Genomic DNA, 102092 nt, shown 5'->3' with positions numbered 1-102092 from the left:
CGCCTTGCTCGGCGGCTGAGTAAAATCCCTGCAGCTTCTCCGTAAAGCAAAGAGGGATGAGTGAGGAGGCGGGAGAGCCCCGCGCTCCTGGTCCGCCCCCGAGTTGCAGCACGAGCCATTTAGCGGTTAGAGCTGGGCCAGCTGTAGAGCGCGCGGGCGCGTGTACGTCCACCCCCCTCCCCTCTCCTCACTACCCAGCCCCCCTCACGCGGAGAAAACCATTACCAAATACAGAGCCCGAGCGCACGCGGAGCGATGGCTGCAGCAGCAGCAGCAGCAGCCCTGGATTGTGTTTACGACGCAGAGCACGAGAGCGGCAGAACCTCGGGAGAAACGGACACCGCGCGCGCACGATTTTTAACCGCACGACCCGTTGCGCGCCGTGTGCACTGGCGAGTCTCCGTTTGACGTCTTCTTCGTTCGGCGAGGGTCGGCGCCGGTCTCCCGCTCGGTTCGTCGTTGTTTTGGAGCGCAGCTGCGCGAGACACCCCAAGTCGTTGTCACGGATGAGGAGCGCGAGCGAACCGTGGAAGCGAGAAACCGTTCATCTCTACTATGCGAACATCACGCACGCGACCCCAGCGCGCTGATCCAGGAATCTAAAACGACCCACAGCGTCCCCATCCAGCGGAGCTGCACTTAGCTGGGAGGGGAACCCGAGAGCATCCCTCCATTCCGACCCAGTCTATCCTCCCCTCTCTCTCACCCCATCACATGCCGGAGCTCTAGTGGGGGTCTCATCGAGTCAGGGACCGGGGGGGTGGGGGGGTCGCAGGGAGGCTGTTCGTGGCCGCCGTTCGTAGACGAACCCTCCGCGTGCTGAGGCTGGGCCGTGTCGGAGGATGCTGCGGGAGTAGAGCGGCTCCGAGCGGAAGATGGGGAAGGACCAGGAACTGCTGCAGGCGGTGAAGACCGAGGACCTGCTCACCGTGCAGAAGCTGCTGCAAAGGCCCCGGCCAGGGAAAGCAAGTAAGGCACCCTGTTCCAGTCTGTCGAAGGCGTAGCTGAAACATAACAACACAGCTGTTTTTATTTGATTTAACCCCTTCCCCCAGTGCTGCCTGTTTGCTCCAGGTAATAGGCCGAACTGGTGATGATGTGTGTAGGTACAAGTGTGTGTGTGTGATTAAGAGAGGAGGGGTTGAATGCATCAGGGTGTATCAGAGCAGATCAGTGGTGTGATTGGAGACTGACAGCCCGTCTTGAGACCCCCGTCTGAGTGCACTGCAGCAGAGAGAGGGTGGGTGGAAGAGATGAAGGAAGGGGGGAGAGACAGAGGTGTGTTTTAGGGTCTGCGTTAGCCCCCCGTCTCACTAGTGAGAGCCGGTGGCCTTGTGATTGTTCCGGTTCAACGTCAACCTTCACCGAGGACGGTACGGATGGTTGAACTGTGAGTGAGAAGTAAAAGCTCCGTTCTATTCAGCTCTGTCTTCTAATTGTTTATTTTCTGCAATGAAGCACTACAAGATCCACAGCCCACTCTAATGTGTGGGCAGGAGAGCGGAGCCAGAAAGAGCCGCAGATAGACAACTGATACTTTCACTGATCAATAACTGGCTGATGCAGTTATCAGCAGAAAGAAGCCCAAATGCACAATTTCCAATATTTTCAGATTTAAGATGAGACACAGTGAGATATAATACAATACATTGTTACAGTATGGGGTATTGTTATGAATCACAGTAATTCTGGCCACAGTAATTGTGACATGCCCGCTCCTCACTGTCCAATAGACCATTTTCATGGTCTCTGAAAAGGCTCAGTCACGCCCCCTTCAGTCAACGGTGAGACACAAATCAATTTTTTGATCCAGTACGAACTGTGGCATGAATTACACATAAAATTTCCAATCTAAAAGATAATTTTACACGCAAAGAAAGTCACATAACTGTTGAAGTATAAGTGAAAATACGTAATTAGAAAGATGTTACACCCAAAAGTCGCACAAGCTCCATCTCTCTCTGAAGCTACGATGTCCGTGTCTTCGGTACCAGGATGTAATGTCACTCACGCTAACAGGTCTCATTAGCTCATTAGCATTAGCTCAGATAACGTTACTTAAGTGATGGAACGTCGCCAAGTTAGCTAGCTGGCTAGCGAGTCGAGCTAACGGCAGCGTTGGTGACGTACGTTGCGGGAGACGGGAGATGTAGCTCACCTAGCGGTTTCACACCAAACCAAATGACACCACAACAAAACAGACCAGAACGTGTGACTTCCTTGACTTGCAACATTTAAAATCGACAAACATCGTATGTGAAAGTCATGTGGTTCCTCTTAGTACAGGTTAGCCAACATGCCGAATAGCAGCACCCTGACGCTGCTCCACCAGAATGAAACAGAACCTTAATTACTATCATTGGTAACACCTGTGTTTACCCTACGATTTCATGGCAAAATGGCTACTGTGGAGAAAAGGAGGGAGAAAATAAAGGTCTATTGCTAAACCGGTTCCAGTCAGGCAGGTTGACGGCATCTGACCTGGTGCTCACACTCTGGAAGGGATCCAAACAGCAGGTGGGCCTCATTTGAATAAGAGGAGCCGGTGTCATAACACCGAGTTTCTCGCTTTAAAGACCCTGCACACGAGTGTTTCCAATTATTCTGGCTAATTAGACCCCTGCCACACCTGTGTCTTTTAATTGAATCTCTTATGGACCCGTAAAAGACTTGATGCAGGTTCACTAGATTTCCTGGTTTTCGCCGAAATAACGGTTCAGGTTTTTGCTGAAACTATCACTTTATCCTGACGTTCTCATGTCTGGAGAAACGTTGAATAAATAAATAGTTCCAGATCTGTTGGAGAAATGGATTTCACGGACTAGAAACCGTTGATCTGGCTTGTTTTTACATGTCTGGGTGCAACTCGTTGTTAAAGCTGACATAATGTGGGGAGGGAGAATGTATTGAAACGGATAGAAAATATCTCTTTTGGACTTGTGTTGTCGTAAGCTAACTTGTACACTGCTGCTTTGAAACAGTTTGCAGGAACCGGGGGAGGGGGGGGTGGGGTGGGGGGAGCAGAGCACATACAGGAAACCTGCTGGATTAAAGAGAGTCTGCAGACTGTCTCGGGCCAAAAAATACAGACATCTCCTCCCTTGAGTAAAAACGAAAGGAGTCGGTGGAGGCCAGCTTGTTCAGGTAGCGCCTAAAATAGAACCCAGTGCAGCACATTATGTACAGGAGCACATCACCAAACTACCTTTATGCTACAGTGCAGCTGGAAGCCCCTCGCAGGCTCCTGTTCAGTGCATCTGCTTAGAGCAGACAGAGATGAAACTAGTCTTTCAACAGCAGCACGCACACAGATGTGCCCCAAATATGAGCCGATGCTCCGCTGGATGGAGGTGCACACGGCCATCTAAAGCAGACTCTGCAGGTGGAAGAGGCCGGCGAAGCTCGCAGCTTATTAGCCTTCTGTTTATTATCATCTTTATGTTGTAATGTATGCAGCATAACTGTGTCTAATTAAAAGCAGTCCAGTCAAAACAAGAGCTGTGGGCTCATGTTCACTGGAGCAGCACGACAGTGAAGCAGTCGAAGCCCTGCAGCAAAGTTGCCATGGTGACGGTATAAGGGTGTACAAAAGTACATCCACTATAGTAATTCTGAGGTACTTTTACATTTCTTGAGTATTATTTAGTCCTGCTTCATACTTCTACAGTTCAGAGAAATGTTGGGCTGTCGCAATAATTTCTTTATCGACTTATTATGAGTGTGATCTCAATAACTTTTGATGTTTAATCGCATTATCATACGTGATACTATCGAAAAAACCTCAATCATTTTGATGTTTTATTGACTTATTGTTCAATATACGGACATGAAGTCCATCATTTTCACTTTTTATTGCCTTATCATATGATATATGGAGATGTCCAGGGTAATTTAGACTTTTTATAGCCTTATAGTACGATATATGCCCATGAAGTCCATCATTTTTACATTTTATCGCTTTATTGTACAATATATGGCCATGACCTCAATCTTTTTTGCTGACCTCCATATTGCTGTTTGTACATAATTACATCACCAGAATCTTTGCCAAAGTGATGCCAGAATACACATCAGGCTGTTCCTCTTTGTATACATATGTGTTATTGTGCAGACATTAACCAGAGAGTCCACTTGATTTTTTTTTTCTGGATGTGTGATTTCATTTTAGGTTTTATTTACTTAAGATATTTTACCCACATTTCAATGTCAATGTCTAAATCTTTGAAATGATGTACTAGCATTAATGTGCTATCATACTATCGTCACATCATCGCCGTTATCAAGGGGCAAGCAACTCGGGTCTCTCAAAGTCACGCTCACGTTGTGTCTCCGTACGTCAGACACCAACGATATCATGAGAGCCGCTTGCACTCGGCTCATGTTGTCATGCAATTGCACACAAAGATGCAGACACACACACACACACACACACACACACACACACACACACACACACACACACACACACACACACACACACACATCCCACTCTCCGGCATCCATATTGTAACAGGCACATCATTCAGTTGCATACATTTGCTGCAGTGCTGCATAATACACCAGTATTACCGTGGAAACCAGCATGTATTTGCCCCATAGGCCAAACATGAGAAAATGACTCAGTCTGGTGGGAAATAATACGACTACCATTTTGAAGGCAGCGCTCTTGATTGAAAGCCTGATATAATAGAATGCATGATTTTATTTAGTTTTTCCGGTTCTCCTTTTTTAAAATGTGTTTTTATGCATTTTTTGGGGGTTAGATGTCTTAAAGGAAAACACCACCGCATTTCCATACTGAACTATGTTCTGCTCTGATCTTAGACGATGTGATACATACCTCCCTCTCCTCTGTGCGTGCACTCAATGGCTCTTGCGCGCACTTCGCGCAGTGCTAATTTGCTAGCATGTAGCTTGTCCCATCATCACTCAAAACATGACGGGACTATATACCTTCTGCTTGTTTTCACAACCCTGTACGATGCACGTTATAACCATGATGTTTGATTGTTCACAAACTATCTTACTACAACCTGATGCTTCCTCAACTGTGCACAAACTACTACAGGTAGTGCAGGCGACGGCGTGCAGGTCACGTAGGTTCTATTGACGGAAGTAAGAGGGGGAGCGGAGTGATGATATTACTGCGCCGACGTCGAAGTGCTTCCAGTTGTTATTCCGCCATACTATATAGTTATCCTTGTTATCCGCTTAGAAAAATTGGCATGTTTCATTTTGTGTAACCAAACTTGGGTCGTGTAACTACTCACGTAACCGTATTTAAATAGGGACAACGTGGAAGTGCTTGGTCGCTTCTAACTTCACCCCCCTTTGGATCCTAAGGAATATACTGGGACAAGCTACATGCTAGCAAATTAGCGCTGCGCGGAGTGCGCGCAAGAGCCATTGAGTGCACGCACAGAGGAGAGGGAGGTATGTATCACATCGTCTAAGATCAGAGCAGAACATAGTTCAGTATGGAAATGCGGTGGTGTTTTCCTTTAAATAAGGTTTACGGAGATTACAATTTTTTTCTTTTATAATATAAATACATCAGTAGACACACCTCTCCTGAATATCGAAGCTTTAACGTGTTTTAAAAAAGGCGGTTGCTGGCGAGTGGCTAACTGAGGCCGCTAAACGGCATCACGCAGACTATTCCGCCTTCACAGCCTCGTCGCGTTTATACGCTGTGCTAGCCCGACGTGAGCTCTTTACCTCTGATGATTGCATTCATGCTTCAAAAATCATAAAAGTAATGTTCATCTGTGAAGATTATCTTGCTTAAATTGCGCTTGCTACTGAGCTTATTTATTATCTCCAAAATCTCATTGGCTTTTTGTCGAAGGGAGCCAGTATGACGATATGTCAGTCATCCCTCTGTTTGCTACGCTGCAGTGCTCCATAATGCCCAAGTTATGCTTCCGCGTTGACACAACGCAAGGGGGCTTACAGACCCCTTACGTCCTTGCGGACCCCCCTTACGTCCAACGCAAGGGCCTGACGTGTACCTCCCAAAAATCCTAGACGTGCGTCGAGGCGACGCAACACCAACGCAGTGGCATTACCTGTGATTGGTCCGCTAACTACATCCGCTGGAGACCGCTATCCGGTTTCCACTCATAAACACCGCCATTTAAACTTTTAATAGGCTACTTTTATTGTTTGCACCTTGTTTTTTTGTTTGCACCTTGTCGCTTTTGCACAAAGAAATAAAACACCAAGTTCTGAAAAATTGTGGATGTTTAAAGCCGGAAGGTAAACAAATACGCTATAACGAGGCTAACGACGATATACGTCAAGAGTCTCGGTCGGTCGGTCAGTCTTTACAAAAAACATAGCGCCCTTTACCGGTGTGGCGTTGAATTGCATTTCGACACGTAAACCCAACGCAGAACCATCACGGTCTCCAAGCAACTGCGTGGCCATTGAGTGATCACTACGCGGAAGCATAACCGAGGCTTAATACAGCAGCAATGCCCCTAGTAGAAACCAGGAAAATAGCATGTATTTGTATCTGGTGGGATTAGTAAAAAAGTATAATTTAGAAGGCTCTAGATTGAAAATGCATAGTTTTATGATATAGGTGCCTTGGGATCATAAACTGTGGGTTTGATGAATGCCATATTAATGCAGCCAAAAGGGTCAGAAAATGTAAAAGCCAAAAACATCCATATGAGACACAAGAGGGGGAACTTTAAATGGATTTCCCCCCTTTAATATAAAACCTGGAAACATGACGATACAGTGATTCAACACATTTCATACACGTCTACTTCTAAGGAAGTATTTTCAGACTTTCACAAAAAAAGTGAATAAGTGATGAAAAAAAATCAACACCAGAATTGTATTCATGTTTATTAATTAAATGTTAGCACTTCATTATACACACCCATCATTTTAGAATAATTTTCCATGTTTTCTTGAAAATGTGTGCAATCCGGCGCTAAAAAGGAGACACCGTTCTGACACTGCAGTGATATTGATCCCAGTATAAATCACACGGTGACTATATCCCATCATCAGATGTGCCCGACGCTTTGTCAACTCCCCGTGTTCTCATATTTAATGGAGACGATCAATCACTCAGCTGACATCTAATGACAGCGGGCGCCATCACTCCTCAATAAACTCTTAACCGCTCGTCATCATCTACAGCATTTGATGGTTCCATCTTGAGGTTTGCCCTTCAATAACTCACACTTATGTGTGGTTAGATGTGCCATCGAGCCAAACTGAAGGTGTTTAAATGCCTGATCAAGGTCCCCCCCCACACACACACACACACACACAGCCCTTGCTCTGCTGCATCACGGTGAATTTGATCGTTTGTATAATTAACACTGCGCCACAGAAAGTGTTCTGTGCTCCACAAACTGTTGAACATGCTCTGTGAAATCTCATTTGCGGAATGCGAAAGAATCTGAATAAACTGTTGTGTTTTTCTCAGTTCCTGAAAAGCTGAGTGTTTTTAGCTCGTGGGCCATTCCTTCAGCAAAAACAGGGCAGATAGAAGCAGCCAGCGAGGCAAAAATAATGACAGACCGGAGCTGAGAGTCCCAGACAAACAGCAGGGGAGGTGTAACGCCAGGCTGATGTTAACACAGACCTGTTTGTCATCCAGCATTAAACACAAAGCTCACCGGACAGCTGTGTGTGTGTGTGTGTGTGTGTGTGTGTGTGTTGCTACCAGAGAAACCTGTGGTGATTAGTGTGTAGGCATGGGACGATATGAAAATGAAATGCGATTCACTGTATCTTCCCGGTAATCATCAAATTTGTATTTGTTTAAATCAGGCTCATTTTCACTACTCTACCACGATAGTGAGCTATTTACGATTATCCTGATACTAGAAAGTGTGTGTGTGTGTGTGTGTGTGTGTTTGTGTGTGTGTAATGGGTCTGGCAAAGGCCGTGCCCTGCTGCAACTCATTTACTCCTACTCGGGCCAGACATACAGTCTACTCTGCACACATTCACCTGCACCACACATTCACATCTGGCACCATCTGGAGGGTCATCATCAGTTTGCTGTCACTCAGCGCCCCCCTGCACATGGCGTGTGTGTGTGTGTGTGTGTGTGTGTGTGTGTGTGTGTGTGTGTGTGTGCGTGTGTGTACATGGAGCAGCCCTTGAGTGTGACCTGAGGTCTGTGTTTGTTAATGGTCCCTTTCAGTGTTTGTGTGTCAAAGCGGGTGGTGTAATCTGTATTGATGGTTGTTTATTGTGTGTCATTAGAGGTTGCCTGTGTGTGTGTGTGTGTGTGTGTGTGTGTGTGTGTGTGTGTGTGTGTGTGTGTGTGTGTGTGTGTGTGTGTGTGTGTGTGTGTGTGTGTGTGTGTCACATCAATGAAATGATTAGGATTCGACCTCCGGCACAATGTTTACTGCCATGAGAGACTTCCATCACTACACAACACTCTCCTCCTCCTTCCTCCTGCTTTTTCTTTCTTTGAAGCCCGGAGAGATGCTAATGCCCACAGACCATTCTGGATCCCAACGCTTGTCTCTTTCCCACCCTCCATATTTCTGCGTCGATGTGCGAGGCTGGCAGAGGAGCAGAGCAGCTGATTGCATCCACACCAGTGCACATTCACAAAGGAGCAGGCAGAGAGGAAGCTTCACATGCTGTCGGCCAGAGTCTTCACATCGGTTAGCTGTGCTCTGTCTGCAGCCATGCTCCGCTGGGACAAACGCAGAGCTTCTTTCTTTGCACATTATTGGGTTATATGCGACATGGTGCTCATGGTTTGTGCTGCAGCACTGTGATGCTGGAATAGAAGGAAAAACCCTCATTGTTGAGGGGCAGTACTTGAGTAAATGTGCTTGGCAATGTTAAACCGGTGGCAGCAGTGATGCTGGGAAGAAGGATCGCAATAAGACTGACACATTTGTCTTTAGCAAGAGTTGAAATATTTCAACTTCATCAAGAAATGGAGACTAGAGACAACCAGAGACTGTCTGTGGTCCCCCAGAGGTCTAGATAGAACCTTACATGAGTCCAGAGACCAGAACAGACTATGTGGAGGAACCAGAGACTGTCGGTGGTCCCCCAGAGGTCTAGATAGAACCTCACATGAGTCCAGAGACCAGAACAGACTATGTGGAGGAACCAGAGACTGTCTGTGGTCCAAACAACAAGATCTCTGCTGTATTTATGTCTGGATGATGTTATTTTAAGTGTTGATAGAGCAGCTATAATGTTAGCATCGCGTAGCTCTGATCGATCTGAACTCCATTTAAGCAATAGTGCAATCCACATTTGTTCTCATCAAGTTTTCATCAAAAAAAGTGGACAATCAGAGGTATTGTGACAAGATACCACCTATAATCGACCGCCCCCCCATTTACTTACATCACATACTTAACTTAGATTGGTAACCTAAGCAACACGTACTTACACCTACTTATTTGAACCAGAATCAGAACCTTTCCCTAAAGACCCTAAAGTAGTTTTAGGAACGGACAAAGTGCTTCTTGTCAGTATCTGTATTTGGGCAAGAGACAATCAAGTGCACTTCACAGACTTTCATTAAAAATAAAGAGAGAATAAGCAAGTATGCAACAATGAAAAGAGCTCGGGCAGCATTATTGATTCTTTGATTATTGTGTTTGATCTTGAAAACAGATTGAGAGTGCAGGATTGGCTGGCAGAGTTCCCTGCATTTCCCTCCAAAACATCATCACTCACCTTTCTGCTGACTGCCTCCATGATTGAATTGCAGAACAGATGGAGGGAGAGGTGGATGGAGCTTTGTGCTGGGAGGGAAATGCAGTGGTGGGGAGATGCAGAGAGAGAGAGAGAGAGAGAGAGAGCAGAAAAAGCAGTATGGAGATGGAGATATATCCATATTGTATCGATATCGTCATGTGCAGATATCGTCTTGGAGATCGCAATACGGCATCCGTGTTGACTTTTCCTGTTTTTAAAGCCTTCATTACAGTAAAGTCATGTCATTTTCTGAACTTACCAGACTGTTTTATTATTTGTTTTTTTGCCACTTAGTCACTCTATCCAAGTTATGGATGAGAGGATTCAAGATTTGACTGCAGATCACGACTGTGACTAATAAATTGTGATTGTTTTTCACTAAAAGGATGTTAACTAACCATGTGTCTCATCTGTCACACAATCAAAACATGTTTCTTAACTTGTTGTAATCCAGTATGTTTTAGTCCCATCTCCAGTATGTTTTGTCCCATTCCTAGTGATGTCACTATTATGTAAAAGCACTAATAGTGAACCGTACAACATGGTCACAATGTCGATATGGAGGTGTTTGGTTTTCTCCATGTTGCCCAGCCTCAGGCGGGCGGTACAGATGGACGCACACATGAAGCTTCTCTCTGTCTCTCTGCACAGTGTTCTGCACCAAAAATAACATCCACATAGTTTAATGGGTCAGAGGCACAATAGGAGAGCACAGGAGAGGTGGGGGGGGGGGGGGGGGGGAGGAAAGAAATGATATGACAGGATAGGAAAGTAAAGGAAGGGAAAAGGAGGAAAAGAAGGACAAGACAGCAGAGGAAAGGGAAGGAAATGAAAGAAACGTACAGGACGGGAAAGAAAGGAAAATAAAGGAAATGCATGAAAGAGAAGGACAGACGGAAGAGGACATGAAGGGCTGGGTGTCGGTAATATCGAAGCGGCTCCAGTCAAATACCTGCAATCTCTCCTTTTGGTGCCCAGATGTAGAAAACAATGACTATTTGTAAAGTATTGCTCATAGCCAATCACTGTTCTCCAATTTAATGCAAGGCTTGATTGGCCCTATAAGCCCTATAGGCTCTATGGCCCTCTATAAGTATTAGTATTACTTTAATGGTGCTCGTATTGGTAGTGAAAACCAAAAACCACACATCTATTCTATTCTATTGTACTCTACAGCTACAGTGCAGATTAACAGGATGAGAGGCCCAATGGAGAGTATGTGGTTTATTTTGGATTGGAAGACCACCCACTAAATGAGAGGGGTAGCAGGGTGGGACCTCACATGCTCGATCGGCACCGATTACAGAGGTGGCATTATGTATCTGTATGTACACACACACACACACACACACACACACACACACACACACACACACACACACACACACACACACACACACACACACACACACACACACACACACACACACTCCCCCTACCAGAGGACTGGCACAGGGAGGTACAGACTCTACTGGAATTCACATTATCAGTGTGTGTGCTGTGATTGTTAAGGTGCAAGTTGTCACACACACACAGCATCATACTAAAATCTGCAGACACGAGAGTTGAATCTCAAAGATATGAGAGGTGAGAGAAACAGAGCTGAGCTTTGTCTTTTGAGATCCTTATGTGACTAATGCAGTAGCTGTATGAATGTGTAGGTGTGTGTTAGCTTGCAAAGGTGTGTGTGTGTGTGTGTGTGTGTGTGTGTGTGTGTGCATCTGCGTCCTCAACAGCTGCTGCAGAGTGCGACTGTGACTCCTTCCACACTGCCTTGTGGGATTTTTCCACTCACGCCCTGACTTCATAACACTGAGTGTGTTCTTACTGCTACAAATGAATGTCAGAGCAGCTAATAAAGGCAGGAAATTATGCCGTTTTTTTTCACGACTCAACCCCTGAACTTAAACCAACACGGTCGGGACAAGGTTTGACTGTATTCCACATGTGAAGCTATTGGAAAATGTTCCGCGTTGCTCCCACAGCGAATCCATTTAGCATGGCCGTGGGACTTTGGGGCCGACCGGCCACTAAAGACAGGGCTGTGACACGGTTTGGGTGCGGATTCACGGCTTGGGAAAAATGTGCCGTGCACCGACACACCCTCAGGTCTTTGATATGTGTGAGAGTGTATGTGGGGTGAAAGTAGAGGTAGACGCTAGAGCTGAGTTTCTATAAAGGGCATGTTCCTGCTACAGTACGGAGAGGAGTATAAACGCATCCCCGAGGGGTACGGATGTCTGCCAGTGGATGAATAACTGACCCTTCACTAAGCCCCGCCCCCGTGAGATCCTCCAAATTCTTAGTCATTTTAGTAATATTTCTCAATTTGTATTGTGTCTAGTAGTGAGGACATAACAAATGACCAAACTTTTTTTTATGGATGTCAGTTTTTGAGCCTGTTTTTGTGTCCCAAAACAGACTAGATGAGGCTTCTTTTTGTCGTCCGGAGCCTCGGACTTCATACTTATGTTACTGCAGCCGGTAAGCTAACATGCTAACCACAGCGGCTTACATTAGAGCAGATAAACCCACCGTTCAGTCCAGTACTTTGACCTCTGGCTCGACCTTTGCGACAAAGTAGCCGTCCATTAATGCTACCGTTTGCTGGAACACCACCATCTGGTGTCACAAAATATCTGCATCGGTCATAGTTGGTGTGTGTGTGTGTGTGTGTGTGCATCATACAGGAAGCAGTGAGCAGAGACCAGAAGGGACTGGGCCAGCTGGACAGATGTTGAGTCTGGTCCAGTGTGTGTGTGTGCGTGCCTGTGTGTGTGTGTATGTGTGAGTGTGTGTGTGTGTGTGTCCATACCTACATGTGTGATCCAGTGGTTGAACAGATGTTTGGTGTTGGATCTCTGCCCACACAGCTGCAGATTTGAAAAAGATTCCATAAAATGTACCTGACCTCTGATACATGCGCTTATAGTTTGTGTGTGTGTGTGTGTGTGTGTGTGTATGATTGTGTGTGTGTGTGTGTGTGTGTGCAAAGTCATTCAAATCCAGCTTTTACAACGCTTACATGAAGGCCATTCATTCATTTAAAGTGCATCTGAAATTGGCGCATTTAACTTTAAACTGTACAAAATTGAGGGTGGAAATTGCTGCATAAATATATTGCAGGAAAACAAATATTGCCATGTCAGATTTGTTCCAATATCGTGCCGTCTCACCAGATATAATTCTTTTATTCAGTGTCATTTTCTGTAACTCGCAGTCTCTCCCTGACTCCTCATCCCAATCACTCTCGCTCTAGTAACCTTCTTCAGTCTGTTTTTAAAAGAGGAAAGCGAGCACCTACGTCTCGTCACACCGACAGTCGTCGTTGTAGAATGTGACATTAGCACAGCAGGATCTTATGCAGCATCGTCGCAGCAGCCTGGCAGCAGCTAATTATCCAGGATGAGCCTGAGTCTTGTCTCTTGGTTTAACGGGAAACCTCCTGGAAAGAAGGGAGTCAGACCCACACTTTATAGATTTATTGCTCATCTGAAACATGAAAGGAAAATGATTCAAGATTCATTTGACAGGAGGGAAGCCTGTGCGGGATGAGGTCCTTGCAACACTGCTTCAGAAAAGTCTGAATTTGAATCGGCATGTCATGACATTTTATGATGTCAGGTCAGACTAAGTCCCGCCCCTTCCGGTTAACCAACATGGGACAAATATCTACGGTAGTCAATGGCAACACATTTGACATTTTTTAATCCCTCATTCACACTAACAACCGTCTCGCTTGTTCTTTTGCTTCCCGGCTCATAAAAAGAGTCGCTAAGATAACGTTATTTGTGATGGAGCATAGCTAAGTCAGCTAGCTAGCTAAAAAAACAAAAAGTGATACTACGACAAACTGACACTTTCTTGACGTGGGAAATTATCTTTGAAATTCATTCAAAGTGTAATTCATGGCACATTTAAAATGGGATCTAAAAAATGAGTTATCTTGTGTTGATTATCGTCATATTTTTTTACGAAATAAGGTCCCATTGGGAACATCGGAGGGGGCGTGACTTAGCCTCTCTATGTCGGACCAATTTAAACCTATAGTTAATTAGGATCACACTGACAGCCTGGATACCTCTCAGAATGTAACCGTAGTTTCTCGAAACGGCAACAATTGTTTTGATTTATTTCAATACTAATAAATTCTGGTATTCCTGTTTCTTTCGTAAAACGTTTTGTAAATGTCATTATTAGTGTAGTGCTTGCAGACGCTTGGGTTGATTTAAGTGAAATTTCTGGTTGTTGAAGGAGAAGAGGATGTCACTACCCTGTTTATTATTTCCCACTCTTCCTGATAAACACTAAACGTTGCCAAGGTGACTTTGTTTGTACGAAACACCCGCATGTTCACTGTTGTGAGTTATATGGACTGCAGGATGGACTGGTTAAGGTCGTGCTGTCACATGAGGTCATATATGAGTGATGTTTAAAGCAGGATATGAAGCTGGCGATGAAGGCCTCCCCTTTACCTAACTCATAAATATTTCAGCCTTTCCTTGTGTAGTCTCTTTGACGCCTCCCCTGCTGATCTGGAGGCAGATATCTGGGTCAGATTTATTTTCCAGGAAGCTTGAACTCTTCTAAACTCCGCGTCGTAACTGATGCTCGGAGATGATCGGTGAACTTATGACTGGAGCGCTTTCAGACCACCTGAACCCGATCCCCGAGAGCAGCTGGGAAACGTTGAGCGAGGCCTCCGTCCTCCCTCACCATAAGAGAGGATTAGAAAGAGGGAAGGGAACGGTGCAGAGCAGTATTTGGAGTGTTTTTAATGTGTCGCAGTTCTGTCTCTTTAAGCTGAAACATCTCTGTTTGTGTGCTTAGTCACCGCGGACCTTATGCCAAGACATGTGATCGCCACACACACACACACACACACACACACACACACACACACACACACACACACACTGATTAATCACTCTGAACTTATTCCAATCTCATCAAGTCGATTTCTTCCACTGTGTCCATTTAATTATCCACAGTACTCTGCAGTACTTTGTGTTTACTGTAATTAGCAAATGTTAGCGTGCTAAGCTGGCAATTTTCATTTGATAGCGTGGTCGGGCACGTCATAAATCCCTGAAGGGCCCGTCACTTTCCCCGCCAGCCTCCATCTTTTTACTTTCTACATCTCGGCCCCCGCCCCCGGTTCGTTCCTGGCCGCCCCGTGAATCAGCCTGGCTGACTGCGCTGCTGTCAGGGAGCCGGTGAGAGCCATTAGTCATGTTGAACTGGGCCAGGAAGAGAATCTGGTGGAAGATTCCACCAAAGTAACAGCTGCCCACTTCTCTGTTTTTTTACATTTGTTTTGATGGGGTGAAAAAGGACACATGCATTGAAAGTCCCAGGCCAGATTGGAACAGTCCACCTGTCATCCAGATGAGCCGCCACGGTGGACCAACATCTGTCCTTCCTTGAGTGTGGCTTCTGAGGCTACAAACAGCTGCGTGCACAGGAAGTGCGCATGTGTTTTACAGACAGGTCGTCGGTAACTCAGCGGCGCGGCGGGTGGGCCTCGACGCTCACGACCACGTGCACGCTAGTGCGACGCGTTACTGCAGGATCACAGCTGATGTCCAAAGAAATGAGGCGCTGGCCTTCCTATAAACCCAACATCAAAGCATCGTCAGCAACGCCGCCTGCAGAGAGATTTTAAAACCCCAAACATTCAAAAAAACAGAAATGTCCCGTTCCGACAAACGAAACAACATAATAGCGTCGGGGGTTTTGCGAGCGAGATTCGACATTCAGCGCAAAAAGCACGGGTTTCACCAACGTGAGCCCTGTGCAGCATGTGTGTGTGTTTATGTAGTGTCATACCAGCATCCATGTTCAGTTAACTCACCCCCTTTGATCCTTCTGCCCCAGTAATGTGTGTGTGTGTGTGTGTGTGTGTGTTACTCCGCTGGTTGTTTTGCAGCCTGGCAGCCAATGGGGGAGAAGCAGCGGCGTCCCCGAGCCAATGAGCCTCTTTGTTTGTGTGTTCTGGCTAATTGGCTGCTTGTATGCAGCTGGTGAACACATGTGGAACATGCGGTTTGGCTCTTTACGTGTGTGTGTGGATGCGTACATATATATATGTTTTCTTTCTTTCACCCCCCTCCCTCTTCCTATCGTCCTCTTATCTTTCCTCTTCCTGGAGCCGTCGCCACAGCAACAAGCTGGGGTCCGGTCGGATACTTCTACTCCTGCATGTTTGTGTGTGTGTGTTATCGTGGGATTACACTATAATCTGACAATACGGATTAGCACAGCAGACCGACCGGTCCTCTGGCTGTTATACGTTCATCTTTTTCATCCCTTGCTCTCAGATAACTCAATCTTTTCATCATTTTTCCCCTCCCATCTCTCTTTTGGTCTCTCTCACCCCTCCTCATCTTTCCTCTCACCCCCGCATCCCTTTTCATCTCTGCATCCACCCTCTCTCCTCCCCTCCCACATTCTGCCCCACCTTCCTTCTTTTTTGCCTTTTCCACTTTGACTCTCATCCCGCCCTTCCTCCCGTCTTCCCTCCTCTCATCTCTCATTCATCCAGATCTCTCCCTAAACTCAAGGGATTGGAGAGGAGAAATTCACTTTCACACGCTTCCCCCCCTTCTCTCTCGCCCCGATCACTCTTGATCGCAGAGCTTTTATCTTTGTCTGCATCATCTCTTTTCTTTCTTCCCTCTGCACCCCCCCCCCCCCCCCCCCCCCCCCCCCCCCCCCCCACACCAACACTGGTCACCCCAATGGGGGAACCCTGGGCCCCCTCTGCATGCTACTATGGTTGCAGGGCCGAGTGCCAACGTAGGGGGGATGGTGCCGAATGGGTAGCGAAAGGGAAACTTGTTTGAGATCAGTTGTTCATACACTCGTTATTGATTCCTCCAGCTGAGTTCACTTCCAAAGTCAATAATGATTATAATAATGAATTTAACGTTTATTATATATTTGATTATTTGTAGATGCATCCATAATCAAAAAAATGTTACCTGCAGCCCTATGTACGATACGGAAACAACATTTTCTGTAACATTTTACATTTTTTTTATAAGAGTATTTCTTCAGCTTTGTTTTTTGGTGGCTGTTTGTAGCTGCTGGCAACATGATAATGGCAGGTGAGGATGAAATGGACCGTGGTGGTGAAGAGAGAGCCGAGCCACAAAGCTTGGTCTTTGTTTCAGTCTGTGGTCATGAGATGACGAGCAGCTGAGATGAGTATTCCTCCACAAGGAGCTTCGGTGACCTGGGAGGACCTCAGCATCGAGCTGCGCCTCCTTCACACCGAGAGGAGCCAGTTGATTTGGGTTGAAATAGCACCTCCTCTCTGCAGGTGTTATCATTACGTCAGGTGAGGCTATAAAACACTGTGGGGGAACCCTGGATCGTGTGGGAGGGGGTTTGGAGTCTCCCACAGGAAAACTGTAGCAGGTAACATAGATGAATGAACTCCTGGCTGCCTTATAGATAAGATGGCGGCAAAATCAGGGATCTTATGAGTTTTTGAGCAATGGCAAAAGGCAAAAATGTAGCCCGCAACAGACGATCATAATTTAGCACAAAAAGTATCAGGCCGATTAGCTGTGGACAGACGGACAGATACACCTACACACACACACACACGGTCAAACCCATGATCTCCTCCCATGCCTAACCCTTGCAGAGATAATAAACAGAGGGGAGCGAAAGATGTCACAATGCAATGGAATATATTGATTATTAATAATAATAATAATAATAATGAATTTAATTATACAGCACTCTTTAAAATACAACTGATATCTCGTGGTATTGTCTGGCGGGGTAAAAACAGCTATAGTGCAATGTGAAAACTAAACAATTTACATAAATCATGCAATTTTAAGGGGTGAAAAAAGGAGAAATGAAATTAAAGTGATTGTCATAAATGAAAGGAGCAATCCACTGTTTTGTACACAGATGAGTTAATTCGTCACAAGGACTGCATCAGAAGGGAGACTTGAAACAGGAACCTTTTGGATAAAACTTGTTACAAATGTTTCACATGATGTGTTATACAGAGAGTCGGGCAAATGTGTGACACAAGACAGACAGTAGCTGCAGACGCAGGTACAATGAGGCTATTGTTCTCCTCGTAACTCGACCACATCAACACCGCTCTAGTCCTCTCCCTCTCTCCCTCTCTCCCTCCGTCTCACATCCAGCGTGATTCCTTTCTAAACCAGTAAAATCACGTCCGTGCTGCTCGTTCGCACACAAGAAAAAGTGCCGTCGACAGCACACGCACGCTTTCTCTCCGTCATTTAAACCGCCCGAAGCTTTTCATTAGTCGGCGTCGGTGAATAGGCGAGATACAAAGAGACATTTGATAGGCCGACAATTCAGAGAGGGAGAATGAAAGGGAGCCCTTGGGTGCCTGGTTTCAAAGATCTCAGTGTGCTCCTCAAACTCAGATTATATATCCGTTTTGAAACCAGCTCTTGCTCAACTTTCGCTCCAAAAGTCACACGAGGAAGTCCGTCTCTCATCTTCAGTGCCCATTAGCAGCATGTTACAGTATAAGCATGTTAGCATGCAGACGTTAGCGTTCGGCTCAAAGTGCTGTGGCATGAGGGGATCGTTTCATTGGCTCGTGGGCTACAGGAACGCCCACCCTTTCTAGTTGCTCGCTGTGTGTGTGTTTGAGAGAGAGAGACTGACTAGTGCGTGCACTGTTCCTCTCAGTTATTAATAACAATATTTTGAATGTTAACGGTATGAATGAAGCTCCGAAGCTTCCAACTGTTCGATACAGCTCTAATTATTACTTATAAGTTATATTTATAAGTGCTGGTTATGCTGTCGCCCTTCTGCAGGAGAAACACCTCTGACTCGATAGGGTTCATCTATAGCAGCCCCTTAATTTACTATTACTATTACTGCTGACACTGCATGATATCGGTTCATTACACGCCCCAGTGGACTCCACATACACTACTCCCTCAGTATCCCCTCCTCTCAGAGTCAATGTCATTATTATTATTAACTCAAGCTCACTCTCACATTTACCATGAATCCTACATATAAATCCTCCAAATGCAACTCCCTCAACGTGATATTCAGTTGTTTTTTTTGCGATTCATATCTCAGCTGTAACAAACGAAACAAAAAAGCATGCTGTGATTTATTTGGCAGAATAAATACAACTCAGAGCAGGCACGGGACGATATGAAGTTAAATTTAAAACTGATCAAATGGCAGTAAAACATACAGGGAATATAACAATATAATATTCATACTGGATCACTTTACATTTTGTCAAGAAGCAACATTTTTCTTATAGCATCACAGATTGCATTACGATCAACTTCTCGTGAGTGTTTCTGAACCTGATACCGCTACCTTGGAGTCTTAAAAACGAATAATGTTCTCTCATGTTTTTCCAGTTTTGGACACTTTTTTGCAATTATTTTTTTATTTACTTTTGAATAAATATTGCCAACTGAATCCTTCACATTAAAGCTATATGGCATCGATGTGGGCAAAGAGCTACATTAAGCGCCCAGCGAGGCGTTTAAAGAACCTGTATATGTGCACTCAGCATTAAGTAGGAGAGTGAAACAGATAATGGAGGTGAGAGAGGCAGAGCGGGATTATCTAGACCTGGGCCTGTTGGATCAGGTTCAGACCAGGGAGGCCTGGTGGGAGAGGCTTCCTGTGATTGTAAATCTATCCCCTCGCTCTGTAATGGATGTGTTTGTGAGGCAGAAAGAGAAAGTCCAGGGTGTGTTTCAGAGGAACGCATCAAATCCTCCCCTTGTTTGTTGTCTTGCCCTAGAGAGCGCCCCCCCCCCCCCCCCCCCCCTCTGTTCCTCGCCACATTTTTCAGCCTTTTTTTCCTAGACATCTTCCTGTTTTCTCACCTGCTTCCATTTTAAGTTGCTGCCATCGCCGTTTGCTGTTAATGCCGACTCAACACTTATGCTCACTTACATATCACGCGTTTCATATTTTAATAGGAGGAAGAGATGATTGGATTGTGATGTAAAAAAGATATATATAGTTTTTTATTTTGCATATATTGTCAAATAGGTGCAAATAGAGATGCCATCCGAAGGGGTAATAAATGCATTTTTCATTTCATGTAGAAATCTGGTGTTTAACAGCATTCAAAAGAATGGGAAAGAAGAAGAAAGTATTTCTGTTACACATAATAAAAATAACAATAATACATTTGCTTGTCTATAACTCTCTCTTTCTAACCCTTCATATCGTCCCTTAAACTTCCCTCATTTCTAAATTCAACCGAATTGTCTTTGGGCTGCATTTGTATGTTGAAACGTCACGTCGGAGGGTCTGAACAGAACTGCACCAGCCAGTCAGATCAGCAGTGTTAGGCATGTTAGTCTCAAAACCCTCGTGATCTCCTCTTATTGAGGTTTAAATCATCGATAAAGCATCGATGGAGAGCCACTCCCCTCTTCCTTCTTCCTCCCAATCCTCATCCATCCATTTGTGTCGTCTTTCCCAGCAGTTGGACAGAAATAGCTCCGCTGTGTGTACCAGTAGTCAACTGGAATAGATCCACCTCGCTGTGTGTGTGTGTGTGTGTTCGTTTCTCGCTGGGCATCCTCCGTCGGGAACCTGACATTTACACTCTAAGACGGATGTTCAAACATCAAAGCCCTAAACTTGGCCTTTCCCCCCCCTCCCTCCCTTGCCCTCCAATGTTTCTGTTCATCTTAATGCCAGACGTTCGCTATTTTGAGATTTCATACATTTTTTTTCAATGTAGGAGGCTATTTTGGTATTAGAAATATTCAGGTCAGTTCTTCTTCTTTGATGCCTTGGTGTGTCTGCACTCTGGATTTCGCTGGTACTTTATCCATCACCTCTTTAGAGAAAAGAAAATCATCGCAACATGAGCAACCTCAGGGGTCCCACTGGTTTATGGGTTCACTGTGAAGCAATTACTTCGTAGACAATTGGGGTTATCTCGTGGTATCGCTTTAATTTTCTATTTGTTGCCACTAAACGACGAGGGGTTAAAGCAGCTTTTAGATTATAATACATCAAACAGGCTACACATCCGGTCCATGTACATTTCTGTTTCTCTCTATAGACACACAGTTCCATCCATCATCCATCCATCATCCATCCTTCTATCCTTCCTTCCTTCTATCCATCCTTCTATCCTTCCATCCATCCATCCATCCATCCATCCATCCTTCTATCCTTCCATCCTTCCATCCTTCCATCCATCCATCCATCCATCCATCCATCCATCCATCCATCCTTCTATCCTTCCATCCATCCATCCATCCATCCTTCTATCCATCCATCATCCATCCATCCATCCATGTCAATGTCAATGTCAATGCTTTATTTTTGGATAGGGAAAGTGCACATTAATGAACATCGATAATTACATATCTCTGTAAATATGCCGGATTATAGCAAAGATGCTAATTTGCATCCGTAGTCCCTACTAAATAAATAGATAAAATACAAATAGAAGAGACAAGACACAGCGCAATATATTACATACTCAGAAGGACACCAGACCCAGACAGGATATAACAATGAAATAAAAAGTAATGTGTAATTTGATTCAAGTCGAGTCAGTGGTTCAGTTGTCCTTTAAAAGAGGAATATGTGGGGCCATCCATCCATCCATCCATCATCCATCCATCCATCCATCCATCCATCCATCCATCCATCCATCATCCATCCATCCATCCATCCATCCATCCATCAATCATCCTCCTATCCTTCCATCCATCCATCCATCCTTCTATCCTTCCATCCATCCATCCATCCATCCATCCATCCATCCATTCATCTATCCATCCATCCTTCTATCCTTCCATCCATCCATCCATCCATCCATCCATCCATCCATCCATCCATCCATCATCCTCCTATCCTTCCATCCATCCATCCATCCATCCATCCATCCATTCATCATCCTCCTATCCATCCATCCATCCATCCATCCATCCATCCATCCATCTATCCTTCCATCCATCCATCCATCCATCCATCCATCCATCCATCCATCCATCCATCCATCCATCATCCTTCTATCCTTCCATCCATCCATCCATCCATCCATCCATCCATCATCCTCCTATCCTTCCATCCATCCATCATCCTTCTATCCTTCCATCCCTCCATCCATCCATCATCCTTCTATCCATCCATCCATCCATCCTTCCATCATCCTTCTATCCATCCATCCATCCATCCTTCCATCATCCTTCTATCCTTCCATCCATCCATCATCCTCCTATCCTTCCATCCATCCATCCATCCATCCATCCATCCATCATCCTCCTATCCTTCCATCCATCCATCCATCCTTCTATCCTTCCATCCATCCATCCATCCATCCATCATCCATCCATCCTTCTATCCTTCCTTCCTTCCCAGACAGGATATAACAATGAAATAAAAAGTAATGTGTAATTTGATTCAAGTCGAGTCAGTGGTTCAGTTGTCCTTTAAAAGAGGAATATGTGGGGCCATCCATCCATCCATCCATCATCCATCCATCCATCCATTCATCTATCCATCCATCCTTCTATCCTTCCATCCATCCATCCATCCATCATCCATCCATCCATCCATCCATCCATCATCCATCCATCCATCCATTCATCTATCCATCCATCCTTCTATCCTTCCATCCATCCATCCATCCATCATCCATCCATCCATCCATCCATCCTCCTATCCTTCCATCCATCCATCCATCCTTCTATCCTTCCATCCATCATCCTATCCTTCCATCCATCCATCCATCCTTCTATCCATCCATCCATCATCCTCCTATCCTTCCATCCATCCATCCATCATCCATCCATCCATCCATCATCCATCCATCATCCTCCTATCCTTCCATCCATCCATCCATCCTTCTATCCTTCCATCCATCCATCCATCCATCAATCCTTCTATCCATCCATCCATCCTTCTATCCATCGTCAAAGTGTTACTCAACTCAAGGTGTAAGATTGTCAATGTGTAATTAAAGATTTTAAAACATTTCAAAATGTAGACCACGTAACATGATGTTATATGAATGAGGTCCTCATTAAACCTGACAGCTCACCTTGGTGAAACATCTGATTAACTTTAACTACCTGCTCTATTCAGGCTTAATGCAAAAATATTTGATTACACACACACACACACACACACACACACACACACACACACACACACACACACACACACACACAGAGACACACACACAGACACACACACACACAGGCTCAGCTGTCGTTTGTGTCTTTGATAATTATGTGACTATAGCGGCAGGGTAATTTACTGCTGGGTAATGGATCTGCACAATAATCAGAGATACACAGTGGCGGGACTCATTTTTACGCCCCCCCCCCCACACACACACACACACACACACACTCAGTGATCCCATGTTGAGTGCAGCCAGCCTGGTTTATGAGCTATATTAGGAGTCAGATTTGAGAGTCCCTCTCTGCTGAGTTCAACACTCTGATAGTTCAGGGACCGCTGATGTCAGTGTCACGTGTCGGTAAATGTGTGTTTTATGTGTGTGCTTGTGATTACATTTCCCTAATTGACCGTTTGCTCTCCACTGCCCTGAACATGATATTACGAGTCTACTACGGCCAAGGCATGACCCGCACCCGCCTGCCTCTGATTGATGAGTTAGGCATTTTTGCAACCAGGGAATGGAAGTGACCATATTTGGAGTCGTGATGACCTTACTGCATCTGGCTCCATCTGGCTTCTGGTGTAAGCTGCAAACAATACAAAAAAATAAAATATAATATATATAGCAGTAGCAACGCTGTAGCAAGGCTGTGGTAGTGATCTCTGTAGCCCCACCCTAAAGCATCCCCTGCTAAAAGGGATATGTTGCATTCAAAGAGTTTGGATGGTGATGTTTTTGAAAAACCTTTCTGAAATCCAAAACAGAGCAAGAGTGTTGCTTCAATACAAGCTACAATTGTTAGCATGTCCAGCTAACTAGCTTTGTGCCTATGCTAACCTAGCATTATTTCATCGGCCTCACTTTTCAGAGCTAGTGGTTGCCGCGCGAGTTTGCGGTATATTAGTATGCGATTTCAAACACATCAACTACAAATCAGAAGCCTGCGTTTGAATGCCTCCCTCTGAAATCAACGACCCATCGTTTAAGAACGTCTAACAATTTCAACTGAGAAATATGCGAGCCCTCTCGGAAAGCGTAGCAACAGTAGCTAGGCGGGGGCTGGGCTTTGCAAACGGGTCAGCTGCACACATTTTTGAGAACACGCACCAGTGCTAGATCATGTTTGCATTGGTGGTCTATTGTGTTGTGCATGTGTGTGTGTGTGTGTGTGTGTGTGTGTGTGTGTGTGTGTGTGTGTGTGTGTGTGTGTGTGCAGAGCCAATTCTCAGCCTGAAAGCGAGAGATAACGCTGCATTGCTCGGAAAGGGGGGGGGGGGGATGTAAGAGAACAGAGAGAGTAGCAGAGAGAGAGAGAGAAGGAAGGAAATGGGAGTTTACAGGTCAGCTGGGATGGAATAAAGAGGAGGATGGAGAGCGAGAATGAGAGAGAGGAGGAGGAGGAGAGAGATGGCACACTAGGACCGGAAGAAAGAGGAGAGGATTAGAAAGACGAGAAGAGGATGGGAGCTGGAGTGGAGAGTGGAGGACTCCTGGTTGAAGAGGGAGGAGGAGGAGGAGAGGTGGTGATGTGTAGGGGGGTGTTCATTATGAGTCATGCCCAGGGAGGCTGCCTGCCGCTGGGGAAACGGCTCACTGACAGTCCCAGGCATCAAAAGGCCTTCTGGAGCTTCTCATAATGTGTCATCAGGGAGAAGTGGGACAGACAGACGGATAGAGGTCAAAGTGAAATTGGGACACAACAGTCCTCCTCCTCCTCCTCCTCCTCCCCTCCTTACCTCCCTCCCTTTATTGTATAAGGGCAGTTTTACTGCAGCGCTGCAAGGCCACATACCTCGTTCCGCCTTATTAACGCCCCCAAGGCTAACTAGCTTTACGTGAAAGGTTGTTAGTTTTTTTTTTTTTTTATCTCACTCCATCTCTATCTTTGTCTTTCCACCTCTCTATCTCACCTCCCCCCCTCCCCCTCTCCTCCGTCCTCCTCTCACATTCTAAATGTGGCGAGCAATCACGGTATTCTTTCAGAGCCCGAGCCCACGCCGTCGGGTTGTGATAGAGTGAAGAGAAAGAGGCGGATAGATGAGATATTGATAGGTGATGAATAACAGGAAAAAACGGGGAATGTAAAGATGAGAGGGTGAGGGGGGGTGATGGGGTGAGGCGGCTGTCGTGTTAAACCCTGCAGCCCCGAGTCTGTTTTTGATCCAGTGTTGGCTTATTCCTGGCCACGATGGCTGCCACGCTAGTGATGAATTTGTCACCTCTCTCTCTCTCTCTCTCTCTCTCTCTACCTTTCTCATTTTCACTCAACAGCCTGCAGCATCGTTTTCCATCTCCTCATCCGCTCTCTCTCTCTGTCTCTCTCTCTCTCCCTTTCTTTATTTCTGTGTTGTTGACATTTGTTTTTTTTTCTTCTAAATTTGGCTTCTCCTCTGTCCTCTCCTCTCCTCTTATCGTAAGATTTTCCAGCTCCTTTTTTCCCCCTTTATACTGGAACGATGACAGCGATGGTCATCTGAGCAAACGCCTGAAAGGGAGCGGTGTTTACATTTACCAGATAAGGACTTTTTGTGGCCGGGGCGAGCGAGGGCTGAGAAGGTTTGGGGTGGGTTGCTGCTTGTGAGATAGGGATCTTCAAGCCATTTCTTTCATTGATTATTTGCTGCGTTGACTATAAATAGTCAGTGAATCATTCAAAAGTCATAGTTTTTCTAAACTGCTGGTGTGGCCCACATTGCTGCAAAATCATTTGGAATTTGGTATTTGGAGTAATAAACAAAACATTCTCAATATAGTCACAAAACTATACCGTCTCTTCATCATTTAGTTTTGTTTGAAACAGCTGATTTTTTTCATCCAGCCTCTCTACGATGGACGAGCATCGGCCCTTTGCCTTTTTTATCTGTTTGGGCTACTATTGTTTTATTGTTGTTTTCTCTCCATGACAACCACCGGAGGATGCTGCTTCATTCTTTGCATGGATGAGCTTGTCGCCACTAACGTGACAGCCGTCACCATCTGTCGGTCCGTTTGTTGTTTAGTTTCTAGCTCTTGTTTTCCTCCTCCTCTTCCAGCTCCTCTTCGCTCCTGTACAGTGTCTACTTAACCACTCTGTTGATCCTCCCTCTCTCCCGCCTCCCTCCCAAGTCTACTCAGAGTGTGTGTGTGTGTGTGTGTGTGTGTGATGAGGTCACGGTCTGTTCAGTATAGTCATCACAGTTCTGCCCCGAGGTCTGTACTCCAAGAGAGGCCACCAAGTCCAACTCAACAACACAAACACACACACTGCAAAGCAGCGCAATTCTCAGTGAAGCCTGGTGAATTAAAATGAACTCTACAAGACGACAAAACTATTATTGATTACAAAATGAGTCAATACATGTATCTAAAATCAACAGCAGTGTTTCCCCTTAGGTTGATGGATCGGAGGCCAACGTGACAAATACTCTTCTCAAATGTAACATTTTAAAGTTTCTTTACAGTTGGTTCGACGGTTGTTTTCTGTTTTCCTAGACAGCGGTGAAGAACACCAGGAGCAAATGCCAGGAGTTGAGTTTTAATTAGAACAACTTTGTGACTGATGTGTTTAATGCACGCCGAATTAATCAGAGCACACAAGGTCAAATTGCCTCAAAAGTTACCACATGGCCAGTGGCTGATAAGCAATGTGGCATTTAAAAGGCTATTTTAAATGGAGTCTGGTGCAGGGCTCCCTCCACATCAAACGGAACAGCATCGCTGATCTGATTTAAGTGAATATTATCCGGTGTAGCTCAGCTAAAAACACTGGATCCGTCAGCAGGTTAGCGTAGCTCATCTGTTAATCCGTCCCCTCTCGGTCACCTGCCTCGGTCCCTCGTCTCCTTCTCCGGCGTCTCTGCCTCCGAAGACGAATGTTTCCACAGGATTTTAGGGCTTTACCTTGACAGTGACCCCCAATCTACGCTGCACCAGAGCTGCTTAATCTGACAACACGATCCTCTCAAGTTGATAGACAGTGGCTTAGCTGCATGTTACCTGAATATTACACAGTGGAGCGTGTGTGTTTGGCCGTTTTACTGTACATAAATGTCAATAAATATGAATATAGGTCACCTCATAACCCAAATACGAGAGGCCAAATTATTTCTGCGTTTGTGCGGCCGCAAGGGCACAGACCTAACATTGGTGGCATAGATTTTGTCATCTTTTTTTAGATCAAATGCACGTCCCTGTAATGTAACTCCTTACATTTTAGAGTGAAGGTTGGGTTTAACTTAAGGTTAGGTTAGGGTCAGTTCAAGTCTGCAGGAAAATGATGTAACTCAATGAAATGTCAGGAAAACACGACTGTGTGTGTGTGTGTGTGTGTGTGTTTTGCGAGTGTTATGCACTCCTACCGTTGAAGGGAGAACCCAAAGGCAGCAGTTGACCCCTTGTTCATCCGTTTTAAGAACATGTCTGTGGTAGTATTATACTGGGTGATGTTAAACAGCGCAGACAGGGAAGAGAAGAGAGGGAATCACATGTTTCTTCCTCCAGCGATGTCCCACTTTACATTCAAACACAGCCACAGGACTCCACTCATTAGAGAAACGGAAGTATTGGAACAGGAGAAATGATGGTTAAATAAAGAATAAAGAATTTGCTCCAAACATCCATGACCCCCTCAGGATCCATTGTTCTAACTCTGGTGATCCCGTAACTTTTCTTTAAGTGCCGCCTCACAGGAGAGTCTTAGTTTAATCCTGTTTACAATGACTCTAACAGTTACACACAATATAAGAAGACTATTTGCTAAAAAAAGTATTGCCAGCAGTTTTTTTCTCTAGCCTTGTATTTATCCCATTTACTGATACTCAGCCGTTGAAAGGCAGCGCTTCAGTTTTCAATTACCTCCAAATGCCTCTTGTGAATCTTGCCTGTAATGGCTTTTTGCCCAAGAAGCAGATTGAGTCCTTGTTTCGGTCAGACACAAAACTCCATTATCTCAGAACTATTGATGACAATAATTGTGTTGCACGGCTATCTCGTAGGCTTCTGACCATTGCAAATGCACATTTTTCGTTAGCTTAATTGTACCAACAGAAAGTATCTATCGACCAAAAAACTCAGGAAGTATTTTCAAAACATCTGAAGTCTTCATTCTAGAAATCAACAACCTTTTGTACTGTTTAGTTGTTTTGTTCCTCGATTTAATGTGACGTGTGATTGGCCAACTACCTCGGCAGCTACAACCCACACAGCTAGAGTAGGCTCTCAGCACGGAGATGTCTGAGCCGGTGGCTAGCAGCTAACATTGCTAACAGTGGTAAAAATGATACGGTATTGTTACAGGCATCGTCATTTTTTTACGCTTGTCTTTTGATGAAAGAAAAAGACCCCTCACATAATTCTGTCCCAGATCCAGATGAGATATTGGACTATAAGACAGTGTCCATAATATATCAGGTGTCTGAGAACAGGACTGCTGTCTTAGCAGGAAGTCTAACTTTCTCATCCTTATGAATGACTGAGTAATGCAGGATCAGCGGTCCTATTCTGGGCCGTTTAGTACATACCGGCCCGGATTTGCTGTCAGTTACCTCGACTATCTCACACACAGTTAGGATTTTGGGTTCGAGACACCATGCCTCACTACCGTCACTAATCCAGGAAACGTGGAAGCTTGCATTAATGTGGTTCTCATTTCACGTATCGTCCAATACCAAGCATCCTACTCGGAGGTCAACGGTGGAGCACATGCACCATCGGTAAGTAAGTGGGCTGTGTTATGTTTTATTAGATGTCGAGAAGTAGTTTGCGAAGTCACGTCGGGAGGCAGAAAGAGAGGCCACGGATAATTAAATAGCCTGATTGAAGATCAGAGAAAAACCGTTGCCAGAGAGGGACAGAAAGTCATTCAACGTAGAGTTGGCATGAAGAAAGAAAAGTCAAGAAGGACCACTTCAGAGACAACAAACTGCGTTGCAATGATAATGAGATGATTGAATAAAGCAAACAAATGAGTGGTGGAGGGTCGGGGGACGAGCAGTGAACACGGAGACAGAGGGACGATCTTTATGCAGCAGACACATGGTCTCTATTGATCACTCAGCCATGTGAGTGTCCCCAGGGGGTCTGAGGGTCCTCTGTAAGTCTCTGTATGCCTGCGAGTGTGCTCGCCTGTCTGCGTGGGTGTCATCGTGCCGTCTGTGCGTCTTGGAGCGTTAAGTGTACAGGGATTGGACGTGGCGTCTGCAGCTGGACGCCATCGCGTTTAGCGATTCTTCGGGCAAAGATGCTCAGATGTGGAGCGACAATCAGACGGAAATCAGGGGGTAACGGACCCTACAGACATATAGAGGAGAGTTAGTCAAAAACATTGTTCCAGGCCGAGATATTTTTTAAAAGTATTGCTGAAAACGTCCGAAGTTTTCTTTGGATATTAATGGTCTCCAGAGGATCTTTCTTAATCTTGTTTAGAACCTTTCCTCTGCAAAAAATGAACACTCCTGCATCGTTAAACACAACATTTTATGGCCAGAAAGCCACGAATTGTATCGATGCTCCCAAGACGACGAAACCATCACAAATCGGAACAAACCATCTGACATATATCCTCCAGGGGGGAAAATAACGTAAACATCAGACAAAGCGGTGGACGCTAACAAGAAGCAGAACAGATGCATGCTTGTTTTCAGGAATGCCAATGGCATTGAAACACTCATCTGTGTGTGTGTGTGTGTGTGTGTGTGTGTGTGTGTGTGGCTCTGACAAACATGTTGGCCATCAGGGAGATAACCTTGATAGCGGGTGAGGAAGCTGTTGCTAGGTAACCAGTGCACCTCTGACTGTGGCACCATTTCCAGTCCAAGGACTTATGGGCGATGATAATCAATACATAAAGCATTTAGTTGGTAATTCTTTTCTTTTTAATTAGTTAGAAACGTAACCTGTCCTGTTGAAGCATTTGTTAGTTTGAGGGAAAATGATGATGAAGTAGGAATTCAGTCACAAGCAGATGGAGCCTGAAGCGCTTTAGATGAGCGCGTCGGCGAGCTCTACTAATGGAAGTGACGATGATAGAAACATGGCTCCCGTTTCCTCGTCTCTGCTGCCGGTGACACGGAGACGTCTCATCAGCCAGATTATTCCTGTAACGGTGACGGCAACACAGTTGTTTACAGGACGTCACTTCTGTTTCTAGCAGCAGGATTTGTCGTCATCCACTTCTGCCACTATGCCCCGCCCCTCGAACTCAAGCCGGCCAATCGTAGCGGAGCATCTTCCAGCTCGGACCAGGGTCCGACAACTATCTGGTTCTGCTCCGTAGACTCTGATGGAATCATTTAAGATTGTTGTCATTTTCAGTCTGTGGATTTGGAGGTCCTTGTTAATCGTGATACTCGTTACCTGGAGAGGCTGGAAGGAGAAATACATTTCCAAAACGTTATGGTCAAGTATTTGTACCGCAAATGTTTGGTACAAGACATCCGTTCAGTACCTCAAAACAGCTGTTTGTGTTCGCACATGGGGATCAGAAATTCTGAAGCTTGCGGCGAGGTTTTCAAAATGCCAAAAATGTTTCATCTTCTTTTCATTTGGTCCGAAAGTCATCTGAATATGTACGGGGAAACCTTTCTCCCTTGTCCCCCCCAGCTGCTTGCATGTAGGTTAGCCAGAACACATCAAGGTCAACGAGACGCCACGTTTGTCCCCTCAGATCCACGCCACGCTCCCCTTATCTCCGCTGAGCCACTTCATCCTGCGCTGCAGAGATAGAGACCCCCGCTCTGATTGCAGGTGGTCAAGTTTCAACGGGGCCGGCCTGTTGGAAAACAACGCTGGTTAGATAACAGGAGACGTTTCAGCCAGGAGTTCAATCAAGGAGCACTCTTGTATCCATGGAGACAGCCTCTCATGGTGTGTGTGTGTGTGTGTGTGTGTGTGTGTGAGTGCGTGATTGAAGCAGGTTAGAGTTTCCCTGTGTGTATAAATAGCAGGTTATAATGGAAACAAACCCACCATGCTGGTAAAAGCCAGGCACTGTGCTCTACACACTACTACGACTCCGACCACATGCTAGCTCTGGACATCTGAGAAGCAGGAAGTGAAGACTACTGTCAAAATACAAAATTGTATTTGTGTTAAATGAATGAATATGAACACTTCAGTTGAATCAAAGACATAAATGGTGTAGAAATAAGATTTCTGAATGGCAAAAACACCAACAGCTCCTGATTTCAGCACTCATCAACCACATGTTGGTGCAGATTCATGAACCGGTTAAACAACTCGGCAATAACGCCGGCTATAACAGCCAGCCTGCATCCATCACTTCCTGTCCCACCGTTGCTCCGCCTCTTTATTACATCTCTGTCGTCTTCTCTCAGATGGACACGTATCCGTTTGGAAAGTGTCTCCTCGCTAATTCAATCACCCCACTTCCTGTTTACCTGGCAGTGTGTGTGTGTGTGTGTGTGTGTGTGTGTGTGTGTGTGTGTGTGTGTGTGTGTGTGTGCGTGTGTGTGCAGCTGTGCAAATAAGGGTCAGGAGCTGGGAACTAATCGCCATCCTGTGTCCTGTGCGCTTTGCCAACTGTTGTGCTCACGAACAGAGAGACACTCGTGCACAGAAATGCCTCGTTCATACCGAGGCTGCAAGCTGCTGCAGCAGCAGCTACGTCAGTTCTGACTCCCTGTAGCTTCTCGTGTCTACGTGGTTCTGCTGCCACGTTTTAATGCAGTTCAATGGAATCAGTGGTTCAAACTGGGTTTTGTATGGATGTAAGGAGGGGTTCTGTTTTCGAGGATGAGGTGGAGGAGCGTGCACGGAGAGGACTCACGCTGTCTTATCGATAAAGTTGCAAATTGATTGAAGGATGGATGGATGGATGTGATATTATTGGTTGTTATTGGTTGGTACTAGCTTACATAAGGACACATCATATTTTTTTTTACAACAAGAAAGTAAGACCATCTTGCTATGAAAATCTGAAAAATGTAGTTTATGTAATTTTTTTGGCATATACTATTAAACAGGTGCACAGTATGACCAGGGATTTGATCTGAAAGGGTTAAAAACTGCATTTGTCATTTCAGCTCGACTTTAAGCCAGAGATCTTCAACAGGGGGTCCCCAACATGATTTGATCCCAAACTTATTTTCTTCCAAAAATGTCCAAAAATACACCCTAACATGAATACAACCTATAATAAGCAAATATAAATCTTGCTCTTTAATATTATGTTGTGAAATTAGAATTCAAAATAGAATTAAAATATGTATCTGTCAGCAATTATTATTTTATTGGCTTAGCATTGTATGCATCCATCATTACAAAGTACTGTTATACCTGGCACTATAGGCTGCACTACACATTATTATCGGCTTGGTTTAATAAGGAACACATTGTATACGATATGTAATGGGCGTCCCTCCACCGTCTCTATAAGCCCTGATGCTATCGGACATCTGGGAGGGAGCTGCCATTGATAGTATAATGTTAACCATGTTAGCACGCTTATATTTGGTAATTAACACAACATACAGATGAGATAGTTTTTGCATGTCTTTGGTCATACACCTTCTTAGATAAACTTCCCTGGGTTTCATCCTCTGGGGACCATGAACAACAGTTGTTGAGGTATTTCTGGACCGCCTGCCTGCCGACTCAGATTGCTCTCCCTGGAGCCCTTAAAGGAACCATCAGAAGTGATCGATACGTTTTCGTTGAATTATTAATGAAGGGACAGACAAAGATGCCTTGTATCATATACACATGTAGTTCACACACACTGGCATGCAGTACTCTCTCCTACATTTGCTCCTGTGCAGGTGTTTCAGCCAGAGTCAGGGGGCCGTCCATTATTTCATTCAAAAAAGCATAATATATTTAGTGGCAACGTATTTGGTGGAGAAATTTGAAACACTAAACCAGCGAGAAATTACAACTTCATAACTTCATCAGTTATGAAACACGACCATGACCTCGGGGTTTGACTTTATTGAGTTTTACGTACGTTACTAGAAGCGACCACGGACGCACTCAGCTGAACGTCACCAGTCAGCACGGTCACTCATTACACTGAAACACCTGTTGCTCTGCAGCGGCCGTGAACCTGTCCGATTCTGCAGAACTTGAGTCGCTGTTAGAATATGGATTCTGCAAACGTTTAAAGCTTGCTCACTAGTCTGGATGGCGGGGGCACGAGGCCGTTTCCGTTCCCAACGTGCATGCGTGCTGCGTTTGATGACGCAGGCTGTAAAGTGTCTATTACATAAAGGGTGAAAAAGCATTCATAAGAGTCCAGTATTGAAATGCACGTACATCCGTGTTTGTTTTAAAGGAGAGGGGGGAGAGGTGAGGAGAGAAAGGGTGAGCGGTTGGGAGGGAGGATGCAACGGAGGGAGGAGAGGAAGAGGAGGGAAAACAGAGAGAGAAGAAGGCAGATAGAGAGGAGACGAGGAAATCGATCAGGTAATAGAAGAAGAAAGGTGGGCCGGTCTGTTTGCTCCATGTGGGAGTTGATCACACACCCTCCCTCCTCCCTCCATCCTGTGGTTCATTTCCTCCACTCCCCCTCCTCTCCTGGAGGCCTCACAAACAGATGCGTCAGTGTGTGTGTGTGTGTGTGTGTGTGTGTGTGTGTGTGTGTGTGTGTGTGTGTGTGTGTATATGGGGGGGGGGGGGGGGGGGGGTACAGGAGCACTTCCCAGAGTGCTTGTGTGCTTCTGACTGTGCGTGTGGAGAGTGAGCAAAGATCTGACATGTGTATTTATAGTAAATGAATTCAGCTGGCTGCACCTCTGACTTCCTCTGGTGCACTCATACACTCATCTGTTTGTGTGTGTGTGTGTGTGTGTGTGTGTGTGTGTGTGTGTGTGTGACCGTGACCGCACGTGCGCTTCCATCGCTGTGTTTATGCGTCCGTCATGTGACGTCTGACAGCATGGCAATCATGGACTGTTTCTCTCCCATAATGCAGCTGTCAATCAATGAAACTGTCCCACGGCGGCCCTCTGAGTGACAGAGGGTCATCAGCTCTAATCCCAGTCAAACTAATCGCTGTAAAGTCTTGCAGGGACGGGAGGATGTAGGATTTTATAACGCTAAAAACACACTCGATGGTGGTGAATGCTCGTCACGCGTGGCTTGAAACATTTTCCTTTTCGGTGAATACTGTGTGAACCAATTAGTCGCTGCCGTGTTTATAATGAATGAGATCTACACAACTGTGCGCTACCGTACTCCATTCTAGACTAATTACTCCACAGGAGGGCCACGTTTTTGACACTCCATAAATCAATGCACAATTTTGACAATCAGCCCTTTTTGCAGCAGCAGCATTTGTCTTGAACAATCCACAACAAAACCCCAAATTAGAATCACTCATTTGTAACGGGAATGCTGCTGTTCATTCGTGTGTTCTCCCGGCCGTGATTACAACTGCCTCCTGTTATAATGGCAGCCTTTTGCTCTGCTTTGATTTGCACAATTAGCCCGTACGGGTCGACGGCGAGGAGAGAGGCGGTCTGTGCTTACAGTAATTAACGAGTTAACTGTGGTGGCGAACTGAGGCCGCTTCGCTGCCTTGAGCTCAGCTGATCTGGGTACAAGCGTCAGCGCGAACGTCGGAGTGCGGGAGTCTCCGTGAAGTCTCTCTGGAGGAAGCAGATGCTGTTTTACACAGTCTGGAAATAAGCATGTCACACGCTCGCTGTTCCCTCTCTCATTGTGTGTGTGTGTGTGTGTGTGTGTGTGTGTGTGTGTGTGTGTGTGTGTGTGTGTGTGTGTGTGTGTGTGTGTGTGTGTGTGTCGGAGAAAGAGATTCTGAATCCTTGTGCATTGGGTGTGAGTGCAGCACACCTCTTCATGTATGGGGAGAGCAAGAGGATGCTTGTTGCCTAGCAACCGCCTCTATGCAACCCAGTGCGGTTGTGTGTGTGTAGGCAGGCTGCAGGCTGAGGTGTTGCAGCAACATCATGAAATCAGTATTTTCCCAGAGTTCTGCTGCGGCAGGCAACAGAATGGTGAAGTAATTCAGTGTGTGTGTGTGTGTGTGTGTGTGTGTGTGTGTGTGCAGCATCTGCAGGACTTACTATTATATATGGGTTTACTTGATCTATTATACTTTTCTGGTATTTCTAGAACATGTTTTACATGCTTTAACGCAAAACTACTTTGTTTTCCCATGAGGCTTTGCTGCAGCAGCTCCTGCCCCTCCCTCCCAAAAAGCCCAGTATGCTCTGATTGGTCATCTGGCCCAGTCTATTATTGGTATTACTGTTTTAATTGTTATATTTGTATTGCTTCACAGATAAGACATCTTTTTTAGTGAGCGTGAATCATTTGAAAATGTCATAAATCACAAGATCCCACATATAGAGAAAGGATAAATGAATATCCTAATATTTGTTTTTACTGGACAGCTTTTTCAAGACACTTGATGATTTAACCGATTATCCCGATAATCAAAATTCAACACAATCAGCTTATTTTGAGTCCTGCCTCCACCCATCAGCACCCCACTGTATGTGGCACCTTTAATACCACTGTGGTTTTAACACCACAGAATCACTCATTGATTTATGACACCGCCCATCCCATGCCTTTGCACTGAGCAGCATGACCTGTTTCTATCTGAGTGCTGGTTGCTTGGATGGAAACGGCAACAGATGTGGAACTAACGCCGAAATTACCCCCAAATCCCGCCGCTACGCCATTCCTGGCTCGCCGCGCTCTTTGGCGGGACACCGAGTTCCAGCCGTGCTGCACATTTCATCTATCAAACCCACTTTTTTTGAAAATCCCCGCATGTTTTTACGACGGCTGGCTCCCATCTGTTATTGAAAACACAGCGGAGCGTTTGACTGTGATCGACACGTCATAAAATAAAAAGGAGCGTGTCAGCTCGGTCGGCCGTATTTGTGGAGTCACGCAAATGAATCGTAAAAAGAGAGAAAGGTGCTTTTTGTATTGTGACATTAAAAAGCACAACATGCAACTGTTGGTGTGTAAGTGTGTGTGAGCTGTGAGCAGATGTGTGTGTGTGTGTGTGTGTGTGCTACCTGTTCAGGAAGCTCAGTCCAGGAATGAGGAGGGAGGAAACATGGAGGGTCAATGAGGATCAAAGAGCTCCTGCAGCCGACACACACACACACACACACACACACACACACACACACGCACACTTCGTCTGTCCGGTAGTGTTTATATGCAGACATATTATTATTGCTAATTATTGTGTGTTTGTGTGTTCAACGTGTGTGTACGCACTTTGTTACGGGGCTTTGAACGCGTCGTGGGTTTGCACATCTGGATCACATTAGCTCAGCTCCCTTAGTTTCCCACTCTGTCTCCACTGATGAATGAAAACTCTCTTGTTATCAACACACTATAGAAAATGAGTATATATTTATATAGCTGTATACTATAAATAGTTGATTTTTTTGAGATGGCTGTGGTGATCCTCTGGTGAAATTATAGTCATATAGTGTTTATGTAGTATCTCAATGATGTTTTGATATTGCTTTGTTTTTTTCTGGAAATTACTGCGGTTACAATATATGTTTATATAATAGTGTTTTCTGTATTATTTCAATGTGTTTCAGTAAAGTACTACTAGTCCGATATTCACTCACCCTCTGGTTTCCACAAAATCCATCAGGGTAATATCTGGCTCTTGATGATGCTAAATGCTACGAGCTAGTGAGCAGCTAAACATGTGACTGCTGCAGCCAAAAACACGAGTGAGAGCTGAGAGAGTGAACCAAAGGAGTAAAGTATCTGTGAAGCACTATTCACGATTTAGGGTGCTATGTGCTCATGCATTGTTTTTCTATAGAGTTCAGATTGTAATTAGAATTTGTGACATTTGTGGGCATTTCTTGTTTCCCACATTAGATTCCCATATTCAGGGGAAATATGAATTAGGGAATAGGGAATCATTCCCGATACTGCGTACAGCGGGGTCCTCATCCATTCTGAGGCTTGAACACCAAATCTGTCACAGTGGCTGCAACTATACAGTCCCATTTCAGAGATTTCTTTAAATGCAGCAGAGAAATGCAGCCTTCTTTCCCCAGAACGCGTTAAAAAAGTTAAAAAAAAATTCTGTTTTAGTTGATTCAAAGATCAACTATAGAACGTTCCTTTCAAACCAAAGTTAGGAAAGGTTAAACAGACACGAGGGTGTAGTTTTACAACATTCCTGATTTGAGCCTGCTGGGTAGCGTTCAAGAATAAAGAGGCTTCCTTAACAATGCAGGATGAATGCATGAAGACGGGCCCCGCTACGCTGTCTGCCAACGCAATTTAGGCGCCGCGACGGAGGAACGGAGAGGAAAAGGATTGCGTGAGAGAGAAACGAAATGCGATCACCTTTCCCATTTGTGGACCTGGGGAGAAGGATGGCAGCAGAAGAAAGGGGAGGATGAAGAAAGAAGGGGTGGAGAGGTTGGAGGAAATAGTCAGGAGGGGAAATGGGGACAGATCAATCAGGGCCAAGACAACAGGACTACTTTCAGAGAGCTCTCCAGAGTCCAGCACATTATTTTCCATCCTCTCTGCCAGGGAGAGAGAGGGGGAGAGGGGGAGAGAAGACATTCGGAGACAGGGGAAAGGCTATAAGCGAAGGTTTCCTTAAAGTAAATGTATTCTGTGTGATGCAATACAAAGCCCCTTGTTTAAAAACGGTCTTCCCTCTGATATATATTATATAACAGCACAGCATATTAAGAAGAGCAGCGACACCGTTCTCCTTCTCCCAGGAGGATCAGATCAGCCCATTCTTACCCAGGGGGGAGAAAACCGAGCATCAGCAGACTGCAAATAATCCCCCTGTAAAATAACTCTCTTACGTCCACTGCCTCCGCGTCATCCTGGGAACGAGCTTCTGTCCGACCTTTTCCAACACGCGCGCTCGCTTGTGCGTAGACGCTACAGTCGGTCACGCAGTGTGTTGAACTGATCTCGACAAGGATGGCCTTTCTTTAGGCCCGCGTGCAAAAAAATGGCTCCTGGTGACGTCAATGGCGCTCATTCATGTTCCCCTCAGTGAATCAAAACCGCTTTTTATTAGCATGTTAGCGTTGTTGTTAGCTGACATTGGCATGTGATGATGATTTTGTTTTCCAGGAAGAAAATTATATTGGATTTTGATGTAAAAAATACAAGAAAGGGGGGATTTTTTATTTTTTTTTGCGTATATCAAATAGGTGATCTGAAAAAGGCATTTTTTATTATTTCAACTCATGTCATAAAGATTGTGTTTTGTGTAGGAGCCTATTGAAATGTTGAAAGTGTGGAGTGCAAAAGGGTTTCAAATATTATAATGGAAGTAAATGATGGACATCATCATTATGCCTCAATGTCTCTCAAATTATTGCAGTGATTTTGGTGCAAAACATAACTATGAAGAATTGATAACATTTTTTAAATAAATTCAAAAATATCACATTAAGCCACCAAGACCTTGAGTAACAGCAGACAACAAGAAAAGAAAGGAAGAAAAATGATTTTGACAAGAATTGCATTTTTTTAGTGATTGGATGTCCAGCACTTTTCTGGAAATTGCTCCAAAACCTCCTCATATTCACTCTAGCCTAACATATTCACCTAACGCCCACAGTCTCCAGTTGGTGGTTGTAAAGTTTCACAAGGCTGTGATTATCCCAAAGGTCACAAGAAGTAATTCTTACACTTGTTTTGCAATAGGCGAAAATAACACATTCATGCCTGCAATAACTGTTTTTGCCCCAAACTGCCTGGACCCAGAGTCAGTCACGTATCTAGAGGTGAGAGGTCGAGGGCCAGTGCCGTTTTTCTCCAGAGCGTTATTTGGCCTCGTGTCCCAACAAGCTTCACTGCGAGCCTGAAGGACAACAATGTCGTCGACCTCGGCGAGTTTAAGAGAATAATATTGTTGTTTATTTGACCTGCCGGGTTAAGTGGCCTTAGGCGACTAATTTGAGGACTGAACTGGATAGAAGAGGATTACAGAAAAGGTTTTGGACAATGACGTTAGGAGACAGAGTTGCTGGATGAGATGGGAAATAGGCTTTTTATATGTTAACTTACTTAACTTAAATTTGGGAATATATTTGCTCATTGTTGTGCAGTTACTGTAAATGATTCTAAATTCTTATATCTTTCGTTCATATTCTGTGATTTTCCAAACATTTCATATGGAACGTTCTGCTTATATCAACACACTTAAGCAGTCGCTGTTGTTATTTTATTCAATGCTGAAGCCACAATGGTACTTGATGTACATATTTACTCTCGCTCCGTCTTATCCCACTTGTTTATATTACATATTTCATCTTTCTTTCTTTCTGTTTTTTTTATCTTAAGGCACTATGCCAACACCCTGACAGAGAAAAACCCTCCTCAAAATCCCCAAGGGCTCAATCATTTTAATTGACTTCACAATAACAGAAAAAAGAAGAAGAAAATTAGTGGCCTCCAGCAGTTTCAGAGAAGGTTTGCTTCTGTGGAAAAGTTTATTTTCAGATTCATACGAAACCGTTTAAAGCCTAAATGAATATTTAAATGTATGGTTGTTGGCTGGTGAAGATTTCTCTGTTGTACTTCATTTGAATATATTCAGCTTGACTCTGCGCTGCAGATCGCGTCCTCGCTGCGGGCAGGACGAGGCCGACGCAAGACTAGGAATGCATATGGGTGCTGTCAGACGCTTTGAAAGGGGCTTCAACAGGCCTGCAGACCGCGCGGTGTGCAACATTACAGCAGCTATGTACTAGGAAGCAGGATGGTTTGTGTGTGTGTGTGTGTTTGTGTGTGTGTGGCTTCATCATATTTCACTTTGTTATGACGGTCTTCTAAAAGATGTTGTACAGCATCTGCAAGCAACACACACACACACACACACACACACACTCTCTCAGGCACGGACACAAACTTGAAAGCAGGTGTGTGTGTCAGCTGATCCAGTGTAACTGCACGTGGCGTCTACGCTGCTCTACGTGGCTGTAGTTCCGACGGTGTAGGGAGGAGGATGGGCGGATGCATCCAAACTACAGGACTTTCACTTGGGAAGCCTTTCGCGAGTCATGTGACTGACAACTGACGTGACGTTTTCTTTTAGTTTCCCACGGGACAGGAACAGCAGTCTGTATACTACCTGTCTGTTTGTCTGTATACTACCTGTCTGTTTGTCTGTATACTACCTGTCTGTTTGGATGTATACTACCTGGCTGTTGGTCTGTATACTACCTGTCTGTTGGTGTACTATACACTATACACCAGATCACTAGGTTCTGTTATCACATCGCATGGATTCTCCTACCATTGCTACGCAGATGACACCCAGCTGTTCCTCTCTTTTCCCCCGTCCTCTGACACTCACATTGCAACTCGCATCTCGGACTGTCTGACTGACATCTCTGTCTGGACAACTGCACATCACCTCAAGCTTAACCTGAATAAAACCGAACTCCTCTTCATCCCAGGGAAAGACTGCCCTCACATGGACCTGTCGGTCACTGTCGAGGGCATCACAGTATTGCCGTCGTCAACTGCGAGGAACCTGGGTGTAATCCTCGATGACCAACTATCCTGCACCCCCAACATCACTGCTGTGGCCCGATCCTGCAGATTTGCCCTCTACAATATCCGCAGGTTTCGGACCTTCCTCACAAAGGATGCAACGCAACTCCTGGTCCAAGCACTGGTCATCTCCCGCCTTGACTACTGCAACTCTCTCCTGGCCGGACTCCCGGCCTCTGCGATTAAACCATTGCAGCGTATCCAGAACGCTGCAGCACGCCTTATCTTCAATCTACCCAAATTCTCCCATGTGACCCCCCTCCTCCGTGACCTCCACTGGCTCCCTGTTGCAGCACGCATCCAATTCAAGACGATGACACTGGCCTTCAGGGCCATCAATGGAACGGCATCCATCTACCTTCAAACACTGGTCAAACCTCATTCCCCGAAGCGAGCACTTCGCTCCTCTACTTCAGCTGGCCGGCTGGTACCACCATCGCTGAAATCAAACAAATGTCGCTCAGCAAAGTCCAGACTCTTCTCTGTTCTGGTCCTCAGTGGTGGAACGAACTCCCGACTAATGTCAGGACAGCTGAGTCATTTGCCATTTTCCGAAAAAGGCTCAAGACTCACCTGTTCAGACTTCACCTCGACTAGCATGACCCACTAACACCCCCCCCCCCAAAAAAAAGACCTTACCTATAGCACTTTGATCATAGCACTGTTGCTCTTGAAGTACTAGTTTACTCAGATGAGGACCTAACACTTGTTCTATTTTTAGCTCTTACTTTATCGGCAATGATACGTTGTGGTTTCTTTGTTTCCTTCTTTTGACAAATGTATTTATTGTAAGTCGCTTTGGACAAAAGCATCTGCTAAACGACCTAAATGTAAATGTAAATGGTGTGTACTACCTGTCTGTTGGTCTGTATACTACCTGTCTGTTGGTGTGTATACTACCTGTCTGTTGGTCTGTATACTACCTGTCTGTTGGTCTGTATACTACCTGTCTGTTGGTGTGTATACTACCTGTCTGTTGGTCTGTATATACCTGTCTGTTGGTCTGTATACTACCTGTCTGTTGGTCTGTATATACCTGTCTGATGGTGTGTATACTACCTGTCTGTTGGTCTGTATACTACCTGTCTGTTGGTCTGTATACTACCTGTCTATTGGTCTGTATACTACCTGTCTGTTGGTCTGTATACTACCTGTCTGTTGGTCTGTATACTACCTGTCTGTTGGTGTGTATACTACCTGTCTGTTGGTCTGTATACTACCTGTCTGTTGGTCTGTATACTACCTGTCTGTTGGTGTGTATACTACCTGTCTGTTGGTCTGTATACTACCTGTCTGTTGGTCTGTATACTACCTGTCTGTTGGTGTGTATACTACCTGTCTGTTGGTCTGTATATACCTGTCTGTTGGTCTGTATACTACCTGTCTGTTGGTCTGTATATACCTGTCTGATGGTGTGTATACTACCTGTCTGTTGGTCTGTATACTACCTGTCTGTTGGTCTGTATACTACCTGTCTATTGGTCTGTATACTACCTGTCTGTTGGTCTGTATACTACCTGTCTGTTGGTCTGTATACTACCTGTCTATTGGTCTGTATACTACCTGTCTGTTGGTCTGTATACTACCTGTCTGTTGGTGTGTACTACCTCTCTGTTGGTCTGTATACTACCTGTCTGTTGGTCTGTATACTACCTGCCTGTTGGTGTGTACTACCTGTCTGTTGGTCTGTATACTACCTGCCTGTTGGTGTGTACTACCTGTCTGTTGGTCTGTATACTACCTGTCTGTTGGTCTGTATACTACCTGTCTGTTGGTGTGTACTACCTGTCTGTTGGTCTGTATACTACCTGTCTGTTGGTCTGTATACTACCTGCCTGTTGGTGTGTACTACCTGTCTGTTGGTCTGTATACTACCTGTCTGTTGGTCTGTATACTATCTGTCTGTTGGTGTGTACTACCTGTCTGTTGGTCTGTATACTACCTGTCTGTTGGTCTGTACTACCTGTCTGTTGGTCTGTATACTACCTGCCTGTTGGTGTGTACTACCTGTCTTTTGGTCTGTATACTACCTGTCTATTGGTCTGTATACTACCTGTCTGTTGGTGTATACTACCTGTCTGTTGGTCTGTATACTACCTGTCTATTGGTCTGTATACTACCTGTCTGTTGGTGTGTACTACCTGTCTGTTGGTCTGTATACTACCTGTCTGTTGGTCTGTATACTACCTGCCCGAGTTGGGAGTAAGAACCATTAGCCGACTGCTATAATATCCCAAAATACTTTTGTAGTCGCTGTCAGAAAGAATCATTATTAATCGCCCATCATTTATTACTACTGAGTTTATACTCCATTAAGACATTGTATTTATTTCCATCTCTATGACACATATTCACTGAGTGAGTACATAAAGACAAGTCATCCACTTCAAAGGCATTTATATGAGAGGAGGAATTTGGGAAATGCAGGACGTTATTAAATGACACGGAGGAGGAGGAGGAGGAGGAGGAGGAGGAGGGAGGGGGAGGAGGAGGAGGAGGAGGAGGAGGAGGAGGAGGAGGAGGGAGGGGGAGGAGGAGGGGGAGGGGGAGGAGGAGGGGGAGGAGGGAGGAGGAGGAGGAGGGGGAGGAGGAGGGGGAGGAGGAGGAGGAGGAGGCAGCTCGAGGCCGAGCGGAGCGTTTGTCCCACACAAAGTCCGTCTCGGAGATACCTTCTAATTCAAATGAAGGGATTTTCCTGTTCTTTTGGGTGTGCCTATTTCCCTGTCGCACAACAGGGCGAGGGGTCAGATCTGATGACGTGGTGAGGTCAAAAGGTCGCAGATAGCTGCTGCTGGACAGATGTGGAGCACTATGAACAACAAAAAGTAGTGATTTGTTCTTTCTTTTTGGAAAGAAGCCCGTCTTTGTACGGAGCTTATCCATGGAAATGATGAATTTGTTCCGTCCGCTCTTAAAATGTTCAGCGTTGCTTTCTCTGACCTCTTGGAACTTTTCTCCCCTTCGACCAAACTTCACCACACCTTTGTATTAATGCATGTTAGTGGAGGCATCAGCTTCCGTGGTGTTACACCACTCAACACACGGATGATGGAGGTAGTGCCTTTGAAAGCTCTCGATCCATGTGTGTGTGTGTGTGTGTGTGTGTGTGTGTGTGTGTGTGTGTGTGTGTGTGTGTGTGTGTGTGTGTGTGTGTGAATCCCTGCATTTAGCGGCCAGAAATAGCCTGTTAGGAAATCAATGTTCCTCTCCCAGTGGCGCTGGGAGCTGTCTCCTCTACAATAGAGGGACTGTCCTGTTTCCTGCCCCCTGGAGGGTTTGTTGTGTGTGTGTGTGTGTGTGTGTGTGTGTGTGTGTGTACAGACTCACAATGCTCTGACTCATCTAGCTGTAAATAAGTGACTCCACAGCAGGGATTGGACCATATAGGATTTAATCGATGGGTCGGATAAAAAACACTCACAATAAGTTGATCGTGGCAAATTAATTATTCAATATCATCACTTCTAAAAGCTGTCTAGCTGGAATGAGTTTGAAAAAAAAGAGCCTGATTCAGCTTTTAGGCTCCGCCTCCTGCTGCTGCCGCCTGATCTCGTCTCCGTCCCAGGCGACATGTTGTTAGGATCTGATTTGCAAAAATGGTGCTTCATGACTTCCTGGCTGGCAGTCTGAGCTCTTTATCGTTTTGGTATTTGCTGTATTACCGGCCGGAACATGAATATTGTCTTTTCTGGAGACGGCTGTCAAATTTGCACTATTCATCATGTGCTTGTGCTGAGTTTACAGCACTTAAATCCACCTCCCAGTCTCTGCTGCAGACTTTTATGATTCTTTATGGCATTACCTACGCAGCTGTAATGTGAATACATAATGCAACATCTGGAGTGTGGTGCGTTGCACGAGTCGGTTTAAATGTATTCATGGGGAGCGCTTTTACAAACGGGTCACAAAGTGCTTTTGCATGAGGCCAAAGTGATGTCATGGAGGCGACTAAAGTGGCGTCCACTTTACACAAGGGGTGTTTTTTATGTAATAACGTTTGCTGTTTTGCTAATTTTGCATGCTTATACTTTATTTTTTAAAGGCAAAAGTAAATAAGACAGCCTTGCAGAATTATGTAAATATTCATAACGAGATCAACATTGAGGACTGAAATATGACAGCAATATGACTCATGATAAATGAGTCTCGTTTTGGAGAAATGGAAAAGGAAGGCTTGAAAAATGACTCATATCATACTGTATGATGCTGTCAACATAAACATTAAGTACAACTCCTTTATTGTTATATCACAAAGGCATGGACCAGCTGTTTCTATCACTTATATGCTGCAAAACTCAATAAACGTTCTTCTGTATTTGTGTTTCAGAGCTCCTCGGTTCTGCGAAGAAAGTGAATGTCAACTTCCAGGATACAGATGGGTGAGTTCCTCTCCTCACCCCCCCTTTAACACCCATCCTCTCCCTCTCCTCCCATAGTCCCATTCATACACAGTAAAAGCTGTGTTGTCGTGATAGTTTTCCTTGTGTCTCTATAGTGTTCAAAGCACAAGGATTAGCCCAGATACCACTTAGCTGAAGTGTGTGTGTGTGTGTGTGTGTGTGTGTGTGCAGTGTGTGGCTTCGTGCCACTTTGTTCGTGAGTTACTGCTTTAAACAGACAAAACATCAAATGGAAAACTGCGGCCCACATCCTTCCAGTCTGGTCTGGTTGTGTGACAGAGAGCTGCACTCCGTCTGAAGGTTTACTGCCGCGTTCACACCAAATGTGACACGAATCTTCGCCTCGCGTTACTCGCCTGGTTTCACCGCAGGGTCATTAGTGTTTTCTTGGTGCCAGAGAGGAGGCGGGGCTTACCTCCGTGGAGCGCCAACAACATTCACCCAGCATGGCTGAAATAACAACTAGTGCTGCTTTGTGCATGTTGTGGAAGTCCCAGTCCCTTTCCTGTCTGGGTTCATGACATCACCCCGGGGTGTATTCACCGTATTTAGTATACACACATCGGCTGGTTTACTACAGCTAGATGAAGCCAAAATAAACAATTTCACTGTGATTAAATTGCAATAAACGGATGAAAAAGATGCCGAAATAGCTTCATTATGATGGTGATTTGCAAAAAGTCTGAAGTCCTGCTTTGTTCGGTCTGTCTGCAAGACCACAAGCAACCAGCTTTTAAAAGTCTTGTTTTCTGAATGGAGTCTGGATAGTTCAGTGCTGGACTATGCTAACATTGTAGCTGCTCCATCAACACTTAACATAATGCTGTGAGTGAGGTTGTCGTAGAGCTCTGCGTTGGGTGTGAACGCAGCAGAAGACCCAGAATGAGATTGTATCTGAGGACTTAGAGTACCGTTGATGACACACAATGGACGACAAATAAAAGGAAAAGGCAGAAGAACTGCATGAAGAAACAGACAAAAGAACTGAATGCTTCCATGGTTATGGACATTATTCGAATCACATGCTTTCTACTTTCCAGGCAGAAACCCAAGTGACACCTAGAAATGATTTTGGTGTACCGCAGGGCTGGGTTTTGGGACTCCATACCTTTTTAAAGTATGGACCCAAATAACCCAGGTAGTATTGAAATTTCTCCCACTAAACAACAACCTGCATTCAATCCATTTTGTACCAAAATATAGAAGAAAAAATACTATTTGTAAAGATTTTCTATTCTATTTAAAAAAAATAAAATAAATAACAGCACATATGTGCTCATTTTGGTGGAAAAAGGGATTAAGTGTTCAAGCCGAGTGTCTTCCAGCCACAAGTTTACAGTCACTTCGCCAGCACTGTTCTAACTTTACAAACTCAGCTCATTTCTGATGGATGCTACAACAGATGCTCTGTGGCTGTAATTGACTCATTTTAATTACACAGCAGACAGTCTCCTCTGTAGTTTGTCTGCATTTCCAGAATATTGCATATTAGTAGAACGAGTATCCTGCACCTGCTTTACAGACTTCAGAGGGGACGTTACAAAAAATGAAATGTGTCCTTAAAAGTTTCTTGCATGCTGAAGCTGGCCCAGATGCTCACGTTCACAGTAAGTGTTCATCCATGATACATGTGTGACAGCGGCAGGTGGAAACGCTCATTCGTAAACGGAGATGAAAGACTGCAAACTGGGCCGAATGAGGCGCTTTCCGTAAAGATAGATGTAAAAAGAAACCCTCTCAGCGCTGCTTTGCTGCTGTAATGGGCAAATCTAATCAGCGTTGTCCCCGTTATTGCCTCTTTGCCCCTGAATTCATCTCAAAGTATTAAGTGGTCCATACTGGCTGCCACCGACATGGCTGTGTACGAGGAAGCCATAGAGGAAGTGTATGATAGGAATGCATGGATCAAGTTACATTATTGTTTTATAATGAGCACACGGCTAATGAGTCTTCACCAGTGGATTCATTTTAGATGCTTGGAGACTCACGGCGATGTTTTACCATAGTTTATCCTGATGTGTGTGTGTGTGTGTGTGTGTGAGGAAAACAGCCAATGCGGTCTCGCAGGAAGACGTAGAATGACCACAACCCATTCATTTCAACCTTCAAACTGTATTTATATTGTGTCATATCACAACAAAAGTTATCTAGAGATGCAGATTTTAATCATTTTTTTAAATGAGTAGTCAGCCGCCTTAATAATACTAGCAGTAAGACTCAAACAGGACCACAGCTGGGAAAATGATACAACTTTTACTCTCAGTAAACATTGTAAACCTGAGTTTATGGTCTCAATCTCTAGTTTCAAGTCTTCTTCAATCCAGCATGATGTTCATTTAGTACATTATGGTCCATTTAGAGTCCAACAGACCAGAAAGCAGGGGATGCTTTAGGGCGGGGCTACCTTGTGATTGACAGGTCGTTACCACGGCGTTTCCGGTCTGAGGGTGGTCAGTGTTTTTTGTCTTACAACTTTAACTCTTTCACTGTGTGTGTTCAGTTCATGTCCGTTCATTGTAACATTTACGTTGCCTTCAAATGTTTCATTCAGTGTTTGTGCGTTGATGCATTTAATTCCTCGATCGGCATCAAGCAGACAGAGTAGCAGCAAATTGGTAATGGTGGATGAGCGGAATAAATAGGAGGAGTTTGTCACATGGACACATACAGTCGTGTTTCTCATCACAACAAAGCACTCTGCGTGTACAGAGGATCTCCTTGTAAAACCTGACAAGAACCCCAACGAGACCCGAGAGTGCAATACAGGAGAGCTCCACTGCAATAACACATGCACTGAATGTGAGCGTTTGTGCAGGCGTTAATGATATGATCACGCAGACAGAAAAGGTGCGAGGACAGGTGCCAGCATATTCTTTCCTGGTACGGGAAGTGAAATGTGTTTTCTCACGTGCCTTCAAGGCTTCCACAGTTTCCACAAGACTGGAAATCCTGCAGAATGTCCCCCAATATATACCTTTAGAATATCTTCATGACCCAAAATGATACAGACCAATCCCCGCTCGTCTTCACACGTTGCTTCAAGAATAGTTTGTTGAAAATACAGCCAATGCGGTCTTAGACGGGAAAGAACATTTTACTAGAATAAATTGTCGCCTTGTTAAGTAAAGGTGCTATTATAACAAAACTCCATGCTATTTTTTTTACTCTTTCTTGATGATCTGGAATCTGTGGAAGGATTGTATGTGTGTGTTTTATGGCCAGATAAAACCTGGACACACACACACACACACACACACACACACACACACACACACACACACACACACACACACACACACACACACACACACACACACACACACACAGGGAGAGTGACATACACTAATTAGCTAAGAACAGAGACACATGGCAGTATGATATATGAGCCAGGGGAAAAGTGGACACATACTGTAAGCAGCAGCAGATGGGACGAAGAGTAATACACATTGTCTTCTTTCCATGTCGCTGTCCAGTGTGTGATTAGTGTTGGAGCCATGTGTGTGTATGTGTGTGTATATATATATATATGTATATATATATATATATACATACAGTAAGTATATGTCTCTCTCCCCTGCTAGAAAGGCCCTCCATCTCCTTTTTTATTAGCAAAGGGCAATGGAAGCCTACAGCTGTTAATTACAATGACTATATTTCATAAAGTCTGTAACATTCATTAGGCTGAAACTAAAAACTAAGGCACCATGGGCTGTCAATAAGAAAATGTATATCACACATTATTATATACATGCCCTGCTTTATGGTCTACTTTATTCTAAATGGACCATCATTTACTAAATGAACGTCATGCTGGATTGAAGAAGAGCTTAAATCAAGAGAGAAGTAGGACCATTTTATCTGAGACTTCCATACAATCAGACTTTTTTATGGAACCAGAGGCGCCCCCTGATGGCCAGTAGAGAGAATGCAAGTTTAACGCACCTCAGTTTTGGTTTCACTTTTCAGACCTGGAGGTTGCTTCCTGATTGAGACTAATTTCTTTCCATAACCATAAAGACGACAGAATTGATGAAAGATTGCAACATGATTGACTGCAGTGTTGCTCTGCATGATGCACAATGCTGCCCAGAAACGGCTAGTTGGGGTGAATCCCTGTTATCGTATGAACTACTACAGCAGGTAGGGAGCAGTAGATGGGAAGAAGAGGGATGTCTATATGGAGAGTAAAGATGGAAGGAGGCATAATGGAATAGACTGGATAGGAATTACAGGAAGATAAAAAGGACGGTAAGGCTGAAGAGGGAGGAGGAGGAGGAGGAGGAGGAGGAGGAGGAGGAGAAACAAGGAGGAAGATGGACAGAATAAGAAAGAGAGAGGCTGATGTGTGGAGGAGAAAAGGAAGAGAGGAGGGGGGGGGGGGGGGGGTATTAATATTGCATAGCAGATTTTACTATGTACTTGGCAAAAGCGAGGGCTTCCCTCCCCCACACATGCACCCCGCCATGACACACTGCAGGGCTGCCTCACTCAGCCCAGCGCAGCATTGTGTAACGCTATCCCGCTTTAACCCTGGAGGGGAAGAAAACACACTCGCCGCCGAGATGCAGAAGTGGGTGATGACCCATGCGCAGTGGGAACGCCGCTGCCGCTCCGCTCCGACGTACACATTTCAGGCTGCTGGAAGAGTCCGATGCTGACGTCACTCAATCTTTTTTTTTTAAGGTTTGATCACAATCTTACTGATTAACGATTGAGACCATAAACCACAATGTTTCCTGAGATAATACATCAAGGGAGAGTTCATTTTCTCATAGCATGCAAAAAGACTTCTTTATGCAACCAGAGGAGTCGCCCCCTGATGGCCAGAACAAATATAATACATGAGTAACGGTAAATATATTATAAAGAGGTAAAGTAAAAAACTAAATTTAAAAGAACATAGTCGCAGACAGACTGAGTGGTTGAGTATACATAATTGTGAAACATATTATGCATAGAATATTGGTATCGTGGTGTACATTGATATTGTTGAGTCAATGAAGGAATGAGTGAATTACTTTCATAAAAATAAGGATTATCAAATATAATTCAATATGATATAATATTATATAATAATTTGGTATTCGATTTTGACTTATGTTGGTCACATGGTTTACCCACTTACCAAGACAATACACACTGGCATCAAGGAATATGGACTGTATCTTGTAAAAACACATACAAATTCAACAATAACAAAACAAGCACAATTAGGAATTATTAGCATATATTAGTAGTACTCTTCGTTTTTAATGAGTTATTTGAGCGATTCAAAGCATATTAGTGTAAATAAAAGTGAGAGGAGGTGGCAGAGGAATGGTAAAGAGGAAAATAATGTGCCGGTCCACACAGGAAAAGAGCAGTGCCGGCTGAGAGAGGGAGGGAGTGGATAAAGTGGAACAGGTCATTCTGGGAGTGCAGCACTCTTCAGTATGCTGCTCCACGCTCACCGACACGCTCACAGCAAGTGTGACTCCCATATTCACTACGGTGCCTCCTGTAACTTTTCTATTTGCTCAGCAGCTCAGGAGCTTCGACCCTCACGCAGGAAACTCAACGACGGTAGGCTGGCGGTGCCGTCTCCGTGGTTACAGAACATCCGGTGTCTGATTAAGTGCCCAATCACAAAAGAGGGGTCTAACCAGAAACGAGCGCCAAAAACATTCATCTTCTTTATGATCTAATGACTGTTTAAGTTGCTGCCTTCGTTTCACGGGTCATCACTCCAATCGCTGTGACAAACATTTGACAGCAAACCTCCCGAGAAGAGCAGGAGAGTGGTAGAGAGGAGGAAGCTGACACATGTCACTGTTGATATCAGTCAGATCGAAGGCGTTTGTTTGGGAGACTCAGAAACAGATTGCATGTGTGTGTTCGTCGCCCGACTGTGTGACCTCGGGTTGTGTGAGGCTTTTCCCTCCTTACAGCCTCTCTTATGCTTATCCATCAAGGCTGACATGTCGATGTTATCTACTCCGCAGACACCCTCTGGTCTCTCTCTCTCACACACACACACACACAGAGAAAGAAAGAGAGAGAGAGAGAGTATGGATGTGTGTGGTCTAGTGTTTCCTCTGGGGTCCAAATATCATAACAACAACAACACTGGAGGTGTCTGTCATTCAAAAACCAAAAAATGAGGGATGACATAATTACCAGGAAAATAACTGTTATTCACAAATGTAACCGTGTGTGTGTGTGTGTGTGTGTGTGTGTGTGTGTGTGTGTGTATATATACTATAGGTTTGCTCCGCTCCATCATGCGGCGCTCAATGGTAACCTGGAGCTCATCACTCTGCTGCTGGAGTCACAGGCTGCTGTCGACATCAGAGACCAGAAAGGTGAGCGCACACACACACACACACACACACACACACACACACACACACATATACACACACACACACACACGCACACACACCTTACCATAGAAACACGCATTGATCATTATAATACCATACACCTCAGTGTGTGATAGACACGTTGTGCTTCTCTGCGTGCAGGAATGCGGCCGCTGCATTACGCAGCCTGGCAGGGGAAGGCGGAGCCTATGAAGATGCTGCTGAAATCCGGATCATCTGTCAACGGCCAATCAGATGAAGGACAGATTCCCCTCCACCTGGCAGCGCAGCACGGCCACTACGACGTGGTGAGTGATGGCAACGTGCAACGGATCATATGATCATAAATCATAAGGTCTCCCTGCATAAATAATGGGCCCAAAAATTGCATTTTTGGTTCCTGTATTTTTAAGGCTCTTATTTATCACTTCTCTACCATAATAGAGAGCTAGACACCTTCTACAAGTCCCTTGTGACCATATTTAAGATTATCCCGATTATCCAGATAATGGAAATTCCATTATCAACTATACGTGAGTTACATTTTTTAGGGCGATTTGCAATAAAATCATATATACTCCCATCCCTAGTATGTAGTCCCAATTTTGCTACATAAGAAAGTACACAACAAAACACACGTGTGGAGGAGGAATTTAGAAGTCTCACAGCCTGAGGAAAAGCTGCTCTAAAGTTTGGTGGTACTTCTAGATACTTCTAGAGCTCCTGCCAGAAAGCAGCAGGGTGAAGAGGCTCTAGCCTGGTGGTTTTTTTTCTTGTAATATCCTTCGGGCTCTTGGCAGGCACCCCCTATCACCGATGCTAGATGAGTACCAGTGAAGTTCTGGGCGCTGTAGAGCCCTCTGTGATATTTGACAAGAACTTGGCACAGGAATTTAGCCTCCTTAAGATTCCTTCAGAAATGTATTATTAGCTTTTTATCACCAGATGAAGATGTTTGATGACCATGTCAGGTTGTTTGTGATGATGATTCCCAGAAACTTAAGACGGCTCACTTGTTCCATTCATGTAGGGATGGGTGTCTTCACTTCCTTCTTTTCTAAAATCAACAATCAGCTCCTCGGTTCCACTGACGTCGAGCAGAACGTTATTCTCTCTAGATTGTTGATTTCCTCTCAATATGAAACCTCAGCGTTGTTCGATGACGACGCTGTCAGTAGCGGTACAGCGTGAACAGGAGGGAGCTGAGCACACAGCCCTGGGGGTCTCCGATGTTTGACATTCGAGTAGAGGAGCTGCCAATCAGAACTGCCCGGGGTCTGTTTGTGAGTACATTTAATAACCAGTGGCAGAGTGAGGTACTGCAGAGAGTGCCAGGCTTACCAATCAGTTTCATCTTCAAGATGGGTGAGGCTGTGGAGACGCTGTTATTTAGCAAACAGGGAGGATGGTTGTCCTGAAGCAGGTGTGAAGACTCTGCTGTGACAGTGATGACATCAGTAGCTGGTTGGCTCCTGTCCTCAGTACAGGACCAGGGATGTTATCAGGCCCAGCAGCTTTACTCGTCCCTCTCATCAGGGTTCCTTTGTTATCTCCTGTGGGTACCGACCGTGGACGCCTCCCGAGGCGGGGGCGACCTGACAGCCGACTCTTTGTCGAGGAGATCAAAGCGAGCGTGAAATGCGTTCAGCTCATCTGGCGGCGTGACCTCACACATGACGGGGGCGCCTGTGACATTGTGGAGCGCCTGCCACATATCTTTAGTGTTGTCGGTGCGGAGGTCTCCCCTGATGCCTCAGCCTTGATGCTGGCTTCCAGTCTCGGACGGCCGATCCTGCATGCCGAAAGGCATCTTATTTGTTTCTTGATACGACCATCACATCATTTGCCGATATACGACGTCATTGTGTTTATTCCTCAAAATTGATGTTGTTTTCCTTGGTGGCGGAGTCCTCGAACATTCACACAGTAGAGAAGCCGGAGCTTCTTCTGTCCACATATATAACTGTTGTTTCAGATGGTTTGTCCCGTTTACTCAGCTGGGTGCAAGAAGGCAGCAGTAGCAGGGAAATCTGGTGTGATGGTCCGAAGTGTGGCCGGGGAAGGACTTTAGAGCTGCCAAGAGTATTTCTGCAAACATGGTCCAGTGTGTTGTTTCTCTCTGGTGGAGATGAGGACACGCTGGTGGAATTTATGTAAAATAGAGCTATAATAAAACACCATCTGCTTGTTTGGTCATGTTTCTGCTGATGACCATTTTTTCGGGTAGGAATGTAAACAACAGAAACCAAAAACGAGGGTGAATTCTCCGGGTAGGGAACATGGCCGGCATCTCAGCATCAGTGTCTGTCGGCGCAGTAAACTGCATGCCTGTCAAGTGCAATCCCTATGATCCGGGATTTTATGATGAAGCCGGGTTTTTGTAAAGATGCACATACAGTCCCTGACTTCCCATTGCTGGGTTTAGCCTGAGTCTTATTCCATCCGTCTTATTTTCCCGGCTCTCTCATCCCTCTTTTACTCTGGCAGTCACATCGCTTCCCACGGCGTTTGGTTCCACCAGTCTGGCTGAGTGGTCGGATCATTTAATGTGATCGTCTCCAGATCAGCTGCACTTGACCCCATCCCCGTCCTTTCTTTCCCGATGTTGAGAGTCATAAATATAAGCTGGATCCCAAACCAGCAGCTGCATCCTTCGGAGGATGCGTCGGCTGAATTCGTCTACGTCGGCCGGGTCCTTTGAAGACTCCGAAATGAGACTGGTCTGGTCCACAGAGGATTCCCTGTCTCCTATCGCCTAGCAACCAGCTGCATTTGACGAGAAAGAGCCAGAGATCATATTTTATTCTTTTTATTTGATATTATGACGGAGGATATGTTTCACCGACGGAGCCATCGGTGCAGGATATACGTCGGGTGAGAGTGTATTTCTGGAAACTAGCTAAAAGAGAGTGAAAATCATTCGTCTGGGGCCAGACGCATCACATCGTGCAGCGGTTTGCAAACATGTTTGCCACATCGGCTTAACCATTACTAATAAATATTCATTCATTTTCAGAAACTAGATCCTTAAATAACCGTTAAAATGTAATGCTTTTCTGTATACTAGAGGTTTGGGGGATGTTTTATCCCAATATTTACAACATTGCTTTTGATGCATTTCATTTTTTGTGCAGAAAAACAGGAAACTAACATGGATTTGCCAAATATTAAAAAATGGCTCAATCTTATAGATTAAAAGCTTGATATAAAAGAATGCACTATTTTGCCCATACGTCTTTGTCTACACAGTTTATGATAGACTTGTACTCTCAGTGCAGGATCACGTAGTCTGATCATCATGTAAGAGGTCGATGAGTTCATCATTTGCTTTTCCCCGAGCCGTCGTCAGCAATCTGCTACGTCAAGACTCAGATCTGGAATCAGTTTACCTCGACAGGCTTTTCCAGCTGAGAAACATCCAATCTGGTTCAAACACTGCAGTGGTGCTGCAGGCCTGCCAGAGCTACAGCAGTGAAATATAGCCGAGTCACTACAGCAGCTCGAGGGGAGCGCGACGCTCAGCATTCTCAGGCTCAGAAATCCTTTTGATTTGATTAAACATAAATGATTCATACGGGGTAAAACAACCGACACTGGAGCTCTAATCTAAGCTGCTCGCTGTGTGCAAAGGGCAAAAACATTTAAAATGTTAAAAAAAAAATACGGACACGGACCACAGATTTAAAAAAAAAAATGAATCATTTAACATCCAGTGAGACACAGAAAAGCTTTGAGAGATTTGCTTTCACAACCAGTGAGACGGTGTTTTTGATCTGAGACGAGGGGGTTTAATTTGGCGCGTTCTCTTCATTTGTTCCATTTTTTAAGGTGCATTAGAAAGCACAATGAGCTAATTTCTCTGGTGGGAATTGATCCCTCTAAGTCTTTTTCCACTGTAACCGAGCTATTCCTTCACAGTGCTCCTCTAAGGCCATTGTACGGCCACGAGCCGCCGCACCCACAGGGATGGATGGAACGACGGGCAAAAACTGGCAAAACTCAGCTTTTCTGTCAGCAAACGGCTCGCTGCCATCCCTCTCTGGCTCATTAGCATACTGATTTTTAGTAAGCACACACACAAAGTCAGCTGAGGTACCAATTTGGACTTATAAGACATTGAATCGATGTTCTGATTTATGTTAAAAGGCATTTCTAGATGGAAATACAATATATAATACATAATATAATAGTGTTAATGTTTCTGCTCAGTCCTGCTTTTCTAAGGACGTGTGATTTTTAACAGAGCGTGACGTGTTCTCTGAAGGATAATGTCTGCACTTACATATACATTGCATAATTCTGTCTTTTATCCCTGCGCGTGGGGCGGAGCGCCGTTGCCTCGGAGCAAGGATGTTGTGGGTTCAATTCTGCGGGCCACCTTTTTATATGCTGTTTGAATGTCATGTGTGTTTTCTCTTAGGGGGTTTGGTTTCATCCCACAAAGTCCAATTATTATATATCATTGCACATCAGAATGTAGATGTTGAAGCTCCATGTTGAAGCCCTGATTGTGATAGTGATAGAGAACCTGCTTCAATCAAATCTTTTTCATATCGTGTGTTTGCTTGTGTGTGTGTCCCTGCAGTCGGAGATGCTGCTGCAGCACCAGTCCAACCCGTGCATCGTGGACAACGCGGGGAAGACGCCGCTGGACCTGGCCTGTGAGTTCGGCAGAGTCGGGGTAAGAACCCACGCGTTGAGGCATTGTTCACAAACGCCAGCAGCTGAAGACAATCCATCAAGTGTGATGCTTGTGTGTGTGTGTGTGTGTGTGTGTGTGTGTGTGTGTAGGTGGTCCAGTTATTGCTGTCCAGTAACATGTGTGCTGCTCTGCTGGAGCCCAAAAAAGGAGACACCACAGACCCCAACGGGACGTCTCCTCTTCACTTGGCCGCCAAGAACGGACACATAGACATCATCAGGTACACACACACACACACACACACACACACATACACACACACACACACACCATTTCTAATGAATCACTGGGTGTTAACGTCCTCCGGAGCCTGCTGAGCAAACATATATACAACACAACAGGGGAAGAATCTGATCCAATTAAGTGAAGAAATCATGTGTTGCCATTCAGCGATGCATCAGTCAGAGGCGTTCAAGGACGGTCGGGAGACTTCACACACGGCAGACGAGCAGCGGCACTCCGTCGCGCCAAATGTCAAGTCATTATGATCTCATCTCGACGGGGATGTGTCTCTAATTTTTGTTTACGTTTTCGCAAAAAGGGACTGCTGTCGTCGCGGCGACGTTAGCGTTTCGGATCCCAGCCGAAGGGTTATGTTGCGGTGTGTGAGAGAGAAGACTGTAACTGAGGGAAGATTAGAGAGAGATAAAAGAGAGAGAGGGGGGGGGGGGGGAGGAAAGTAAAGAGAGGGGTTCAAAAGAGAGACAGAGGAAGAGAGAGAATCAAGGCTTGTCGTAGTCGATCGAGCAGAGCGTGTCTGTCTAGAAGTGACACTGATAAATGATGCTCATTAGGCATGACCAGCAGAGGACACACACACACACACACACACACACACACACACACACACACACACACACACACACACACACTGACTCTAGCTCAGTAGAAGTTAGAGGGAAATGAAAGGCGTGTCGCCTCTTGTCGTCTCATCTTTCAACTTTCTGCCCTTGTTTGGGACCCAGCTGATCAGCTGATCATTCAGCTGATCAGCTGATCAGCTGAATGATCAGCTGATCAGCTGAATGATCAGCTGATCAGCTGATCATTCAGCTGATCAGCTGATCATTCAGAGTACACAGCTGCTGATCTTCTGTGCTGCGTTAAATGCTGCACACTGTTTGGACATTCCCATTGAAAGTCACACCACGGCGGGTTGGGGAGCGCGGCGGCCATTTTCAGCGTGGGGAAGCACACTGCCAGATGAGCGATAACTATACAACACGTGTCCTGTAGCATCAAAGCGTGGGGGAATGAACGAGCTAGCCGGCTCGCTAGCGCGGTGAGTTGGCTAGCTTGCTATTTCCAACATGCTGTAATGCTACACCGGCTTCAGGGTGGTGACCAGCGAGTCACACGGTCCCTCCACCTCACTTGCCTTCGGTCCAGAGAAGGGTGACCCCAGCTCTCTGTTTTATTTTGTTTTTGTTTTTTCTATTTCCCTGTTTATTGTAGTCATCATATTATTATTGTTAGTGTTATTAAAAGGTATTTTCTTCACATGCTGCCCTCTGTTAATTGTTAATTATCTTCCTTGTGTATATTTTGTAGATCATTATCATCTGTTATTGCCTTTATATAAATTATGTCCATATCATTTAATATCATGGGATTTGTTGGTAGTGAGAGAAATATAGTGAAATGTCAGCATTTATCCTTTAAATCAGTTACGGTAAACCATGATTTTTCCTCTCTCCATCTCCTCCTCCTCCTCATTCACCTCCTCTTCTCTCTACATCCTTGTTTGTCTCCTTCATCCCCTCTCTTCCTCCCTCCCTCACCTCTTCTTCCACTTCCCCGTTCTGCCGGCAGACTGTTGATCCAGGCCGGCATCGACATCAACAGGCAGACCAAAGCGGGCACTGCCCTGCATGAAGCTTCCCTGTGTGGAAAGACCGAGGCAGTGAGACTCCTGCTGGAAGTAAGAGGAACTTTACTGGGGAGCTTCGAGCACCGGCCGAGTTCACTTAAAGGATGATTACAATCATATTTTTAACCATTTTACCTGCTGTCTCCACGACGGTTAATAATATACCTCACATAGTAATGCTTGGCATTTTCTATTTTAAATAAGATTACAATAAAACACATTGGGACTCTTGTCTATGATGAAGCTATGGAAGATGTTTCTCATATCACATTGAAATGAATAAATATGTTCTGACTTATGATTTATAGGACTGTGCAGTGTTACCCTCTAATTGCCTTAAAATATTTAAAATAATGGAAAGTATGCTTTTTTTTTTTTTTACTATTGATGGGAGATATCTTCATAAGCCATTTTTGCTCAAACCTTTTGAAATTCTTTTCACATGTATAAGTGTTATATAAGTATATATATATATATATATATATATATATATATATATATATATATATATATATATATATATATATATATATAATATATGATATAATATCAATTAGGTTTTACTTGCTTCAGAGACAGATTACTCTGCTACCCGTCCTACAGTCTCATCATTATAATGAGCATATTCATAAATAGAGTTCCAGTGGGAGTATTAAATGCAGTGGGAGTCTGAGGCCTATTGCCCATTTATGAAGGTTACTCCCTGCAGAACATCTTTTCATCCCCATGTGATAAAATTGAGGCTATTAGTGTAAACTGCAATGCAAAATGAGAGATGATGTAAATTACCCAACTTTGGAGTCTTTGAACTGAAGTCGTCTTTGTTGAGCGTTTGGCTCTCCCTCTAAAATAAAGGCGGTTGTGGTCTGTTAGCTACAGGGAATGAGTGAGCATGCGTTACTTTCTGTTGACGCCATCGTGGTTCTTTATTACATCCCTGAGGTGTTTAATTAGTGTGAAGAAACACTTAGCTGATACTGTGTGTTTTGAACTTAACAATAACAGAGCAGAAAATGAAACCATTCGAAACGGTTTCACTTTTGGATTTTACACTTAACATCTGCATGAAACAAAGAAACAAGTAAATGAAATGAAAAAGTAAACTGTCTTCTCTTTCCCCAGAGCGGTATCAACGCCACAGTGAGAAACACTTACAGCCAGACTGCACTCGACATCGTCTACCAGTTCACTGCTACACAAGCCAGCAGAGAGATCAAACAACTGCTGAGGGGTAAGATGGATGGATGATGGATGGATGGATGGATGGGTGATGGATGGATGGATGGATGGATGAAGGAAGGATAGAAGGAAGGATAGAAGGATGGATGAATGATGGATGGATGATGGGTGATGGATGGATGGATGGATGGATGGATGGATGGATGGGTGATGGATGGATAGAAGGATGGATGAATGAATGATGGATGGATGGATGGATGGATGGATGATGGATGGATGGATGGATGGATGATGGATGGATGATGGATGATGGATGGATGGATGGATGAATGATGGATGGATGGATGGGTGATGGATGGATAGAAGGATGGATGAATGAATGATGGATGGATGGATGGATGGATGGATGGATGATGGATGGATGGATGGATGGATGATGGATGGATGATGGATGATGGATGATGGATGGATGGATGATGATGGATGGATGGATGATGATATATGATGGATGGATGGATGGATGGATGGATGATGATATATGATGGATGGATGGATGGATGGATGGATGGATGATGATATATGATGGGTGATGGATGGATGGATGGATGGATGATGATATATGATGGATGGATGGATGGATGGATGGATGGATGGATGGATGGATGGATGGATGGATGGATGATGATATATGATGGATGATGATATATGATGGATGGATGGATATATGATGGATGGATGGATGGATGATGGATGGATGGATGGATGGATGGATGGATGGATGGATGATGATATATGATGGATGGATGGATGGATGGATGGATGGATGGGTGATGGATGGATGGATGGATGGATGGATGGATGGATGGATGGATGGATGGATGGATGGATGGATGGGTGATGGATGGATGGATGCATGGATGGATGGATTGATGGATGGATGATGGATGGATATATGATGGATGAATGATGGATGGATGATGGATATATGGATGGATGGATGGATGGATGATGGATGATGGATGATGGATGGATGGATGATGGATGGATGGATGATGATATATGATGGATGGATGGATGATGGATGATGATGTATGATGGATGGATGGATGATGGATGATGATATATGATGGATGTACATGGTTTTAATAGGTGATGAGGTGAAGAAGTATCATTTTGCAAAGTGATGGTTTATTCTGGTTTAAAGCTCTAGTTGATAACTTTAATAAAAATAACTTCTTGTGGCCTTAAATGTGTTCAGAAACATATTTAGTCGACTGGTTGGCAGTGAAATCAGAAAGCCAAAGCCGAGCACCGCCCACCCTCTGGAGCAAACTCTCTCATTTCACAACATAACAGATATAATAACTGAAATATCTTTCTGAAAACATTTGCAGCCAGAAATAGGCAACGCAGTTACAGAATCGTGATCACATTTCAGCTTTAAATTGCTTCTCCTTAACTGGATCTATTTTATTTTATATAGTGACGACACATTGATGTGATTTATTTTGTATACACATCATTAGTATTATTAGTATTAATATATACATTTGCTGTCTCTCTCAGATGCGTCAGCAGCCCTTCAGGTTCGGGCTCTGAAGGATTACTGCAACAACTACGACCTGACCAGCCTCAACATCAAAGCAGGAGACGTCATCACGGTAACACACGCACTCACACACACACACACACACACACACACAGATAGCCATACTCAACGTTGACAACAAAAAAACCTGTCAATATGGGCAGACTAAGGGTTTCTGACATCAAAGCAGGAAAATGATGTTAATCACGCTCTGTTTGTTGACTGTAGTGATGAAGAGGTTTCACATTGTTTTAAATGACATGACAAATGACAAAAATGATGACATCTTCATCATTTTTTTTTAATATTTGTTTTTCCTCCTCAGGCTGCTAAACTATTGTTTAAATTATACAATTTGATGAGGGGAAATCACTTCTTAAATGTAATTTATTTATTTAACTCCTAGACATGCACCTAAAGAGCTGAAATAATGAGTTGATAAATCAGATTTTTCTTTATAATTCCTTAATTGTGTAAGTATTTTTTTAAAGGCAAAAACTACAAGAAAAGTTTTTGGTTCTAGTTTCACAAATGTGAATAATTTCTTGTTTTTCTAGTCCGTTTTGTTCCCAAATTATTATTTTTTTTATATAATTTTATACAAATGCCGTTTCATGGGCCCAATGATTACTCAGTTATCAAGAAATCTATCTGCAGATGAATTGATTGAAAATAATCATCAGTTGCAATACATGACACAGTTGATCCCCATTCTCGTCCCAAGGGGGAGCTACAGGTTGTGTTGCAGATAAACCTACACAGTAGAGACAGTACAAACGTCTTTCCAGTATCAATAATAATTCAATCAATAATTTTTTGCCAGATGAAAAGAAAATAGATTGCCAGTAGGAACATAATATGGGATATTAGGATGATAGATTTATTTTTTCATCTTCGTTATCAGGGTCGTGTGCGTGTAAAACTTATTTCGGCCACGAGAGACCAAAGTGTCGAACCCCATGTTCTAAATAGGTTAAAAAAGCTTTGCACACAATACCTTATACCTTGTACTCCTACATGCTTTTAGTAATATTTAGATCATGCTGTAGTAGTGTGGAATAAACACTTGTAGCTTGGATAGTTGCTCGCATGGAAAATGCTCGCGACCACGTTTGCTGAGATTACTGATGAATGTGCAAGAATGAGTGGTTTCAGCTCATTTACTACGAACGTGTTTTACAGAAACATGCATTATAAATCACAGCGTAAATTGCGGTCCACCCACCGCTCATGAATATTTATGAGCATTTATGCAGCTTTTGGCTACTTCTTACTGTAATAAGGAAGCCAAGCAGTGCCTTTGCTTTCTCCCTCAGGCTCTGAATGAACAATTTGGCTTCTCAGCTGTCTGACAGGGGATTTTATCATCCCGCTCCAAATGCAGTTCTGTACTTGTGTCTGACAGAAAAATATTCCTTTTGAGGATTTTCAGTTTTTGGGATGTTAAAAATAGATGAATGCCCATTATTGAGAGACCGTTTGAGGTGTTAAATGAAACACGGCTACATCGCAGGTTCTGGAGCAGCATCCTGACGGACGCTGGAAAGGCTGTATCCACGACAACCGAACAGGAAATGACAGAGTGGGCTACTTCCCTTCCACCATGGTGGAGGTCATCAGCAAGCGCACAGGTGTGTGTTTACTCCTATGTGTGTGTGTGTGTGTGTGTGTGTGTGTTTGTGATTGTGATGGAGGTAATCCAAATCTCGTCCAAGCCGACCGACGCTTCAGCCGTGAGGATAAATCACAGGTTTGGACTTTAACACAGAAGGAGAAGATAAACCCTTGAGGAAGGCACTTAACCTTACATCTCTCATCTCAGTTAAAGGTATAATATGTAGGCATTTGTTGGTCGCATCATTCAAAATTCACCCTCACCTCTCCGACTACAAGCGAGAGAGAGAGAGAGAGAGAGAGAGAGAGAGAGAGAGAGAGAACGAGAGAGAGTTAATGACGAGAGGGATGAGTGAAAACAAGGCTGTGAATCAGAAGAATAAAGTGTTATTTTCTCATTGTTTAAGTTTAAAGCACAAATAAACACATCCATACCTCCTCAGAAACCCACCCACATGCTTCATCCTCCTGTGGCCTGCCTGCTCTCTCTGTGCCAGCAACAGGTCTGTTTTTTTTGTATCAGTATCATATACATTGCTGTTTTTTAGGAAATGATTGCATATTATACCTTTAACTTTACCACGTTGAAACAAGTTAGAATAAAAATCCTATAATCTCGTATCACCGTGAGAGAAGACGTTTGTGAGACGGTCAGCAGCACAGTTGTATCGAACAACAAAGACGTTATTTTTTTATTTTAGTTGATCCGAATTTTTGAACTCTCACTTCAGCAGCCTGATGATGAAAGTTCCTGTTTGATCATGAGAATGCAGACACTAAAAGAACTTGTTTCATTTCTCCTCGCTGACGGTTAGCATCACCTGCTGAACGACAGTCGTCCGTTAGGAAATATGCTTATTTGTTTTTCTTCCTGGAATATGAAGCTATACCGCTATCATCAGTTAGCTTAGCTTAGCTTAGCTTAGCTTAGGTTAGCTTAGCTTAAAGACTGGAAACAATTGAGTTGGTAGAAACCTGTGCTCAGGTCGTACTACATGTCTGTGAACGTTTCCAGTGTTTGTCTAATCTAAGCTCACTGTTGATGGTATTAATCATCTCATCTAACAATAAAGCTGATGAGCATAATTCACAAAAACGATTCCTCAAATTGCTCATCGCGTGAACTTGATAGGTGTAATGTTGACGTCATCTCTGTGTTTTTATTACTGAACAGGCAGCTTATTTGTCCAATATCCCTTTTTAAACGTCGTTTCTCCATTTTACATCAGCCCAATGAGCCTTTTTTCCTCCGGTGAGATCTGTAGTCCATTCACAGCCATCATCCCAGAGTGTCACCGCGCAGTCACTCAGAGGCTCAGATGTTTTAACTGTGTTTTTGGTGTCTCTCTGGAGGTCTGGTATCTCTGTCTGTCCATCCGTCTGTCTCTCTGTAGTACCTGTCTGTGTGCCTGTCTCTGTTCCTGTCCACCATGATCACGTATCTCACTCACCGCTTTCATACCGTCTCACCTCTCTCACACCTTTCCTGCTTCTTTTATTACTGCGTTTACTGTTGAGTCCGTTTACCACCGTGGAACAGGGAAGTTGTGGCTGCATCTGTCCTCACATACTGTGTGTTACATAGAACAGCAGCTGGGCTGACGGTACGAAACAGCTGGAGCACTCTGCTCACACAGCCATACTGACTAATCATCGCCAGGCCGCAACTGCACACACACTCGGGGCTACGGCAGCTGTTTTAGCAAGAGGTTTCATTTACTCAACTGTTTTTAACTTTGAGTTATTCCATTTTGTTACCACCAATAAGAACAAGGATGTTACATTAGACTTTTTTTTTACGGTGCACATAAATGCTCACATACATCAACCAGATAGACCTGCAGCCATCACAATGTAGCTTCTTGATGGTTATCAGGGCAGGTATCTACATCACCAGCTATCTAGGCTAGGTCCTAGTCATGTTCTGTAAATAACTAATATAGAATTCTAGATATTATTAAGATTTGTCTGATTCCCAATTTGTGCAGATTGACCACCTTTGAGCAAAACTGTCCATGAGTTGATGCACAAAACCTGTAAAGGTTTTTTTAGATCCTGAACCAGACCATCACCTCCTTGATGTATGCAATAAGCAAGTCCCTTATCCTCACCTAACCTGGAGGGGGGGGGGGTCTATGCTAACACTGTAGCTTCTCCATCAACACTAAAATTAACGGCAGCAACCTTGTTGTTTGTACCATAGACAGTCTTTTGCCTTTGTATGCGATAGCACCGCCCCAAAGATTCCCCTGGCGTTTGGTGTGAACACACCTAACTGCTGTGTGTTGGTGAATCCATGACGCTGTCCGTGGTGCTGAAGAAGTGGACGAATTTGTAAATGGGACCTTTTCTCCTTCTCTCGGTCTCATCTGGGATATAATATATTCTCTGAAAAACTCTGTCTGGGGGTCGCGATGCATCGCCCTGAGCTTTATCTGAGCTCAACAACCTGTGTTTGGGAAAATATCTGATGAGTTATGGAGGTATTTAACTACCGAGAGGAGATGTTCATGAGGCAATAAACACTGCTAGATATATGGCGACTGGAATCTTCTTACATATTTGCATTATACTGCTAATGAGCCTGTGACATAAAATAAGACTGAAAGAGTAAAAAGCAGCTAATATTTGGGAGCATCCGTCACCTCTCTCTCCACCTCCATACGTTTCATTTCAACACTACTCACATGTTTGTCCTTCTCTTCGTCCTCCCGCCTCTAACATCAGCCGTTTGTTTGATTTTGTAACTTCAGCCTTAGTTTAATTTTTTCTTCCCCCCCTTCTTTCTTACATGTAATTCTCTGTTTTGTCGTTTGTGTGTCCCGTGGCGGTGGTTCACTGTTGGCTGGTTGTGTGTGTGTGTCGGTGTGACGTCACGCTGGGTGTTATCTAGGTTTGGCCAGCACAGTCATTTGCACTCAACAGTTTCAAAAGATACCGCTGGTCCCTCCGGCGACGGTTGCCCCTGCCAACGCGGTAGTCAACGGCAACGACACCACGTTTCATCAGATCCATATCCTGCCTCCACCGCCTCCTCCTCCACCACATTCCCATCAGCCACTGCTTCCACTTTTCACTTCCTTTGGCTATAGCAAGTCGCCCGTGACAACCCCACAGGGAGACACACCCACTGCCCCAGGTACACGGCCCCTTTTTCATTATTTGTATTATTATTATGATTATTATTATTATGGTTATTATTAAAGCTTCAAGGGACGCTTTCCTCTGCCCGTACTCAAAACCGTATTTCTGATTGGTCATGTCAAATTCAAATTTGTTTTAAATGCTGTCATAAGAAGGCATCCATTGAAGTTTTCTATTACGGATCATTATTTATGTAACTTTATGTGTTGATCATACCGTATAACTTTTATTTTTCTGTTGTTGCTGTTGTCATCTCCATCACTGAGAGCCAGAATCAGCCGTTAGAGGGGACTCTAATATGTTTCATTGTATCATTAATGTAGAAATGAGAGCTCACTCGCTGGACATACGCGATATAAGATTGAAGGAGAACTTATTCTTTGTTGTTGAACTTAAAATATGTCATATATGCAGTTACACGATGTATGACAAAAACACATTAAGTGTAAATGGGCTAACACAGTTGTAATCCATTAGATTTTCTTCAAGTCAAACGTTTTATCCTGTTTATGGTCTGTAATAAATCTCTATACAGCCATCTTTATTAGTAGCGGAGTCCACCATCACTATACTGGAAGTTGTCCTCCCTGTTGCTTAATTCTCAAATGAGGCTCCGAAGGGCCGAAGTCAGAACAAAATCTGCTCAAAACTCTTAAATGGCACTAAAATGTCATTTGTTTTGTTTTATTAAAGTTAAGTTTTTACCCATTTAACAATTCTAATGATTTTATAACATGTTTTATGTTATGACCACATTTCTTGAAAATGGATATACAAGTTGTGAAAATATTGTCGGCCTTTTAACTTTAAAATCATAACAGAAAACATGGCATCTTTTATCACGATAACAAAAACAGCTGCTGAATTGATTTAGCTGATTCAATAATTTTTTATTAAATATATTTTCTGCTGTTGAATTTAAACAAATGTTAACATAAAATTTGAATTAATTAAATTATTAATAAATTAATTTTCCTTTAACTGAAAATGGAGGGGTTCTTATGGGTTAAGTCTCCCTGAATAAATAAAAGATAAAAACATTTTTAAATGTATTTTCTATTTAAAATCAGGCTCTATTTTTTACTTGATAGCGAGCGATATTTCTGATTATCCCGATAATGGAAATTCACCATGATCAACTTATTGTAATTACTTATTATAAAATCCTATATGTGGTTATAACTGATTTAGCATTTCTGCCAGTTAAACGAGGCAACAAATGCAATACAAAACAAACGCGAGGGAGGAAGAGCTAGTCAGGTGGGAGGAAAGCTCACCATGTTACCACCTCTGTTCACCTGAGTTGTTTGTGCTTCAGTTTAACGTCTTTTTTCCTTTTGCAGTTATTTTTTTTCTTCCTTCGTCTTCGTTCTTTCCCCGTATACCAACACTGTCCCAACCACTCACACAACCTGCTAGTTTCTCACACACACATCACACACAACCCTCTCCTGACCAGACTGTGTGTACACGTTTTTGTGTTTCTGTGGTTTTTTTGTCCTGCCTCGTCCTGCGTCTGATCATTTTAACACCGCGTTTACCCGCCTTGCACTTGTCCCCTCAATGTGTGTGTGTGAGAGTGTGTGGTGGTGGTGAAGGGTGGGAAGACGATAAAAATAGAGCGACTATAACAGGCTTCGGACGCCAACAAGGATAAAAAATTTTCTGAGAGTGCAGTTTAATTTAGTCATTTGAAACTTCCAAATTGTCGGTGTCACTTTGAGTAAAAATACACATTGCTGTTTCCTGAGAGTTGGAGTTTTCACACATTAACGGGTGATATTTTCTGTCCAGCTAAACAAATTAAGGTAGTGTAGCTGTAATAATACTAATAATTCCTAAATGTCTTTAGAGTTCATAAAGACATTCTTGAATATATGGTGTTAAAACATGCTGAAATTATGTATTACGTGCAAACATTTGCCCATTTGCAAAATGTCAAGTGTTATGTAAGAGCATAAAATGCATAAATGCATTTTTGGAAAATGTCACCCAGGATGTTTTGCAGGTAAGTTATTCGCTGAGTGTAAACTCAGTGAATGGGAGCCTTCACTGGATGCCATTTTGTTTCCTCCGAGGGAATAAATCCCTTCCGGCAAATTTGTTGTCGGTAAATCCAAAAATGGGAATGCAGCGCCCCAATAAAGAAAAAAGGACCGCCTTTATCCAGGTTAGTGTCATTTTCCTCGATCACATTGGCTGAAAACCAATTTTTTCTTTACTTTAATATGATTCAAGTCCAATCAACATCTCTGAAAACAAACTTTGTTTGTCACTCGGAGGGATGCAAAATGGCCACAAGAAGGAGCTGTGACAAAAACAAGAAAGCCAATTATTTTTTTAAATTTTTTATTATTGTGTGTGGAGCACTGTTGGTAACACATATAAACCATTTATAAACCCTTACTGAGATGGTTATAATGGTTTATGACACTCTCCAAATGCGCTACAGCAGCCCCATTCTGACAAGGCTTACATATATAATCACACACATACGGATGCATTATATATGTATGTGTATGTACATTATGGCATATATGTGTATATACACGGATATTCATGTTATGGATTTATTTATGTACGATGGTATATAAATGTTTTCATATATCTATATATATATATGCTGTATTTTTTTCTGTGTATGTGTGTGCGTGTGTGAGCGCGTACGTGAGAATGAAAGTGTGGTGTGCAAACCAAAGGAAACCCCGTTTCCCCGAACACCCTCCTCCCAGCCCGTCTGTCAGTTTGATCTTAATCGCCGAGAAGGTTGGAAGTTATTTCATGAACCCACTGGAGCCTTCTTTGTCTGATATAATATATAATCAGCGAAACTAGGGACAAATACAGTATGTAGCACTGACAGTCGCAGTAGTGTCCATACTGAAAATGATCGTGTTTGTACGTTAAATTGGCCCCTTTGTACGATCAATAATGCCAAATGTGCGATAATTTCACCACTTTGGGACGGTTGTCTTTTTAATTTGGCTATAGCTACGTTAGCTTAAAATAACCAAAACTATGATGTGAGTATATTTGTAGGCGTGTAACACATTTAGACATTAAAATATGATAATCTAAAGCTTCGAGTACAATAGATTCCCATAAAGCATTGCTAGGCTTAATATCAGATTGAAATAACCTAAATTAGTTATGTATTTCAAATGTCCTTTCCATCAGTTTTGCAGAAAAGCTAGTTTTGAGCCAAACATTAAAGTTAAGCTTATCAATATTTTGATTTGATAGGTGGATATGAGTAATTTAAAAGGGGTCACTTATAGAGAAGGTTTTAGCCTCTTTTAGGTAGTTTTGGTGTCATGACTCACAACTTTACCTGGCACCAAACAGCAGTAGGGACTAGCTGGTGAACATAGGGGAGCATTAAGCAGCTAACGAGTTTAATATTGTTCTCAGCAGATGGTGGAGACCAAAACAGAGCTATGCTAACACCTCAGCTGTATCAACTCATCATTTCTCTAATTTGTATATTCAGTTTGTTCCACTGACCCATAGTTTGAGAAAAAGCATCAACCAAAAGCTGCTTCAGATGCTAGCAAAAGCACAGCAATGCTTCCCAGGCAAGTTTAGGGTGAGTTAGCGGCTAACGGTGGTGTTCTGTGTTAAAGGTTGTCGCGGCTCAGAGGCAAGTCCTCACAGCTCTCCCACCACATCCAGCGGGCCCCATGGAGGCTCCAACGAAGAGATCTGGGTGCTGCGCAAGTCCGTGGCAGGTAACGAAGCCGCGCTGCGCTGAGCCCTCAACACTCGACTCCTTAAACTCTGACCGGGGGGTCAAAAAGTATCTGACGTCCGTTCAAAAGAAGGCTCGTCCACCTGCCGCTGCCTTGCTAGACGCTAGGTCTATGGTATTGCAAATGTCCCCAACAGTAGAACCCATCCATCCATTAATGAGCTAAAAAAAAAAAAACCAAACGATGTTGTTTGAAGGCTTTCAGATACTCTTTGACCTGCTCCTTAGTGTCCCCCATGCTTACCCCTCCATCTGAAGCGTAGCTGGACTCAGTGGCCTTATGTGTAGGACTGCAGCCATCTGCATCGGTCTACAGTCTGTGTGTCTTTCCAACCGGATGTATGGAGACGTTTTCGTGTGAGAGAGAAAAAAACGTAGGAAAGAGAGACAGGAGGAGTGACAGAAAAGGTGTGTGTGTGAAAGTGAAACGGTGTGTCTCGTTTACTCCATTTCTGTGTCGCCCAGTCGTCCGTCATGCTGTCCGTCCGTCCGTCCGTCTGTCCTGTCCATCCGACCACATGCTGCCCAGTGCATTTCGATGGAGAGTCACACCTGTTACCACGTTGCTTTGGATATCAGCTAAACCACTCAATGTGTGTGTGTATGTGTGTGTGGTCGTGTGTGTGTGTGTGTGTGTTGGTGACTGTATACATCCATCTGTTTGTTGCATGTATGCACAAAATCTATACATATTATTTGGGCGGTTGCATGCGTGTGTGAATGCGTGTGTGTGTGTGTGTGTGTGTGTGTGTGTGTGTGTGTGTGTGTGTGTGTGTGTGTGTGTGTGTTGCAGGTGGAGACCGCAGCAGCATGGGTAGTTCTGGCAGTGTGACCAGCGTGAGGTCGTCGGGCAGCGGTCAGAGCGCCGGCAGCGGCGGACACATCCTCCACGCGCAGGCCGAGGGGGTCAAGGTACGAACGCATACGGCTGCTTCATCGGAGTCAATCCAAGAGCTGCGTATTCATCATAAAAACTGACCGTTCAAATAGACCCAAAATCTCATTTTTATTCATTCTACTGTTAGTCCGTTTTGCTCAAATAGAAATGGGGGCCTGTCTCTAATTCTGGCCTCCTTCCAATAAAGGCCTAGGCTGCGATGCGCTTGAGTAAATAAAGGCTCGGCCTATATTAGAGGATTTACGGTAATCAACTAGAGAAGCACGTTCTTTTTTTTTGGTGTCATTTAACGTGAGAGTCGTCTATGGAGACTTTCAGGCTCCGATGACCAAACGTGGAGGTGTTTGCTTCCAGAGGGATGTTGTATGAATGAGCACATATTTGTTATGTATATTATGTATGAAGAGTGAAAACTGAAGGAAGAGGCAAGTTAAAAAGCATTTTTTTTTAAAGATTTTAAAGCTCCTCCCCACTCCAACGCTGAACATTCCGTCCAATAGATTTGATTTAAATGTTGAATAATAGCCTGGATGTAAAACCGTTATACATATTAAAGATATGAATGAGATAAATCCTGTAAAAACCACAACCACATTGTACTGCATGCGCTCGTAGTCTGAAGCTGCTACTAGAGGTGTTTATTTACTCGTAACAGCAGCCAGCTGCACGTCGTACACTTTCAGCAAGCGTCCTGTTGAGAAATTGCAAATGAGCCACTTTTTATACGACTAAAACATCCACACAGCAAAATGAGACCCAGTCGCAGCCCAGACTGACTGGAAGCATCTGTCTTCTCACACCCCATTCCCTCCTCATCAGCACCAGGCTGACTTTTACTGCGGCGCTCGTACCGGAAGCTTCAGAACCAAACTTACGATGTGAGGAATGGACCGATAGTCAGCAAACATCACATCTGTCTTTTTCCAGTCAGAGTTTCCTGCAGTGATCAATTTTATATGACATGATGAGGTTTTAGAATTTGCTTCTTCTTTCTTTTTTTTGCAAGTCATGCGAGACAATATTTCACGGTAGATTAAGTTATGGGATATTAAGTTTACAGTAGAGTTAACAATTTGAATGATAATTAGCCAGCGTGTATGTGTGATGTTACATTTAGAAGAACAAATTACACTTTCTTTCTCTAACAAATGAAAAGTGGAATTAAATTGTAATAAAACACACTTTGCTCAAATCAGTACAAGTAGGACTTGGTCTGGTATGAACAGTAGCCCTAGTGTGGATAATGATCGCAAAAACTACCCCGACAACCGACCTTTACCCTTTCATAGCATGTTCCCATGAAACTTAAAGGTTGAGTAGGTCAGAGATCGGCAAAGTGCGCGCAATCAGGAAAGAAAGTATTGACAGACAGGCAGGCCGACCAATTATTTTCTCCAGCCCGACTGTTTTGATTGGTCGGGGTTTTTACAGTCCTGCTACGGCCACAGTCAGACCATTTAATGTATTCATTGCTATCGGTATGTTACAAGGATTTCAAGTCATATAACAGAAAGTGTTTTTGAATAGAATCTCCTACTCAACTTTTAACCGTGGTCGCCTAAAAATGTCTTGCTCAGCCATCGGTTGTACTTAGCTCCACCCTCTCACTGCTGGTTGCAATGAAACCAAGATGGCGACGATGATCTAATGCAAGCCAGGATAAAAACACACACGCTTATGCACAATGGCTGTCGCATTTGTGTTTTTACAGCTTCTCGCCACAGTCTTGTCCCAGTCCGCCAAAGCCAAGGAGCATCTACTGGAGCAGTCCAAGTCCGTGGACCAGCCTGCAGGTAGGACAGGGTTTCAGGGGGGGAGGGGGGGCGACGACGAACCGTACCTGCATGGAGGTTTGACGTAGAGCGACAAAGATGAGGGAGAAAGAGTGTCAGGTTAGAAAAACAAAAGTCATTAAAACACTGCTCTTTTGGAAAATGTCTTTGTATCACTTCTACACACACACACACACACACACACACACACACACACAGATCTTGGCCAGTTTAGCAGACAGATGGCCAAGCAGGGGATGTAGGAGGAAGTGTAGCAGGGTGCGATTGGTTAAGAAGGTTCGTTCCATCTCAGACTGCGTGAATGTGATTGGTTCCTTATGAACGCTACAGCGGAGGCTGATCAGAAATCAGTTGGCGGGGAAGGTTAGAGGTCATGTTGGACGACGAGGGGACTCATCTGTTGAACGATGAGAAGTTGACAGCGACGGGGCGACAGCTTGACGCCCGCCAATGGTATCTCTCCCTGGCAGGCTCCACCAGCTCCTCTCGGACGTCGAGCCAATCGGGCTGTCCGCTCCATGAAGCGCCGCCTTACGACGCCACGGCAACCAGGAAGGGGGAGGGACAAGGCGAGGGGAAGGTAGGACCGTCCCAAAGTCCCACATATGTGGTCCTCTCTCCCTCTTTCAGCAAAGACACACGAGTCGCTTCCAGACAATCGCCATGACGATAATGACAATGTAGCTTCTCAGTCACCTCAACCACAACCCTCTCTCTCTTCCACACACACAGACACACACTATATACAGTATATATATTATATATACACACACACCAAGATGTCCCAGCGGTTTCTCTCACAACTGGCCTCGTCCGTGCTGCGAGTGTTTGGATGCAGCCATGACACGGTGAGTGGGTGGATGGAAGATCTCCGGCTTGATCTGGTATGAATCTGTGAACGAGGAATCTTTCTTTGAGTGTGTGTCTGACAGAGAGAGAGAGAGAGAGAGAGAGAGAGAGAGAGAATCCTGTCCTTCTCTTTTGTATCTGCTACGTGCGATCCATCGCTATCCACTCCTTTAGTTGCAGCTTCTCCTTCTTCCATTGGTATTTTTCTTCTTCTTTTGCAGAGATAAATGTCTCTCAATTGACGCTTGTTAGGTCTCAGGCAAGCGTAGATATCAGTGTGTGTGTGTGTGTGTGTGTGTGTGTGTGTGTGTGCAGGTGCCCAGCAGTGTGCATGTTGTGGGTGGACTAGCTCTGCACAAAAAGTGTGAAATCTGAGCTTACATCATGTAAAGTAAACGGTTGTTTACTGTAGAGTGTGTGTGTGTGTGTGTGTGTGTGTGTGTGTGTGTGTGTGTGTGTGTGTGTGTGTGTGTGTGTGTGTGCAGACCCACCTTTAAGTTAAGTCTCAATGTATAATAATTTCAAGCTTGATAAACCAATGAGCATATTTAAATAGCAGGTGGTCGAGGTGGTTGTATGCATCACTTGCCTACAGTGCGTGTGTGTGTGTGTGTGTGTGTGTGTGTGTGTGTGTGTGTGTGTGTGTGTGTGTGCTGCCATATAAGCCATGTTCTCATGGCCATCTGTTATGATGGATCAGAGTCCTGATTCCTCAGCAGCCGTAATGTTTCACCCGGTAGGGTAGAGACGATGAAGGATGGGAGGGAGACCCAATCAGGGGTGAGGGACAGTGAGCAGGAGGAGGGTGATGGGGAAGGATGAGGAAGAGGAAGAAGAAGAAGAAGCAGAAGAAGAAGAAGAAGAAGAAGAGATGACGGCATGTGGGTCTTTAAAAAGAAACTGAGTGGATGGGAACAAGTCTTACAGGGGTTTTTACAGTTACATTCAGTCCTGTATATATATATTAGAGTGGTCTGTAAAATGTAGATAAGCTTGTAGCATTTGAGCGAATAAAGGCAGGGCCCTTCTCCCTCCTACCTTTAGCCTGGGTTTCACTACAGGGCCAATGAGGGCTAACCAGGGCTAACTGGGTTGTAATGTCACCGAATCATTAGAACGACCCATAAATGTACAAGAATGAGTCTTTGTGACATTAGTAGAAAACAACATGCTTGATGAGCAGCTCCTTCTCTATTGTGGCCCCTGTTTGGCCCCACTTGGCCCTGCTGAGAAAGAGTGGCTGTTGACGAAGCAGACAGCCAGTGACAGCATGCCCCCCCCTGTCTTCTCTCCCGTAGAGCTCAGAGGCCGTTGTCCAATGGCTGAGCGACTTTCAGCTGCAGGTCTACGCTCCAAACTTCCTGGGTGCTGGGTATGACTTGCCCACCATTAGCCGAATGACCCCGGAGGTAAGGCAACTGAACCCCCGACCCCCGATCCCCCCCCTGAGAGGTCCCAGGCACCTCCAAGGACCACAATGGAAACAAGTCTGCACGACTTTGATTTGTGCTGTCCTTGATGTTTTCGGATGCATGTAAACCATTTCCTTTAGGATCCTCAATGAGCACTTCTAATGGTCCACCTCTCAACCTTGACCTCTTAACCTCTCTCTTGACCCCTGATCAAAAAGACTTTTCTAGCTCCCAAAACGGCACAGTACGATTTACTAAGAGATATATTATTGTCAAGAAATGTCAGGAAGATTCAAACTATTTGAAAGGCTGATAGAATTAAAAGCTAAATTAAACAGGCCTTTCCCCTCGCCTGTCAACAGATGTCTTTGTAGCAAACAGAGCTGTCGGCTGCTGCTTAGTTCTGAATTGAATTGTTTTCAACTTGAAGCATTCAGGGAACAAAACATGTGAGACGCATGAAGGAAAAGGAAAAAACCCTATTTGGTTGCATTATGGGAAATGTAGGATCCTTTGTTTTTATTGCTCAAAATCCCTATATGTTGGCCTCCATCGCTCTGAGTCCAACCAACTCAATGAAAACACAACACTAGGTCCTTCTATAAACCCCATATTTAGAAGAGTAAATCTTATGTTCACATTGTTATCCGCCTCGTGATGCTTTACTAAATACAAGTTTACAAAGATGAATTCTGCACCAGTCGGAACTGAACACGTGGAGCTAAAAAAAAAGGGGAAATTAGATAAAAGAATCGATCATTTAACACAAGCTGAATGTTTCCACACAACCTGGTGGACCCGCACTCTCCGCCACGCTCAGCTACACACAAATCATTTAAAGCATACATGAAGTAAGTGTATAGAAAGTTCCACTCCGGGGCTGTGCATGCTGAACGCTTCAGACTTTAAAATGCTTTTGTTACCACAGAGATGTCCTAGTATTCTGGCCTACGCGTGGGTCATTCACCTGTGTGTGTGTGTGTGTGTGTGTGTGTGTGGTGAATGTTCCTGTCTGTGTGTTGTGTGTTTAAAAGTGTGATCTCCACCACAACTACCACTGAAATACACAGAAGCAAAAGTGAACAGACCTCCGCTTCCATGTGAATCTGGTTGTTTTGAAGACACTTGGCTCGTTTATGTACTTCTCACAGACCAGACGGGCAGAAAGCTGCATTTAAATCAGAGAGTAGACGCTTCCTTTTCACCGCAGACCTTTGCTTTCGCTTTCCTCGCTTCTCTCATGATTTCCACACATTTGCATCGCTGCTCTGTTCACAACTGGCAGACGCTTTCATCAGACGTCACGCTGTCGCTCGTCTCTTTGTGTTGTTTCCCTCTGTGTGTGTGTGTGTGTGTATGCTGGAGTCTTGGGGATGATTTAAAGCCTGAACATGCCACCACTGTACCTTAACTGTGTGTGCTTGTGTTTGTGTGTAGGACCTGACGGCTATCGGAATCACCAAACCCGGCCACAGGAAGAAGATGACGTCGGAGATTAACAAGCTGAGCGTCACCGAGTGGCTGCCTGAGCACAAACCCGTGAGTACAATTAGAGTTTAGTGGCCGGTTGGATGCTACGCCTGCTTTCTGCTGAGCTGTCATGTTCCTGGGCCTTCCTACAGGCCAGCCTGGGAGAGTGGCTGTCTGCGATTGGCCTGAGCCAGTACCACCAGGTGCTGGTGCAGAACGGCTACGAGAACATCGAGTTCATCACGGACATCACCTGGGAGGACCTGCAGGAAATAGGCATCATCAAACTGGGTGAGACGGAGGTTCAGTGCATGTTTTACATCAGAACATGTGACACACATCACATTCACCATCCAGGAAGTTCTATGTAGAGGACGGCACAGTGAGCTCATCAGGTAAATGACACTGAGGGACCATCCATAGTAAATAGAGAAAAAATGTTTGTGATGAATACATAGTGTGAGCTAATTTGTTGTAATTTAAGTTCCTCTGGGTAGTATAGCGATGCTACGTCTCGGGCTTTTATTGTGAAAGGTAAGACCAAAAAGCGGTATACGCTGGTGTGTCAATGTGGAGGCACAATGTGGTTCAAGATTGTGGGATACTTTGAGTCCACTATGTTGGGTTTAAGGATTCTCACAAACTCACTATATGGTAGAGTGTGATTTCAGACACAGCCATAGTGAGTTCTATGTTGTAGAGCTGTCTGGATGTATAGTGAGAATATGACACACTACATAGTGGACTCAAAGTATCCCACAATTCATCCTGATAAGTAGCGCACAGCCGATGGTCACTAACATGACGTCATATACCATCATGCATTGCTCTGAAGGAAAAAGGACAGACTGACTAGAGGAGTGCAGCGTGATCGAGACAAATCCATGAGTAGAATCATCACAAGATAGACGGCCTTACCTTTCACAATAAAAGCCCTAGACATGTGCGCAGCATCACTACTGACCAGGGGAACGTAAATCACACCAAATTACCTCAGAATATGCATTGATTACAAAAATGATGACTCACATTTTTTAATTGTGCGACAGCAGTTATGTAACTAAGGGTAGTGTCCCGAACCGTTTCTTCATTTTACACATGACACCCAATGACCTCACCATATAGTCCTCTCCATGGAGCTCCCTGGATCATGAGTAAGGACGTGTCAGTGTCTGTCAACAACACAACATTTATTCTCCACATATATTGATAATATATCCATATGTAAAGATAATATTGCAATAGAAATACCCATATTTATATTCATACTCAAATGTAATACACATCTTTCAATGTTCCAGGTCACCAGAAGAAGCTGATGCTGGCGGTGAAGCGACTGGCTGAACTGCAGCGCAGTTCAGATGGGCGGGGCTCCCTCAGGAAGAAGCCTCCACCAATCACACAGCAGCAGGATGTCATCTCCATGGACAGTCCCCCTCTAGACGGTGAGTGAGCAGATGATGGACTTTTAATGAGGTTAAATCTACTGGTGATGATGAGACTGTCCTGTTCAGATTCATATTCTTATTAATCTCATTCAATAATTTGAATTTCTTTCTGTTTTTTTGCTCAGAGGTCATGTCTCCAAAGATGAGCACTTTCCAGGACAGCGAGTTGAGCACCGAGCTACAGAGTGCCATGATCCAGCCAGGTCAGGAGGTCAAAGCTCAGCGCACACGCAGCAAAGACCATGACGAGGTGATGACAGGGGGAGGAGGAGGAGGAGGAGGTGGAGGTGGAGGAGGAGGAGGGGGAGGAGGTGGAGGAGGTGGAGGAGGGACTGGGCCACCTAAGAAGGAGGCACGGACTATGAGGCAGCAGAGCAGCCAGGGCAGCGCCACCTCTCACAGAGGCAGCGTCTCCTCTCAAGGCAAACACCGCCACTCCCACTCCCACTCCCAGCCTGCGCCTCCCTACACGCCTCCTCACACCCCTACCAAGACCAGAACCTCGTCCTCCTCCTCCACCTCCTCCGTCCAGAGCACAGCTTCCCCGCAGGCCAAACACAAGCCGCCCCCCCAGTTCATCCAGGGGGAGAGACCTCATTCGCCGCGCTCCCACCCCCCTCAGTCTCCGACCCAGCGCGGACCCCCGTGCGCTCAGCTCCCGCCGCCGCAGCAACAACAGCAGCCTCAAGTCCAGCAGCCTCAAGTCCAGCAGCAGGCGCCCCCTCAGCACCATCCACAGACGCAGGCGATGGAGGTCAGGGAGAACCCACAACCCCCGGTCCCACTCCTTTGCCTCCCGCCGGAGGCCGAGCTGACGGAGGGGGAAGGAGAGGAGTCTGCAGCCCTCAAGAAGAAACGCGCCCACAGCCTCAACCGACACGCCGTGTCAGATGGCGAGTGCGACGAGAGGCCGGGAGGAGGCGGAGGACAAGAGGGCGAGGCGGCGGTGCCGAGAGGTCAGGGCTGCCCCGTGGTCCGAGCGGACGGAGGCAAATACGCCACGGTGACCCACCGCGTCAGCCGCAGCCACTCCGTACGCAACCAGGACAAGAACGCCAACCGCTACCAGACGCAGCCGTTTGCTCTGCGCCAGAAGAAGAAAGGCCCGCCGCCGCCGCCGCCCAAACGCTCCAGCTCTGCCATCTCCACCTCCAACTCCAACCTGACGGAGGCCAACGCACAGCCGCACGCGCTCACCACCACGGGGGGGATGCTGGACGTGCCTTACCACCAGCAGCGGCGGGCCAGCGACCTTGGGGTGTCGGTGGAGGCCGCCGTCGTCGTGGAGACGAGCAGCGTGGGTAGCGTGAGGAGCATCGCCGCCATGTTGGAGATGTCTTCCATAGGAGGCGGAGCCAAAGGCATGGCCCTGCAGAAGAACTTCCTACAGGTTAGTTCATCCATTAATCTAGTTCTCTAAAAGAGAAGATAACGAGCTGAAGTATGATCAACCAATCGTGTGGTTGTGTGTTCATCAGGTGGGGAAAACCCGCGACGCCATTGGTCTGGACGGTGAAGTGGTGAACCGACGGCGGACCATCAGTGGCCCGGTCACTGAGCTGGTGGCGGCCGCCAGGCGTGAACAACCCACGCTCTCTGACTCCCCCTCCCCCTCCGTGGAGCCCCAAACATCCCCCCTCCCTGTAAATTCCTCCCCCCCCAACCCTCTGTCCTCCCCCAACCCAACGTCCTCCCCCCACCCTCCCTCCTCCCCCCACCCTCCGTCCTCCCCCCACCCCAGCTCGGGAGGCAGCGGCAGTTCATCGGAGAACCTGCCATTTGCAGATGAGGGAAGCCTGACCATCCGCCGCCAGGGTCGAGGAGAAGGAGAAGGACAGGTAGCTTTCTCTATATATATACGTCTATCTATCTATCTATCTATCTATCTATCTATCTATCTATCTATCTATCTATCTATCTATCTATCTATCTATCTATCTATCTATCTACCTGTCTATCTATCTATCTATCTATCTATCTATCTATCTATCTATCTATCTATCTATCTATCTATCTATCTATCTATCTATCTATCTATCTATCTATCTATCTATCTATCTATCTATCTATCTATCTATCTACCTGTCTATCTATCTATCTATCTATCTATCTATCTATCTATCTATCTATCTATCTATCTATCTATCTATCTATCTATCTATCTATCTATCTATCTATCTATCTGTCTATCTATCTATTGTGATGTGCTAAGATTACATGTGCTTTAATACATTGCATATCCATAGTGAGCTTCTGTGTTTGTAAGCTTTATTGGTGTTTCTACGTTTATCTTTGTCAATGTTTCTGACTGTTTGTGCAAAAATCCACTCTTGTCACGAACGTATGAATTTTCCGTTAGTGTGTATTTTGTGTTTGTCTGCAGGGCGACGGCGAGGGCCCCCAGGGCGACGTGGGCTACACGCAGGAGGACCTCTCCAGGGTCGAGGCCACGGCGACCTTCAAGCGACGGCCCCGCAGCTCCAAGCCCCACCCCAACGGCTCCGACTTCACCCTGCAGGAGTCGTCCACTGTCAAGCGGCGGCCCAAGAGCCGCGACAAGGAGCCCGAGGGCTTCGCCGACATGGCGGCTAACGGCGAGCCCGCGGGGACGCCGCCGCCCAACACCACGCAACCAGTACCCTACCAGAACGGCACAGCCACGGTGAAACGCCGCCCAGTGTCTGATGCCGGAGTCACCGAGCAACCGCAACCTCAACCGCAACCTCAACCGCAAGTGACCGCCGTGCCGCGCAGGGACAGTGTGGACCAAGGAGCCCCGGTGGTGAATGAAGGAGGTCCTGTGAGAAAACCGAAGCCTCCAGTCTCCCCGAAACCTGTTGTGGCACAGATAAAGAGACAGGGTGGCCCGCAGACACCCCCGCAGGCTTTCTCCAACAAGAGGGTCCCCCTGCCTGGTCCCGGGACCCCTGGAAGCCCAGGTACTCACACTGTGTTTGGGTCAGGCTCATCCTGCAGCACCAGGACCCACGTGGGGAAATGAAATAGTGACTGACAGCAGCACTTCAATGCTTCTTATATGTGCATTAGGTTCTTTGATTAATACATTATAAACATTGTTAAATCGACCGCATGTTATGATGACTAAAAAAGACCGGGGACCATCGGACACATGAGGAAACTATTTTAGTTTGGCCTCCTTCCATCACATATGTGCAATCATCTCCACCTTAGTGAAGGTCTTGGTTTGCTTGTTTGGCCCACAGCAGGGTTTAATTACACGTTTAATTAGAGCCGGAGGAATCTGGGAAAGAGGTTTTATTCCAGTGATCTAACCCGCTCTATTTTCTCTCCCTCCGTTTCCGCAGTGGAAGGAAAGAAGATCCCTCCACCTGTCTCGCCTAAACCGGCCCCGCCGCCCACGGCACCCAAACCGACCAAGCTGATCCACGCCCTGACCAGCCCGCCCTCCCCGAGCCCGGCCCCCGCCCCGGTCAAGCAGCACCAGGCGGTGGCCCGACAGATCAGCTCGCCCCCCTGCTTCCCCCCCTCCAACATCCCCAGCCTCCAGAACGCCAAGCCGCTAAGCCCCTCCCCCCAGAGCCCCCACACGCCGCAGACCCCCACGACGCCCCAGACTCCCGCCACGCCCAGCCCGACCCCGCCACCCGTCAAGCCCCCTCGCTCTTCGATCGGGGGCGTGTCGGTGGACAGTGGGATGACGGGGGGCGGGGTCATGGCGCCGGCTGCCACGACGCCGGACTTCGGCGTGGACTCGTTGGTGCATCAGAAGCTGGAGGAGACGAGTGCGTCGCTGGCGGCCGCCCTGCAGGCCGTGGAGGATAAGATACTGCGACAGGAGGAGTAAGAAGCACACACACACACACACACACACACACACACACACACTCACACACAGTCTTATAATTATTGTTAATAAATAAAAAATTCCCCCTATGAAGTTTTTAAGCAACAAAAGAGGGATGGATGCCATCTCTCTATGCTCAGCTGCCTGTTAAACTTCAGTGACGCCCTCTGGTGGCGTCTGCTGGTCACTACCACACATCACATCAATACAGCATCATAGAAAGAGCAGCGTCTGCATTTATGACGGTGTTGAAAAACCTACCGTCGGGATTTCTAAACACTTTTAGTGTGTAGTTAATAGTGACCGAGCCGGCTCCAGACACAATCCAGATGTTCGACATGCTAAACATCTGGAACTGGCAGGGAGCTGCAGCCAATGAGAGCGCGAGACATGGGATTCGATCACAACGACTTATATATTCTGTAATAAGTGTGAGTCAAATACAAATGTGATTGTGAACTTAGCTCAAAGGGGTCGGGGTTTAGCAAACGGTCTTTAAATGCTGAATTGACGTATTCGCTGCTCTCTGTGTGTGTTGTTTAGCTCCGTGGCCGAGCAGAAGACCACGGTCAGCATCCTCGACGACATCGGCAGCATGTTTGACGACCTGGCCGACCAGCTGGACGCCATGTTGGAGTAACCACCGGATCCCGTCAGCATGTCTCCATGGCAACGCATCAGGAATGACTCAGACTGCACAACAGGCAATACGCCTCTCCGTGTCTCTCTCTCTCTCTCTCTCCTCCTCTTCATCCTCCTCTCTCCGCCTCGCTCGTCCTCCCCTCGCTCTTCACGTCGTCCGTCCTTCGCCGTCCTGGAAAACTCTCTCACCTCCTCCTCTCTCCTCCTCTTCCTCTCACCTCCTCCTCATCCTCTCATCTCCGGTCGCCGATGATGAAAATAACGAGCGTTGGACGGACAAACGGCGAGAGAGAAGGCAAGAGTGAAGAATGGCAAAAGAGAGAGGGACTTAAAAAAAGGATCAAAAACAAGTGATGTGGTGAGAAAATAAAAAATAAAAAAAATCACAAGATGGAGAGATGAAGAAATGCAACAAAATGGAGGAGACTGCAATCACAGCGTGGGTCTTTCCAGAACTCCACGTGGACTCGAAGCCGTGTTGGCGAACAAACAAACTCAACTAATACTGATTGAAGAAACCAACTGTGTCATGAATCATAGTGTGGTATGTGTACATTCTAAGCATGGAGAGTTTATATCTACTGAAAAAGTCCTGCATTAGCACAGTAATATATATATATATATATACATATATATATATAATATACCGATAAATATGAATCTCTAGCTCTTTGGTTTGATGTCTTGGTTCTGTGCTGAATGGTGACCTCTGGTGTTGTGATGATGTAAAGGATTTGGTGGAAAGATTTTTATCCGTGGCGTGACCAAAACGAGACTCTTCAGCTCCTGAGGCGTGTTCGTGTGTGTGTGTGTGCGTGTTTGTGTGTGTGTGTGTGTGTGTGTGTGTGTGTGTGTGTGTGTGTGTGTGTGAGATCGGGACTGTGTGACAGGCGTGTGCACGTGAGCTTGTGGGACATTTCAGGATCAAATTTACTCTCCTGTCCTGGCTGCATTCATACACTCATCATCGGCCCAAACATAGACACACACTCACACACACGGGAGTAAGCACAACGACCCATGCAGCCAGCACACACACACACACACACACGCACACACACACACACACACACACACACGGGAGCCTGCACAATATAAATTCATACCAGAGGAATGGGGGAGGGAGGCTGCAGCACGTTGTCTAAAAAAAAGATGTCAGGTCTTAAAAATAATGTTGGAATAAGTGGAAGAGAGGGATTTCAGGATGTGGATTTCAGGGTGGCGGCAGTGGAGGAAGGGTCAAAGGTCGGATCAGGCTCAAATGCACCACAAGAGTCGTGTGTCGACAGTTTCAAATCATTCCCGATAGCTGCTGTTATCTCCGGATAGGAAACGAGGGCGTAGCGACACTTCAGGTTTCCCCCACGTTCAATTCAATGACTGAGAAAACATGAAATGATGAGGATGAATTCATTTGTTCAAGCACTTTTAAGTTGGGATGCACTGATTCCACTTATATAACTCAAAGTATCCGCTCCCTTTGATCCAACATGTAAAGTTGAGCTGAAATATCATTCCCAGAGTGAAACAGGACAGATGAAATGTTTAAAAATCCTAAATCTATGAATATGCTGATATTTTTTAAAGGTAATGCTAAACTGTCAGCCTGGAGAGAGTAAATGTAAGCGATGGTGGAAACACTACTACGTTTATAATAACACTGTTTTCATGACTCTGAGATCAGACATCCCTACTTTGAAGACCCTGTACTCGTTCATGCTCGATGAGACTGAAACCCGTCCCTCTTTCCATCCCACACGCTCCTAACCAACCCACCCCCGTGTTGCCATGACAATCTACATCATCACCCTCACCATCCTCACTGGCATCACCATAGCTACAGCACAGTGTGTTGCCATGACATGGTATTAAAAAAAGAAAAGTGCTAACAGAGCTAGTGGCTAGGTGGTTTGCTTCGGTGTAAAGTGTAAAGTTTAAAGTGGCACTCCAGTGGTTTGGTATTGCACAGAAAGGGTGGTGAATTATCCTACATTTCCCATGATGCAACTCAGTAGAATCTTTCATTAAACCCTTTTCGTCAATCTCCATGACCTCCATTTCTAACGTGGGCTCTCAGTTAAGAATAATAGGATTTAAACAAACCTAACCTATCTTCATGTGTAAAACTGGCGGAGTGCCCCTTTAAATTCCTCAAAACTACATCCAGCAGGGCGGCGCTCTCCAAAATCCAGGTTTCACAGTCCCATAAAGCAGCCACACATAGAAATGGCTACGAATTCAGAGAATAGTCGTGGTATTTAAATTATGATCACATAGAGATTATATATATGGATATTTGCAAGAAAAAAAAAAGAAAAAAGAAGTGTATTTATGATGTGTGTGTCACCCTGAAGACTATTTTTCAAAGTAAACAGGTCTAATCTGAGTGTCGAGTCGGTTTGCTTCTCCATGCTTCAGTGGTCCGAGCTGATGAATCGTTGTAGGATACCGTGTTGGGATCTTTCCAGGATGCGTTTGTGTTTTTAAATTATTTTATTTGATTTCTCCTCTGCCTAATGTGTCCAGGTGTGGCGATGTGTATAATATAAGCAATTCTTGTTGTTTCTGTTTTGTTATTTTTGTATAATTTCAAATGCAGTGTTTTTTTTGTTCCTTTCTTCTTTCTTTAAAACATGTGCCTTGCTTTGTGATTTTGGTCTGACCACACTACAGTAGATGGGTATGTACAATATATGAGGATCTCTCTCTTGGTTTGCTTTTTTTAGTTGATATGCCATCATAAGAAAGTATGCCCCCCCCTATTATTATTTGAATAAGACAGCTACATTTTGGCCACTTCACACACAATCTTGCAGATGGTTCTATTTTTTAGCATGTGACTCCATGGCAACCTCCCCCTTATCAGAGGCTGCACAGAGGTCAAAGGTCAACCCTAGTTTTCTCACAAACTTCAAGCACACGCCGCTCTTTTTTTAAAACCTCGGCCCTGTCGTGTTAAAGCAACGTTCTCCTTCCTCCGGTCTCATTTTGGTCACCTGGTCCAGGCTTGTGGGGATCGGGGTCGGGCTACAAAGGTAAAATACTGCAGATGGTGAAGGAAAAAAAACAACAAAAAACACAGATGGTCAAATATGTTGTTGGACAAAAGTACTGTTCATTTTTTTTCTTAACAAAAGAAGAAGCCAAGCTGTTTTTCTTTGGTTTTCCGCCTGTGCTTATCTGGACAGACACCGGACCGGCGTCTCCTCTGCTCTGCAGCGACTGTATGTGAATGCTTGAGAGAGGCCGTGTGTGTGTTAAGTGTTGCTCTGCTATTGACTGTGTGAAACCTGTGAGAGTGTGTGTGTGTGTGTGTGTGCGTGTGTGTGTGCGCGCTGTAGTGACTGGACAGTGGTGTGCTTGCAGTGACTGCATCTTATGGCCATCTGCTCTGAATAAATAAATGTTCTATACAAACTGCCCCCGTCCTCAGCCTCCCCATGTGTTGTGATGATGATTGAGGTCCTCCTCCAGGGGGCAGCACATGTCTGCAGTACAGCAATGCATTTTCAATGTGTTTGCTTTAGTTAGATGGTAAGATACATACCTCTATGTCATGTTTGTACAGTATATTTGAGGCTACAGCCAACGCAGAACAGAATAGGTGGCTCAGATGAAGGAGCTGTGACAAGACGATCCCAGCTGAATATATGAAAAGTATTTATTGAATCAGATTAACTAATCAAAGCAACAACAGAATAGACAAACAGATCCCAGAAGCCTGTGTGTACAGGTAAGAGAGAGAGAGAGAGAGAGAGAGCACAATGCTGAAGGTTGGCTTTTTGTCCTGCAGGAGGGCTCTGTGCCCAGGGATTAAAAAGTCATAAAAAAGCCATCATGTTGTGTGTCAAACAAAGTCTAACTATGTCTACAATAGTCAAGAACTAAATGTACTAAAGTAAAGAATGATTAAGAAGTCATAAAAAGCCATCGATTCATATGTCAATTGACATCTGAGTATAGTATCTCTATAATAGTTATGAAAAATAATAGTCAGATATTTTGAAAAAAGTCGAAGTTTTACAAAAGACAGTGTGTCAAAAATAGAAAGTACTAAAAATCAAATAAGAAGTCATAAAAAGCCATATGTAATACAACGTCTGAATATAGTATCCCTATAATAGTCATAAAAAATTATAGTCTAATATTTTGAAAAAAGTAATAATATAGCATGTCGAAATTTTACAAAAAAAAGTGAGTCGAAAATATTAATAGAAAGTACTAAAAATCTAATAAATCATAAAAACCCATCATAGCATATGTCAATTAACATGTGAGTATAGTATCTCTATAATAATTATGAAAAATTATAGTCTAATGTTTTTAAAAAAAGTCATACTATAGCATGTCGACATTTTAGAAAAAAAGTGAAAAACACTTAAGAAGTCATAAAAAGCCATAATATCACATGTAATACAACGTCTGAGTATACAATGTCTATAATAGTTATGAAAATTATGGCCCACTATTTAGAAAAAAAGTCATACTATAGCATGTCGAAATTTTAGAAAAAGAATTAGTCGAAAATATTCATAGAAAGTACTAAAAATCTAATAAAAACTCATAAAAAGCCATTGTTTCATATGTAATACAACGTCTAAGTATAGTTTAAAGTAGTGACGAAAATTATGGTCTAATATTTTGAAAAAAAAGTCATACTATAGCATGTCAACATTTTAGAAAAAAAGTCAGTCGAAAATATTCATAGAAAGTACTAAAAAACACTTAAGAAGTCATAAAAAGCCATAATATCACATGTAATACAACGTCTGAGTATAGTAGCCCTATAATAGTTAGGAAAATTTTGGTCAAATATTTAGAAAAAAAAGTCATACTATAGCATGTCGAAAGTTAACAAAAAAAATGAGTTGAAAATATTCATAGAAAGTACTAAAAAACACTTAAGAAGTCATAAAAAGCCATAAAATCACATGTAATACAACGTCTGAGTATAGAATGTCTATAATAGTTATGAAAATTATGGCCCACTATTTAGAAAAAAAGTCATACTAAAGCATGTCGACATTTTAGAAAAAAAGTGAGTCGAAAATATTCATAGAAAGTACTAAAAATCTAATAAAAACTCATAAAAAGCCATTGTTTCATATGTAATACAACGTCTAAGTATAGTTTAAAGTAGTTATGAAAATTATGGTCTAATATTTTGAAAAAAAGTCATACTGTAGCATGTCGAAATTTTACCAAAAAAGTCAGTCGAAAATATTCATAGAAAGTACTAAAAAACACTTAAGAAGTCATAAAAAGCCATAATATCACATGTAATACAACGTCTGAGTATAGTATCCCTATAATAGTTATGAAAAATTATGGTTGAATATTTTGAAAAAAAAGTCATACTATAGCATGTCGACATTTTACAAAAAAAAGTCAGTCGAAAATATTCATAAAAAGTAATAGAAATCTAATAAAAAGTCATAAAAAGCTATCGATTCATATGTCAATTGACATCCGAGTATAGTATCTCTATTATAATTATGAAAAATTATAGTCTGTTTTTTTAAAAAGTCATACTATAGCATGTCGACATTTTAGAAAAAAAGTCAGTCGAAAATATTAATAGAAAGTACTAAAAATCGAATAAAAACTCATAAAAAGCCATTGTTTCATATGTAATACAACGTCTAAGTATAGTTTAAAGTAGTTATGAAAATTATGGTCTAATATTTTGAAAAAAAAGTCATACTGTAGCATGTCGAAATTTTACCAAAAAAGTCAGTCGAAAATATTCATAGAAAGTACTAAAATTCTAATAAAAACTCATAAAAAGCCATAATATCACATGTAATACAACGTCTGAGTATAGTATCCCTATAATAGTTATGAAAAATTATGGTTGAATATTTTGAAAAAAAGTCATACTATAGCATGTCGACATTTTAGAAAAAAAGTCAGTCTAAAATATTCATAAAAAGTACTAGAAATCTAATAAAAAGCTATCGATTCATATGTCAATTGACATCTGAGTATAGTATCTCTATTATAATTATGAAAAATTATAGTCTGTTTTTAAAAAAGTCATACTATAGCATGTCGACATTTTAGAAAAAAAGTCAGTCGAAAATATTCATAGAAAGTACTAAAAATCTAATAAAAACTCATAAAAAGCCATAATATCACATGTAATACAACGTCTGAGTATAGTATCCCTATAATAGTTATGAAAAATTATGGTCGAATATTTTGAAAAAAAGTCATACTATAGCATGTCGAAATTTAACAAATATACTATCGCAAGTCAACATTAATTTTGAAATGTTGAGGTCCATGTGGTTTGTTGGAGATAAAAGAATAAGAGCAATAAAAACAGGTTGTTTCATAGTTATGTTACATAATAACACATTCCATAAGCTTTTTTATCATTCAAATAAATCACATCAACAGCTCTCAAAGTGTACAACAGTTTTATTGATCAATGATCAACTCAGGCTTATATGATTACAAGTATACAAGAAATCACTGAAACTGTGACCAGTGAAGACACTTCCTCCCGTCCCGTTACCTTTCTCACCAGGACTACAGTGAGCTGTGGCACTTCTGCATTAAATGAAGGCAACAGAACTCTCAACATCTGTAAAAAAAAAAAAACTAATTCAGCCTGCGTGTCTAAATTTGGTGTGGATGAACTTAAAACTAACCTCCCAGGCATATAATATAATTTTTTTTATATTTTCAACCCAATATGGGTCCTGAAACATCATTTAGGAGAGCAGGACTTCACTTCAGCTCAATGCCACTTTCTATGCATTTGCTGGGAGTTTAAAGGCTAATTAGTACACAATCCCTCGCTTGTCTTCACCGTCGGTCCATCGAGTGTTACAGTCATAAAACAACAATCAGTGTTTATCTGTGGTTATGGTCATTCTAACCAGTTGAAGTTAGATATTAGAGGGGGAGGGGAGGCAGAAAGAGGGGGAAGAAAGAAGAAAATGACACTTTCCTTGCTTTTCATCCAGACATATGGCACTCATTGAAACGTACATACACAATAACGGACACGTACATGCACACAGACCGCCTTCCCCTCTCCCCCGTCCTTCTCCGTTATGTAGGCCAGCGTGAGTCACTCTCATGGGCACACGTCCCGGCTCTATCTTATTTTACACAACTGTACAACCGTTAAGGGCTCTGAATACAGCTCTATCATGGCACTAATATAAAACTCAGTAAATCTATAGATCTGTCTTTTTGTTTTCTATTAAAAGGTGTTTTATAAAGGCTGGTTTCACAGAGTTCTGGGGGACAACCACAATGATAAAGACGGAGGGGGGACAAACCCCTCATTCTGGATCATCTACTAATTCGTAATGCTACACAGCCTACGTTTCAATCAATACACTAGCTGGTGTGAAAGTGCAGGAAAAGTTAAATCACAAATGAAGTGCAGCATGCACTCCTTCGCTCCTATGATGCTACTCAATTTGCATAAATTAACCTCATCCCAATTGCAATTGCTTTGTTCAGATGCATGCTGGGATACCTAACATATACATTTGGAGTGATTGCGGTGTCCCTGTGATTGTGAAACCAGCCCTCAGACTTCTTTAGAACAGTATGCATGAGGCATCATCAGTACAGTTCTTAAACGGCAGGTGTGTCCGCAGGAAGGACTCCGGTCTGAAAGCTCTCCACTTCCTGCTCGCGTCGCAGGGCTGCAGCATCCAGTCAGTCTTGGTTTTGGCGCCGTGCGGTGCAACTGTAAGGCAGCTCGTCTTATCTCGCCCCTTGGTGAGGGGGTCACTGAGGGCGTGACCCCCGAGTTGACCCTCGACCCTGACAATCGGGCGTCGATCAAGGCGTTGGAGAGTTCGTTTGACGTTTTAAAAGCAACACTTAATAAAATAGTTCCGGTGCAGCTCGATTGTGAAGTGTTGTTTGTTATTGGTCTGCTGTCGTTAAATCACAAACAAAAACAAAAAAAACAAAAAAAATGGAAATCATGTGGATAGGTTACCGTTCCTAAAGACGTGTGAAGTTGACTGGACTCCTGCAGAGCAAACCGTTGTTTAGCATGTCCACACCTGAGAGAGGGAGAGAGACAGAGGGGGAGAGGGGGAGAGAAACTTTTATTCTGACACTTGTTTGATGATGCTGTAGGTGGAGCAGCTGATGAAGGCTGATCTGCGGTACCTTGACGGTGCTGTCGACAGCTCCGGAGAAGAGGCGCCCCCTGGAGACGGCTAGAGCGGTTACACTGCCCTGGTGTCTCAGCAGCGTCTGGGTACAGATCATGTTGTCCATGCTCCACACCTAGACCAACATAAACACATGTATGTTTCATTATGAGCAATAAGGATGTCACACACATGCTGAACTTCTACTCTCCCAGCAGGACTTTATGGCCTGACTGACGTGCTGTCACCATGACAACTAACAACTTACTGCTGAAACCTGTTCAATGTGCATTCTACTCATATTTTATTTCTATCGTTGATAAATATGGTTTTCCATGATATCAGTATCTTTCATGTGGCTTCCCTATCAAGAAAGTTGCTCTGATGTCCTTAAAGCTACCATAAAAATATATAAAATATTTATATTATATTCCACTTTCACCAAGTTGAACCAACCAAATATTCATTCATTTTTTGACAAAACACAGAAAAATGGACTCGCTGTGCGTCCTCACCCTCAGTGAGCGGTCATAGGAGGCGCTGAACACTTTGGTCTGGTCGGGGGTGGAGATGACGGCGAGGGCGTAAACGGTTCCCACGTGACCCGTCAGGGTCCGCACCTGCTCTTTAGACTCGATGTCCCACACCTAGAGAGGACAAACACCTTCGTCAGCATCATCCCCAGCTTTACAAACACCATTAGTGCAAACGCTGTTTTTTTCCTACACATTTGGATTTGTGAGATAAGAGTTAAACTAAGATTAATTGTGGTTGGGTGGACATTCTGGATCAGATCTTTGTTTGGTGTTAATCTTTACAGGGGATATGCTCTCTGGGAATCTAATCTGAATACTCAAAGGGGCAAAAAAAGAAAAAAGGAGTGTAACGGGGGCCAGAAACGACCTCATGCCTTGCGAGAGGAGGGCGAGACGCACTCTGGTTTCCCTCATGAGGCAGGAATGAAGAAAAGTCAAATGAAAATAAAGAACAAATCATGTGTGCCTCTTACATGGATGAGGTTTTCATAGGTGCCACAGACGATGTGGTGGTTGGTGACGGCGATGGAGTAGACGCTGCCCCCGCTGGTCTGCAGGACGTGAACACACTCCAGAGAGCGGATGTCCCAAATCTGACGGACAGAGAAAAAGGGTAGTCAGGCAGAGGATAAAAAAAGGGAGGAAGGGATAAACGCATATAAACATGCACAATATCAGCAGTGGAAAAAGTGAGTCGTTCAACAGCTGCAAGTTGTCAATTTTCATCTCCATGGCAACACAGAGAGGAGTGATCACGAGTTTAGATCGGCTGGTCTCGCCGGCCAATCACAGTGCAGCAGTGAAAACAGGCCACAGAATGCAATTCAGAGACGGAGACATGCTACTCGTTCATAAATCATCCGTCTCTTTACCAAAATACGTGACCAGACTTCACTCAAGCTACCGACACCGAGCATGAGTGCAAAGACTGGCAGCTGCATTTGGATTGAACATACAGTTATTATTAAAAAAATACAAATCACAAGTTTCTGGAGCCCAAAGAGGCATCTTCAAAATACTTATTTAGTCTGACAAACAGCGGGAACATCAACTGTAAGGAAATGTATTCTTACTGCAGACAGAGGAACTAAATTATACACCATCTTAAAATGCTAAATAACAGAAGAAAATTCTTGGCAGTCTTATTAATTACTGGGGAAACTATTCAGCAGTGCCAATTATTTTTGATAGACAGTCGCTACAGCGTACAAGCAAACTAATGAGTCCAATTTATCAAAGATGTTAATTTCTTGCATTTAAAAAGGAAAATAAACAAATCAGTGCAAAAACAGTTTAATGATCAAATACTGAGCTTTGATGTTCCTCTGCGTCCAGAGTTATTTCATTGCCAAAATGTTCAAAGGACTATTTTTTCACTGCATATTTGGCAACATTTGTCACAGCAATTTCTGCGGCAAAACATTTTCTAAATGACTTCTCCGACAAAGTGCTGGCTGGAGACTAACTGCTGGGCTTATTAGCATCATCTGTCCCTGCGTTCATTCTCCCACAGACGGCCCTCATTCCCACAACACGTCTTCTCTCTTTGCCTTCCTTTCTGTTCCCTTCTTCATCTTTCCACAGCGTCCCCGAGGTATTCATTAGTGACCAACTCCAGACAGACAGCCACACATACACACACACACACACAGCCACACACACACACTGTGTGTACACTACTTTCAACACTGAGACAGCGAATGAAGACGACACAACGGCCTTTTTATATAGAGTGGACAATTACGGACCACAGTATATCCAAACAGCTTTTACTGCACACGACACACACACGACACACACACGACACACACACGACACACACACACGACACACACACACGACACACACACACGACACACGACACACACACGACACACGACACACACACACACACACACACACACACACACACACACACACACACACACACACACACACACACACACACACACAGCATCACGGTTCCTGTACTAAAAGTGTAGTTTCACCCCCCAGTCTGCAAGTATCTCCACCCGCTGCAAGAGGCTGAGAGGTGAAACCACATGACGGAAGCCGCTACACAGTGTCAACAAATATGACGCCTCACTCCTCGCCGCTGGCAATCTCAAAATAAACTTTTGCACATGAATATAAATCAGACATTTAGAATTGATGTATCACTTAACTGATAAAGAAGTCATCAAAGAAAAACCAAGCTCTTTGAAAAAAGTCTCACTCCATTCAATCCCTCCAATCTTTGGGGGGTTGAATATGTCTGATTGCAACTGTAGCTAGGGAGCAAGTATGAACTCTCTCTACCTTCCTCTGGCTTTTTTCTTTATTTTATTTTCCGTTGCTCCGTCTCCAAAATTAACCAGCCATCTTGCAAATCCCACTCAAATCTGTCACTGGCAGATGAATCTGCAGCGAGTGCCAAGCACAACACCTCCAAATCTCCATGCTGCTGATTAAATGCATCTGAGGGGAGACATTCAGATCACAACATCCACAGTTGTGTTGGTGGTAAGAAAAATATTAATCCAGCCTTATCCTCAATTGACCATTTCCTAAAGCCCACCATCCTTAGTTACTGTTGCTAGGCCTATCAAGCTCCCCATTTTAGCACAACACATATGCAGTTTACAGTGATAGCGGTGGCAGATTTAACAGATCCAAGCTTCCTTCATAACGTTGTGCAGCTTCTTGTTTTCCACATCTATTTATTCTGTATAAACACGGATATTATTGAAGGCAATTAATTAGCTGTCAAAAAACAGCTTGTTTTCCCGCTTGCTGCACACAAATAGTAGCACACACTGATGTCTTACATTCCTCAAAGTTGTTTTAATTTAAAAAAAAAAGGAGGAGTAACTAGTTTATCCAATATATTATTCAAATTCCCAAAATTATTTAGGGTCATGATGATATAAAATATAAAGACAGACACTGAAAGCTGATAGCAATAAAACCTTCAAATATTAAAAAAATGTACTTTGGTACAGAAGGGTAGTTAGCCAGACATGCTAACATATGAAGCCTACTTTTACAGCAAATAAACACACTTTAAACTCTTTACACTTTGCTCTTGTTCAAAGGCACAAACTCTTTTATATCTGTATATACTTCAGCATATGGAGAACTCCAAAGCTTGTCAGGCCCGCTGGGCCTCGTTACAGTTGCAAACAGGAATGTGAACTGTGTGTAATATACCCTCCCTCCGCCTACCTTGATGGTCTGATATGAGCCGCTGTACAGGTGGTTCTGGGAGGCCACCAGCGCTCTAACCCAGTGATTTAGACCCGTCAGCTCCTTCTTCAGCTTCAGCTCCGTACCCACGATGTCCCACACCTGCACAAACACACACACACACACACACACACACACAAACACACAAACACACACACAACACAAATAAGGCTTATGGAGATTTTTTATGTTTGAAAACTCATACATAAAAAAAAACCTTAGTGAACTTAAAACAACACAAGAGAATAAAAAACTGCTTATTCAAGAAATCACAGCTGGAGTTAAACTTATTGTGTTAGTGTTACAACTTGCTTGTACTCCCTTTTCAAATATGTGACACACACTGACACACACACACACTCACACACACACTCACACTCACACACTCACACACACTATTGAGCCGAGCTGGGCGGCTACACTGGTGAAGTGCATGATGTCACCGAGCTGAAATAGAGAAACTGGGTGACGGGAGGAAGCACTCCTTGGGTAAGAAAGGAAAGTCCCTGTGTAAGTGGACTGACCTCACAACACACACACACACACACACACACACAATACACACACACAGCTTGTCACCATGGTTACAACAAAGATAAGGCTACAGCTATTGCTCCACTGTCTGCCTTTCCTCCTCTCCTCACTCAGCGACATTTACTCACTTGCGTCTTCATTCAAAACTAAAGGTCCCTTAAATAAAATGATTTCCTGTTAATTAGTTGAAACTATTCCACTGAAATCTCCCTTGTGCCATCTCACCAGGATGTCTTACACCTCACCTCCTTCATGTTTGACTCAGTTTCAGTTGTCTTTGAGAACAACTCTGTCACATTGCCATGCTGATGTAGATTACTTTTTATTTTATCAGAGCATGTTATAATTACAAATTAGCAGATAAAGCTTGTACACCAGACTGGCAAAAAAATAAACCCAACCCTAAAGCTCCATCTTAGGTCTGCTTCTTCTCTGTACATAAGTTACAATAACATGGTATTTTTAACAGTATTGCTGTCCTGAATACCATTTTCTGGTTCGTAGGCAGCACAGACTCATGTCATTATAGCAACAAGATTCTTCTGTCACACACTAAACAAAATGTGTCATGATGAGTCCGTAAGTGCTGTTTTTGCTCTTCCTCTCAACGGCGGCGTTCTGAGCCTGTGTGTAATAAAGCAGCTCTCTTGGCCCAAACCCCATAATGGTTGCACTCGGACTTTAAGCCGGACTCTGGCTTGGCTCGTTTCCATGGCATAACTCGAGAAGGAGTCAGCCAGACATTTCTCCCTTCTCAGCTGAAACGGACGACATAGCACTGCAATACCAGACCTTTGGTTTAATAAAAGGAATTCATCATTTCAGACCATGTTATTCTACAGTATTGTTGCTTGTCTTTATATTTCTTATTGAATAAGAAGGATTTCCCAAAGGGTTTGTGCAATTTATGCATTTTGTAATCCAGAAAAAAAAAAGACAACAATTACAAAATTGAAAACCAGATATCTACTCAATGAATTGGAACCCAAATAGTTGACCTGCCTTCATCTATTTAATCCTAGAGCTTTTCACAGTCTCTGTAATGAAGCCAGAATCCGTAAAGTTTCTCTTTAGCTGAATTGAATTAATCTCTGAAAGACTGAAAAGAACTCACCCTGACAAAGTACTACATGGGCTAACTTCTTATGTTATCATATAGCAGCAAATTCCTACATTCTTCTGGTTACTTATGAGTCCAAAGAATGAATTGCCATTTTACCGGGATCTTTTAATTGTATGTATGTTAGTTTTCTTTTCTTTTCAGAGCCGTAAAGTGAGCTGAGGCACTTTTATACGATAACGTACTTGAAATAAACCTCGACTTGAGTGAAAAATAAATGAAGAAACAACAACATACACATGTACCATAACTGTACCTTAATAGCCTTGAGGGAGCCGCTGAACAACATGTTGTGGGAGGAGACCAGTGTACATACAGGGTTGTCATGGGCACGGATAGTATTGACCTTCTGCAGGGTCTGGATGTCCCACACCTGATCAAGATGCCAAACAGCAACGCACACAACAGTTCAACAAAAACACAACTTGTTTTGGGTGCAAATTTAAATAGAGGAAGCACGGAGGTGAAGGTTTCTTACGATGATGGTGCAGTCTGCGGAGCCACTGTACAGCCTGTTTCTATGGAGACAAATATAACGAGTCATGCTTTGGGCAGAGAGGGCTACTCATTCCCAGTTGACATGTATCTTTTGATCACAGTGTGTGTTCTTTACGGTGTGTATTTTATTACCCTTGGATACACAGTGCCAGCACGATGCCATCATGACCCTCGAGGGTTTTCTGACACTTGTAGGTGGTGCAGGTGTCCCATACCTGAGAGCAAGAGAGGAGGCGGATTGACATAACGCTAAAAAGGCACAAAGAAAAGTGTGTGCACCTTTCAGCCCGAGGCCAGTTGCAGGCAGGGCACGGGGAACAATGCCTCACAAATGCTCCGCCTGCCCCACCAACCTAGTATCCACCCTTCACCCTCAATAAAACAATTCTAAAGATTTTTATTTCGTCTTTGTTGATTCAACCAATCATAAAAATATTCAACATTAAAATAATATGTTGTACTAACATGCGATTGGTTGGTTTGGCCCTACAAAACATGGCGATGCAGCGAGAGAGAGCTGTGTCGCTTTTCTCATCAGCTGTGATAAACGCCGGCCACCGGCCAAACAGCTGACTACCAGGGGTGTGCTGCTGTTAGTTTAAGTGCCAAAGTGCACCTATGACGCACATACACATTTAAGTTGTGGCTCTTTTCCAAGGTTATGTAACCACGGTGCCTTCGGTGGCAAGTTTACAAACAATAGTCAATTGTAACTGACCACACGATCAAATATAAGACAGAAGATGTGCTGATGAAATTAGTTTTTAAGTGCTACTTTGGTTTCACCAACGTCACACAATTACACAAACAAACGTCAGGTGTTTATTTGTGTTGTAAGCGTGTAACTTTGCTCTTCGGGGAGTGCCAACCACTATCTAATGTTGGAAATACACTGACTACCGATAAGTACCTCATACTTGAAGTACAACCAAACTTGAGCTGAAAAAAGCCTAAGGTGATATTTTGGATTTCTTTTGTGTCCACTAATGATGTTTTCTCACTTTTGAGTTAGTAAATTAGAAGTAAAGCAAATCTATAATTTCAGATTTCCAATACAAAAAAAAGGTTGTGGGTGGAAGTAATCTCAATCTATGGAGAAGTAGGTGGGTGAAGGCTGCGTTCAGGCGCTAAAAAGACAAAAAGGATTGTGTTGGTGTGGTGTGTTGCTAGAAGTTAATACATCCGTGAGTTTGAAAGCTCTCCCCTACGGCAACAGTCGGCCCCGAGAACACAGTGCTAATGTCGGTCGATGTTTTTTACCTTGATAGTCTTATCTGATGATCCAGAGAAGAGCAGGTCTCCAGTGGAGTAGACACACAGACACCAAACGGGACCCTGGTGACCAACAAATGTCCCCTTACACTTGAAGATCTGCTGGGGGTCGTATGCTACACACAGGCACAGAGACGGGTAAGACTGGCTATGTGTTTCTCATTGGAAGCTAAACAAGGGAGGGGTATAATTAGGGATGCACGATATTGATTTTTTGAAGCCGATACCGATATCGATAACTTTCTGCTCCTCGGGACCGATACCGATACCGATAACCGATAATATTGTTATTCGTTTTTGAATGTATATTCAGATCAAATTCAGGTCAAAAACACTAATGACTAAGCTTAGGTAGATTTAGCATAGCTTTGCCTTTTACCAAACACCTAACCAGATGTATCACAGTGACATGATAATTATTACTATGAACAAAAGAAAGCCAAGAACAGTTTTGACTCTTCAATAAAATGACAATATTTATTTTTTTCAAATAAATATGTAAGTGAGTCAGTCAGTCAGTCAATGACAACTTTCCCTGAGCAGCATGGGATATGCACACACAAGTGCTGCTACATTAAACTGTTGGTCCTGATCCACACAGAAATGTAAACTACGGTAATAGGCAGAAATATCAGCAAAGCAACAGCCACTACTGCGGATGTGATCCCCTCCATTCAAGCGCTGACGCGACTGCTAAAACAAACGTTACCAACAGACCACGGAGTGAAAACATCAAAGGAAACCCCGTTAAAAGCAGTGGAAACGCGTTTTGGTGACATCGAGGAAAAGCCACTGTATTATCTCTCAACTATATTGGACCCGAGGTACAAGGACCGCTACTTCACCCGTGCATCAAAACGCTAAGCTACGGGCTCGCTGCTTCTTTAGCGGCGCCGGCGTCTTCATACGCTTTTAACACACCGTCGTAGCGATGGTGATGTGCGAGGTGACTTTTAAGGTTGGATGTATTAAAGCTCGATGCCTTTTTCCCTCCTCTTGGAACTTCTGCATTGCATTTGTTACAAATGGCAAGCGATTCAGTTTCCTCAGAAACTTTGAAGTAGTCCCACATTACAGACGCCATGCGTGTTTGTTTACTAGTCTTCCTCCTCCACTCGCTCGCAGCCTCTACGTCACAGCCAGGCATGAGAAGGGAGCGCTCGATTTGTGGATTAACTCCCTCCTCCGAAACCTGTGATACCACAGTAACCACATCACATGCTAAACGGGAGGCGCCTAGAAAAAAACTAACGTCCCTCATCCCAATCCACCCGTATGACTGTTTTAACACAAACATCCTATCGTCGGATTATCGGAGGTATTAATAATTGTATCGGATTTATCGGGTTGACGTCATAATTCCTATTATCGGGCCGATAATTATCGGTCCGATAATTATCGTGCATCCCTAGGTATAATCGAAGCTACAACAGGAGGAGATGCTGATGAGGAGAGGAGGAAGGGAGAGACAAGATAGGTGAGTGGGAGTAAGGGAGAGGATGAAGGAATGACCGGAGAAGATAGTCAGAGCTGGATTTTACATTTCAAGTTAACAGAAGTGTGAGATGTTTTCCTCCACTAACAGAGGTGAAAAAAACGAGGACAGGCGGGTAGATACTTACAGCCCAGGATTCCCATGTTGAGCCTGGCGTTGATGTGGGACAGCTCATCCTGCAGAGAGACAGGTGCTTTAGGGGAATTGTTCTACCGAACACCTACTCTCATCCTTTTATTCTGGCTAACTAACTCAAACTTCTCAAACATAGATGCACACACTTTGTCTCTTTCTCTCTGCAAAGGTGCACACACACACTTACATTGAGCATGGAAGCATCTCTACGAAATTCCATCAGGTCCTCGCTCAGTTTACTTTGGTTCTCATCCAACACATCTGAAACAGACACACAGGCGCAATAAGTTTGAGATACAAACACAGTAAGGATGCTGTGCTTAGAGGTCCATTGGGGTTATACAACTTTCTCCAATCAATTTTCCTGTCAATATTTATCCATCCGCAGCTACGAGATCTTAAAATCATGTTTTAATTGGGGCGCAGTGCAGAAATGAGACATGATCAGAGGGAAATGGGCAAATCGAGATGAACAAAGCCATCTTTCTTTCCCCTGATATCGATTCACATACCCAAACTCAGGTACTAAGTAATGAGATCCTTACTATTGATCTTTTTTTTTTACAAAATACTGTACGACACTGATGTAAGGCCTTAAGTACAGTTTGCATCTTAAATAGAAGTGCCTACAACACTTCTGGATTCATAGTAAAGGCCGACCGCTGCCTTCGATTAGAACACAGTAAGTGTTTAAGTGTCGGTGCTTGTTTGGCTTGAACTTCTTTCTCTGCTGTGTCTTACCAAATTTGAGCTCCAGGTTCTTCTCTAGCTGATCTAACTTCTCAGATAGTTTGCCCAACATAGAGCGCAGGAAAGCAATATCTTGGTCCTTCTGGGCTAGAGTCAGCTGCATCTCATGGAACCTAAATGGGTCAAAGGTCAGGAGATTCGATAGAAGTCAGAGACAATGATTACTTTATCACATTTATATTTTATATTTGAACACTCAGGTCTTCAGCAAAGTGAATTTCTGTTACAGTTCCACAGTTTGAGTACGTTTGCTCACCGGTCATCAGTCTGCTGCAGGAACTCCTTCAGACCCTCAAACTTACACACCTCCAGGTGTGTTTCATACGTGTCCTGGTTGCCGATGAACGTGCAGCTGTCGGGGAGAATACCTGTTATTTTGGACTGTAAAATAAATTGAGTTACAGTGAAAGAAAGTGTGTTTTTTACTCACCCATATTTGGAGTGTGGACACTTGATGTGCTCACACTCTTTGAGGTGAGCCTCCAGGTTCATCGTGAGTAGCGGTGGACAGGAAGGGTTGTTGGGACAGCGGACTGGCCTGTAGTCACAACTGACCTCGTGTTCTCTACAGAGATGAGAAATATATATTGTTAAAAAGGACATGGATGTAACGTGAAGGGCCATGATTTTTGGAGCGATGCCCAGCAACAAGCGAATCTGATGCACTGAAGATGCACTGATAATCTACTATCAACTATTTAAATTATATAAATGATCTAATTCTGATTAATGATAAATATTTATGCATCCCACAGTTTTGACATTTGTCCCCTCTTTCACTTTCCCCCTGATGTTCTCCCGATTCACCTCCCTCTTGATAAAAGTTAAAAATCCATCCACTATCTGTGCATTGTTGAGAAATACGCTTCCGGTGAACAACCTCGCACGAGACTTCCGTGTCCAGTGCGAACTCAGCATGAGTCCTTACTTGCGTGATGCCAGCTTGATGGTGAACGGGCAGCCCAGTGGGTCCACCTCGTACGCTCCGGGTTTCCCAGCAACTGTGGAGGGGGAGGCGGCAGCCCCGCCTGCAGCACTGGCTGTGGCCCTGCAGCCGTATTTACAGTGAACGAACAGCTCTCCGATCTGCTCGGCTACTGCGATGTTGTTAACCACAACCGTAAGCTTTGCTGCATCCACTGGGCACTTGTCTGTGAGGAGAACCAACGGACACAAGGTTAGAATTAACTACAGTTTTAACTCCAGGCACAGTCATGAAGCATGAGGTGATTGAAAAGTTCATGTCCCGATAGTCGTCAAAATATGCTTAAAACGGCACTGAAACATAATGTAATCACTTTAATTTAGTTAGAAACAAATATCTTTATTGCGTCACAGATAAGAAACATCTTGTTTTTGTGAACATTCTAGTGAAAAACACTGACATCATCTTAAATCACAAGGTCTCCCTGCATTAATAAAGAATAAATAAATCAAACATATTTTGGTATTCTGTATGGTTTTTTTTGTTAAATATATTTTTCACTTGTCCACACGACAGCTTTTTCTAGGTTTTCTAGCTTTTTCATCGATACTTTTCGATAATGGAAATACTACTATCATACTATACTACTATTCAATCTCACCTGAAGTCAAGGCACATCGTCTGCAGAAGGTGTGCTGAGGAAGAAGGAAGAACAGGCATGGTGAAATGAAACACAAATAACCATTTACTAAACTCCACCTCCCTTGGTTCCAATGGTGTTTATCTAAGAATAATAAAAGATAATTACAGGAATGCTGCAGAGGACAGAAAAAACCTACCCCACATGTGGTGATGATGGGGTCCTTGAAGACGTTACAGCACAGCTGGCAGCACAGTTTTACGGATGGCTGTTCAGCAAACACCTGGGGCTCCTGCACACAAAAACACATAGGTCTGTAATGTGGTTCCACGTCTAAAATCGAGTGCTTTTCCATGTCTAAGTATTTGCTTGCCTATCTTTGCTGGTGTATATGTTAGTGCTAGGTGTCGTACCGTGTCCTCCTCCTCTTCATGCAGAGAGAACGTGGAGCGCAGAGACATGTTGGATTCGGAATGGAGAGATCGGATTGAGATGGCTGAATCTGACCTCCGAGGAGTAATAGGAGGCTGGAGGAGGATGAGAGGCAGTGGAGAGAAGATGTCACGTTCTATTCACACCGCCTCATATATGAATCTAAATTCGGTGGAAAACACCTCAAATAACTCAAGGCTCTGCTTCAGGAATCTCTACATTTGAGATTTTTAACTTGATTTTTAATTAGGCTGACGAAGAAAAACATAAAATGTAAAAGTGTGAGAGTGTACCATTCCGTCGTCATCATCGCGGGGAGAGTATGTAAGAGTGCTGGAGGAAGAGGGAGTTCTTCTATGCTGCTTGTAGGTGCTGGATGCTTCTGCTGCAAACACATGAGGGCAAATTCTCAAAACAGAATGCCAGAATAATGGAGTACTTCAGTGACTATCAAAGAAAAGAGAAGCCATAAGGCAGAAAAAGGGACCTTTTGCTCCAGCAGCCACAGCTGCAAAGGTAGGGCCAAATGAAGCCTCCATCATGCTCTGTTGTGAAGAAAGAAAGGTTGGACGGATAGATGGATACATTGGTAAAGAGACGGTATGGAGTTACACTTCAAACTTATTAAAACAAATAGAGCAATTACAGCAGGAATACATCACACAACAGGAGTATAATGTGGGTATTTAATTAATGTCGTTCTCCAAGTTGCACTAATGTTTCTCACCCGGTTGACGGAGTCTGTTGGAGCGGGGTGGGGGGGTCGCTGGAGATGGCTGCTGTGGCGGCTGCTGCTGCTCCTCCTCCGGGGTATCGGTTGTGGCAAGGCGTCTTACCACTACTCATTACCCAAAGCACACGAAAATGCACAGTAGGCTGGACTGCTAGGCCTAGGAAAAGGTAAGAGGACAAGGAGAGGGGGCGTTAGTGAGGAGGGGATTGGGAGGAATATGTTGCGAGCTTGACTGAAATCAGAATACAAACAAAAACACACATCCACATTTGGCTCAAGAAATGTTGGTGACTGCCACTGGCTTCAGTACAACTAAAGCTGCTGAAAATTAGTTAGTGCCATGAGAGTGCATCATGGGACTTTTACAGCCAAGATACTGCTGTTAAATCT

The 102092-nt window shown here is 44.1% G+C and overlaps 2 protein-coding genes across 4 annotated transcripts; one reads left to right on the top strand and one right to left on the bottom strand.

Annotated features, from left to right (window-relative positions):
- The first annotated feature begins 760 nt into the window (after window positions 1–760).
- On the top strand, window positions 761–81429 carry caskin1 (CASK interacting protein 1). 3 transcript variants are annotated; one of them, XM_084037989.1, is made up of 25 exons: window positions 761–969; window positions 44679–44730; window positions 50995–51092; window positions 51255–51400; window positions 55678–55773; window positions 55884–56014; window positions 57607–57715; window positions 58787–58895; window positions 60410–60504; window positions 61945–62062; window positions 62489–62548; window positions 64939–65184; window positions 68813–68917; window positions 69731–69849; window positions 71547–71628; window positions 72099–72208; window positions 73776–73886; window positions 75327–75428; window positions 75512–75650; window positions 76661–76804; window positions 76933–78197; window positions 78286–78645; window positions 79191–79746; window positions 80134–80629; window positions 81177–81429. In XM_084037989.1, the coding sequence occupies exons 1-25, from the start codon at window positions 876–878 to the stop codon at window positions 81271–81273; spliced, it is 5040 nt and encodes a 1679-aa protein (XP_083894115.1). In that variant the 5' UTR covers window positions 761–875; the 3' UTR covers window positions 81274–81429. The 3 variants fall into 3 exon arrangements, with proteins under 3 accessions (XP_083894115.1, XP_083894114.1, XP_083894116.1); XM_084037988.1 differs by having other exon boundaries at window positions 79167–79746; XM_084037990.1 differs by lacking the exon at window positions 62489–62548 and having other exon boundaries at window positions 762–969; window positions 79167–79746.
- A 6260-nt stretch (window positions 81430–87689) lies between these two features.
- Window positions 87690–101815, bottom strand: traf7 (TNF receptor-associated factor 7; the record flags this gene model as incomplete). The annotated part of the gene is given in 22 exon segments (XM_084036502.1): window positions 87690–89314; window positions 89424–89543; window positions 89923–90054; window positions 90417–90536; window positions 93148–93270; window positions 95079–95195; window positions 95301–95340; window positions 95453–95535; window positions 96581–96708; window positions 98215–98263; window positions 98410–98483; window positions 98964–99085; window positions 99229–99324; window positions 99403–99537; window positions 99901–100123; window positions 100559–100592; window positions 100737–100829; window positions 100951–101064; window positions 101263–101354; window positions 101457–101514; window positions 101697–101717; window positions 101720–101815. Coding segments are annotated over 22 exon segments (2085 nt in total). The 3' UTR covers window positions 87690–89299.
- Window positions 101816–102092: the final 277 nt, after the last annotated feature.

Source organism: Eutrigla gurnardus, assembly GCF_963514095.1.
Source record: "Eutrigla gurnardus genome assembly, chromosome: 20".
In the NCBI taxonomy this organism is placed as follows: Eukaryota; Metazoa; Chordata; class Actinopteri; order Perciformes; family Triglidae; genus Eutrigla; species Eutrigla gurnardus.
This window is presented reverse-complemented; position numbering and strand designations above follow the sequence as displayed.

Bases quoted from the DNA above. Each gene is read 5' to 3' on its own strand.
- caskin1 (XM_084037988.1), top strand. From the start codon at position 876: ATGGGGAAGGACCAGGAACTGCTGCAGGCGGTGAAGACCGAGGACCTG. The intron at 51,093-51,254 runs GTGAGCGCACAC...CTCTGCGTGCAG, and splicing joins CGACATCAGAGACCAGAAAG to GAATGCGGCCGCTGCATTAC. The intron at 78,198-78,285 runs GTTAGTTCATCC...TGTGTTCATCAG, and splicing joins TGCAGAAGAACTTCCTACAG to GTGGGGAAAACCCGCGACGC.